The sequence below is a fragment of the Dasypus novemcinctus genome, chromosome 19 (assembly GCF_030445035.2).
Source record: "Dasypus novemcinctus isolate mDasNov1 chromosome 19, mDasNov1.1.hap2, whole genome shotgun sequence".
Lineage (NCBI taxonomy): Eukaryota > Metazoa > Chordata > Mammalia > Cingulata > Dasypodidae > Dasypus > Dasypus novemcinctus.
In genome coordinates, this window is record NC_080691.1 from 36,586,287 (window position 1) to 36,730,465 (window position 144,179).

The window sequence follows — 144,179 nt, forward strand, 5'->3', positions numbered from 1 at the left end:
AGCGATGAGGACTTAGTGCCACGTAGGGGCCCCCTAGCCACAGGGCGTCGCCGGGCTCCAAGCTGGGTGGAGAGTTCTAGAGCGTCGTTCACGGGGCAAAGAGCAGCCTCTTTAAGGCAAGTGGAAGAGGTGGCTTCAGTTGGAGGAGGGAAGGCCGTTTATTTCTGTTACCTTACTGTCTCTTCTGACAGTCACTGAGGGACACGTCACTGTCCCTGCCTGGCAGATGAGCTCCGAAGCTCAAGCCCGTGGGCGCGTCTCCAAACTTGTAAGTGCCGGCGCTGGGTTTCGAACACTGGCTCGTCTGGCCCCAAGTGTGGTCCTTGCCTCAGCCGCAGCCCAGGCGAAATGGCTGAAACAAGCACGACTCCCCACCCCAGCCCCAAATTCCAAGTTTTTCTGGAGACCCAAGACCCAGTCTTCGGGCGCTCATTCAGCAAACATTTAACGAGTATGGACTGTGTGCCAGAACCTGAGCTTAGCACTAGAGAAACAGGTGTGGAAAAAAAAGAGAGACACGGATCCTGCCTAAAGGGAGAGATGACATTTGACAAGCGCATGAAGCAGTACAAGGGGGGCACAAGGTACTAGGAGAACGTGGGGGTCACCGAGTGCTTCCCTGAGGAAGCACCACGTGGGCCGAGAGCTGAAGAGGAGAGGGGAGGGGTAAAAAAGCAAAGGGGGGGAACACCATTCCAGGCAGTGGAAAATGCATGTGCAAAGGCCCTGTGGTGGGACCGAAAGAGGCCAGAGTGACAGGAGTGCAGAGAGTGTCCAAGGACTAAGTAAATCGTGATAAATCCCTAACACAGTAGTTCCAGCTAATAATCGCCCCACGCCTGCCACACACCGATTCTGGGGTGCTTGTACAGAACGCTTCCATCCTCACAAAGCTGCAGTGATGAGGATATTTTTGTCCCCAGTTTACAGGTGAGAGGAAATAGCGACTCAGCTGTTGGAACTTTCCTGAGCCTAGCAATCAATCCCGTGTCCGCACGCAGCCGCCCTGCCTTGGTGTGTGTTCCATGCCGGGTCCTGGACAAGCGCTTTCCATTTGCAATGGCAGGGAGTTCTCTTAGCAGGGACTCCATTGTACAGAAGAGAAGAGTGAGGTTCAGACAGGGGATGTGACGCCTCCAAGGGCACAGAGCTGGCAAGTCGCAGGGCTGGGGTGGGGACCCGCGAGATTTGCCTCAAAGCCCAGGGCTCTTTCCACAGTGGCGCAGTTGCAGCGAGTCCCAAGTACCTCAGGCCTCACCCTGCACCCAGCCCCACCCCTGTGCGCAGAAGCGCGTGGGGGATCCACTTCCAGGTCCTTGCAGCCCCGGCGGCTCTGATCTGCGGCCTCAGTAGACCCACGGGCTTAATAGCCTCCTGCTGCAGGCCTGGGAGCTTTCTCTGCGAGTGGCAGCTGACAGGCGCAAGGACACGTGCTGCTCCTACCTCAGGGCCTGGAGCCCCTCTCTCTCCTTGGGGGTGTCCGTGTTATCACCTGCGTCCTTTGACAAGCCGACACCTTGGCCGGCATCGCGGTCGAGTCAGGCCAAGTCCACACTCCATCGCTGACTCAGTTTGGGCTCCGCAAAGGCAGACCGTGGGGCAAGGGTTCGAGTGTGAGCGCTTTATACGGCTGGGGATAGAGCCCTGGAAGCACGGGAGGGGAGCGGGGCCGTGAGGGTGGCGAGGCGGCAAATCACCTACGCACGCACCGAGGGGTGGGTTCCCAGCGCGGGCAGCTGGGGCGCGGCCCTGCCGGGGACCTCTGGGAGTTGTCCCACCGGCAGGACGAGGGCTCTGCAGGGTTCATGCCCCAGCGCCACCCCCCAGGCTGAGGGCTGCGCCCCGGGAGGGAGCAGGATGTCGACTCTCCACAGCAGAACACAGGGGCTGTCTGCAGCTGACCTCCACGAGGCCCCGATGCCTGTGCTTCCACCATAGCGGCAGGACGTTTATCCGGCCTTCCAGTCTGCCCTGCTGCAATATGGCTTGAGCGTCCTCGTGCCAGGAGTGCTACGCCCTGAACAGACGCTGTGGGAGGGCAGAACCATCGAGCATCTACTGCGCATCAGGCACCAGGCTGAAAGGCGCACTGTGCTGGCCTTGCAAAGCACGTGTGAGCGCGCGATCGTGCTTACTGGCTCTGGGTCCTAGGCAGGGGAATCACCTTCGAAACCTCAGTTTTCCCACCCATAAAGTGGGGATGATAATGGAACCTACGTCACAGGTTTGTTCAGAGGATTAAATTGTAAATGGTAGGGATTCTTCTCCGTATTGTTTTTTTTCCTTATCACTATATTTCACCAAGTTTAAGATACCATCAATTACAATTTTAGAGATGTTAAAACAAAAAATGGGGGAAGCGGACTTGGCCCATTGGTTAGGGCGTCCGCCTACCACATCTGCCTACCACGGTTCAAACCCCAGGTCTCCTTGACCCGTGTGGAGCTGGCCCATGCGCAGTGCTGATGCGCGCAACGAGTGCCGTGCCACGCAGGGGTGTCCCCGCGCAGGGGAGCCCCAGGCGCAAGGAGTGCGCCCCGTAAGGAGAGCCGCCCAGCGCGAAAGAAAGTGCAGCCTGCCCAGGAATGGTGCTGCACTCACGGAGAGCTGACACAGCAAGATGACACAACCAAAAGAAACACAGATTCCCGGTACCGCTGATAAGGATAGACGCGTTCACAGAAGAACACACAGCGAATGGACACAGAAAGCAGGCAGCTGGGGTGGGAAGGGGAGAGAAATAAAATTTTTTTTAAAAATCTTAAGGAAAAAAAATGGGGTGGGGGAACTATTTCTTAGAATTGATGGAACATGGCATTATCCCCATTTTCCAGATTAGGACCTTGAGGCTTGGAGCAGGGACCTGATTTGCCTGTTTTTCCTTGGCGTCCATCCCGTTCTCTGTTCTCTACTCCACACCCCCCACTCCACCCGGGGTACAGGGTCCTCAGCAGGGCACCCTGGTGTCAGGGCCTGGCAGATTCTGCTGCTAAAGCCACTCTGCGAGAGAAGACCCAATCCTTTCCAAACCAAGGATTACTTTATTCCACTGCTGTGTCAAAAAAAAGCAAAAGTCTGGAGCAATTATGCCGAAGAGGCCCCCGCCCACCCAACACCCTCCTCTCTGCCTCCGCCAAGATGACTCAGCCCCAATTATCCCCCTAATTGTCTCAACCTGTGTGGACTCCCAGCTGGGGCCCTCCTTTCCCCCAAACCGGCGTTACTGGTCCTCGCCGGCAGCAGTCAGGCCTCGAGACCCCCTCTTGCAATCGGAATGTGTTGCCCTGCCATTCCTCGTAAGCCTGGGTCTCCACGCCCCGCTCCCTTCCGCCAGCCGCCCCTGCACGCAGCCCAGCTGCCCACGGAGTTCAGGAAGACTCCTGTTCAGAACGGGACCTCTCCCTGGGGAGATGGCTCTGTCTCCGCCCTTGGCCTTGCCGTGCACTTGCTGACCTGCTTGGGGAAGGAGCGCTGTTGAATTAAGTCCCTCGAAGGGAGAAACTATCCTGCCTTGGCATCTGGATGCCACCCAGCTGAGCTGACTGCACAGGGAGGCCATTTAAGGCAAGAGGGATGGTTGGGAAAAATAAAAAACCAAACACCTGGCCCACGGGAGAGGAAAGGGGGCCTCTCGGGATGGGGAATGTTACGGCGAATCAGATTCCCTGAGCAAGACCAAGCAGACAGATTTTAAAATGAAAATTACAAGTGTTGGTGAGGACGTGGAGAATTAGGAACCTTCCTGAATTATTGAATTATTTCACAGCTATTGTGAAAAATAGTTTGTCAGCTCTTCGATAAGTTAAACCAAGAACTACCATGAGACCTGGCAATTCCACTCCGAGGTACACATTCGAAAGAATTGAAAGCAGGGACTTGGGCAGATATTTGCACATTGGTGCTCACAGAGGCATCATTCACAATTCCCAAAAGATGGGAGCAATTCAAGCGTCCAATGGATGAATAACTAAACAAAATGTGGCCTAGCCATACAATGGAATATTATTCAGCCATAAAAAAGATTCAAGTCCTGATAAATGTGATGAGGATGAACTTTAAGACATCATGTGGAGTGAAAGAGGCCAGTGGAGTTCATGCTTAATGGGTACAGAGTTTCTGTTTGGGATGATAGAAAAGTTTTGGTAATGGTTGGTGGTGAAGGCATCACAGCATTTGAGTATAATTAATAGCACTGAATTGTATATTTGAACATGGTTAAAATGGGAAATTTCATGTTTCTAAATGTTACTACCATAAAATTTAAAAAAGAATACAAGTAGAGGTCCATCAATGGATGAAGGATTAAACAAAATGTGGTATAATCATACAGTGGAATATTATTCAGCCATAAAAAAGAATGAAGTGTCTGATGCATGCTACAATGAAGATGGACCTCAAAAACACTGTACTGACTGGCATAAGCCAAACACAAAAGGTCACATTTTATACGAGTCCACTTACATGAAACATCGTCATAGGCAAATCCACAGGGACAAAAAGGAGATTCATGGCTGCCAGGAGCTATGAGGAAAGAGCAATAGGGAGTGGCTGCTAACTGGTATGGGATTTCTTTGGGGGTGATGAGATGTTCTGGAATTAGATGGTGGGGATGGTTGCACAGCTTCATGAACATACGAAAAACAACTGCATTGTGAAGTTTAAAATGGTTCACTTTATGCTCTGTGTCTTTTGTGTCAATAAAATAAATACAAGTAAGCAAAAATAAATAAATAAAAATCACCTGTAATCCTGGAGGGGGGCGTGACACAAGGAGACACAACAGCGAGAACAAGCGGGTGGGACAACATTCCATGCAAATGAAAGGATGCACAGAGTCACCCTGTGGGGGTGGGGGCAGTAAGCGGGGAAGGAGCTGGGGGTGGGCTTTTCCATTCAGGATTCAGTAAAGACCCCTTGGTTGGCTGAGAAAGCGCTCCTGGTATGTTGGTTTTATGCAGGAAGATGTCCCGTGAGTTAAGACCCAACGGGGAGATGGGCTGGATGAGGCTGGAAGTCTTACTTTTAATTGGCAGATGCACAGGAATGAATGGCCTCGACGCAGGACACTTGTCTGCGAGTGACTCACTGGTGTAGACGTCCCGTCACCGCCGTCTATTCCACAACCCGTTCCCACAGACACGGGCCATCACGTGTCTAATGTAGAGGCATCCTCCCAGCCCACTTGCCAGGCCTCTCCTTGCCTATTCATGTGTCCATGGACAACAAAGAGCATACCACCTTGAGTTTCTGGATTTTAAGTGAACCTAAATGATGTCATCCTACGTGGCTTGCGTGCAACTCTCTTTTCTCCGAAAACGTTAGTTTTCAAGATTCAGCCTTGCTGGTAAGTGTAGAAGTAGCTCATTCCTTTTCACTGCCATGTGGTATGCATACCCCTTGTTTTATCTATCCATTCCCTCATGGATGGAGATACGTCATTTCATTCCTGCCCTGCTTACTTGTTCTTTATCTCTTCTGAAAAAAAAAAAATGAGGTGGTCTCCAAGTTTCCACACACTGCCTGCCTAAAACGCAGGCTTTGCCTCCCGAGGAAGGCCAGGCAGAGACAAGGTCCATACAAATGCAAAAGAAATTTCACCCCACGGCTGAAAGGTGTGCCAAGTAAGTGTCTTAATTCTCGCCTCCGTGGCTGGCCTTGAACCACTTTTCACCGTGGAAGGCTTGCACAGCGCCTGTGGCTGCAGGGAGAGGGGGCAAGGCTGGTCGGTGGTCTGGGACGGGGTGGGGGGAGAGGAGGGCAGCGGGGTGCAGCTCTGCCGATCCCATCAGGGGGGCCCTGTCTGGTCCATCCACGGCGGCCCTGCCCGGGCCGCTTCCTGCCCCGGAGCAGCAGGACGCACCTCACGTCACACAGCAGGAACCCTCGCGCTGTTATTTATGTTGGCTGCCCGATCCAGGAAATTGCCACTGGATGTATAGCCCAGTGTTTGGGGATTAGATCCTCTTAGCATGAATCTCATTCTCCGGTATTCCCCAGTGACCCAGAACCAAGGGGCCTGCCCCACGGTGCATCCGTGTTTGTTGTTACAGGGAAAAAGAAAGAAACCGGAGCCCACGTCGAGGAAGTTCAGAATCAGAATCTACGGCCTGGTGGAAACACTGCCATATGCTTAATTGTGCTCCAATTACACAGAATGCTCCAGAATCGCTGCTCCGGGGTGAAGAGGCGCTAAGGGCCATTATCACAGTTGCACAGCCCTGTGCAGTTTTAGGTGATCTTTGCAACTATCACATGGCTACCGCAGAGTGGCTGGCCTCAGGGAAGGGAGAAACCGCCGAGGCACTCACACAAATGCTCACAAGGCACCAGGTATGGCTCGAGTCCCATTCCGGGCACTGAGGACAGGGCAGCAGGCTCTCGTGGAACTTCTATCCCATGGGGAGACACACACACACATCATATGTGAAGAGTGAAAGTGCTGACAGTTTGGGGAGGAGAGTTGTTTTATATAAGGTAGTCTGGGGGAAGCAGATTTGGCCCAATGGATGGGGCTTCAGCCTACCACATGGGAGGTCCACGGTTCAAACCCCGGGCCTCCTTGACCCGTGTGGAGCTGGCCCATGCGCAGTGCTGATGCACACAAGGAGTGCCATGCCACGCAGGGGTGTCCCCCGCGTAGGGGAGCCCCACGCACAAGGAGTGCGCCCCGTAAGGAGAGCTGCCCAGCGCAAAAGAAAGTGCAGCCTGCCCAAGAATGGTGCCGCCCACACGGAGAGCTGACACAGCCAGATGACACAAGAAAAAAGGGACACAGATTCCTGTGCCGCTGATAAGGATAGAAGCGGTCACAGAGGAGCACACAGCCAATGGACACAGAGAGCAGAAAACTGGGGGGGGGGGAGGGAGGGGGAGGGAAAAGAAATAAATAATAAATCTTAAAAAAAAATAAAATAAAATAAGGTAGTCTGGGAAGACTCCTCCCCACCCCCCAACCACCCACTACCAAAGAGGGGACATTGGAGCCTCCGTGGAAGGGAGGTGGAAGGGGATTTGGTGGAACTGTTCCAGGCAGAGGGAACAGCCAGTGCTAAGGCCCAGAGGGGCGGTGCCTGGGGTGCTGGGGAGACAGCCAGCAGGAGACCGGCGTGGCTGGAGAGAAGAGGGAGAGCAGGGTCAGGAGAGGGTGAGGCCAGCACCAGGGCTGTGGATCGTGGCAGGAAAGCACAGTCACAGAGTGAGCTGGGGGGCTCTGGGCAGGGGCACGAGGGATGTGACCGGTTTGATGCTTTAAAGAACCGCTCTGGCTCCTCTATGGGAGGGGAAGGGGCCACGAGGAAGCCCTGGAGCAGGATCCAGGTGAGGGGAAGGTAGCTGGCCTGGGTGCGTTTCCTAAGCAATAGGCATGGTGAGGAGAATCAGATTCCGGGTATATTTTGAAGGTAGAGCCAACAGGACCTGCTGATGCATCCAGCGGGGACACAAGAGGCGCCCCTGACCCCCTCCCAGAGCTGGGGGTGAGCCAGGGCTCCCGCTCGGCCGTGCCCGGAGCTCTCTCCACCGCAGCCCGTCGCTGGGGGCGTTAGTTTGTCCACTAGAACAAGCATGCTTTCTGCAGCTCACTCCAACAGAGTCAAGCCAGCAGGGCCGATGCCTCTCGAAGGTGATTCCCAGGTGCCTTTTAGCAGCTATAGACTCTACTCCTCACCTCGATTCCCTCCTGCCAACGAAATGACGGTGGGCAGGGTGTAGGGCCAGGACAGGAGTCACCGACAGCTCAAACCCATATAAATGATCTTTTATGCTTGCCCCCATTTTAAAGCCACAATCCAGAGGAGAACAGATTCCTTCCACCTCCATCGTACAAGGAAATTAGACTCCGAGGTGGGCGCTTCTGCTGCCCGAGGTAACAGGGCAACTTGGCGGTACAGCTGGGGGTGGGGGGAGCTCAGGTGAGGGGGTTCACCTGGCGGAGCCCTGCACAGGTTGAGGCGTGAAGGACCGCCGTGCTGGGAGCCAGCTGGGGCCAGGGCTGGGGCCCGCTCCTTCCTCTCGGCTCAGCCTGTTTCCCGGGCTCCGTGGCCGCCAACCCCTGGCTGGAGACCCCACACTGGAGTCCATCTTCATGCACAGCCCTCTTTGGGGAGCTGTGGACTTCAAACGTTTGAAAGTCCTAAGGGATTCAGGCTTTGTGGATCAGGCACGAGGGATCCAGCCTCTTGTTCTTTTTGCCTTAGAAATTCCCGGGGCCTCCAGGGAAGAAAGAGCCACTGCGTTCTATCTTGGAAGTTTCAAGGCTTTAATCTATTCTATTAAAAAATATTCTAGGGGAGCAGCGTAGTTCAGTGGTTGAGCACCTACTTCCCATGTACGAGGTCCTGGGTTCAATTCCTGGTAACTCTTAAAAATAAATAAATAAATCCTAGATTGAATTCCTGCCTTAGAATTCCCTTGATCTAGTTTCTTTTTTTTTTTTTTTTTTTTAAAGATTTATTTATTTATTTAATTCCCCCTCCCCTGGTTGTCTGTTCTTGGTGTCTATTTGCTGCGTCTTGTTTCTTTGTCCGCTTCTGTTGTCGTCAGCGGCACGGGAAGTGTGGGCGGCGCCATTCCTGGGCAGGCTGCACTTACTTTTCACGCTGGGCAGCTTTTCCTCACGGGCGCACTCCTTGCGCGTGGGGCTCCCCCACGCGGGGGACACCCTTGCGTGGCACGGCACTCCTTGCACGCATCAGCGCTGCGCATGGGCCAGCTCCACACGGGTCAAGGAGGCCCGGGGTTTGAACCGCGGACCTCCCATATGGTAGACAGACGCCCTAACCACTGGGCCAAAGTCTGTTTCCCTTGATCTAGTTTCTAACTTGGAGAACGTATGTGGGAAGCAGGTCTGGGCTACTTTCTCTACCGTGAATATTTGGTTGTATCTGATCATTCCTTTGTTCGGTCTTCCCTGGGGTTGACTATAAGCCAGGCACAAGGCTAGGCACTGAGAAGGCAAAGCCTCTTTCCTTGAGGACCTCGGTCAAGGGCAAGTGAAAACGCAGTAGACGGTGATGATGTTGTGTACTAAATTCATGCAAAATGTTCCATGGCTCTGCCGTGTGCCAGGCGAGGTCAGGGCCCTGAACGCACTCAGGCCAGGGCTAAGGGCCTAGGTTCAAGTGCCCATGAGACTCACCTTGGGAACTGAGGACAATGCAGATCTGGGAAGCGGATGTGGCTCAAGTGATAGGGCCTCCGCCTACCATATGGGAGAACCTGGGTTCGATCCCTGGGGCCTCCTGGTGAAAAAGAAGAGAAAGCATGCCCGTGGGACAAGCCAGTACCCACGTGGTAAGCCAGTGCCCTGTGCAAGTGAGTCATGCAGCAAGATGATGACCCATCAAAAGAGAGACAAGGGGAGAGTCAAGGTGAAGCACAGCAGAGACCAGGAACTGAGGTGGCACAATTGACAGGGAACCTCTCTCCACGTCAGGGGTCCCCAGGATCGAGTCCCAGTGAATCCTAGAGGAGAGAAAATGAGAAGAGAAAACAACACAGACAGCAAAAACAGGGTGGGAGGAGAGGAAGGGTGTGGGGGGGGAATTAAATAAATAAATCTTTAAAAAAAAGGACATGCATGTCGCAGGCCTGAGCCCTCAGAGGCACTCATTCTGCAGGTCTGGAGCGGGGCCCACGTAGAGCCAGCCATCAACCATCCCAGCTTGCCCGGGACTGAGAGCTCTCCCAGAACATGGTCCTTCAGTGCTAAAACCAGGACGGTCCTGGGCAAACTGAGAGGATGGGCCGCTAGGTCCAGGAGTCTGCATTTGAACGTGGTCCCTTGGGGACTCAGATGCAGATGGTCCTTGGGACACCACGGGCGCAGAGAGGAGGCCCTGACTCCCAGTGCCCTTGGGGCAGCTGGGGAAACAGCCAGCGGCAGTTTGCAGGGGGCAAGTTGGAATGGCAGGGGGAGGGCTCATGGGCAGTCAGGACCCCCGCCCTCCAAATGAAAGTGCCAGTGGGATTCAAGACCCAAAACCTGCTGACCTAGATCTGCTGGGAGTATTCCCACCCAGCATGATGGGCCAGCGAGAGGAGCCATGACAATGAAAAAGGGTTGACTGGCCCGCTGGGCGGAGACGCCCGAGCCTGTCAAAATGGCCGGCCAAATTTCCCAGCAGCCCCCAGCTGAGCGCGGCTGAGCTTCGGCTTCCGTGGGCGGCGGGATATTTGGAATAAAGGCTCAACCTTGGAGAAGCATCCATGGAAACGTCACTGGTCTTAAAGTCATAGCAGATGCGAAGCCAGCTACACGGGCAGACATAACTGATAAGAAACAGCCCAGGAGAGAACAAAACCTCTTCCGATTAGGTCAAGGGTAGAACCCCCCCCCAAAAAAAAAAGACGTCCAGGGGGTCCCCCATGGCAACTTGGAGGAACGCTGTTGCTCCTGTGGAACAAGCCGACGCCTCTGTGCCGCTGCGCTCTATATGGACGGCCCGACAGGGCGGCCTTTGGAGGCCTCCACATCAGCAAATAAATATTACGTCTCCATCTTCAGCTAAGCAGAGCTGTGGTGCATTCCTATTACTTCATGTGGATTAACCATCTGGAAGTTGAATCAAGCCACAGAGTAAAGAATGGGATCCAATTTTGCATTCACCAAAATAAGCCGTACTAGTCTCAATTTATGGCAGATGGTTATGCAGTCTCAGCGGGCCAAAAGATCTCTCTGCAAAAGAATAAAGTTTATGCCAATTACTGTAATAGGAACCAGCTCACCAACCGTGTGGGGTTGACTAAGATCGCAGCTATTGTCGTACAGCTCATAAACCGCGGGGGGCCCGGGGAACGAGGGGACCCGGTTAATTCATTAAGATAACGCGCGAGAGCAATGAGGAGCAGAGCGAGTCATAAAAGAGAAACATTTCCTCGCCGAGGATGGAAGCGAATCAAGGTGGAGTGGCTCTTCCTGGGATGAGGCCTGGGTTAGGTAGGCCTTGGGTCAGGGCAGGGAAATGGTTCCCGCTGGCCGCTCGGCCGCTCCGTGGGGAAGGCCTGGATGGAGGCGGTTTGAATTCTGACTTCTCTGCTCCATTCATTCCAAACAGATCTGCGGAGGTCTTCCGCTCCGTGGCGGGCAGCGGGGAGGCCCTGGAAACACAGCGGCCGGTGCCTGCCATCGCTGCTCCTTGTTTCTTCCTTTCAGAATGCCCAGCCTGGCTGCGATGGCAGCGCACAGTAGGGATGCCGGCCTACTCGGGAGGTCAGGGGAGGCTTGGGCGAGGACGCGGTCCCTGGGCCTGAGGCTGAAGGGTAAGCAGGGGAGGGAAAAGGGTTCTAGGCTTACAGGACAGGCTTGGGTGCCAGGGGACCCGACAGGAAGCCGGGGAGTACCAGGGCTCCAGCTGCAAGGGAGGAAAGAGGTTTGTCCGTCCTGAAGGAGGTTTGTCCTCCTTCCTGGTGGAGAGGCCTCTGGCTGCAGGAAGGCGCCACCTCTTCCCAGCTGAGGGCCTGTGGTCAGTTGCTGACCTTCGCGCATTGGTTTCTCAAAGGTAGGCATGGCGTGCTATGGAAGACGCCGCCCTCTTCCCAAGCGGCTGTCTTATCTGAGCGAAATGCGGCCAGGGACCTCCTGGCCAACATTTCCTCAGAGATCAGTTTCCATGCCCTTCCCATCCCAGCACCTTGAGTGTCCTGCTAGGGCTGGAGACTGAGCAGGTTTAGGCAGCTGGTTTGGGGTAGATCCGGCTACAAAAGAAGGTTGCCCATTTCCTATATAGTGTTTGTTCTGCTTTTGCATTTATTTTTTTAGGAGGTACTGGGGATTGAACCCAGGACCTCGTACACAGGGAGCAGGTGCTCAACCACTGAGCTGCATCTGCTCCCCAATGAGAGTTGGCTTTTTCACTTGTTTTTAGGAGGTACCAGGCATCGAACCCAGGACTTCGTACATGGGAAGCAGGTGCTCAACCCCTTGAGCTACACCCGCTCCCCATGTATTTGTTTTTCAGTGACAGCGACTGAACTAAAGAAGGCTGCTATTTGGGGCTCACAGTTTGCCTGGGACTGCCCTGGTTTTAGCACCAAATGTCCAACCTCAGGGAAAACCCTCCATCCCAGGCAAACCGGGAGGGGCTGGTCACCCTGGCTGCCTAATAGATAACCAGGGGGGAGTTGAGGAGATTTTCATGCGTTACTCATACCCCTCGTTTCACAGCCGCCTCGTGTTGTTGGTGTTATTTCCCCAACCTCCGCGGGCAAGACCCCGAGGCTGCGAGGGGCCGAGGCTGCCTTGTGGGGCCGTTGTTCAGTAAGAGGAGGTGGCAGCCTTGGAATGCAGGCCTCGCGTGCCAAAGCCCCTTCGGCCGGCCGACAGCGGCAGCATCCATTCACAAAGCCCGTGGTATCAGTTGGGATGGCAGTTTCCCCTTCCCTGGACAGGCTGACAAATAAGGGAACAAAGCTCTTTGTAGGCAACAGTAATCCCACTGTTCCTAGCGGGGACAGGCGGTTCCTCCGTGCTCGCACAGAGGCCTGAGCAAACATGGGGGCCTGCAGCTTATCCCGGTGGCCGGGAGCCAGGGCTAGGCCGGGCCAAACTCCCCCGGGACCCTGGGTGCCCGTGCGGGGCGCAAACAACCCGGGGAGAGAGGGGGCCACGGTGGGGAGCGGATTCCAGGGCTAGCGGGAGAAGCCCGGGCGGAGGCCCGGCGTCGCCGCGTGCTGGGAGCGCGCCAGCTGCGAGGCAGGCTCTCATCTCGGTCGCGCAAGTGGAAAATCTGAGCCTATCAGGCTGGAAGGGGCTGGGGGGAACCCTGAAGTGCCCCCTAGGTTTTCGAGCACGCGCCTAGGAAGGGAAGTGAGCGTGGGCCCCCAGATGCCTGACTGAAAACCTCCTCCCCGGTGATGGCAGCGCTGCTGGCTATTCCTGTACGGGGAAGCGTTTTCAAGACCTGGGCGTTACAAAAGTAGTTTTAAACAAGACCCTGTAATGTAATGTAAAGTGGTAAAGACAATTCTGGAAGAAAAAAAAAATACCACGCTACCAGCGCGTGGCTCCCTTCCAGGTGCATCCAGGCAGCTGAAGTGCCGGCAGTTCTCGGCTTCTCACCTGCCGTAGCTGACCTTGTTTGTTTCCACACGCACTTCAGATAGATCATGAAACCTTTCACCCAAGCACATTTTTTTTTTTTTGAGATACTGGGGCCAGGGATTGAACCGGGGACCTCGCACATGGGAAGCGAGCACTCAACCACTGAGCCACTGTGGCTTCCCTGAGTTGTTTTTGTTTTCTTTTTTAAGATTTATTTATTTCTTCCCCCTTCCCTCTATGGTCTGCTCTGTCCATTCGCTGTGTGTTCTTCTGTGTCTGCTTGTATTCTCATTAGGCAGCTCCAGGCACCGATCCTGAGACCTTCTAGAGTGGGAGAGAGGCGATCACTCTCTTGCACCATCTCAGCTCCCTCTTCTGCTGTTTTCTTATTGTCTCTCCTCTGTGCCTCTTGCTGCGTCATCTTGCTGCACCAGCTTTCCATGTCAGATGGCGCTCCTGCACAGGGCGGGACTCTCTGTGTGAGTCCACATGGGCTGGCGCTCTGCGTGGTTCAGCTTGCCCTCATCAAGAGGCCCTGGGCATCAAACCCTAGACCTCCTATATAGTAGATGGGGCCCAACTGCTTGAGCCCCATCCATTTCCTTTGTGTCTCTTTTTGTTGCATCATCTTGCTGCATCAGCTCTCTGCATGGGCCAGTACTCCACGTGGGCCAGCTCGCCATGTGGGCCAGCTTGCCTTCACCAGGAGGCCCTGGGTATCGAATCCTGGACCTCCTATATGGTAGATGGGAGCCCAATTGCTTGAGTCACGTCTGCTTCCCCAAGTTGGTTTTTACGTTTGCTTGATTTTTCTTTTCTCTTCAGGAGGCACCAGGGACCAAACCCGGAACCTCACGTGTGGGAAGCAGGCGCTCAACCACTTGAACCACATCTGCTCCCTGACTATAGGTGACGTAAAATAGAAAGCTCAGATACTGGAGAACCACAGACCCTCAGATTTCACACCATCACAAAAATCAAACAGTAGGGGTGGGCTGGGGGAGGAGTTGGGGAAGGGTGAAGGAATTGTCTTAGGAAGCCTCGCCTCCAGCGGATGCCTCAGGTGTACGTAAAACGCAACACGAGGGTTCCCCGAGGTCAAGAGGGGCGAATGTGACGCTGTCTCGTGGGAAATGCTTCCTTGCCTCTGAACTCTGGGAAGTGTGCCTCTGTCCTGGATGTTTGCTTCTAAGTGGTGTTTAAGAACAAAGTGTGTCTCAGCAGAATTCTGATCACCAGGGCCGCTGCCTCCACTGACCCCTCCTGATGGCCACAGGCGGGGAGCTTTGGAGTTCTGAGGGGCAGGGAGCCAGGACAAGTGGTGGTCACGCACGACTCTGGACTGGCCCCTGCTTTAGAACCCTGGTGCCACTTTCTACAATATGAGCTGAGGTAAATTAGGCATCTGTGCCTCGGTTTCCTCATCTGCAAAAGGGGGATAACAGTACCTACTTTATAGGGTGGCTGTGAAGATTAAATGAGGCCATTGACATATTGTGTTTCAAACAGCGCCTGACACATAGTAAGCCCTACAGAGCGCCAGCAATTTTTCTTGCCATCTGATGAGGTGTTAAGAGGAAAGAGCAAGTGAAGAATCTAAAGCAGAGGTCTGTAAGCTTTGGCCAGATCCGACTGCCACCTGTTTGCGTAAACGAAGGTTTATAGGAACACAATGGCTATCGTTTGTTTAGGTGTTCTCCTGGGCTGCCCTACAAGGGAAGAGCTGAATAGTTGTCACAGAGCCCGTATGACCTGGCAAAGCCCAAAACATTTCCTATCTGGCCCTTTCCAGGCTAAGTGTGCTGGGCCCCTGCTCTCAGGGTGATGCTGACACACAGCTGCTCTGGGCTGTTCACTCATCCTGCAAGAGCGTCTCTCTCCAAATGACATTTTGGATCCAGTAGATGGGAAGCAACTCACAGCTTCTCTTGGTTGGCTGAGAAGTTGCTTGGGGGCCTCCTGAGCAAACATGTCATCAGGATTCCGGGCTGCAGGGAGCCAGCGTGCAACGGGATGCCTGGAAGCGAAGCGTCTGCTTAGCGCGCACGTTAACAAGCACTGGGAGCCTCTCCTCCGTGCCACCTCACGAGCCTTCCTGTCTGGGAGGAGGTATCAGGGACCCACAAGGCAGAGGCGTGTCAAGGCGCCTTACTGCTTCTCAGAAATCCAAGGAGTGAACAGACTCGACTCAAGGCTGAGGGTCACTGATGCAGGGCAGCTCTGGGCTGAACTTCAAGGCCAAGGCCTGGCCTTCCGGAACCCCATTAGGGAGCCATGCTGCCAAGTCCTGGTCGACACATTTGCAAATGGCATCGACAGCGCCAAATCCCAATCACGGAAAACGTATAGGCAACCTCCGAGCTTTTTCACAAGTGAAGCGTTTCGCCTAACAGCCACAGATGGTATTTTCTGGACAACAGACACACAATGAAATACAATATGCCAATTGAGAAGAATTTAACCGGCATTATTGTCATAGTATTTCATACATCAACAGCTTTTGTTAGCACATCGGAGCGCTACCCTTCAACTTTCATCAGTTGGTATTGGTTGTGAATTAGATGGTAAATAGCATCCACTGTCTTCTATGCTTATGGTGCAGATAAGTCAGCACTGTTCCTTTTATCTGGGCCTGACCCGCCAAAGGCTGTGAAGGCTCAAGAGCATCTTTGGCCCCAGATGAGGCACGCTGGTCACGTGGGCTGTGACTGCATTGGGTATTGGGACCGCAGGGAGCCAGGCGGGTGCTCAAGCAGAGACGTGGCACGATCAGCCATCAGGGTCATCTCAGAAAGTCCCCTCTGGCAGAGCCTGATGAAAGAGATCCATGCCATACCCTAGACCAGGGGTTGGCAAACTATGGCTCCTGCCAGCCAAACCTGGCCTGCCCCGTCTGTTTAGATAAAGGTTCACGGGAGGCAGCATGTGTATTCTCTAAGCTGCTTTCACAGCACAAGAGTAGAGTAGTTGTGAAAGATCATACAGGCTGCAAAACCTAAAGTTTACTAGCTAGTTCTTCACAGAAGTCTGCAGGCCCATGCCCCAGATGAGAGGAAGGCTCAGCACGACATGGCTTGGACCAGGAAATAAAAGAGGGCAGGAGTGCCCAGATTTTTGACTTGGTGACCAACCAAGGAAGCCAGGGACAGTTAATGGACAAATGGAAGGACTAAGAAGAGTTTGCTTTTAGACTCCTTCAGTTTGAAGAGGCCCAAACTTGTGGTTTACGTGGCTGGAAAGCAAGGAGCAAATGCAGACCTGGAGCTCCCTCCACTGTTATTAGACTCTACAGATTGCTACCAGAATTGTTATACCCTGCTACAGTCAACTATTGGGCTTTAATGCTCCAAGGGCAGAAATTAGATCTTATTAATTTTTTGGTTACACTCTTGTCCATGACTTCCAGACTCAAGAGGACTTGACACGGGGAAGGCAAATATCTGTTGTGGGCAAAAGGTTGCAGTTTCAGTGTCAAATGTTTTCATCAGGGGAGGTGACGTTTGGGTACAACCATGGCTCCAGTCCCCAAGGAGCTTCTCCAAGCTAATTTGTGAGACAAATGTACAACACATAAAGATGACAGCATCTATATAGGACGGGGCAGAGTCTGGAGGAACCAAATAGGGGTGTGCACTGCTTCAGAGGCCATCACTCTGCGTCGAGGAAGCCTTCGTGGAGGACGTGGCGCTTGGCCCTGGAGCTCTGAAGGATGGGTAGGCGTCCGATTACTTGGAGGTATCCCCCTTCCAGGGGGAAAGGGGGGGAATTCCCTAGCCTCCGTTTTTCCAGCCCTTTCAAAAGGGGTTGCAATGAACTCCAACCACAGAAGGGCAACTGGAGGGCGATGAGTATTTTTAAAGGCTCCCCATAGGACTCTAAGGTGCAGTCAGGGTTCAGAAGCACATTTTAGGGAAGTTTACTTTTTTTCAAATCGAACATCAGGAGTAAGGAATTCCCAAGATGCAGTCTGGGGACAATGGGAAGTCTGGTTGAAATGGAGGAAATGTTCTTTTTTCATCTAAGGACAAATTTTAATTAGTGACTTAATTCAATGGAAGAGAAAAATGTAATCGGACACGCAGGTCTTGGAGCAGTGGTTTTTAATAGGGAGTACAATCCTCTCTGTTGAGTGCAAACTATTGGCAGGGGGTGGGAAGTGTGGGAAGCAAACAAAATTAATTCTAATTTGCCTTTAAAAAAGGGATGGCCTCATGACCCAGCACCTTCAAATGAAGAGGGGAATGGCCACACAAGTGTCAGGTGCCCCAAACTGCCGAGCCCCTCAGCTTTAAATGTCTAGTTTGGCTGCAGAACTTTCGTGAGTGGCACCTTTAGGATATGTCAATTCTTTTTTTACCAACCCAACCCAGCCTGGTCGAACAACTGGTTTTGAGGGGACCTGGGCTGCTTCGTATTTACAAGCTAGAAGGTACAACCCGAGTTGGCACAGCTGGGCTCCCGAGAGGCCCTCCCCATCACGAGCAGATGCCCTGAGCTCCACGTGATCACCTGTAGCCTGTTCTTCAGCACTCTCGCACCCTCCCTCCCAGCCATGTGAAGTTCCAAAGTCTGAAAGAGCCAGTGGGTGTAAAATGGAAAAGCTTATCTGGACCCACGAAACTCCAACTCAGGTTATTCTGTGGTTCTCGTATTGGGCCTGAGGCCCTATGAATAATGTGGCACACTCTCCCCCAGAGTGATCAGGGAATATTCCACACCACCCTCTTCCCCACTCCACTGAGAGAACGTGGGCACAAATGTCAGCAAATACCTCTTACCTCTGGGAGCCAAGATAGGAGGAGGAGGCTGGGCTGTGAAATTTTGCATCTTAACAAACTGAAGAGGAAGCGGACTTGGCCCAGTGGTTAGGGCGTCCGCCTACCACATGGGAGGTCCAAGGTTCAAGCCCCGGGCCTCCTTGACCTGTGTGGGGCTGGCCCATGCGCAGTGCTGATGAGCGCAAGGAGTGCCCTGCCACACAGGGGTGCCCCCCACATGGGAGTGCGCCCCCGTAAAGAGAGCCGCTCAGCACGAAAGAAAGTGCAGCCTGCCCAGGAATGGCGCCGCACACACGGAAAGCTGATACAAGATGACGCAACAAAAAGAAACAGATTCCCGGTGCTGCTGAAATGGGGATGGAAGCGGTCACAGAGGAGCATGCAGAGAACGGACACTGAGAGCAGACAACTGCGGGGGAAGGGGAGAGATGATAGATAGACAGATAGACAGACAGACAGACAGATAGACAGACAGACAGATAGATATGAAGAGAAGAAAGGTGAACTTAAAAGTCAGGTGGTGGTCCACAAAGAAAGGGATCCAAGGGATTTTAGATCAAGTAGGAGGCAGTCTGACAAATGACCACAACAGACAGGGAGAGATCACACTGGAGACAGCCTAGCATGTGCCGGAGCATTTGCATCCAATGATCCCAACCCTACAGCTGGATACTGTGGTCTCCACTTCACAGACGAGGAGACCAGGACTCCACGAGGAGTCAGGAGCGGCCCCCAGGGTCCGCCCAACACTAGGCCCTCGGCCAGCACCCTGGGCGCCTCCTGCCTGCACTTCTGCTTGATGGCTAAGGTCCCTCTCAAAGGACTCTCTACTCTTAAAAGACTATCCATCAGGCTACAGTGTAACTTATTTGTCTCATGTCTGTCTCGCACACAGGACCTCCAGCAAGACTCAAGTGCTAGACATAGACACATACACGCCGAGGGTGCTGAATGATGCATGAAGGACAGACCGCTGATGTGCAAACATGTCTGACATGAAACACTGCAAAAAGTGAGCTCAGAAAACCACCACCAAAAAACCCAGAAGTATTATGTTAAGCATTAAATCCATCCATATAGCTGGTTACTCTTGTCTAATGTTGAGCAGCTCTAGAATGTGCTAGAACCATGAGAAAATAATTGCTACACATCCAAACACAGCAGATGGTAATGACCAGTCCTAGAAGGAGGGATAAAACAGAGCCTGAATAAGCAGAATCAAATGGCAAAAACCTTACTGCCTTAAAAAATGCTTTGAGTTTGTAATATTTTCCCCTTTAAAAGTATTAATAATTAAAAATATAAAAACCAACTAGAGCCCAAGAACAATTCTTTCCTTTATTGCTCAGGTTATACATATATATAAATATATTAGAAGATCCTGGGGACTGCAGGCAGAACCTCGTACATGGGAAGCAGGCACTCAACCACTTCTTGAGCTACATCCACTCCCCTATTGCTTAGGTTTTAAAGACAAAATTATTTAAGAAACCAAACATAACAACCTAATGTGCCATTGGTGCATTTTGAGAATATGACTGCATTATGAAAGAAAATTTTTTTCCTCTATTTTTCCCGCAGTGGTAGTGATGGAAATTAGAGAATTCTTGAAAACCTAGCAAGGAAGTGGTCCAGTGTTCCAAACCAGACGTGGCATCAGGAAAACCACTCAAGCACACAAAGTGGCATTTTGTGATCAAATTTATTTTTTGTTTAAATTTCATTTACTTTGTTTTACTGTAATTTACACAAGAGACTGCCAAGTAAACTAGGTCTTTTACATTCACCGCGCATTCCCTCAAATCTCCACAGTTGTTAGAAAAACATTAAAATCCACGCGCTGGGCTCTTGTTTCCATGTGCGCCCCAAGCTCCCAGTGATGCTACAGATGCCAGCGAGAGTTAAGTTCATTGAAAGGAGAGGACGAGACTCTTTTATTTCACAATATTAGCAATAATCCTCCTCGCACCAACACTTTGCAGACAATGATTAAGCTTTGAGGAAACCTATCGTACAACAGTGCCCAGAGAGTAAACATCAGTCTCTACCCTGAGTACAAGGAGGACATGTGAGCTGTGGGATAATCACTGCAGTGGGGACGCTGGACATGTGGAGGGACAAGGCACAGGGATGGACGCGCTGTCAGCAAGTCAGATTACTAGTGTGCTCTGACGACAGGGGCTGGCGTGCTTTAGGAGGGACGAGAGGCTGTAAGAAGACAGTTTGTGGCCTGAAGGCTTCCACAACATCATTCTACTCGAGCTTCCAGGACTGACAGGAGAAAAGCTGCATTCGGACAGAGAAAGCTGATAAAAACAAAAATCTTACCTAGCTATTGTTGCCCTTTTTTTAAGGACCACCCCCCTTCAAAAAAAAAAAAGGCCAACAGCTTCTAACCAGCATTCCAGCATCTTCTTAATGCCTAACTGGGATCCGTTCCCATGGACATTCTACTTGAGAGCACATGGAAAGGGTGGAGGCACCCCAGTCCCTCCACAGGGCCCCCTAACCACAGGCAGGCGAGCCTCTTGCTGTGTCTTTTTCTATCTCAAAGTCAGCACTGCCCCCCCACCCCCAAAGTGTATTTCAACATGGAAAGAGCAGAACATCATCACTATATTCTATTGTGTAAGCTGTGAGGAATCTAGACCGTTTGCATAGTTTCCAAGCTGCAATTTCAGAAGACAGTCATTTCAGAAACAAGACTCCATGGAAGTGCTACGCTTTCTCGTTTGTTTGGTTTTTTTTTGGCTATACAGCCTACCTTATTAAGATTAGTTTCTTAATTTCTTTGTCTAACAGGTACCTGAAAACTGTATAGTTTATTATAAATCAGAAATCGCCATCTCCATTTTTGCTAGGTCTGATGTAGAAAAATACTTAAAATTTAAAATACAAAAATCCAATAAAAACTGGAAATTTTTTAAAAGGATTTTTCCTTCAGGGCAAACAAGTATAAACTGGCCTGTAACTTTACCCTCACTAACGGATATTGTCAAATTTGGGTGTAAGATAATGACCATCCAGAAATAAATAGTATAAATACATTCAGAGTTTACATCCCAGATTCACTGGGATACCAAAAAATTTAGAGTGAATTTTTCTGTGGGAGTCTGTTTGCTTATGGGCCTAAAATAAAAATTTCTAAGATTGATTTATAGAACAGAAAGATAATAAAAGGCTATATATATATATATTGGTCCACGGCTTGACATTTATGAAACATACCAGCTAGTATTACATTGCAGTCAATTTGTCCATTAATGATATTACTCTGATAATTATTAAAATCTGTTCCAGGTATATATATTGAAAATATTTTCTTCTGCGTTCTTGCCGAAGATAGGTACAGTACTTTGGAGAAATTGTACTAATCCCTTCAGTATGTTTGTATGTACATATATACACAAGTGTGTGTAGCTTTATCTGTAGCTCTACATGCATTTTCTATACAGCTACAGATAAACACACACATACATATATACACACGTAGCTGGGAACCTGTGCACGTGCGTACAGAGTCGTAAGCACAAGTCTGGGAGACGTCAACACTGCAAGACACTGGTCAGATTCTTCTTCACTCGTCACTGGCTGCACTTGTTCCCCTCACTTGACCTTGATTACGTAACTGTAAGAAAAATGAAAGACAGTGCAATGTCAAAATACAAGGCAACACCAAAAAAAATGTTAGACAGTAGTCGTCACTGTGTTCTCCAGAAAAAAAAAAATCTCAACGTGGCAAAACTTTCAGCGGAAAATGTACCCCAAATGCTACATTTTAAAGATTCAATCTTTCTTTTAAGACTCTGGTGTTACTAATGGCATCACATTTTGTTTAATCAGAGGAAAAATTAAATTAGAAGCAGCAATAAGTCACAGAAATATGGAAGAACTTAACAAAAGTAGCGATAACTAAAAAAAAAGCCAATTCTTTTAATGAACATTCAAGTTAAAGAAAGGGCTTGGGAGGAAATCTTAAGAGAATTCCTTCGTTCTTATTTGGAACAAGAATTTCTCTTCATGACTGAACATTTCATTTATCCCCATGTTCAACAATTAAAAAGCAGGGGGCTCTGGTAAGAGGGCAGCAAGGAACTACGGTGGAGCAAGGGAGCGTGAGGTCGTCTTCCTCACCCCAGGAAACACCTCGGTTCAAAATGAACACAGGGCAGCGGCGTCCTGCTAATGTGTTTGCTCACACTGGTGTCAGTAGGCGGGGTAAATTTTGATGCTTTTTTGGGTATATGAATTTGTTTTAGAGGAATGATACTATACTGTCCATTAAAACTAAAGTGTGTTTACACACATTAGAGCTAATTGTAAAGATAGCTGAAGATTCAATATGAAGACTTTCTGGTGTGCAGAAAAAAACTGTACCTAAAATGATTCACTGAGCTTGTCCTTAAATGGTAAATCCCAGATGAAGGCCCTCCCTCAGTTTCATCTCAAGTGCTTTTACATATTTCCTTACTAACCACAAATGATCCTACTGAGAAAATAGGTCAATTAGCTGGCTATCGATGGAAAATCAGCAGGCTTCTAAGAACAATGCCACGTAATGAGTAAGTGTACTTGGCAGCTGCTCTCTAACCCGTTAACACTAAGAATTAGCCTGGGATTACTAAATTCAACCTGTTCCACCAGTAAAATTCTTACAGAACAGTAACTCAACTGTTCACTATCAATTTCTAAAATATATATCTTTTAAATTCCAAAAATAAAACCACATTTAACACTTCAGTTTCCCTGCTTAGCAAGTTACAGATCACCAGAAAGGTATTGGTTTTGAAATGTTCTTTTTACCCAGATCTTCACTTACACAGTTTGATATTGTCTCTGACCCTACAGGGGACTCATCTAGACATCAGCGGCCGACGTGCCTCGGACGGAACCCTTCTTACGCATCTAAACGTAAAATAAAATCGTGAGCTGCTGAAATCACACACTCTAAAATAAGGGTTAGTACGCAAAGGGGGACCAAAAAAACAAGATCTAGAAGAGATTGTGAAGTGCCAGTCTGCCTGTTTACAACCATATCCACAATGAGAATGTGGCATCTTGGCCTAAAAGACAATCTTGCAAAAAGCTTTTTCTTAAACGGCACCAAAAAAAGATACCTATTCTTGAATCCAGGAAACAAAAGCCTGCAGACGGGTAGGAAATTATCAAAGGTGGCCAAGAGGTAAATGAACTATTTGCCAAGATGACGGAAAAAAATGCCTCAGGGTCTGGTCCACAGGGGAGCCAGGAGGCGTGGCCACCTCTGCTGCTTTGGAGCCCAGGGTTTCTCAGAGGAGTTCTTTAGAGGAAGTTTATTGAAAAGAGGGGAGGATGAAAGGACAAAAACAAGACAGCAGAGTAACAACGTATAAGGAACAACAGAAGACACAAGCATGCACCAGGAAGCATGGGTGTTAATAATAGCCTACAGACAATTGAACACAGTGAGGAAGTCCAGAAAGCGGGCAGAAAAATAAACACAATAAACACATTTCTAAAACTCAGCACCCATCCAACAGAAGTACCAGTTGGGAACAAAGAGGTGTGAGGTTTGCCACAACCTCTCTTCAGTGGCTAAACTGGATCCCAGGATTTCTCTGGAAGATCCCAATAGGTCATCCCTCTCCCACCTAGGTTAACCTCTCAGGAGACTAGTCCTTTCCTCCAGGGCCTAAACCCACTTGAAAGAAATACAATTCTTAAGATATATGTGAGGAGAGCCAACGAAGCTCAGTGGATGAGCGCCGGCTTCCCGTATACAAGGTCCTGGGTTCAATCCCTGGCCCTTTGCCTAAAAACAAAACAAAACAAAACAAAATAACAACAACACAAAACAACTGTGCATTAAGAGAATTACAAGGTATCAAATTTTAGCACCAGGTGTCAGGGAACAAGACCTCAAGAAAAGGGGAAATCCCTCAGCGATGAGGAGAGGAGGGTCTTAAAACACTTCAGCCTCTTCATGAGGTGGGCGCCTTCTGGGCAGGAGTTTGGGCCTGCAGGCACGCTGCCGCCAGATTCTGAAGAGGCTCACAAACCAACCGCTGGGACTCAAGGCGGTGGCAATGCCACACAGAGCAAAGCACTCCCCCATGACTTAGAGCAAAATAACTTAACATTACAAAGATCAGAAAGATCAAGAAATTGCTCTTAAATTTTTGGAAATGTTTAGGAAACTGCTATGTATTCCCAACCCTGAACCAATAGCAAAACCTCCCCAATTCATGAGGGAATGAGTCAGTTTTAAGACGTGGGTATGAAGGCGACAATACCTTCTAATAAGCAGGCTTTCTGTGGAGTTCACATTCTTCTCGGGTGCGACTTCCTAACTCATGAAAAACTGGCTTGCGTGGAGCAGCAGCCCACTACACAAGTGGGAGCCACGGTCACCACCTCCTCGCCAAGGGTCTCGCTGTGTGGACCCTGGGACAACCCTGTGTTCAGGTTATCATGAGCATGCAAACCCAGGAGGGAAGCAAAAGCCCTTCCCTCGGGAAGAAAGAAGCCCCAGCAAGTTCTGGCCGAGGGGCCCAGAAGCAGGCTGAGCTCAGAGCGCAAACCGCGGAGGGCTACGCTCACGGCCAGGCCAAGCATGACCACCCCTCCATAGGGGCCAAGCCATGTAAAATAAATCTGTTTTCTGTTTCATCTTGGTGTTCGGTAAATCCTTTTTGGAAAAGCTGGCTTGTGCCGCGAGCTTAGTGTGAATAAGCGCAATCACGCTGCTTTCTTTTCAACGTCCAGCTGGGGCCAGCTGCACTGAGGGGCCAAAGAAGAGCTGGCAGGTATGCCTGGAGCACTTGGGGTAGTGGGACCGGGCAAGGCCGGGGAAAGGGGATTAAGAGGACGGGTGGAAGGGAGGTCAGTCAGAGAAGGGCACCCGGCTCTTGAGAAAGGGAAAAGAGTGGGAAAGTAGCATGGGTAGAAAGGAAGGAAGTGACCACAACAAACTCTTGCCTGTTAAAATACTTTTTGGGGGGCCAACCAAAAACTAAGGGGGTAACAGAGACAATTCCATTTTTGCCATTCTATTACCATACTCCCAAGAACCAGAACTCAGTCATACAATTAGTACGAAAAATTGGGGTCCAAGAGGCTTCTATTGGCTGGCTTAGAAACGGAACCCCTATTTTCAAGGCTGTTTCAATGGGACAACATGCTCCAAATTTCAAACTTGGAAAATGCTGGAACAAAATCCGTTCATAAGTAGGAGACTGCCTAGAGTTTACTTTATGCATAAGATAAGGTTAAAACTTTTTATTGCTTTATAAAGAAAATATGTCCTAGTCCTCTCAGAAGGTTTGTATGAAACTAATTAAAAGCAGATCTGCTGTAATCACCAAAAGTAAGCAATTTTAAACACAGATTCTTCACGATGCTACATGCCAGAGAAACAGATTTCCTTCTGTGCCAAAGAACCTGATTCGCTGCCATTCTCCCATGATTACATGGAGTTCCTGCCTCACACGCAGGCATTTGTCAAACACTTGCGCCTGCGGGCTTCTAAAACTGGGACTGCTGGCAGGACTTTAGGTGACCGCATGGAAACCACTACCCTGCCCTGCACATTCCTTGGGTTCATTTCCCCCCAGCGGAGCTTTAGTGCCAAATGAAGAGAAGCATGGCCCACGGCAAAAGCAAAACCATGCACATGTTAAGAGCAAGTCCGGGAAGAATCTGTCCCTGGGAGAAAAGAGATGTGCCTGTGCACACGGGCTGCAAGGCCAGCTCACGGCGGTGGGGTAGCTGGGCTGTACTTCAGCTTTTAAACATGGCGGGCTGACCTCTGGCCCCAGGCTCACCTGAACTTTTACCTAAGCTTATGAAGAAAGAAGAGTTCTTGATAGTTGGGGGAGGGAAGTAGGCATTTCTGGAATCAGTAACAAAACCACTAGCCTTACCTTTTCTACAGAAGAGGGAAATAGGACTTAACTTGATTTGTATGACCAACCCCCCCAGTGACCCAAGGCAACTTGTTCTGACACAGTGAGTGCTAAAAGGACAGAAGTACCATGACAGAGGAATAATGCTTAAAAAATAATACAAAACCATCGGGCATTTTACAATTCATAAATTCTAGATCAAGGGAAGCTCTAGTCTTCCTTCTTGAAAGATGCCCAACAAAAGAGAAATCAGAACGTGTACAGAAAGGGATATTAGTGTCTAAGAAAGTCAGTTTTTTGATGAGGATAAACAGACTTGTGAATGGCTAGACAATTAGAGAATTCCATATCACAGGAAGTCTTACTGTTTCTAGCTCTTTCTGAGTTTCATCTTCCATTCTTCTGATGTCTTCCATTGTCAGATCAATCCACTTGTCAATCCAACAAAAAAGCTGGCGATGAAAGTTCGTAAATATCCTTTTTTCTTGCTTTTAAAACAAGAAGAAAAGTTGTTTAAGATAGCAGAACTCTAAGATTAATGACAGATTCCATGTCTTGATTAGTCCATGGAATTAACAATATTTGATTTTAAGAGACCATTCAACTTCCATTAGAAATCCTAATTCCATCCTATTATCATTTTGTACAATAAAATAAAAATGTGAAAAGTGAAATAATCTCCCCGGAGAAAGGTAGCATGATTTAATAGAAACTAAAAAAATGTGGTGTACACATCCTGATCCAACATAAACCCCTGATGGACCCAATTTATTTTCACCTTCTTTTAAATGTCAATGGCCAAAGGTCAACTCGATTTCTTCGGCTATAAAACTATACCTTATCATTCTTGACTTCTCTGCAATTCAGAGGATGTGAGAGGTGAAATACAATCATATACTCACAGAAGAGTCCTGGACTCTTTGGAATAAGATGTTTGATTAAAGTAAGAATTAATTCATACTCTCACCTCTATTACTTTTCCTAGTCTAATTTTTCTGCCATTACATGTAGCCATGTACATAATCAGTGGTTTTAAATGCTGGATTATTAAGTTTTATTAAACATTCCCAAGAAGAGAGAAAAGTGCACTGAATAGTAAGTACTCTTGGACAATACTCAACTTTTAAATATTTTCCATGAACAGAAGGTACTTCATCAATTACATATGTGACTTCTACTTAATCAGAGCTAGATTATTAATCTCTTATTATGATCCAAGAGGAAGGAAGGAAGCCAATATTTACAGAACGCCTACTGTGGGCCAACTGCAAGTAGGTCCAAGAATAATCAAACTTTCAGCATTTTAAGACTGTTTTCTTTTTAATATGTTAAAGCCGCTCCAGTTTAAAAGGAGAAAAGTAAAGATGAAACTCAGACCCAACCAGTAGTAGGATGGGGGTTTGTTTATAATCATAATGGGATAAATATTCACACCACAGAGTCCTAAACACAAAAGAAACTTTTCATATTTCTTGTGTATTAATAACCACATATATTGATACAACTGCAGCTCTCCCCTCTTTCTAGATCTAATTGCCCATGTTACTTTCACTTTAGTAAAGAAGACATATAAGAGAGGCAATTAGAATCTGGATCCTCAGATCATGTTCAGAATGTCATCAATTCTCAGTGAGGGCCTTTAAAGATAAGGTCTCAGGTTATCTTTAAAGTGCAAGAGGTGTGTCACAGAAGGTGTGTGGGGGGGTGCGTATGTGCGCGAGGGGGGAATGGAGGCCCAGACACGCTGGGGCAGAAGAGCTCCCCAGCAGTCAAGTCCCGCCCTGCTCCTCCAGCCTGTGCCAGGCCTCCAGGTCCAAACTGCCCCAGCAAAGGGCCCTCTACAGAGGAGCTGGGCAAAACCGTCAGAAAGTGCTTTCAACAACAAACTGCTCTGCGCTTCCCCCAACCAAGCCCTCAGAACCACTTCTGCTGGCATCTGTGTTCACTGCTTCCAAGGAGAAATAGAAAGGCAGAAAGGAATTACGCAGGGACAATGGTTTCACAAAGAAAGAAAAGTGTTAGCAGAGAAATAGTCCATTGATATCTATCTCAACTCAATCTAAATTTAAGTAACCACCATTTGGAACAGATTTTACCTTCTGAATGAAGTTTTCTACTTTGCTTTGCAGTCCCCACCACTTGAATTTGATGGTCACCAGCTTATAGGCGCACATCTTAGGGCAGTCTGGGTTGTTGGCCAGCTCCTTCTAAAAAAGGACAATTGAAAAGGAAACATTGTGACTTAAATATTTATGTTTTGATTAAAACTGACTGCTATGTAACGACATCACAGATATACATGAAGAAAATTACAGTCTCAGATGTGTTTAATTCAGATATCTGGAAACTCTAAATCATTTTAGCAAAGGCATGAGTTATCCCCCTGGTGTAAACTCACCTTCCACAGATGAAGTTATTTCCCAGCTCTAAAGTTTAATAGGCACAGGGCTCTAACTCAGATTACACTATTCAGATTTCATATTAAATACCAAATTCTATTCTCATCACATTAACGGTGAGCCTTTTATACCTAAGGGTTTGCGTAATGCTATTATTGCACTCCCACCAAGGACGTGGTAAGGCACAATAAAGAATGAGGAGGAAGTTCAGTCTTCTCTGTCTTTCAAATATTGGCAAGTGGAGGGCACTGCTTTTTAAAACGATGATATTTTCAATAGAAGGGGGATACGAAAAATGATGCATCAAGAATGACCTATAATTATCGAGTATTCAAAGGCAAATCCCAGGTATACAGGCTTTAATTTCCACAAATGATTACACCTCATCGTTTAAATGTTGTAGTTAAAAAATCAAATGAAGAAAGAGAGAGAGGTGGGGAGACTATTCTGAATTAAGAGAGACTAGTGACATAATCTAATATCTGCAATTTACTTTCACATGATTTGGCCCAAAATGAATATCAATCAGCGTGGAAAGAGGGAAGGAAGGAGGAGGGGATGGGAGGGAGACCGGAGGGGAAAGCAAATAGGCAAAACGTTAACAACTGTTGAAACTAGGTGGAGATCTCCACTGTTCAATTCTTTTAGGTTTTTTTTCTGTACATTTTTTCATTATAAAAATGGGGTGGGAGGTTTGCCAACTATTGTATTACTACTTCCGTGAAAGTTACCAGTGGAGGCGTCTGCCTTAGTAAGTGCACCACACTAGCATGTTTATCTTGGGGGCAGGGGGAGTGGGGAAGGAGCCCGGAGCTGCGCAGCACACAGCAGCATGTTTACCATGGCTCCACTCCACACGTGGTTCTTCCCAGGTGCCGTGTGCAGGAGGATCGGGTCACTACCCAGCTGACCCAGAACTGAGCCTGGGACTGGCTCATGGCAGGGAGCAAAGCCTGGTATGTTTCCTGCTCTCCGTGGAATGCAGATATGTGTGGAAGGAGCGCAGGTGGCAGAGGTGGCCTGCATGTGTGGTCTAGGGCAAGGGCCACTCGGTAAATGAAGCCCCGGTGTTCACGCATGTAAGATGATTTAAAAACCAAGAAATAAAAACCACAAAGCTAATTCTTAGGACTGCTGTGAGGACTAAAAAAAGGCAGTATATGTTCTAAATTAGTGGCTGAGACTCAAAGACTTAACCCTAATTCATTAATAAATTTTTATATACCACTCTGAATCTGCAAAACCACTATAGATAAAGTTTGTCTTAAGAGTAGAGTGGTGTGCAATGTTTTTTATAAAAACTAAATAACTGAGTCAAAAGATTAACATAGCCTTCTACAAGATTCTTTCTTCCTTCACTGTTGTCCTCAGCTTCCCACAGCACTCTGGCCATGACAAGGCCGGCACTGGTCCCACTGAGTGCCACTGTCACATCTTATCACGTCCTTCATGTCCTACCCTCAATATGTTTGTTGTGTATGAGCAAATATTCTTTCCACTCAGCCAAATAATCATAAATTTAAAAAATGATTTTCTAAAATTCATTTTATAATTTTGTATTCTAAAACTTCAAGATTATTTTTCATTTATGCAGTCATAATACCAGACCACACCTTTTCCCAAACCCTCCATAATGTTCTAGTTTCAAGTGAATTCTAGGGGTAAGATACATGAAAAAATTCTATCTTGGTATTACTAATGAGACTGAGAGCTCTGTAGAGTCCTGCATGATTGACCAACTCTTCTCAAGAAATCTCTTCCGTAGTAACATTTCATCTTCTGAATAATGACCTGGTACATGGGTTAAATCAATTAAGTAACACCAGCAAGCATTTAAATAATATAGCAAACTGTCCTTCTGCGGGTGAGTTCTACATCAACAGAACTTGGCTGGCTAATTTTTTCATTGCCTTTCTTCTCCATGAAGAAAAGAGTACCAACCTGAAAATTCTGTATCCATATCCATCACCCCAGACTTTATGATTAAGTTTAATTCAGCAAGTACTTAGTAGATGCCAATTACATATCTTAATTCTGTGCTAGGTGGGTGATAGAGAGGAATGATTATGTCTATAAATAAGGATAAGACAAACTCTTGCCCTTGGTGCGAACACTCTCTTTCAGAAGGGATACCCTTCTGTGGCGGAGGCTGGGCCCTATGCTAAAATCACATCATCACATTCTGTGCATCCCCCTTCTTGCCTTACCCCCAGCATGTAAGCAGGCTCCTATGTGGAAGACTTCCAAAGGACTGCACTAGCTTCTGTAGGCCTTGTATTTTTGCGGGGTGGGGGAAGACAAGGTTGTTTTTTCAATAAGCAGTGAGCCAGTGTGGCAGTACTCACCAATCTAATGAGACTCACTGGAAAAGCCTCACGTGAAATACAATTTGGGTATATGTACGATATGGCACGCAGAATTTTGAGTTTGACAAATAGTAGGGCTAGACCAGAAGTAAGGGGACCTGGGTTGTAGTTCCCAATGTGCAAAGTAACTTCCAGCGTAGGGAGGGCAGGGTGCTTCTCTGTCTAGAAAAGGAAAAAACAGACTCCAGTAGACTTACTGTTATTCTACTATAGACTTACCTTGATTCTAGCAATGGAAGAACTTTTATCACTGATGTGGAGGCTGTGGCCACTAGAGGTTCTGAGGGGAGGGAGAGGGAAAAAAGGTGTACTATGGGGTCATTTACGGAACTTGGGAATTACCCTGAATGACAATGCAATGACAGACACAGGCCATTATATATCTTGTTATAACTTACAAAATTGTGCAGGAGAGTATAAATTGCAACGTAAACTATAATCCACGTTTAGTGGCAATGCTCCAGCATGTGCTCATCAATTGTAACAAATGTACCACACTAATGAAGGATGTTGTTAAGGTGGGAAAATATGGAAGGGGTAGGGAGTGGGTCGTATGGGAATCCCCTATATTTTTATGTAACATTTACATAGTCTAAGTGTCTTAAAAAATATATATATGTAAAATTTTAAAAAAGGAAAGGCTAAGCTCTATCAGTTTTTCATCCTCCACTGAGGTGATACTAAAAGGGTGCATGAACGTAGCTCTGCAGGGGTCTGGGGTTGGCCCAAGGTTGCAGGTCGTAGGCACGACATGTCTTTGACATCTGATGGATTGTCCTAAAACTTCCTATCATTTTGTATTTTATTCCATATTATGCCTGGGCTTAATAAAACATCCCCCTGCCCACCCAGGCTGCATTTCCTCTATGGCTGTGTACCCCCGACGCACCACTGAACAGTCCCTAGATACGTCCCAGATTGAACATTCCAAGGTCTGGTTAAATATGGACTGCTGAGAGTTTTGTTCTGAAACTGGAAATCACTGGATACATTGTCCTAAATGAAAACCTGTGGTGTTTCTAGTAGAACACCTACTCTTCAGAATTCTCCCAACAAGTTTATAAACACAGCAGGCTGCAGCATGGTTCTAATTAAAGAGCAAACGAAGTGTACTACAAACATGCCTATACCAAGCCTGGGCTCCAAAATCAAGAGTATACACAACGTGACTTAGATAATTAACCAAGTTGGTTTCTCACATTCTTTCGAGTGACTGTGTTAGGCTGCTTAAATCAATCAAGGTAATACTGGCAATTTATAAATTAATAGTGGTCTATAAAATTTTATTTTAAAAACTGTAAGCCATATGGGACAGAAAAGAATCAGCCCTCTCAGCGATTTCCCCAAACCCAAAATGTGTATTTGGTCTCAATCTGCTTTTTGTTTTCCATCCAACTTGCAAGCATCAAAAAAAAAAAAAAAAAAGAGAAAAAAAAACAGGGAAAAATAGGCAAAATAACTAAAACACAAGCAAACAAACAATGGTTGCATTTATTTCTTGGCCGAATTCTCCACAGTATCAATACCAACACAGCACGAAGTTCCCTTCAAGGAAAATAATTTCAAATATCCCCAGAAATGAGAGACATGATAACAGAGAAGCTATATATATATATTTTTCAATGATCCATAATACACGGTATGTAAGGTCTCTTTCAAATCTAAAAATGATTTAAGGGATTCATCTCTTAATATGAGGTATGGTCTTAAAACTGTGATGAAATTAAGAAAATGGCTTTTAAATTTCTCATACTTAGAGATGAAATAGAAAATAATGAAATTGCCTTGGACGTGTTGAGTAAAACTTAAAAAAACTTTTCTACTATCTTTCTAGGGTGAAATCTGACACTATGTAATAAAAAGTCTTAAAGCTGTCCATATACCATCCTTAACCTCATAATTCCACTTTGAGAAATTTATCCTGTTCAATAGGTACGAAAGTAACAAGACAGTAGATTTATTTATAACAGCAAAATCCTGGGCTTAACTTCAACACCCACTAATAAGACTGGTTAATAAAGCCATCTATCACAGGCCTTCCAAACAACTGGTTAGTATGCATATAGCTATTAAAAAGCATCTTTTCATACGGACCAAAGTTAGTGGCAATAGTCTAAGGATGTTCTTTCATAATCTGTAACAAATGTTCCACCATAATGTAAGGTGCTGCTGGAGGAGTGACGTATGGGAATTCTGCACATTATGCGTGACTGTTTTGTCAGCTCACTACTTCTCTAAGAAAAAGAAAATATTTTTAAAAAAGTATCTTTTCAAAGAACAGCAGCAACATGGAAAAAAAAAAGGATAATATGAATATAAATAGGTATCTATCCATGCTATAAATATCTGTAATAGAATAAACCACGCAAAGCAGGAGATAAACTCACAGTGGTAGTAGTCTCTGAATGGTGGGAACATAACTGATCTTTTATTTTCTTCTGTGTAAATTCTTTATCTTCAAAACTTAACAGGGAGCGGATGTGGCTCAAGCAACTGAGCACTCACCCCCCACATAGGAGGTCTGAAATCCAGTTCCTGGTGCCTCCTAAAGAAGATGAGCAGCCACTGCAACCGCCGTAAGGAGCAGAAGTGGCTCAAGTGGTCAGGCACTGACCTCCCACATTGAGGTCCCAGGTTCAGGTCTCGGTGCCTCCTTAAAAAAATGAGCAGATGAGCAGACAGATGAGGAAGCCATCTCAGGGACCAGGGTGGTGGGCAGAGATGAAAATTAAAAAAACAAACACCAGATTAAAAAATATATATATACGCTGGATTTTAAAAAAATAATAATAATAAAAACATTCTAGGGAGTAGATGTGGCTCAAGTTGTTGAGCACCTGCTTCCCACAAGGGAGGTCCCGGGTTCCGTTCCCAGCCTCCTAAAAACAAAATGAAACAAAAAAACAAACAACAAGCAAACTAACAAACAAAAACAACTAAGGGGTCAAATGTGGCTCAGTGGTTGAGTGCTAGCTTCCTACGTCCTGGTTACAATCTCCAGTTCCGGTACCTCAAAAACCATTTTATAGACAGAAAAAACTCCAATATGCTCTAAAAAAGTTTTTGCCCTCAGGTGAGTGAGTATATTAAAACAAAGATTTACTTTCCCATAAATTATCTGGGTAACGATTTCAAATTTTCACTCTTCTTTGCCTATAAATAATCTAAATATTTTTGTTTCTTTTCAATGTTTTATATCACCACCACCAAAACAAAAAACAAAAACCAAGTTAAAATGTAAAATAAAGTCTTGAATATATAATTGTAGTCCAGCCAGACTGTTTTTAATTTTTTCTAATCTTAAAACTTCTAAAGCAATGATGAGGTAAACATGCAGGGTGAAATATAACACCCTTCAGAGTTATCAGAAACATTCTTGTGAAGAAATGTGTAACTTTCAAAATGTGAAAAATCCTCATGGACATATATTTGGGTCCCAGACTTGGAGCAATGTTCTAGGCTCCATGGACCCCAAATAAATTCTCACCCTCAGGAGGTTCACAATCTAGGGGCAAGGAGGGAAGACGGGGACAAGATGACTTCTTCGGCCATAAAACAATACAAATGGCTTCTGACTCTCTTCATTGGCTAAGATATTAACTCCAAAGCAAATAAAGTCAAAATCTGAATTAAGATCTTTCACATATAACTCTAATCCAGCCCAAACCTAATATTTTCTAATCTAAATTCCTAAAGTAACCCTGTCCATTTACCTAAGGCAAAATAGGATTAACTGATTCCTGAATTTGACACACATACACACCACAAATCTAGCAGTAAAGAAAATTTTGTTGATACATGAGTTTTACATAGATTAAAGCTTAAAATTTTAAAAAAGACAATAAAAAAACGGAGGTAAAGACTGACTGGTTATAAAAAGACAGAACAGCCAGAAGTTCTATAACATAAATCATGAGTCAACAGAAGAACCCAAAAATATGACCCATCTCTCTTCAAAATGTAAATTCCATCCATAATATAGCAAGTACTAGCTGGTTGTAAAATGTCTGTGTAAAATTTTATTTAAATAGTTTATATATTCACTGGATTCCTTAAATGTCATGTTTCTGACTATAATGAAACCCCAAAAGCCCAAAACTATGTTTTTAATTTCACAAGGCATATTCGGTTACTCTACGGTATGTGGACAAGGCCTAAGGGGGAGTAAAGTACGCCGGAGCCAACCAACGTAACTAAACAAAACGCCGCATGTTTAGCTGGGATCGGGAGCAATCAGCCCATGCTATGCACCAGAACTAGTCTCTTGTATCTGTGACAAACAAATATATACAAATGTAAAAGAGAATTAAAAAACAAAAGAATTCAAAGGCATTCTGGAAATTCGTTTTACAAAACTGTAGTCCTGTCACGGTCTCATGCTCCCTTTCAACTCTATGCATACTGTCTTCTATTTAAAAACTTGTTGGGGTGAAGATGGACTAGGTATATAGCTACGGTTAACTAGAATGAATACTTTGCAAGGACACAGTCATGTATATAAGGTCCATACCACCCTTCATATTTTAATTTTTCAATTTTAGGCATTCTGAACGCTCAATTTCAGCTGTCGATTTTGTGAGTTTCCAACCCAGATTTCACTAAGGAAGTTAAAAATAAATGCACTGCTGAGACTGTTGCCAGTAAACAGCAACAGAAGAGTGTGGAATATATGTGAAGCATGCATACTGAATTTTCAGCTGAACCCAATTCCCCTCTCAGCCCTTCACTCAAATTTGTTTAGACTCTGGTAGTCATATGGACAGACCTACACTGGACATTACACTCTCTATAAGTCCAGGCTAGGTGAGCGATATTTAATTGATTTTTATTCAGGTCGAGAGTCAGCAAATGCACATTAAGCATCTCCTGTGAGTGAGGTGCTGCTCCATACAAAGGTAAGCTAGACACGGATCCTGTGGTTTAAAGTTCAGTGTGAGGAATGCGGGACGGAGAGGGAGAGAAGGAAGATAGACACGCTGACACGAGACACGCTACGTGAAGACCAGCAACAAACCGTTCTAGGAGAGCTCAAAGGCAGAAGACTTCCATCTGGTTGGGCAAGTGGGAAGTGTGAAAGGGAAGAGGTAATGGGAGATAAAGTTCAAGAGATTTAACTAATTGTAGGCTAAATGAATTTCACCAAACGAGGCAAAATGAAGTTAAGATAGGAAAGTTTACTGCCTGTGAGAGGATAATCAGTCACATTTTCCATGTCTCCAAACTTTTTGTTTTGTCGCTCACACCCATTTACTAATCAGAATGACGACATGTACTTCAGGCTTGTGTCCAATTAAACGAAACAAAACAAAACTCAAGAAGAAAACTTTATGCCCTACCAGTGTTGGGAAGATCCTCTGTAAGGGGCCCATTCTGCCGAATCCCTTCTTGAACCCACTGGCCTGTGCCCAAATCCTTTCACTTTGCCTGAGAACATGACATTCAGAATCCTAGATTAAGAGCTAACTTGGGACACACAGCTCCCTGAAGACAAGGGACATTTTTTTTTTTGCATCCTCTGTAGGAGTTCGTATAATTAATACATTGTAAGTGCTAAAGACACAGTTTTTAAATTGACTTAAAAACCTACCTGTCAAACCAGGTACTCCAAAAATCAGCCACGTTCTAAGGTTTGCTCTCTTAGACATAATCCAAAATTGTGGTCTAACCAGAAACTAACCATTAAGCCTCTTTCTGCCACCCACTACAGGGTTTCAAATGTGAGATTACAGGGAGGGAACGTATTTTTAAAATGCCTTCACATCCTTCCGGGGACTCAGACATGTCATGTCTAGACGAACAAACAGGAAGAGCAGTCATCAGTCTTTCTACCAGAGTGGCCTTCAAGTAAAGGACACTACTCATTAGCCACAAGAGCATTTTCTGGGTAATTTTCCTACTCATCTCTATCTCCCAGAGATTTCCATAGCTGGATTTCAACTTCTCCCTCATCACTTACTTCCATTTTTACTATCTCTGGCCAACAGCATCTTGTATTAGGTTGGTGCAAAAGTAACTGAAGTTTTGCATTGCTGAAATCTGCCATTAATATTGGCATACATTCTTTTAAAAATGTGGTTATATTATACATCATTTTAATGTGCATTTCTCACTTTATGTTTCTTTGCTAATGACTTGTTACTTGCTATTTATATTTATTTTAGATGGGAAATGATGTTAGATGCAAAGCAAATCTGAGTGCTTTTCTTATTTGAATTCCAAATGGGTCGTAAAGGAGCAGAGACAACTTGCAACATCAACAACGAACGCATTTGGCCCAGGAACTGCTAATAAATGTACAGTGCAGTGGTGGTTCAAGAAGTTTTGCAAAGGAGAAGAGAGCCTTGAAGATGAGGAGCATAGTGGCTGACCATTGGAAGTTGACAAAGACCAACTGAGAGCAATCATCAAAGCTGACTACAACAAGAAGTTGCCAAGGAACTCAACGTTGACCATTGTATGGTGGTTTGGCATTTGAAGCAAATTAGAAAGATGAAAAACTTGGTAAGTGGGTGCCTCAGGAGTTGACCAAAATTTTAAAATATCATCGTTTTGAAGTATCATCTTCTCTTATTCTATGCAACAACAATGAACCGTTTCTTGACTGGATTGTGACATGCAACGCAAAGTGGATTTTATACGAAAACCAGTGACAACCAGCTCAGTGGTTAGACTGAGAAGAAAGTTCAAAGCACTTCCCAAAGCCAAACTTGCACCAAAAAAAGGTCATGGTCACTGTTTGGTGGTCTGCTGCCACTCTGATCCACTATAGCTTTCTGAATTCCAGAGAAACCATTACATCTGAGAAGTATGCTCAGCAAATTGATGAGATGCACCGAAAACTGCAATGCCTGCAGCTGGCATTGGTCAAGAGAAAGGGCCCAATTCTTTTCCACAACAATGCTGACAGCACATCACGCAACCAAAGTTTCAAAAGTTGAACAAATTGGGCTATGAAGTTTTGCCTCACCCACCATATTCACCTGATCTCTCGCCAACCGACTACCACTTCTTCAAGAATCCTGACAACTTTTTGCAAGGAAAATGCTTCCACAACCAGCAGGATGAAGAAAAAGCTTTCCAAGAGTTTGTCAAATCCTGAAGCACAGCTATTTATGCTACAGGAATAAACAAACTTATTTCTCATTGGCAAAAATGTGTTGATTTTAATGGTTCCTATTTTGATTAATAGAGATGTGTCTGAGTTTAGTTATAATGATTTAAAACTCACGGTTCGAAACCACAGTTCCTTTTGCACCAACGTAATAGTAACTTTACCTTCGGCCAGTGATAACTGATGCTAACACCATCTTCCCACAGATACAGGGTAGAAAGAGAAAGGAATCTTGGCAGCATGGCAGGAAACAATTAATGCCTCTGTAATCCACAGAAATGGCTGCCCTCCACTGGTTTGGACGATCCAGATGGCCTCAAAGGCTTTCTAGAATAATTCTAAAGCATGACTGGTAAACAGTATGATGAACTGTTTTGAAGGGTCATCTCCTACTGCTGAAGTTTTTCCTCTCATTGGAGTTTAACAAACACAGAAGAGAAACAGGTCAAGCCTTTATGGCATATGTATAAAGATAACTGAATTTTTTTTTAGTGATAAGAGAGTTCTCAAAAGCATAATATAAAAACTACTACAACTTCCAGATCAATTTATCTGACCTGGTTATCTTACACCCAAAATATTCAGAATACTGGCTGAGACTTCCAAAGCATGTCAAGCACTAGAAGGGATCATTATGCTTTGGCACAGCTTCCCACAAAGGCCTTTACAGGTCTAATGATTAACTATTGTACATATGTAGACAGCGAAGCTTAAATCTTCATAAAGTGCCTGGCTTAAATGAACAATGAAACAAGGCCTTGCAATAGGGTGAAAATGACACCTTAATCTTCAAAGATGGTGTTTCAATTTGTTAAAATGACAACTCCTCACCCAGATCAGAGGTGGCAATTCTGGAAAGCTAAAAGGAATCAATGCATAAAATGCTTTTAATAAACCACTGGAATAGGGAGTCATACTATATACACACACCGTGAAAAACAAAAGGCAAAACCAAAAACCCACGAACCAGAAACACGTACACATACACACACACACAGTGATAGAAAGAAGCAAGACATTTATACCCATGGGAAATGCACAATTCTGCCTTGAAGCAAAATCTTAATCAGGTTATAAATTTCTCTCCTATTAACATGCACAGTCACTTGATCAAGTACTGAACTCTAAATAACAAATGTAATTCACGGGCTCAGATTTTTAACATTCTTTCTTCAGGGGAAAATGAATACAGAGCTACAGCCTGCCTCTCTGTGTATAGGTGTTTAAAAGATAAAAGATATGTATCATACCATAGGCTAAATGAAGAAAAGGTCTGTGCTCTTAAAAAATGTGGAAATTAAGAAAATCTATTCCTTAGCAAGCTCATCATCCTCTGCTAGCAAAGGCTTTCCAAACTTGTGTGGTCCTCTGCTTAATGGCTGACCTAAGGCAAGCATTCACACAACATACTCATTCGCAAAGATTTTAATAATCTCCAGCTTCTAGAACCAGGTGGAATCCTTGGGACACTAGACAGAGATAAGAAATAACTGTGTCATAAATATGGTGGTGTATTTAATGATCTCATCAACCCAAAGAGATGATGAAGCCAGAAAATTCTTTTTATTTTTAAAGGGATTTAGATAGTAGCATGACAACAAAAAGAGATGAGATTTATTGTACACCTCTTCTGTGTTGGGAACTTAACATTCATTACTTCATTTGCTCCTTAAAACAACCTTCTGAGATAGTGAGTCGTACCATTCCCATTTTAAGGATGAGGAAACAGGCCCAGAGGGATTAGGTTACTTAAGTCACACCTTATGACAAGTCAACAACGGCTTTTTAAAGGACACCCCACTGACCCTGCCCACTGGAAATCTACCATTGGTATTAACAGGAATTGTTAAGTTCTAGCAAATACCACAAATGCAGAGAGCTAAACAACTCCCATAGTGGAGCAGGGCACAAAAGGTACAGACGGGCAGGTGGAGAGTCGTAAGCTGCTATGTCTCCACACCTCACCCACATCTGTGACTAGAACTGACTTGGGTGAAAGAGAAATGGTGAACATGCTGTTTCTCCTACAACTCTTACCCGTGTTGCTCTGGCCAAGTTCCTCATCTATAAAATGAAGCAGGTGTACTTATCCCACAGGAAGGTTGTGAAGCTTAAATGTGTCCTGCAGAGTGCCTGGCACCTTAGAAATAGCCGTTGGTCTGCTCCCCTGCCACGGTATTCTCTTTTAGAAACTCAGTGCTAAATCTCAAAGGAGACAGGCTTCCGCTCTAACTCAGAACAACTTCTAAAGCCCACGGCTAGAATTCTAGAAGTGTGGGAGATTTTAAAAATCCATTAGAGCAAACTCATGATCATGCCTACTGAATATGTTCCTTAATCTATACGTGGCATATATCACCTTCTGGGTATTAAGTTAAAAGTCTCTAGGTAAGGCCATTAAATTGGAGAATTCTGAACTGAAATCTACCCACAGAGCAAATATGAAAATAAGATTATCATGAATCATTTCGAATAAAACAAAGTAAGACTCAGCCTTTATTTTAGCTGATGTGGAAGACAGTCCACAAAATTGGCTGACACCTATGGAGACCACTCAGTGAGTAATTTTCAGGGCTATGTTATAGGAATCCTATATTTTCAAACAATAGCTAGCACCTAGACACCATTTATAGATGACCTGTGACTAGGTTCAGAATAAACAGATTGGTTGCCAAGTAGAACCCTGCTGGAAGAAAATCTGCTCCGGGCATGTTTTGGTTTTTATGCTCCTCTTCTCCTGTCAAATTAGTTGTAATAACTTGCCATCAACATATTAGGTCTTCTTTAAGAGTTTGTCATTTAGTTCAGTGGATGTCTTTGAAATGCATTATATTTCTATGATAATTTAAATTGTTACCTTGACATTGCTTTTCTTACTTCCATGAATCAAATATAAGAGTGTGTTCACATAATCGAAAACAACTATTTTGCCACAAAAAGTGTTCTCTGGTGTCCTGCTTTCCAAAGCATAACTATTAAAAGGCTAGGAACATGGGCTCGTTTGAAGGGGCCTTGTTCAGTTTTTACTACAACTAAACTTAAACTATAGACCTTCATTTAGCATGGATTTTTTTTTTTTTGGTACTATCACTTTAAGTCTCAGGAGAGAGCATTACAATCCCAAAAGACTAAATCACTTGTCTCTTTTAAGAGTTATTAGAATAGCTTGATGCTGAAAGTGACAGTCTAGCCATGCTCTGTTTTATTAATGCAGCAAACATGCTGGCCAACTGCAACTGGCTATAAGTCCTTATCGCAAGTAAAATTATTTTTGTGCCATTTCTTTTTTTCAGTTAAACGTCACCAGCTCTTCAAGACTCAGGACCTGTCAAATGTTCTGTTGCCAAGACTCTGCCTGTCAGAAAGGTCAGCATCAGTACCTTCCAGTTGGGTCCCAGAGGGCCTCTCTTGGTCTTGACTGATTGGAATAATGCTGGGTCTTCATCAGTTTTGTAGTCCTGCAAAGCAAAACAAAGTCAGAGGCAGAGAAGAAAACCAGAGAAAATTCTTTAACCTTGCCAGAACAGCTCTTTGCAGCTACCAAAACACATTGCAGAATCCGATTATACTTACTGTGCCTTTGCATAAAAGTATAAAAATGCCTCTATGTGACACTAGGTTTTTAGTCTGGTTCTCTTTGCTTTTTAAACCTTTACCTTAGGCAAAATGACTACATAACAGGAAATAATGAAGTCTTGACTAGCAATCCACCAGGTCTGGTTACTGGGTGGGATGGCTATCTCTGAGATGGAATCTTTCAACATTTTGACACTTTCAGCCCTTTGATATATGTATTATCACATTTAAAAAAAGAAAACATACCATCCCGATTTTTGACAATACCTGTAGATGATGACAGTGCTAGAGATTGACTACCATGACTGGGGACACGAACTAGGACAACTGATTCTGGGACCTCCCCAAATCTCTTCTACAGTTGGGTCTGTAGATGCACCATTTCCTTGGCCAGCCTCTCCAAACCTTCTTCCACAGAGAGACATGGACTACAAACACCATGGCTTTCTCACAGAAGAGGGACTGTCTTCATGACATGCAGGGTTGTACCACCCGTCTTGGCCTGCACCTTTCACTCCTTCACTGTCGCAAGTGGTTACAAAAGCGTCGATGGCTGTCCCATGGCTGCCTCAGGTATATCATGCTAGAGGAAACAGCCCTAAAATTCAGATTTTAGTCAAGGTTCTTGTGTGTGTAAATTCTGTTTCCCTTAATATTCTTTTCTTGACAGAATGGAGGAAATGAGTAAATCTTTAACCTATCTGCTTTAGAAAAAGTCCCTGTTATCATTATACTCACACATGTACGTGCAAAATTTGCAGAGAGAAATAAAAAATTCTTGGGAAAAGCTAAAGCAAAAAAAGCGATGAATCGTAATCATGACAGTGGACAGAGGCCGGTTGGTTAGTTTAAAATATTGCAAAAAGAGAGCTCTTTCCTTCTGGAACAGAATTTCTGAACAGGGTCCCTTTCTAGCCTTCATGGAGGGACTACATGCTCAGGGGGAAATGCTGTGGACAAGTTAAATATGAAAACCCCAGTCAAAAATCATTTTTTACAGATAAGGACAGTGCAAACAAAAAGCAAGCACTGAACATGCTCCAAGACATACTAAAACTTTCATAAATTGGAGAAAACCTATTGAGAAGCACCTTACCAAGATTCAACACTCAGTAAATGTGTAATGACCATGTTAATAATTCCTAAAGAGAAAGTTATAAATAAAATTAGGATTACAAGGAAAAATTTTTAAAAACTTTTAACGGATGACAGCTGGGTAAATACGGGGCCCTGAACTCCAAGCCTATCTAATGGTTAAGTAAGAAGTTACGAAAGACCTAATGATGGGCTGAAATCATTAAATGAGCAAACTGAGCTGGCCACAATGGGTTTTACAGCTTTAAAATATGCAGTGCGGTGTTGCCACAGGCATTGGGTCAGTCAGCGTTATCCAGGAACGACAAACTGGGATGAACTGCAAGGAGTTGGACAATCGGAGTTATTTCGTGTAACTGGACACAGCTGTCAAGGCCAATTATTGTCAGCTGATAGGAATTTTTAAATTCCTATTTAGAACTGCAACCTAAAAACTAACAACTTTGCTTCTGACCATCGCTCAGGTGGTCTCAAGACCTGGACTCACAGAGAGAAATAAGCTATTCTGCCTATAAAAACAAACATATAATGCCATAAAATATTTTCCTCTAGGTCAGTAGCTTGGAATTAAAACCCAAAGACAAGCTTCCTTTTCTCAAAATTGAAAATATTTAATATCCTATCAATAATCACTTTTGGCATCATTTCCCTCAAAGTCTATTTATTGAACAGCCCCCATGGAGAAAGTAGTCCAAGGAGTCTGAGGAGGGTGAGGAGAATCAACACATGATTCTGGTTCCTAAAAAGTCACTAGTTGGAAAAGAGAGATGAAGAAAAGGTAACTAAAACCTGCAAGGGTTCTTAACCTTTTATTCCACGGACCCCTTTGCCAGTCAGGTGAAAACCATGGACCCCTTACTAAGTCCACACTATACTGTGTATTATTTAATAAATATATCACACCCACACCAACACGTCCCCACAAGAATAATGGTTTGGTTTTTTTTAAATTTCAATTCAAGCTCACAGACCCCTGGTTAAGAACCCCTGTCTGGAGAGTACGTTTTAACTGCCATCACAGAATGGGGAGAAGAATTCTAGTCAGATCGAACCAGCAGGGTTTATTGGTTTATTCCATTTATGGAGGGGAAAAAATCATTTTTCACCTTTTTTACTATTAACTAGGTTGTGACCTCAGTATAGTTGCAATGCTCAAGTATTCTATACAAAATCTGAGATATCAGAGAGCCGGGCATGTGTTGACCAGTAAATACCACATTTCCTGAATCGGCCATCAGAGGAGGTGCCATTATTTTATGATCATTAAGAAGGAAAACACCCTGCCAAACTATGACATGTCATAACTGGAAGGTGAATCCTGATTCTGGATATATTAATACATGAAGAGGGTGTAGCTCAGTGGTTGAGTGAGTGCTCTGCACATTGGACCTGGGTTCATTCCCCGGTACCTCCTACAAATTAAAAAAAAAAGTGAATGAGGGTGGCCGTGCATACCTTAGAATTCATGAAAGAGAAACTGCAGAACTATCTCTGTGGATTCTAAATTTGCCCGCCCCAAGAAAAAGAAAAAAACGAAATGGGGTGGGGGTGGGGGTGGGGAAGGTGCACAAATACCACCAGGGCTAAAGAAACAAAACTGATGATGTTATACTTTGACATCACAAATCAAGAAACAACTAATTTAAGAAAATTCTCCACTCTGGGTGTAATACACTGTTCTAGAAAGTACATGCCCCTAGGCCCTCATTATTAGTGCTGACTGTGGACACTTTTCTGAACTATGGATATACAGACTCACAGAGGTGAACTGGACCTTAAATACCAAGCAAGGCCCCCTACTTCTGCACGCAAGGAGACCACAGTCCCCTGAGGTGGTCAGGCTCGCCTACACTAGGACTTCAACTCAAACCTTCTTGGCCTCCGTCCTGGCCTCAACAGTGTATCACACAGGATGATGCAGAAGGGCGTCCACATATACTAGATAATCAAAACACATTTCAACAAGCACAAGCAGCAGCTGCACCAGAGACACCAAAGTGGAATTTCCTATAAGGCATGAGTGTGAATATATAAAATATCACACACACACCATACACCCAAAAATCTTTCCATTTTTTTTCTCTTGGACACAAAGCAGCAAACCTTAAAGATATTGTATCAAAATATAACAAACACCAATTATTAACAATAGCACCTTAACCCTGACAGATGAGGATAATGCATCTTGTCAAAACCTGGGAAGTTTTGTGCTTTTTTTTATATGAGGTTGAATACGTAAATGTTTAATCAGTTCAATTAAGTAGCAAGATATTGGGAAGCAGGTGTAGTTTTAACCACCTCAATTTTGGAGCTCTGTAACATACATTTAATTTTTTTGGACAATAGCTGCTTCACTACAATTTCATTGTTGGGTATCTAGTTTGGTCTTTCTATATTGGAAAACTGGCCGATTTATATCTGTATCACAATGAACAAATATATTCCTTCATGTATGACAGTTCCAGCATACAGAATGCAACCTCAGCTACCAATTATAGCTGCAAATGAGCAATAGTGTGGAATGAGACAGCCTGCTGGCTTTGTTAGTATTCTGTCTCCTTTGGGATCCCATGGGGAAAGGAGAGGCTCTGATGAAGAGAAGCCCTTGGCTCATGGTTTATTGTGCTTGCCACCAGCTGCAGACTTCTCATCTCATTAGTTCTTTTAGAATACTGTGGGTGAAGACAGCTGTAGCCTACTTGAGTCTTCAGCTCCTGGGTATTCTGAAGGCTGAATTTGCTATGCACTTTCTGTAATCCTTGGGAAAAAAAAAAAGAAAGCAAATCCACTAGGCCAAGGGAATCTATTTTTAAAATGACTTTTAAAACCATGTTTTAAAAGTAGAAAAATGTTATTGCTAAGGTGTACTGAGTTTAAAATTTTTTATGATCAAATTTTAATTATCTATTTAATGCCCAGAGGCCTGGTCAGGATATGGGCTTAGTAAAACCATCATTATCAAGTTAGGTGTAATGTCCCTAGACATTTCTTGCTTCACCAGTAATAGTGCCCAAAAAACAGAAAAATACAATATTATCAGCATAAGGTAGATTCAGATTAGTGTTGCTACAACTCCACGTAATTGAAAACTCTTATTTAAGTAAAAAAGAAGGCAAGGGAAAGTCAAGACACCCTTTGGAGAACAAATAAAATACAATATGGCAAATAAATGGATTACTGAGCCTCCATGCTGGAGTCACAGAACACATTCATTAAATTCCTATAAATAAATGTTTTCTGTCACTAGAATACAAAAGTGCTACTACCTCTTGGGTGTACATCTGTTTCTCACTATAGCTTTCAATAGAAACTCTCAATAGAAACCAGATTCATTTTGAAGACAAAGAATATTAGTTTTACCAATCTTGTAACATAGAGGCTATCCCCCAAAGTGTAAGTACAAAATCTGTGCTGAGCCCAACCTAAGTGTCCTTGAGCTCAGATTGAGCTCATGATTATGAATGAAGAAGTGAGTAGAAGGTGGGGGGCGGGAGGTAGGAGTTTCTTGACAGCTAGTGGAAAGTAAATCAAGATGAGCTCCAGGCAGCAGACACTGCTTAAAGAACTAGAGCTGGGTTACCACAGGTGAGGCTAAGTATAAACCAAGGAAGAATGCCCAAGCCACAAACATTAGCAATTCCTTGGCACCTGCTTCTAAGAGAATATCCGGAAAGAGAGAAACAATTGTAAGGCATAAACATAGTAACTTGAGAGGGATATTATGATCCCACAGCCTGCTGTAAAATGCTTTCCTTTAGCATAAGTCGATTAATTGGGTGCCCATTCAAGAGCGCAAAGATAATCACTAAGTTTAAAATGCATGGGTATTGCTGCTCAACTTTGCAAAGCTTATTTCCTCCAGTCACATCCCAAGAGTAAAAAAATTTTAAAAGTGGGAAAAAGCGGAATTAACTATGACTACAAATAAGTCATGTATGGAACCACAGCAATTTAAATCCAGCCCCATTCTGTGGTTTCTGTGAAGCCAGGGTCTTGACTGGGGCAGTCCTGTCCTCCATATCCTAATGTGCACATAGTTTTAGTGGCTTAACTGATAAACAAAAGTGTCCAGCTTATCTTGATGCAAAAATGAAGCTTGAAGCTTGAAACTATAACAGAGGGTAAGAGTTGTTTAACAAATGATTTGTTATATAGATGCTCTTTTCTTACTTATCCAGTATATTAAAGAAGAGGCAAAAGTTAATACCTGAAATTACTGAAACTAGCTAGACTGGCCTTACCCTTGTATAGGGTCATTTCTATTTAAGACTTGCTCTTGTGATGACTGTTCTAAACTGGATTCACCCCTGTTTATAGTTACTCTAGACTGGCCCTACCCTTGTGTATACCTGCTATTGTGAAGGTCATTCAAAACTATGTTTAGATTATACCAAACTAAGATGCATATGTTTATGATTATACCAAATTAGATGTGTACACTTACTATTGTGATGGTAATCACTCCACCCTTTCCTGTTTGAATCCATAAAAACCCTAAAACCCCCCAAATCAGGCAGGTAGATCTAAGACATCCTTCTGCTTTCTCCTGTGACCCTCTGGGTGTGGACTCCAATTCATCTGCTCCAGGCAAGAACCCAGAGGGACCCCTGCGGGGTTTCCTTCAGTATTAGCACTGTGGTACACTATTCAGTATTGTGGTATTTAAAAAACAAGGAGTTCCTGGATTCTGTATCACTGTTGTCCCCAGTGCCAAAGGTATAACTGTCTGAGCCCACACAATCCCAGCCAGACTCAAAGGCAAAGTCCATTTTAATAAAGGTTTGCATTAATGGAGGTGCGAAGTGAAATAACATTTATGAACTTGTTTAAGAAACTGATCTCAACAGTCATTTTCAAATAAGCAGCTTTCTTTTCTATTTTTAATTATATGTCCCCAATGACTCCTCACCCTTTCAGGTTCCCACAGAGTGCCATTAATACAGTATAAGTAAATCTCATTAATTCAGGTCCTACCACCTTGGAATTCATAATAATTTGGACAGGGGCTAGGCTGAAGTTTATCTTTACATGATCTATGGAAAAAAAAGATTTGCTACACAAATTAATAGAGTAACAAGATCTCAGGAGGGCTGTTTAAACAGTTCAGAAGTGTTTTAGAGCAATTCAGAAGCATTCATTTGCATATAATTATTATGCTAATTACAAATCATTCTTATCTATTCATTAAAGCAGATTCCCAAAGGACCACTAATTGTCAATAACTTGTTGGCCTAGTTTCTGTTACTCAATGTACCTCAGAGGAAAAAAACTACATTAAAAAAATTCTATAATTCGGCCCTCTCATTAATCCTTACTGGCTTTCCACCAATGAATCCTAAAAGCTGAATTTTTAGACAGCTGTACTAAGAACTGAGAAATGCAGTCAAATTTACGTGCCCCAACAGAAGCAGCTTTTTCCTACTCTTTCTGGGGTGAGAGCAGCAGGCAGGGTGGGCAGAGCTACGACGGGTATGGGCACTGGGAAGGCACAACCCAGAGGGGGTGACTGCTTCTCCCACTCCTCACTTTCTCCACATCGCTGCCAGAGATGGCCAACACTGGAAAGCTCACGAAAGCAGGCCCCAAAGCCTTTGGAAGGTTACAAATTCGGAGAGCAAGAGAAATAGCAGAAGATTTCAGCCATGAAAAAAGTTACCACCAAATGTCTGACGTGACAGTTGACATATCCTATAACACTGCAGGGAAGCCAGTGTGTTCCTGATGGAAGGGACAGGTGAGCCAAAGTAAGCACCTGCTCCTGGGCAGGTGCCCAGCTCTGCCCTCAGGACAGGTGGGGTTACTGGTTCGGAGAAGACGCACATGTGCGAAAGAAATACAAATTCACTATTGTAGCCTTACATTTGTTTTCATTACTATATATTTACATAATTATTATAGCATTTAAAATGCAGCTATTTTAAACTCTAGAGACCAATGAAATAAGTTTTAACATTACAACAAAAACAAGGTGCTTGTTTTTAAACATCACGCATTTCAAAATTAAGTTGCATATGCCTGAAGCATAAGTAACCTGTCTAGGAAGTTTTCACTTAACATAAAGGTTCATTTATTTCTTTAAGCAACACCAGATTATTGAACACATTATGCCCAACTCCCTAAATTAAAATGCGAAGAAACTTCATATTAAAAATTCATAGAGCGCTTGCTCCAGGAAAATGTCCCAGTTGATCTGTGATTGGCCTTCAGAAGCAGATGCTCCTAAGCCTCAGTATCCCATTTGGCACATCAGCACTAACTTAACAGATTTAAATAAGAAATAATTGCTGGGGGAAAAAAACCACCCTTTTTAAATTTTTTTTACAACATGAACAAAAGGCAGTAAGCAGCATTGTGCTTGCTCCTATTTTCGGGGCACCTACAAGTCAGGCACAGAGTTGTCTTAGCTCTCCCTCACCGCCTTGCCATGAGGGCGAGGCAGGCTAGTTTGGGGAAAGGGAAGAGCTGGGTCAGAGCTGAAGACCCGGCAGCCAACATGGCCAACAGACAGCACGGCCGTTGAGATCCTGCTCACAAGAATCCCATTTGTAATGAGAATCCCATTCAGGGTCAAGGGAAAGCCCTGGATACCCTCAAAAGGCCTCATATTGGCCCCCTGAGAACTGACAGGTGGGGCAACCAATCAGAACAGTAAACAGCTTAGCCCCGCCCCCAACACTGACAGGGGAAGAGGAAAGACTTTAAAAGCCCTGACCTGGGGCCATGTGCACATCTCACACTGCAGTACACCCGAGGTCCTCAGACTGCATGCTTTTCCCCTTTTCTTCTTTCTTAATAAATTCTTTATTCCCTTGCCTACCCTATGGCATGTCTTTAAATTCTTTTATGTGAGTAAGCCAAAAACCTAGAGGCCCAGAACCCAGAGTCTTCCACTAACAACTGGGGTGAGGAGGTGAAAGGTCTCTCCCAAGCCCACAGTTCCTAAGCACAGGCAGCGGCTCAGGGCCTGCTCTGTCCAACACCAACCACAAGACTTTATTTAAAAAACATGATTTACATTGCACCCGAAGGGACCTTTGCTCCCTCAGCAGAGGATCTTCCCTAAGAGTTTACATTGCTGAAAAGGGGCCTATAGAAAGGAATACACTCTAAAAACTCAATTTGGAATTGTTTATACTAATCTAAAAGAAAATCTGCTGTCAGCTGTTCAAAAACAACATTATCTGACTCTTTCCAGAGAATTTTTTTCCCACACAGGACTACAGCAATTCTACTTCACACCCCACCTCTCCAACATTTCCACCATCCTATCTCCCTTTTTTCCTTTTAAAACATGGAAGAAATTAGAAACAAATATTAATTAATGATGATGCTTGATTTTAAAAAAATCCTGTGAGAAATTTACATGTACACAGATTTTTTAATGTTTCCTTTCTTTTTTTAAACTTTTTAAAAAATCTCTATTAGAGAAGTTGGAGGTTTGCAAAACATCATGCATAAAATACAGAGTTCCCATGTACAACCCTAGTAGTAATACCTTGCATTAGTACATACAAATTTTTAACAGAAAGAAAAAAGTTCCTGCTAGGATTTAAGCAAGTATGAAATGAGCAATTTGTTATTTCCCCACAAGAGGGCACTGCCATCCAACGATCACTTAACAGGAACCACATATACAAGTATTTATATCTTCTTTGAGATTGGGGAGAAAGACATCTATAACTGTTTTACAAAAAGGATCTTGACAATGGTGGGTTTCACAGCATGGCCAAGGAGAGATGAGTCTAGCATCTCACAAGTGGAAGTCTCTTAAGCAATGCAAAAATCAAGCTACTGCAAAACTTGTGTTTGAATTTTGATTTTCTTCTGAATTTCAAGGAAGCTGCTATTACATACCATGAATCTCACCTCTTTCTTATGCACACAATTTAATAAAGAGCTTCTGGTGCTCTCACATTTACCAGTAATAAGTTACAAACTTTTAAGACAGAAATGACTACCTAGGTTCATTTTAACAGTAAAAGGAACAGGTATTCTAGTGAGAACAAGTGTCTGTTCATGCTAAAGAGATGCCCAAAGCCAACTTTTGGCAAACATAAACCCACCGAGGACTTGCTGGATCTGCGTCACAACTTCTAATAAACAGAGCAAAAGATTGTTTAGCCAAAGCACAGCCCTGAGAGGCAGAAAGTCCTTCTTAGGAAGTAAGAACCAATAGTTGGGACAAATGTAACATTTAAAATGTAGATAGGGAAGCAGGTGTAGCTCAGTGGTTGGGTGCCTGCTTCCTATGTATGAGGTCCCAGGTTTAATTCCCCATACCTCCTAAAAAAAAAAAAATGCAGGAAGCTTAAGAGACCACTGGAGCAATGGTCAGTGCTGGCTGTTCAGTGAATAATCTACTAAAGGTTAATTCAAATGATCTATTAGGTTGACCCATAAGAAACTGTCATTGTTTTAGGTTAAAAGCTGACAAATATTAACAATTTCTTGTGGTCTGACCTAACATATACCTTTCTCCAGTCAGACTTCATCTTTTTTTTTTTTAATGTTGAAGAGAAAAAGATGCACTCACTCACTCACACAGAATTGTATTTTATGTTTCTGACATTTCTTGGGAAATTTTTTCTAAAGATAGGGCAGTGAAACATATGTTATGCCAAGACTATGTACTCAAATACCTAACATCTGGGCACTGTCTCACTGAAGGTATGATCAAAGAAACATAGGCCCAAATCCTTCCCAGAGCACAAGCAAGCACTACTTAAGGTGTGACCAAAGCTTAGATGCCTTTTGGATTCAATCCTAAATAAATTAAATTTCATCAACTTCCCAAGGCTGACAGGAAAAAAATATTTTTTTAAAAGAACACTAACCTTTTAAAACAATACATATTTACGGTTTAAAACTATTAAAAAGTGTCAGACTGTTCACTGAAAAACTGAAACAATCACATTTATACATTTCCAAAGGCCAATGGAATATCAGAAAATCATGTCCTGGCTTAGCCTATTTTTGGCCTCAATTAAAACAGGACATTGTTGTGCTATCAAAAACACACCAAACAAACGGATGATAGCCAAAGTAGGAACAAATGGTCAGTGGTAGAAGGAACAAGCAAAAAGCACAAAGTGTAAAAACCAATCCATGTTCCTTGACATCATAATCCTCAAAAAAATTACCTGGGGACTTATACCACTGCTCAAGTGGTCTGGATGAGCCCTACAATTCTGATTTGCAACTAAAAAGAGTGGGGAGGAGGGAGGCGTGGCTGTTTGCTTTGTAAAGCGCAGGACCCCAAACTCCCCAGCCTTGGAACCTTGACTTTCCCTGCAGCCTGGAGTTCAGACAGGTCAAACTCAGTGGTGAGAAAAAAGCCCTTTGGTGGGCACATCAACTAGACTCTGTTCAGAGGGAGCTCCAACACTGCCATATCACACATGCAACAGTTAGAACAAAGTATCTTAAAGTCACTTAGAAACATTTTAACATGTGCACTGATTAAGAACCTCACACTCTATTTAGACAGATACAATTGTTCCTCTATCTAGAAAAACATTTACGTTATCAACAGAGAGCAGGTAAGTTCCCATAAGTATTTGCTAAAGGAATGAATAAGAAAATGCATGAGTCTTATTCCTTATAAGTACCCACACCAAAACACATCTTAGGGTCTCTAATCCTTTCATCCTGTTGCACATACGTAAAGTTCAAAATATGCCAGAGTTTGGTAGTTGTGGGAGGAGATGACCAAGGCCACTGATGGAAACTGGTGTTTGGGGGGAATTAAGGGAGATAGGTGGATGAGCAGGCTGCCGCTTGTTTTAAGATTTTATTTTTTAAATAAATTCAGAATGTTCCCTACCACGATATGGAAAAGAAGGAACATCGTATACTAAGAATGTGTTCTAGAAAGACAAAAATAACTCAAATCAGAAATCTGCACTTCCCTTTCAATTGCAAATTCCTTAAAAGTGAAAATACTGGTGGGGTGAATATTGCTAGGCATGGCCTCCAACCAAGACTCCTTCTGCTTCCCAAATTCCAGGAGGGCACCCAGTCCAAACCCTTTACAATACATGATGTACAAGGAAGAGCATCTCCCACCTGCACATGTATAGGAACCCCAACCCGAGAGTCTCAAATGGGAGGGAGATTGAGAATGTGCGCTTCTAATCAGCCGCTGGGGCACACCACACTTGAAGGGAAAGGTGGCCCACTGGGTGTTTCGGCTGGATCCCAGCTAGGGTCCCAGAGAAGGAAGAGTAGATTTACCCACAATGTTCTCTAGAGGCCCTCGGGGACTCTAAAAAGAACCTCTTAAGCTTCCAGGGAATGTTCAGAGAACAGGAAGTTGCAGGACCAGAAGACTAGATCCCAACCCACAAACGGGATTCACACCAGTCCAGATCTGGCCGCTGGGGGTGGGGGAAAGGGTGGGGGAGCACCATGGGTGAGCTGACCCAAGCAGTAAGGCTCCACGGTCCAGGGCCTGCAAAAGCCCCATGCTCTCACTTGGAAGGGCCTGTGTTCTCTGGAGGTATTAAATGAAGAAAACTGTGCCTACTGGATCCAGGGCTCTGCTGCAAAACTCCTGCAGAAAGGGCTGCTCACAAGAAGTTTTTCTGCAGGCAGAAGATGGTGCAGAGTGGTCCAGAGTTCCCCAAGGACCAGAGTCCAGAGTGGTGAGGGGTTCTGGCTACATGGGCAGACAACATCAGGGCAGACCATCCCCTCCCATCCCCTCCATCCCCCAAGAGAGAATATTTGCAGCAAATGTGGAGAGGGACCAGAAAAGAGGATGGCGGTAAATGGGGGGTAGCAATTACACTTCCGGGCACAAAAGGAGACAGGGTGAGGTGGAGGGGGTTTAGAAAGGACAAAAATAATGAAGTCTGAGTGAAATCTGATTTTTTATCTTATGTGCAAAAGTTTACTGGGTAGTGCACAAAAAAAGGGTCCCTCTAAGCACTGCAAGGAAGTCCTCCTGAAGCAGCGTATCAACCAGAACAGCTGTGCATCTTTTCCATGACCCAGCAACCACTGGGCATGCAAGTTTCTAGCTTGTGCCTCTTCCCTTCAATACCATCTTCAGTGAAACTGCTATACCATCTTCAGTGATACTGCTGTGGTTATAAAAATGGGCAAGTCTTATGAAAAGCCTCAGCTGGGAAAAACCTTTTACCACAGATTTAAATATTACACACAAATTGTATAATTTTTTAAACTTGTCATTTTTTAAATGTGGAATAGATATTTTTAAATGGCTTCTGCTGAACAATATTTTTATGTCATTAGTATCTGCTATTATTGACATCTAAAAAACAGATAAAATGCTAAACTGTATGATATTTAGCTGTCAGCCTTAAAACTTTGAATTAAACATTACTTGCATGCAAATAAAAACTTGGAGATTATAAAGTTGTACAGTCTGTACTATAAAGGAAGGCTGATACAATCCTTTCTTATTACACATAAATATGTAAAAATGTGTTTTCAATTTCTTTTTTTTTTTAAACTGTGCTCATTTTCTTTCAAATTACTTCCAAAAACGCAAGCCTCTCTGATGTTAATCATGTGTACACTTCGGCTTACACTTTAAAGAGTCTTCCTCTCCTGGGAAGTGACTTTTGTATACAAATCATGGAAAGCTACTTAGACAAAGTGCTGGAGATGATTAAAAGGGGACAGATTCAAATTTATACCTTCAAAAAAGCAGGAGCAGATGTCAACTAACTCAATTGTGTATATTTTGAAAATGAGCTGGCGATATGCATGTGTGTTTCATCAGGACATGTAAAGAATTCCCAACTTTTTCTTGAGGTTATGTATCAATGACAACTTTAGAAATAAAAAAGAAAATTAAAAAAAGAAAAAACAAAAAACCTTTAACACTTACAATCTAGTGTTTTATGCTGGATATCTTGACTCATACTACAATTTGCTCTAACCAAAATACTAGTTAGTATGACCAAAAAGGTACTTGCTCATTTGGAAACAACACTCAAGAGTTTTTAGAATGGAAGACACAGCACATGTACTTCATCATCTAAAATTAGTGAAGAAGGAATTAAGCAGCATCCTGGAACATTCATTTAATACTTGAGGATAAAAACTTCAACTCCTCCAAACTTCCTTTTGTTTTCTAACACTATAGCAAAAAAAAATCTGTAAATTATCTTTGATCCACCAAACTTTTACTGAGAAGCTCACTCCATATGGGCCCTGAGTTTCTTGCTAGGTCTTGGAAACACAAAGGTAATGACTACAGCACAGTCCTGGCTCCCAAGGGGCACCCAATTTACCAAAGAGAGCTTTTCCGGAGCCCCTCTGTGCTAGATCAGAAACACAGGGTGGGAAAGGGGGTTAGACTAGCGTGGTGTGACCACAGGGATGCCAAGCAAAAAAACCCTTCCTTCTCAATGGGAGCAATGCCTTAACAACCCTTTACTGCAGAATGTCTTTCCCCTGAAACAGGAAATGTCGTGTATGGTACATACATTCTAACAGGCCAGAAGAAATCGGGTGGGAACATTTCTACCTGCTAGAAAATTAGAGAAGAATCTCTACAAGCAATGGTTGTATGCAGATTTCCAGTAAGCTAGCAGCAAAAAACTGAATAACCTGTATATTTAAATATGTAATTTCTAAGACCCTGGGTCACACTGACAGATTTTTACAATGATTCCTTGTTATCCAGACAAATGTCACCCCTCGACTCTAGAGGCATGTCAAAGCATATTCGGTTACACCGTGGGTCAGATCACATCCCTTCAATGCATGAAACACAGTTCATAAGCACGACCATGAACAGCAAGTTTATGTCAAGCCACCTGACACTAGCAATCAATAGAGTTAACCCCAAAATAATAAAGTCATTCTGCATTAAAACTTTCGGGGCAGCATATTAAAGCTACCTGCAGTGACAGACAATTCCCACCAGGTGGAGTTAAAAGATTCAAACTGCTCCTTCAATACCTGAACTCCCAACTACTTCACATTTGTCCTGATTCTGGAGAGATCCTGGCTACTTATCTCCTCAAAATTATTAATATAACACTTTTTAAGGCAAGAGATATGCAGGACAGAAACTCAAATCATTTAAGCAGTTAAAAAAAAAATCAACTCACTCAAAGACTACCTGAGGTAAGTCATTAAAAATAGAAATCAGAAGGGACGCGGATTTGGCTCAAAGGACAGAGCGTCTGCCTACCACATGGGAGGTCCAGGATTCAAACCCAGGGCCTCCTGACCCATGTGGTGAGCTGGCCCAGCACAGTGCTGATGTGCGCAAGGAGTGCCATACAACACAAGGGTATCCCCCGCGTAGGGGAGCCCCACAGCATGAAAAAAGGGCAGACTGCCCAGTAGTGACGCTGCACACAAGGAGAGATGACGCAACTAAAAGAGACAGACACAGATTCCCAGTGCCACTGGCAAGAATATAAGCAACACAGAAGGACACACAGCGAATGGACACAGAAAGCAGACAACTGGAGGGGGGGGCAGGCAGGGAAGGGGAGAAAAATAAAATAAAAATAACTCTTTAAAAAAAAATAGAAGTTACAGAATTCAGTCAGACAGAAACTAATACCTCTAGGAGTAAAGGTGCCACAGTCTGAACTTTAAAGACAGCTCACCAAACTTTTAGAAGGTCTCCCTAGTGAAAGAGCTCCTTGTTGGCCCATTCATAGTTACCAAAGTGCCCAATCCTAAGGTCACTTCAATCCACACGTACTAAAAATGGACTATTTGTAAGGGAGACACACCCTGAGGCAACCCCCAATGAGTCATACCCTTGGGCCGATCGTCTCTCCTCCAGTGCAGACGTAAGGCAAAGGTCATAAGCAAAGGATGGCAAACCCTTGACTCCATTACATTACCTGCCCACTGACCTGGTGGTCTGTCAAAGCAGTGATGGAAAACTCAGTTAGTGAGACGATGCTCCTACCCACAGTCCCTTGAGCACACCACCCGAGACCCCGCCTCTTTAAGAAATGACTACGCTATGCCTTTCCACTACAGAATGTGGCAAGTGCAGCCAACTGGGCAGAGCGCGCTCTCAGGCACATCACCTGGATGCTCTGGGACTGGGGTAGATAAGGCAGCAGTGGGGGTTGCTTGGCTCCCAACATCACATTAGGGGTGGTGATTGGCTTCTAACAGCAAACTGGGACAATATTATCAATGACCCTCCCTTATGTTTAAAATAGGTAATAAATGGCACAAACTCAAAAAGTGAAAGAGGTTACTTTGTCTTTTTTTCCACCCCTACTCCCCAGCCACCTAGCTCCCCTCTCACCTGGGACTCACTATTACCAGTATCTTATGCATTCTTCCACACAGGCTCTACAGCAAATGCATGCATACGATACATAAGCAAATGCATGCACACCGATATAGTTCTGTCCCTGTTTAATAGCACAAGCCAAGTACATACTATTCTTTACCTTTCTCCCTCCACGTTATCTTGGAAAGGGTTTTCCATCAGTACAAATAGAGCTCACTCCCTTTTAAGGCCTGCATTGTGCTTCATCATATGGGTGTACCATAAATGTTTTTATCCAGTTCAAGAAACATTTAGACTTCAGACTATTTCCAATCTTAGGCTGGTCCACTTGTCATTTCGCACACTGAGAAACAGAGGATCAAATCCTAGAAGTAGAATTTTGCTAGGTCAAAAGCCATGTAGGCAGCGGATTTGGCCAAGTGGACAGGGCATCCGTCTACCACATGGGAGGTCCGCGGTTCAAACCCCGGGCCTCCTTGACCCATGTGGAGCTGGCCCATGCGCAGTGCTGATGCGTGCAAGGAGCGCCCTGCCACGCAGGGGTGTCCCCACGTAGGGGAGCCCCACGCGCAAGGAGTGCGTCCTGTAAGGAGAGCCGCCCAGCGCGAAAGAAAGTGCAGCCTGTCAGGAATGGCGCTGCATACACAGAGAGTTGACACAACAAGATGATGCAGCAAAAAGAAACACAGATTCCTAGCCGCTGACAACAGATGCAGACAAAGAAGACGTAGCAAATAGACACAGAGACCAACCGGGGTGGGGGGGAAGGGGAAAGAAATAAATCTTTAAAAAAAAAAACCCATGTAATTTGTAATTCTGTTACATGATTATACCAATTTATACTCCCATGGCAATGACTGAGTGCCTGTTTCTCACCCCGTGCCCAGCCAGGTGTTATCAAATTGACTTTATATTCCAATACAAACTCTTGACACACAGGAGGTTGGCATCATCACTATCCTCCAGCTCATCGGATTCGTCCAGCAAGTATTTAGAAAGGGCCCATTCTGTGACAGGAGGACAAGGTCCTGATCATGGAGGATGAGACACAGCACTGAAATGAACAAGAGCTTCTGACCACCGCAGAGGGGAGACTGATTCCAAATAGGCCTAAGTATCCCCTGGAGGAGTTCAGCTTGACCTAGATCCTGAAGCACTCGCAGCTCTGGACAGGGAGGGGAGGGAAGGAGTCCCAGCAAGGCGGCTTGAACAAGCAGGGCGCCATTTGAAAGGAAAGCACAAGGCATGCTCAGCGGCAGACCAGTCTGAGAGGAAGATAATGCTCACGTGGCAGTTCAAAGAACGCCAGTGCAGAGCCTTAGCTCGGAAGAGCTCAGGAGTCGGTCGAAAGAAGTCGGGACTGAGGAAGTTCCAGTTCTGGCGTTAGCTAAGTGATCTCGAGAAAAACAAGTTTAGGGAAGTGGCTGTGGCTCATCAGTTGGGCTCCTGTCTACCATATGGGAGGCCCTGGGTTCACGTCCCGGGGCCTCCTTGAGAAGGCAAGTTTGGCCGCACACTGTGCAGTGCGGCCCACAGATGCAGAGGAGTGCCGCCCAGCCCGCAAGCACCCTGGAAAGCTCACTCAGCAAGGTGACACAACAACCACCAAAAAAATACAGAAGAGCACACAGCAAATGGACACAAAAGAGCAGACAGCATGCAAAAAAAAAGCCGCAAGGTGGGGGGTATTAAAAAAAAAAAGTTTATCTGGGCTTCAGTTTCATTTGTAAAACAGGGAGGTTGGCCCTAACGTCAAATTTTCTGTAGCTGCAGAACAGTGTGTTCAAAGTAAAACTCATGATGAAGACTAATGGTGCACAAGCAGAAATGTGCTGGTAAAAAGGTCAGCAAGGAGGGCCTCAGCCCCATGTCCTAGTCGCTCCATTGTAACAACCCAATGGGATTCCAAGGAACCCTTGGGGTTGTGCAAGGCACAGTCTGAAAGCAACCTAGGAATGCTAAGGTCCCTTTCTGCTCTAGACACTCTTTCAACTTTTCCCTTAGAGTTAGGATAAGGCAGCTGGATCTTCACTTCTATACGCTTGCCTCCGATTCACTCATTCTCTGAAACACACATTCACTGTTGTACCTACTACCTGCAGGCACTGTTCCAGGAGCTGGGGAGACAATGGTTAACAGCACAAAAACTCTCCCCTCTGAAGTTCAATTTCTATTTGGGAGGGAGAAAGAAAAATGAATGACCAAATCTGACATGTGTCAGAACAATTATGGGTAAGACGGACAAGTACGGGGGTGGGGGGGTTGGTGGACTGCTCCACTACTCATCCTTCAGATTACAACAGAGACATTCTGTGCCCTCCCAAGATCATTTGTTCTCTTTTCTGAAATCATGCAGCACTTTAGGCTGTGCATAAGCCCCTGCCATTTGACGACATTTCACCCAGAATCTCGGAGAGCCGCCACCAGCCGTGCAGACAGCGCAGGCTCTCCACACCTGTTGGCCGCTATGGTCACACTGCCGTTTTAACAGCGAACGGGTTCTTAAAGTTCTCCTCCTTTTCCTAACACTGTGGGCTGGAATTTTCAAGTAACAAAATAACCTAAAGAGCCGAATCAAATGAACACACACCCACAACAGAAAACCAAATTGGCTGCGGTGAAAAGGAAGGATGGCCAGGTGGTCCAAGGACTTGCAAAAGAAGTTAATCCTTAGGCAAACATTAACGAGTCAAGGCCAAATTGGTGTGGGTGGACCCTAAAGAGAAAGAGAGTCACAGCAACTGTCTGGGCCAGGAGAGGACAGATGAGGACATGACTGCCCCTGCCCATAGGTCTCGCTCTCACAGTGGACCGGGGCCCAGGCCCAGTCCCTTGAGACTCTGCTCTCGCACCCCTCACCCACGCCAGCACAGCCCCAGGCAGCTCCTTACTCTGCTTCTATCTGGTGCCTTGGCCTCCCACTACACAGAGGTCCCCTACCCGCCTTTTTAAAACAGAAAAATGTGCATATCAGCCTTCTGTTTTTAATCGAAAGATCTGAGCATCCCTCAGTGATAGCACTTATACTTTTAATATCTGTGACTGAGGAAACACATAGACCAAAAGCTACCATGAATTTAGTAACCTTTAAAATAAATTTCTATTTTGCTAGTCTCTAAAACATGGCTTGGAAAACGAGCCACAGACACTGGAGACAGCAAAATCACATACGAGTATATGAGCCCATCCTCTCCCCAAACAAGGCTTGGCGGGAACGTAGCCTTTGGAGGCTCCTGCACCACCGTCGCTAACAATAAAACGACAATACTGGCAAACAGGGAAACGGACTTTGGCCCAGTGGTTAGGGCGTCCGTCTACCACATGGGAGGTCCACGGTTCAAACCCCGGGCCTCCTTGACCCGTGTGGAGCTGGCCATGCGCAGTGCTGATGCGCGCAAGGAGTGCCGTGCCACGCAGGGGTGTCCCCCGCGTAGGGGAGCCCCACACGCAAGGAGTGCGCCCCATAAGGAGAGCCGCCCAGCGTGAAAAGAAAGAGCAGCCTGCCCAGGAATGGCGCCGCCCACACTTCCCGTGCCGCTGACGACAACAGAAGCCGACAAAGAAACAAGACGGAGCAAAAAGACACAGAGAACAGACAACCGGGGGAGGGGAGGGGAATTAAATAAATAAAAATAAATCTTTAAAAAAAAAAAAAAATACTGGCGAACAGTGAGCCTGGCACGGCTCTACGCACTTCCCGTGAGTTAACTCATTTACTCCTGTGAGATAATTAGCTTCATTTTATACAAGTCGAAACAGGCAGAGAGAGGTGGCAGGGCCGGGCCTCCAGGCTGAGGCCAAACTCGTTTCAGAAGGCAGGTTCTGACCTTCCCCGCCCGGGCCCCCGCATTCTCTCTCACTACCTCCCGACACCTAACTTGGTTCCAGCGCAGAACTTGTACTCGGCTTTGCCAGCGCCCCTGCCTTCCGGGTGGAGCACCTGCCCCAGGAGCTCCCAGCCCAGGTTCCAAGGACCTCAATGATCTGCCTCAGGCTGTTCTCTCCACCTGCGCTCATGCCTGCAACCCTGGAGCCAATCTGTTTGGCTAGCAGTAGTTTCGGACCAGGACACGATAACCTGTGAGCCACCCGCAGGACCCCTGGCCCCCCGGCCCCACCCCCCACCAGGAGCACCAAGCTGCTGCTGTCTGCTCCTGACCTGCAGGAGAGCTGGCTGCCCCACCCAGCCCCCAAATGACTCATAGCTCACCCCCAATTACTTTTCCTCCTATGATCATTCTTCCACATATAACAACCAATGGCTAGAAAATATACCCAGAGAAATAATAGGGCAAAACAGACATATCTTTGGAATATTGTGTTTTTTAAGTAAAATATACATTAACTTCTGAGGGTAAAAAACTTCCTATGTGGGGAGTGCGTGTAGTTCAGTGGTTGAGCACCTGCTTCCCATGTACAAGGTCCTGGGTTCAATTCCCAGTACCTCCTAAAAAATAATAATAATAAAATAATCACGACATGTGAACCTTATTTGGATCCTAAATCAAACAGTAAAAAAAAAATTTTTTAACTTCCTCTGTAATTTCAAATGTCCTATCTCAAACTTCCTATATAATTTCTCTAAAATCGAAACAAGTTCAAATCACAGCACAACTAAAATTGAAGGTTTCCTAGACAAGGATCTGTTATCAACAGGAAAAGAACACAGGGAGGGGTGTTTGGCTGTCCAGGGAGAAGTGCTCCCACATATAAGAAAGGAGCCCTGGCAAAGAGGGGTCCCAGCTGGCAGTGTCACCCAACTGGCAGTCCTACTCTCAGTGATTTCTGGGAAAAGGCTGGGGACCTTCGTTTCAGAAGGTTTACCTTTGAACTTCACAGTGAAACCAGACATTCAGTGTTTGAGTTATTTCTGTTAAGCATACAACACTGCTCAAGTTCAGGGAAGAAGCACCAAAAATAGAAATGGAAGAGGATGCAGGCTGAACACTGTGCTAAGCAATGACAAAAAAGAAGGTGCCCCTCTTATCCAAAGCTTCAGGTCCCCCCCCCAAGCAGGAACAGGATCACTGGTTGTCTCAACATGAAAAAAGCCCATAAGTAAGCCCCATGCACTGAAGTGGCATATAGAATACTATAAAATATGACCTGAATAAGACTTATGAACTGCTACAAAGGCTAGGGTTTACTTTGGGGAAAAAACATGTAAGGGTTTTTACTTTTGGAAGGAAAATTTAAAAACCCAAAACAAACCAACTAACCCCAAAACTCTAAGTCAAAAGCCCACAGCACAAATAATTACAGCTAGTAAGAATCAAAGTCACCCAACTTTTACATTGTACCATTTCCTATCAGTGACAACTTCAGTCATAACTGGATTACTGAAAATTAGTATGTAAATTATAAGGGACCCACCATATTTAAAGAAACTAACAGAGAATTCTTTTAACATCTACATATCCCAGGTACCTGGGTTTCTTAAAGGAAGCACCTGTTCAAAGCTGAAATATCCACAAAAATCAAACGAGCTTCTCTCCCACTCTCTGGTCTCTTTGCTGCAGAGATCAGACCTAAGTTCCAGAGTCATTTCCAGAGTAAAAGTGTAGAGCAAAAAAGAAATTAAATAATTTTTAGATGTAAGAGACAATAGTTTAAAATGTCATCAAGTTGTACTTACTGCAGGTTCAACTTGACTTCGATCTGCAATATCTATGTGGACAATTTCAACAGTTTTCCATGTGTTAGGATCTAAACCGTGTACCTACAAGTGACAAGGAAAACCAATACAAACTGTTAGTCATTCTTATTAAAGCAAACTATCAGACTTGCATATATAATCTTTATTTTGCATCTCTTAAGGTACATTACGGGGAATACAAACATTCAAATTACTATTTCATGAAGTAAGTAGCTCATATCTTGAGGGAACTAGAAATCTTCTGCTACTCCTGGTAACCCTAAATAAGATGTAGGAGATGAGGAAGCTGCCGAGGGCACACTGTTAGTGACAATTACTTCCTGGTAGATGATGATTTATATGACAAAATTTACCTGGCCTGTATGTAACCCAAACAATGCACAACACAGTCCTTTAAGCCCTATACAAAAGGTGACATTATAATTAGATTTCAAGAAGCTGCACTTTATGGTCTAACACCTTTCCAGAACCTGATTATCCTAAAGAATTGATGTCACTACCCTATACCTCATGCTGTTCACTAATTTCTGAAACTCCATCTATGAACCAGTTAAAGATGGTTTAAAATCTACTGAAAGCTGAAAATGGCAGCTTAAATCATACATTGACCCACACCAAATCATTTCATTTAGACCCTAAATTCAGTGACTGATGATGGCCATTCACCTATAGTAAGAAGAGAACCTACCACAATGATCAAGTATTTACTCTGTAACAGCATTATCTTAAGGCTGGAACAAGAGTTCTCCAACTGGAGCCACGTACCAGATACCCCCTGGTGGGGTTATCATAAGAGGTGGCTGGTCCCCTCTCATCTGGAATGAGGTCTGAGATTTTCCACTTCTAGCACGTTCCCAGGTGATGCTGATGCTGCTGGTCCAGGGGCCACACTTTTGAGAACTACTAGGCTAAGAGCATCAGTCTATAAAAGATGCCCTTCCAAGTTTCCTAACTAACAGAAAACCTTAATGAAAGCTAATGATTATATTTCTTTGAGTCCTGACTTTCTTTACAGATAAATATGTACCAACTTGTAATAGTGTAAATCAGGAGATGGTCAGCTTTTTTGTAAATTATTCAAGGTACTGTCTTCTCCCTTATGCCTTCTGGCCATTTCTCTGGCCATCCAGCACATATCTCAGCAGTGTGGGATGGAGAGAGAATTAAAGCAATCAATTCTGCTATGTAGAACTGCTTCTGGCAAATACATAGAGATGAAAGCAATCTAAAACTAATGGCTGCAATTGGGATGGGGATTAACCTGCGAATTTGGTTTATCCATGCTCTTCCTGTCCCAGCCACCATGAGCAAAGAGAACTGCTGATAAAAACAGCAACCTCCCCAAAGCCCACTGGAGAAGCAAGCAAGGGAAGCTGGTAAGGGAAAGCAGGTTTGTTTCTGGTTCTAGTAGGTGCTTGCTTGCTTGCTTGCTTTTCCTCAGTCCTGATGTGGCCAAGTGCTGGTCTCACGCACATGACATCACTTTGGGATCAGCAGTCCCCACTTACAGAGGAATCTACACTCAAAGTGCAGAGGTGAAACTTACATTTTCTAATGTTCCCAAGTCCGGTTTGTGCCATGTTTCAATTTTAATGAAGAAATCATCTTTCATATATTCATTCTGTAGAAAACACAAGAGTAAAATGACAGCAATCTCTTCCAGGGTTCTGTGGGGGCCCTGCTGCTGGAGCCCTCCCCTCCCTCCCCAGCATAAGCCTCCATGCCTTTGACTCTACAGGCAGACAGAGCTTAACATGACAAAGAATCATAAGCTGCCTACTTTTACAGACTACAAGACAGCAAACCAAATGCCGAATGCTTTTAAATAATTTAAACCATCTTACTTGTCATACAAAGTGCAGGGTTAAAACTAAAGAAGCTGTGAGATGTAGTAAGCAAATCTGGCATTCAAAGGACAGAGCCAAAGCAAAGTCAACGAGGAGATTTTGAGACAAGTCTAGGAGGAACCTGCCAACACGGGGAACATGTGGTGTAGTGTGGGTTGGTGGAAGAGGCACCAGGGAGGGGCATGCAGCCATGAGTGTTTTAAACAAACAAACAAACAAACAAAAAGCTAGGAATGGATGGAAATAGTTATTTTGTAAAACAAAGTTAAAAGATGAAGAGGATGTGACTCAAAAATTGTTTTACTCACCGTTACAACTGAGGCATAATGGAGATGCAGGCAATAAAAGGGGAAAAATTTCAGAATATTAATCTGAGTCAAAACAATCTGTCCCAGTAATTAATGTCACATAGATTAAACTATCTGAAAACAGAGAACATTTGGCAGTTTATGTCTGCAAAACATGCTTTACTACTCAAGTGACACTACAGGGCACCTTAAGTTACAGAGTACCAAAAAATACATAGAATAGTTACTGCTTAGAAATCTGTTATATTCCTCCTCAATTATGTGAGAATGTAAGTAAAATACCCTTGAAACTACACCAAAAGATACTTATAAAGTAGTGTGGACAAGATTTCCTTAAAGTTTCTGTTTCCTTCATTTGCTCACTTTCTAGAGCCAGCATGGGCAATGGGGACCCCTCAGCGTGGCATCTGGGAATGGACCCATGCCCTTCCCAAAGGTCTGGGGGTGGAAACCCAATGCAGCCCCTCCTCTGCCCCAGCTCGGACAGAACTACCTGAGAACTGTGGAGGGCCCTGCTAGGTACAGCCCTTCTCAAAGGCCTCAGCACTTGGAGTCCCGCTCCTCATCAGCCCGGGGGAGGGGCAACATGGTGGCTGAGGAGTGGCTTACTTGTTCTACAGTAGGGGTATGCATTCCAGGCTTTCTCGTGAAACACCAAGGAACCCTCGGGAGCAATCATCCTCACGAATGCTGGAACTTTGCTGTAGGAGGAAACCAGTGGACATGTTTTCAACAGCACCATCAACTTATTCTTTTAAGGAGGTACTGGGGGTTGAACCCAGGACCTTGGACATGAGAAACAGGCTCTCAACCACTTGAGTTACATCTGCTCCCCAGCATTATCAACTTTCTACTGGTGTCTATCAGACTACTTCCAAGAGGCCTAACATCAAAGGTGACCACATTCCGAGCTTGGTGAATTAGTGTTTAAGACTGTATCAGGTTTTATGTTCAATCTCAAAGTAATCAGGTGGAAAATTAATGTAAAAACAATGAAATATTTACAAGAATGTTTAACTGTATAGCAGATTAAAAAAAAAATAGAAGTATTTCTTTCTTCAGGGTACCTAGCTTTTTGGGGGGATTGAACCTGGGACCTTGTACATGGGAAGCAGGTGCTCAAACATTTCAGCTTCATCTTGCCCCTCCCTAATTTCTTGAGGTAGAAACTTTTTTTTTTAAGATTTATTTTATTTACTTCTCTCCTCTCCCCACCCCATTGTCTCCTGTGTTCACTTGCTGTGTGTTCTTCTGTGTCCGTTTGCATTCTTGTCATGCGGCACTGGGAAACTGTGTCACTTTTTTTTGTCACATCGTCTTGCTGCGGCACTCTGTGAGTGCGGTACCACCCTGGGTGGGCTGCACTTTTTACAAGCAAGGCAGCTCTCCTTGCGGGGCATACTCCTTGCGTGTGGGGCATCCCTTCGTGGGGGACACCCCTGCATGGCACAACACTCCTTGCATGCGACAGCACTGCGTGTGGGCCAGCTCACCACACAGGTCAGGACATCCTGGGTACTGAACCCTGGACCTCCTATATGGTAGGTGGACGCTCTCAGTTCAGCCACAACCGCTTCCTGGAACTCACTGATATGAGACTTTTCTTCTTCTTTTTTTTTTAAGATTTATTTATGTATTTTCCCCTCCCCAGCTGACTCCATTTTTCTTTTTCTTTTTCTTTTTTTTTTGCTGCCTGTTCCATTCGCTGTGTAATCTTCTGTATGTATTTCTCTTTTTGTCTTCTCATCTTTCTTCTCTAGCATTCAGAGGGATTCAATCCTAGGGACTTCTGATGTGGAGAGGTTCCCTGTCAATTGTACCACCTCAGTTCCTAGTCTGTGCTGCTACTTACTTTGACTCTTCCCTTCATCTCTCTTTTGTTGCAGCATTATCTTGCTGCGGGACTCACTTGTGTGGGCATTGGCTCACCACACAGGTACTCACGTGGGCACCTGGTTCACCACGCAGGCACTCAGCTCGCTGTGTGGTCACTGGCTCACCATGCAGGCATGCTCTCTCTTCTTTTATCACCAGGAGGTCCCAGGGATCGAACCTGGGTCTTCCCATATGGTAAGTGGAGGACTTATCACTTGAGCCACATCTGCTTCCCTCTAATATAAGCATTTAGTGCTATAAATTTCCCTCACAGCTCTGCTATGGCTGCATCCCACAAATTTTGATGTTTTATTTTAATTTTCATTCAGCACAGTGTATCTTTTAAGTCTCCCCTGCAATCCCCCTTTGATCCTTGGATTACCTACAAGTGAGTTGTTCAATTTCCAAGTGTTTGGAGATTTTCCTGTTGTCTTTCTGTTAGTGATTTCCAGTTTGATTCTTTATATTCAGGGAATATACTCTATGATTTCAATTCTTCTAAATTTTTAAATTTTATTTTATGATACAGCATATGATATATCTTGGTGAAAATGGCACTTGGAAAAATACATTCAGGGTACCTAGCCTTTTTTTTTTTTCAGGAGGTACTGGGGATTGAACTTGGGACCTCATGCATGGGAAGAAAGTGCTCAACTACTGAGCTACAGCCACTCCCCAAGGTACCTTACTTTTGATCTACTCCCCAATCTAAAATCTATGAATTAATTAGGGCTCTTCAATCTACGCAATTCTGCAACATAGTAGTTCTTTCCTGCAGTTACAACTACACTTCTTCTTAATCTAAAGAAGCAGTCCCAGAATAAACCTAAAAAATAACAAGGTGAAGGACCATGTAGAAAATGAGAAATTAATCTACACCCAAGTACAAAATTTTGTAGATCTTGGAGATTAATTTCACTTCCTGCCTTGAGTCTGAGCAGAGGGGGAAAAGAGTTTACTATATAATTAATTCATGATGAGCTTGTACAAACTATTCAGATAATCATGAAAGAAACTAACACATAACTGGACAAAGGGGAAGCAGACTTGGCCCAGTGGTTAGGGTGTCCATCTACCACATGGGAGGTCTGCAGTTCAAACCCCAGCCTCCTTGACCCATGTGGAGCTGGCCCATGTGCAGTGCTGATGCGCGCAAGGAATGCCATGCCACGCAGGGTTGTCCCCCGCGTAGGGGAGCCCCACGCGCAAGGAGTGCGCCCCCGCGTAGGGGAGCCCCACGCGCAAGGAGTGCGCCCCGTAAGGAGAGTTGCCCAGCACGAAAGAAACTGCAGCCTGCCCAGGAATGGCGCCGCACACATGGAGAGCTGACGCAGCAAGGTGACACAACAGAAAGAAACACAGATTCCCGTGCCGCTGACAACAATAGAAGCGAACAAAGAAGAACATGCAGCAAATAGACACAGAGAACAGACAACTGGGGTGGGGAGTGAAGGGGAGAGAAATAAACAAAATAAATCTTAAAAAAAAAAAAAATAAATGGACAAAGGACATCAACAGAGCACTACAAATAGAAAACACAAATGGTTAACAAATCATAAACTCAGTCTTACCAATCTCCAAAGAAATGCAAATAAAATAACCACTCTGCTGATTCAAGTCTATTTTAAAGAGAGTTTTATGTGCACAGGCTGACTGTATGAAAGGACTCGGCTTCAAATCTCACTATCACCACTTACAAGCTGTGTGACCAGGCACCTCACTTGGCTTCTTCATGTGCTGTATGAAATTCCTATTGCCTACTCTGCAGTTACTGAACGGACGGATCAGGTAATATCTGTAAAATGTTTAGCACACTGCCTGGGAAAACAGGAGCTCATTAAATGGTAGTTACTGATTTTTAATTACAAGCCATCCCACAACTGGGTACTTTCATATGACTCTCTTCATTTAAGATCCCCAATAACCCTGTGAGCAAAGCATGATTTCATCCTTTCATACAATCAGCACTTACGTGGCTTAATAATTGGACTTCAGACCCTATGTATATTTTTCAAACTATAGCTACTTCTCTGAGCACTTTCAAGTAAACCTTCATTTCCCAAACTAAGAGGAAAAAAAAAGGCAACAAAACACTAAAGAAACCTGGGACCCAGAGAGGACTTACAGCCCCGTAAGCCTGAACAGTTGACGAGAGCTATTCCCATGCTGGAGCTGGGCAGCTGAGCAGGAGAGAGGGTTAGGAACTCGCTCCAGCCAGGGGCTGTGCAGGCAGAGAGACAGGGCAGACAGCCCCTCAGCTGCCCCCTCAGGCGCTGGGCCCACCGTACATAAGAACAGACAGCACCTGGCTTGGGGGCACCCACTGTTCTGGCAAATTAAATCACTGGAAAAGAAAAGCTGAAACACTCCTATGACGTGGCAGAACAAGGAGAGTCCAGGACAGAAAGAAATATATGTGTATCATTGCATCCTTAAAAGATAATAACGAAGGAGGTCTAATTCCCTGAGCACTTGTTTTTCTTTCAAATCTCGGCAAGATTCACGTCAAGGGGTATAATTTCAGAGAAGTAAAGCTAGGAAAACTGAAAATAACATCAAGTGAAAAGTCAAAGAACATTCAGTAGTCCAAAAATTTTCTCCCACAGCTAAAGAACTAGAACCCAAATCCCTTTAAGTATGGGAGAAGTTTAATCGGGATATAATGTAATACAAATAGGTAACTTTTTTTTTTTAAGATTTATTTATTTCATTTTATTCCCCACCACCACCACCACCCCAGTTGTCTGTTCTCTGTGTCTATTTGCTGCGTGTTCTTCTTTGTCTGCTTCTGTTATTGTCAGCGGCACGGGAATCTGTGTTTCTTTTTGTTGCGTCATCTTGTTGTGTCAGCTCTTACGTGTGTGCGGTGCCATTCTTGGGCAGGCTGAACTTTCTTTCGCGCTGGGCGGCTCTCCTTACGGGGCGCACTCCTTGCATGTGGGGCTCCCCTATGCGGGGGACACCCCTGCGTGGCACGGCACTTCTTGCACACATCAGCACTGCACATGGGCCAGCTCCACACAGGTCAAGGAGGCCTGGGGTTTGAACTGCGGACCTCCCATGTGGTAGACAGATGCCCTAACCACTGGGCCAAGTCCGCTTCCCTAAATAGGTAACTTTTAAGCCAAGATACATGACTACCCATCTATCTCAGAGAAAGGTAAACAGAACTCTCAATACTTCAATCGGTCAACTTAGAAAAGACAAGGAAAATAGCTGTATGCTAGCTCAGGAACATTTAATTATATCATATATTCCAATAGTGTCAGATAGTCAAAAAACTTCAATATTCATAAAATGCTCTAAAATTTGCTGACCCAAGCAAGAAAAAAAAACTGCCATCAGTTATTAGAGGCCAACAAGAGCAAAATCTACAAGAAAGGTAATCCTTCTGAAGCAGGCTAGTAAGATAGGGAATCAATAGACAAATCTGGAACCTGGCAGAAAGGCTATGTGGACATCAATGACCCCCAAGAGGGCTGCTGGAAGACCCCCCACCCCCCCACACACACACAATATCCTGCCATCCAGAACAAAGACTTCTGGAAGCCAGGAGAAGCCCCAGATATTCCCCAAGGACTTTATCATTGGGTCCTCCTGGGGCACTGATGGGTGGGATAATCAATCAAAACAACATACAGCTGGAACTGCCTTTAGCAAAGGGGTAAAATAATTAATAGCTCAAAAAGCTAAGCAAGGCCTGAATGAGCTCTCTCGTGCTCTCTTGCTTCTGGACCCCAACTCTGGCTGCCTTCTCCTCTGCTTGGATCACTACGCAAGTAAACCTGGGGATTTATAATCTATAATGGGAAATTGTAGCCTGTAGATCAGCCCGCTTTATCACTTTTCAACCCCTTCCTCTTCACCTAAGACCCATGGTCTGTTATTTTCTCCCATTTCTCATCCCTCCCTGCCTGAAAAAATTACTGGCCTAGCTCACCAGATGTGCACTTGAAATTCCTTTCTGCAACACAGTCAAGAAACTAGTCAAAATCTGGTAACACTTCTTCATCTTACTCTCAAATGTCTCTCTTATTTCCAGGATATTTTTTCCCCACCATGTCAGTTCTGACAACTCATTTTATGTTTTGATTTAAGTTAATAAAGTCTCAACTCTTGCACTAGTTTTGGTTCAAATTTACTGCCTTTTTTATATTTAACATGAGGACATTAGTAAATTCATCTCAACAAATCTAAGTAACTCACTACTCTTGGAGAAAATGCATAAATGGAGTAAATATAATTATACTTCAGCTCTCCCTTAAAGGGGAGAAATTATCTTTAATAGCAACCTTTATATATTCCTAACAAGGCAGTTCAAGTGTGCCATTTATATATCATTAGAAAACATATACATCATCATTTTTTGACCTGATTATCAATTAGGAAATAACTTCTGGAAAATGCACGAAGCTGAGAGAGCCTCAGAAAAAGGACACAGATTAACTGAACTAATGAAATGGAGTTAGGGGAGGAGGTGTAGCTTAGTGGTTGAACATTTGTTTCCCAAGTATGAGGTCCTAGGTTCAATCCCTGGTACCTCCAAAAAAAAAAAAAGAAAAAGAAAAAGAAAAAGACCTAGGTTTTCCAAAAAAAAAAAGCTACCAAAAAGAAATTCCTCTTCTTCTCCCAAACTATTCATGAACCACTGTTCTCTCAAAACAAACCAATGCTTGTGACAGTGCTTCCTTCAAGGTAAACACACCCAGATTTTAGCCACTGAAAAGCTGGGTCAGTGGCAGCACACGGCCCTAAAAGAAGATGGTTCTTATAGAATATATACCGCTCCCCAGCCCCAACTCTGAAAGCACAATAAGAATATTGAACTTCAGGGTAAACTTAACCAAAGTGCTGAAAGAAGATATCATAAAGAGCTGACCTTCAAATAACAATGATTGTGAACCTGTTTGTTTTTAGTAAGGCAACTTTGTCACAGGTGTATAGGAGAACAAAGGGCTTATGTGGTTGAAAAGATACATAATAAATGACCATAATGTACAGGGAACTTCTCTTGATCTAGGCATTCTTTCTGGTTTTTATCTAGTTACTGAGATAAATAATACCTTTGCAAATCACTTCACAGGGCACTTTTTCTTTGAAATCTTTACATCCAGTTGTAAACAAAATAAGCAAAATAGTTAAAAGTTCCATTTTTCCATCCTTCTCCATCCTTTTGTGGATAACACAGATCAACATCAAAATGTACAAAAACATAGGGAAGAAGTTGAAGACCAGATTAACTTGCCACAATTAGCGATGAGGCAATCATCTTTCATTTTACAATCAACTAAAATACACCTTAAATGTGTTGGGCACCTCGTTCACACAAGTACTTCCTGAGTGTCCATCATGTGCCAGGGTATAAATAATGGTGAGCAAACAAACAATTCCTACCCCGAGTTTACCATCCAGGGAGGGGGAGAGAAGGCCTACTAAACACCAAAAGTGTGTTGAAGGTACAGGGTGCTGGGAAAAACCAGGGTGAGGGTGGCCAGGAGGCCTCTCCGAGGCAGTGGCATCACGGTGGCGATCTGAGGGTGCAGAGGATCAGCCACGTGAAGAACACAGCAGGCAGGGCCATCTGAAGCCTCCAGCAGAGCAAGCCTGAAGTGAGCAAGGAAGGACGGGGAAGAGATGAGGCTGGAGAGGTGGGCAAGCGCAGACCGTTTCAACACATGGGGCCTGTACTACAAAGGGTTTGGCTTTTCCTCTTTGTCTAATGAGAAGCTGACGAAGCCTTTAAGGAAGGGAATGGCATGGCCTGACATGAGTTTCAAGATCATTCTGGCTTTGTGTGGAAAATTAAGAGTGGGCAGTTATGCCTGGTGACAGATAAAAACTCAAAATGAATAAAGACCTAAATGCAAAAACTAAAACTTTAGAGTTCTTAGAAGAAAACACAGACATAAAACTTTATGGGAAACGGACTTGGCCCAGTGGTTAGGGCGTCCGTCTACCACATGGGAGGTCCGCGGTTCAAGCCCCGGGCCTCCTTGACTCGTGTGGAGCTGGCCCATGCGCAGTACTGATGCGCACAAGGAGTGCCGTGCCACGCAGGGGTGTCCCCCGCGTAGGGGAGCCCCACGCGCAAGGAATGCACCCTGTAAGGAGAGGCACCCAGCGCGAAAGAAAGTGCAGCCTGCCTAAGAATGGCACCACCCACATGGAGAGCTGACACAACAAGATGACGCAACAAAAAAGACACAGATTCCTGTGCCACTGACAACAGCAGAAGTGGACAAAGAAACAAGATGCAGCAAACAGACACAGAGAACAGACAGCCGGGGTTGGGGGGGGGGGCCGGGGGGGCGAAGGGAGAGAAATAAATAAGTAAATCTTTAAAAAAAAAAAACTTTATGACCTTGAATTGGCAACGGTTTCTTAAATATGGTACCCAAAACATGAGCAACAAAGGAACAAATGGATGGGATGCAGACTTGGCTCAATGGATAAGAGTGTCCACCTACCACATGGGAGGTCCGCAATTCAAACCCAGGCCCTCCTTGACCAGTATGGAGCTGGCCCACGTGCCGTGCTGACGCACCCAAGGAGTACGGTGCCACACAGGGGTGTCCCCCATGTAGGGGAGCCCCACATACAAGGAGTGTGCCCTGTAAGGAGAGCCACCCAGCACAAAAGGAAGTCCAGCCTGCCCAAGAGTGGTGCCGCACACACGGACAGCAGACGCAGTAAGATAACACAACAAAAAGAGACACAGATTCCCGGGCCACTGACAAGAATGGAAGTGGACATGGAGGAACACGCAGAGAATGGACACAGAGGGCAGACAACTGGGGGGGTGGAGGGAAGGGAAGAGTTAAAAATAAATGAAAAAAAAAAAGAACAAATGGATAAATTGGACTTCATCAAAATTAAAATCTTTTGTAAGCTTCCAAGGACACTATCAAGAAAGTGAAAAGACAACCTACAGAATGGGAAAAATGTATGCAAATCATGTCTGATAACGGATTAGTATCCAGAAAATACAAAGGACTCTTCAACTCAAGTATAAAAAGACAACTCAATTAAAAATAAAAGGGTGGGGAAGCAGATGTGGCTCAAGTGACAGAGCTTCCATCTACCATCTGGGAGGACCTGGGTTATATCCCTGGGGCCTCCTGGTGATAACAAAGAAGAGAAAGCGTGCCTACGCAGCAAGCCAGCGCCCACGTGAGCCAGTGCCTGCATGAGTGCCCGCATGGTGAGCCAGTGCCCCATGCAAGTGAGTCACACAGCAAGATGATGACGTATCAAAAGAGAGACAAAGGGAGAGTCAAGGTGAAGCGCAGCAGAAACCAGGACTGAGGTGGTGCAACTGACAGGGAACCTCTCTCCCCATCACAGGTCTCCAGGATTGAATCCCGGTGAACCCTACAGGAGAGAAAATGAGAAGACAACACAGACAGCAAAAAACAGCAAGGTGGGAGGAGGGGAAGGGGGGACAATAAATAAATAAAATCTTTAAAAAATAAAAAAAAAGGGTGAAGGATTTGAACAGATATTTTGCCAAAGATACAGAAATGGTAGATAAGCACAGGAAAAAAAAAATGCCATTAATTATCAGGGAAATGCAAATCAAAGCCCAATGAGATCCCACTTCAAAACCACTAGGATGACTACAACAAAAGGTAACTAAGATAGATAATAGATAATAACAAGATAATAACAACTGTTGGGGAGAATGTGGAGAAATTGTAACTCACATACACTTAATGGTAGGAAGGTAAAATGGTGCAGTCATTTGGGAGCAGCCTAGCCTCAAAAAAGGTTAAACACAGTCACCAAATGACTCAGCAATTCCACTCCTAGGTATATACCCAAGAGAACTAAAAATTCAACAAATGTGTACACAACTATTCATGGCAGCATTACTCATAAAAAGCCAAAAGTGGAACAACCCAAATGATCAACATCTGATGAATGAATAAACAAGAGGTGGTATATCCCAACAATGGAAGAGATGGTCATAAAAAGGAATAAAGTACTGATACATGCCACAACATTGATGAGCCCTGAAAACATTATTTTAATTGAAAGAAGCCAGTTACAAAAAGCCAGATATTATATGAATCCACTTACACAAAATGTCTAGAACAGGCAAATCTACAGAAATAGAATGTGGGAGTGGGGGAGGGGAAGGGGGAGTGACTGCTAGTAAGTATGAGGTTTCTTTTGGGGATGATAAAACGTTCTGAAATTAGATAGTGTGATGGTGACTGTACTTAAGTATACATGTTAAAAGTATGATTTTATGGTATAAAATCCAAAAAACTAAAAAGAAAAAAAAAGTATAAGAATGGATAGTGGGGGACCGGTTTGGAAGCAAATGGAGAAAGCTGAGAATTATTGGTAACATGGGTTAAGATAGTGGTGATGGAGATGGAGGAAAGAAAGAAGAAGTGGAGAGAGTTAAGGGAAAAAATTACAAAGCTGATGTAAAATCTCCTGATATCTGGGAAGTGGATAGAATAACCAGACACAAAAACAAAAAGAAGTATTTTTCACATAACAAAAAGGAGAACAATAAGAAATGAGACATAGAAAGAGGAAACAATATATTTCAGAAAATATTTCTGACATTCTTCTGGAACAACATCACTCAATTTAGAAAACTTTCAATTGGGCAAAATTTAAGACTCTGAACTATATACAAAGAGATGATATGCATGTCCTAGGATGGCTAACTCTCAACACAAACAAATTACCATATTTGGTTAAAACACTTAACGTTTTATTGTACAAGTTGTTCTCTGAATGTAAAGCATCATACATAATCACGTTGGAATTCTCAGGTAATTTAACTTTTTCATTTTAAAACAAGAACATACATTAAGTACCTGGCAGATGACTCCTTTTGCTTGCAAAAATGAGCTCTTACCCTGAACCACAGGAAAATTTAAAATAATGACTTTCAAAGAAACCTCTGCTGTTCCAACCCTTGGTTAACAAGACTACTCTGGAATTGGCAAAGATTACTTTGCCAAATATCTTCACTCTAAGTTCATAAACGGAGTACAATAATGAACACAACTGAACCTATCTTGATGACCCAGATCATCACGGTTATTTGTTACAGATGCTATAGGGGAGACAAAGGAGCAGAACAGCCTGAAAAATCACTTTCTTTTAAAACCCCATTTTGACTCGCCTTTGGGTCACTTGCTTCTTTTCCGTAAGGCAGCACTGCATTGCTGCATGCCCTGCATGCCTAGCAGGGCTGCCTTTCCAGAAAATCAGTATGCCAAGTGGTTTTCTCCACTTCTGCAGGAAGTGATCATCTTTGTCACCTGAGCTCTAGTTCCAGCATTCCTTGATTTCTCGCCCCACTCAGCACAGTGACAATGATTCCCAGGTCACAAGGACAAGGAATTAAGAGGCACCACTCCTCACCATTTCTGACCATTCAAAGCATCAGCAAGTGGTGTTCCAGAGAGGCCTCCTCTAATGATTACAAATCCTCCATCATCCCGGATTGACTAAAGATGGTGAAGATGGTTGACTGTCCCCAAGAAGGGAGAGGAAAAAACAAAGATTGGTCACTGTGTTCTTACAGTGAGGTCTCAGAAGAATTGCAAGTTTTTCTCTGAAATGCCATCTCAAAAGTGTGAACATTATCTCCTTGTCTTGCTTCAAGACTCTTTGCCCAATAAATTCTGTCCCCTCTCAACCAGCCACTAACAGATGTATTAAAGAACTTAAGGAAACAAACTCTAACTTTTGTGGAAAAGGAGGTACAGCAAGACACATTATGTGTACATATGGAAACATGATTGGGTGTCAAAAAATAAGTGCACAAAGTAATGGAGTGCAGGGAAGAATCATTATGAAGTGGCCAAGAAATGTCTCTGCAGAGGACAGGACTCCAAGCAGGGTATGAGAGAGGAAAAGCAGCTAAGGAGCTGACCAGAGGCTCAGTGGGGCTAAACAGGGCGCTTCTGGAGGACAACGAGGGGACTGGCTTGCTTGAAGCCAAGGGTTTTTCCGCCGGCGGTTTGAACGACTGGGGATATGTGGACAATTTTGAGTACATTGTTAAGTTGAACTTTATTTGGAAGATGACCTGAGACTCTAAAAGCTCACGAGAAAATGGGAAATGGTGAAACCTGTGGTTTTGGGAAGAATGCCCTTGGAGTTCACTTAAGGAGATAGAAAATATCCCAAGCCTCCCACGGGGTGTGGCACTGGAGTAAAGTGGTTAAGAGGGCAGGCAGGTTCTGCAGTCAGAAACGCCTGCCTGTGGGCATGTCCTGCCCCTGCCTCCAAACAGCAGGGAGACCTGGGACGACTTACTGAGACCTTCTGTCCTTCAGTTTACTCATATAAAAGGTTGCTGGGGTGGGGGGAAGGCGTGAATGAGCTCCCACCTAGAGCACTTAAAGTGACCAGTGACTGGCACTCAGTATAACACAGTAAATACCAGATCCTCTGATTGTAATTACTGTGGAAGACCACTCACTACAAGTTCTCAAAAGATATGGAGAGAACCTCATTATTCTGTAAGAAGATTATTATTATTATACCTGAGATTCAAAAAAAGCCCCAACGTTTGAGATGTTCCAGGCAAGGGTGACTAATTTTTGGATTTTTAAAATACCTTGCTCTTTTAGTTTCCTGGGCTGCTCAAGCAAATACCATGAAACAGTTTGGCTTAAACTATGGGGACTTATTTGCTCACAGTTTAAGGCTGGAAAAAAAAGTCCAAACCAAGGCGTCATCAAGACCATTCTTCCTGAAGACTGTGGCATGCTGGGGCTTTGCCTGTCGCACGGCAAGGCACATCACGGCATCTCCTGGTCTCTCCCTTCTCATCCACTTCCACTGACGTTCTGCATCTGACTGCTCCCTCTGTGGCTTTCTCTATGTCTGAATTTCATTCCGCTTATAAAGGACTCCAGTAACAGGATTAAGACCCATCCTGATTGAGGTGGGTCACACCTTAACTGAAGTAGCCTCACCAAAAGGTCCTACTTAAAATGGGTTCACACCCACAGGAATGGATGAAGCTTAACAACAGATTTTTTTCTGGGAACATACAGATCCAAACCACAACACTCCATCCTCTGGACCCCAAAAAGACATTTTCTCTCCACATGCAAAATACATTCATTCCATCACAACTTCCCAAAAGTGGTAAGTCATTTTAGTAACAATGCTAAGTACAAAGTCCTACCAAAATCAGTTAAGGGTGTGGTCTGTCTTGGGGCATAATTCCCATCTGATGGACTGTGAAACCAAAAGTTATCTGCTTCCAAGATACAACAGAATGGGGCAGCATAGGATAGACATTGCCATTCCAATAGGGAGAAATTGGAAGAAAAACAGATGACAGGTCCCAAACAATTCCAAAACCCTCAAGCACCAGGGCAGCCCTGCCCTTTCCACCTACATGGGAGGGCCCTCTCTCCTGGCCCGAGGAGATATTTTCCATCCAGACCTTGGCTTCCATGTTTCTGCTCTTGAAGCCATTTCTCCCTTAGTTTTCCCTTCTCTGCTCTTTTTAGACCAGGCTGCCAGTGGCTCCATTCATATGAACTTCACAAAATAACTTGGTTTTACAGGTAGTTGACAAGGGTCCATTCCATCAGACAGAAGGACTTTCCACAGATGCTGCTCACATAACTGCACCTCCAATCCTACCTGAAATGGCTAACTGGGTCCATATTCAGTTAAACCCTCAAATAGAGGCTTTTTCTCTGGGGACTCGTTTTCTGTGATCTCAGGGAGCTCCCAGATAGAGCCACTTCTCTCCCTAGTCTCAGGCACACTATCTGGATAGGCTCAGAATTTTCCAGACCATCAATCTGTTTTCTTTTCTTTTTTTTTCGTGTGAAGAGCTTAGTTCTCAACATCCCTTTCCTCTTTCATTTCACTACATAAGCTGCAAAGAGAAAGCAGGCTGCTTGGTAGCCTCCTCAGCTAAATATCCAAGTTCCTCACTTTCAGGTTCTGCTTTTCATCAGCATCAGAACCCAAGTTCGCCAAGTTCTCTGCTACTTAAAACAAGGATCACCTTTCCTCCAGTTTCCAAGAACACATTCATCATTTCCATCCCAGACCTCAGGGAAGTATTTAATACCTTTAGCATCCATATTTCTACCAAAAGTCTCTTCAAAACAATCTAGGCTTTTTTAATCAGGTACGCCAGAATTCTTCCAGGTTCAACCCACTACTCAATTCCAAAGCCGTTTCCATTTTTGGTATCTGTGACAGTGGCACCCCATTCTCCTGGTACCGAGGTCTGTTTTAGTTTTCTGGGCTGCTCAAGAAAATACCAGGGAAATGGTTTACCTTAACTGTGAGTGAATTCACTCACAGTTTAAGGCTGGAAAAAAGTCCAAACCAAGGCGTCATCAAGACCATTCTTCCTGAAGACTGTGGCATGCTGGGGCTTTGCCTGTCGCACGGCAAGGCACATCACGGCATCTCCTGGTCTCTCCCTTCTCGTCCACTTCCACTGACGTTCTGCATCTGACTGCTCCCTCTGTGGCTTTCCCTGTCTGAATTTCATTCCGCTTATAAAGGACTCCGGTAATAGGATTTGGGAAAGCATACTGGCCAGGTAATCCAGAGACCCTGGTCATAGTAGGTAAAGTGGACCTCAGAATTTCAGGTGCCTCAAATGTAAAATAAAGTGTTGGTGACCTTAGCCAAGCACGCGATTCTACGGATGCTATATGGTGACACTGACACAGTACTACAGGTGAGCCAGTGAGTAAAGGCTGGAAAAGAGGAACATACACTACCAGACACAAATACAAGCTCCAAAAGTCTCTAGGAGCTATCTATGGTTATGTCTTCAGCATGCTGAACTGATACCCTGCAGGATACTAAAGTCCAAAGGGATTGTACAATCAGCCCTGCTCTACCTTGACTGAGGTATCTTTCCTAAATCACAATTACGTTTTCAGTGTTTACTGCTAAACAATTCTTTGCCCTTCCATAATCTAGTTACTTTGTGGCTAATGTGCCTTCAGCGTGACACCAAGGCACTGTGAGCGTATATATGATGGCTGAGCTGATCCCTTCTCCAGACTACAGGGACAGTTGGTCCTTGTGCTGTCTGTATCAATGGATAGGTTTTTGGTTGTTTTGCATTACCACCAAAGTGGCTGTTACTTGCCACACTGCCTGTGGCCCATTCCTGCTGCCCTCTCCAGTTTCTCTTTCCTGTCTCAGCCTCTCCTGTGCTTCCACCCACATTCCTCACCTTTGTGTGATAAAGTCAGCCTTCCATAAGCATCATATAGCCCTCCCCAGGCAATCAGACAACCCTCCACTTCCTGCCCACAGGAGACCCATGCTCACCAGGTTCTCAGGGTGCGCTGCCTACTTGTGACCAAAAGAGCATGGCATTAGAATCAGGCTCTGGGTCTCCAGCATCATGCTGCCACTCATTCACTTGTGGACCTGGGTAAACACACATTCTAGAGCCTCTATGGACAATGTGTATATTACCTAATGCTCAGGACTGCAGAGAGGACAAAAAGAGTGTACAAAATGGGGAAACCAGAGGGTACTGTGGAATGACTTCAGCTCCTTCTAGGAATGAAGCTGTTTCAGAACTCAAGCATATGGAAGGCTAGTGTACTAATCAGCCAAAGACGTGCTAATGCAAAGTACCAGAAATCTGTTGGTTTTTATAAAGGGTATTTATTTGAGGTAAAAGCTTATGGTTACAGACCCTAGAGACCAATTCAAGGTACCGTAAGAGGTATTTTCTCACCAAAGTCTGTTGCCACGTGTTGAAGCAAGATGGTTGCCAAAGTGGGTTAAGCCGTCCTCTTCCTCTTAAGGCTCCGTGAGCCCAGTTTCTTCCAATCTCAGCTATAGGCTGGAGGGCTTTTTCCTTTCTAGCCTTCTCAGCTTCTCAGGGCTCAGATCTCTTCAGTTGCAAACTATCAGGCAAATGGCTCAGCCCTCCCCAGGGCTTTCACTGTTTGAGCCTTCTCCTTTCTGTCACATGGCAGGACTGAAAATATCCAAGCTCTCTCCTCTTCTTTATCTTCTTCTGTGTGTCCATTTATCTCAGTCCACAAAGGGGGAGGGGACTCAACCCTGAGTCACGCCCTACTGATGTCGTCGAATCAAAGCCCTAATCTTGATTTAATCAAGTGAACATAAAACCTTTGAGTTTAATACAATCAAAGGGTATCACGCCCAGAGGAAAAGACCAGTTTACAAGCCAATATTGGAATTCATAAATAATATCAAACTGCGACAGCTAGCCTCCAAAGAATCAAGGTTTTCCTTTAGGTTAAGAATTCTGACCTAACCCCCAAACAAGCTCTCCAGATAAGAGTATCTCTTGCTTTAACCATATATATATAGCCCTCTTCAACTTAAAGAGATCGATTATTTATAGCTGAACTATCACCTAAATCAGATGTTTCCAAAATAATATTTATCAATTTTTTCTTTTTCATAATAAATATGTTCATGATGATAGCAAAAGAGAAAAAGGAAAACACAGAAGAACCAAAATTTTAAAAAATCATCCATAATCCCACCAGCAAGTAAGAAACATTTAATAAACCTCTTTCTAGGCTTTTTTCTAATTAAAAAAAAAAAAAAATACATATATATATAGGATCATATACCCATGTGATTCTTTTTAAACCAGAGTGGAAGTTCTTGGTAAAGATGTAACCTAGTTTATTTAACCATTCTCTAATTGGGATCACATTGTAAAATTATTTAACAACTGGTGTTTTCCATTTAATAATATATTAAACATTTCCCCAATATTCCAACTTTTTACTTTCAACTGAAAGATAATTTGAATCAATTTCAAGTTTATTCACAGTATATAGGAAATAGTGGTCTAAACAGGACATCACAGACAGAAATTTTTATGTACTGAATTTTTTGGTTTATTTTAGAACCCACTGAGAGAGGTGAAAGTTTATGAGAGGAACATTTATGAGTTAAATCAAATTCAATGAGTAAATATAAAATGCTAGAAGAAAGCTGAGTAGAAAAAGTAAATTTAATACTATTCATATTACACAGAATATACCATCTAAAATGCAAGAATTCTTTCAACTGAACTTTTTTTTAAAAATTTAGGTAAGTTATGAACTATAATTAATAGTACTATTTTAATGATAAAAATATTTAGGGTGCTAACGAATTAATAGTCAGAATTAATAAGACAGTCCACATGGAAAATTGATCATACTTATTTACCTGCATTATTTCTCACATCAAACCTGACACTGAAGCAAAGGAATACTGTGTATTATGAGAAAATAACAGTAAAATTTAAGGTTCTGGGTTCTATAAAGTGATAACCTACTTTATATTCACATGCCACCATAAACCAAACAATTGAACTCAGAAACTATGAAAAATACGGATCATCCCAGCTCATTTACAACTTTAAGATTATGGATGTGAGTTATTTCAATATCAAAAGAATAAAGTCAAGAAAAGGGCAAAGATTCCCTCCTATCTTTAACAAACTAGGGAGACTGTTGACGGAATAGAAATTAAAGATAATTACTAGTCTTCTGACTTCAAATTAATACTAATATGCATTTTTATTTTAAAATATATATGATAACCATAGAGATCAGATAGCCAAAACTTAGGGAAAAGGCAAAAGAATTGCTACAAACCAAAAAGGGTAACAAAACAAAACAATGAGCAGAGAATTTGAACAGTCAAGTTGCACAAGAAATGAAAATCATCAATTAACAAGAAAAGACATTCAATTTTATTAATAAAGAAATGCAAATTTACACAAGAGAGTAGTTTCTGCCTATCAAACAAAATTTAACAGATAGAAAAATGTGGGAAAACAAGCATTCTCAAACTCTTGGAAGGCAATTTCGCAGTAATAACAAAATTTTAAATGAGCATGTCCTCCCAGCAATCCAACTTTAATGCATTTTCCTAAAGAAATAGTAACCTAAGCATAAAAACATGCACAACCATGTTCACAGAAACAATAAGACAACAACTGGAAAAACCCTGACTGGACTTCCTATTTAGAGAATGCTTAAATAAAACTAGTTTACATCTTTACTAAGAACTTCCACTCTGGTTTAAAAAGAATCACACGGATATACGATAATGACATGGAAGGATGTTCATGACATACAGTTGCATAAAAAATAAAGCAAACTGGAAAATCATATGTATAGTATGATCTCATTTTTTTGGTAGAAAATTACAAATATCTCTCTCTTTGCTTGTTTTATCAATTTGTTTGACTGTGTATAGAAAATGACCCAGAAGATAAACTTTAAACCATTTTTAGTGTTTCTCTCTGGAGTTATGGAAATGTAGGATGGCAAGCAGTGGAGCCTAAGGTTTTTTTGTTTTAAATAGTCTTCCGTGTTGCTTGGATTTTTTTTAAAGCAGACTAATTAATTCTGCCATTTAAAAGTAACCAACAGAGAAGCGGACTTGGCCCAGTGGTTAGGGAGTCCGTCTACCACATGGAAGGTCCGCGGTTCAAACCCCGGGCCTCCTTGACCCTTGTGGAGCTGGCCCATGTGCAGTGCTGATGCGCGCAAGGAGTGCCGGGCCCCGTAGGGGTGTCCCCCGCGTAGGGGAGCCCCACGCACAAGGAGTGCGCCCCGTAAGGAGAGCCACCCAGCGTGAAAGAAAGTGCAGCCTGCCTAAGAATGGCGCTGCCCACACGGAGAGCTGACACAACAAGATGACGCAACAAAAAGAAATACAGATTCCAGTGCTGCTAACAACAACAGAAGCAGACAAAAAAGAACACAATAGACACAGAGAACAGACAATCAGGGTGGGGGGTAAGGGGAGAGAAATAAATAAATAAATAAATCTTTAAAAAAAAAAAAAGTAACCAATAAATAAAACAGAAGTCCTCTCAAAAAATTAAAATGCAACATATTATCACACTGAAATAAAAAATGTACCTCAGCATGTCTAGAAGTCACTTAGATAGTTACATGTTCAATAAGTTAGCTGGTTAAAGCATAATTATTTAAAATAATTATTAATTATCAAATGTGGACTTCCACTCACCTCTTTAGGTGATAAATTTTGTGTGTATACTGCCCCTTCTCTCCATCCTTCTCATAAGGTTCATTTTTTAAGACTTCAATTCCTTCTCCACCACCAGTTTCATTCTTACTAGCTTCAGCCACAGAATAAAGCTGTCCAACCTGATACTGAAATTTCAAACAGCACAGAATTTCATTAAGTCAGTATTAACTGCAGATACTTCTTAGCTAAAATCTTAAGAAAAGAGAAAAAAGCAAATCCAAACCACTCAGTATATATATTCTATATGAAGACATGACTTGAACCATAAATTAATATGTTTAAGAAGATAATCACCAGATAATCATATAGCTTTAAGAAACTATAATATTTTACCAGATTTCCATTATTCAAGTAAAGCACTTGTTACAAATACTTTTGTGCTTTAATATCTCAATATGATGTTTTGACACTTGTTTCAATTTCTTGAACAATACACATACAGATGTACTTTCCAAAGCATCTTCACATCTGCTATGTCTCATTTAATTCGCACACATTTCTGAGGAAGGTATGGCAAGAATTAAAATTGTCACTTTGCCAAAAAGAAAGCTGAGGTTTAGAAGGGTTATACCGATTTCCCCTGTTCACACAACCAGCAGGTGAGCAACCAGAGTAGAGCTCTCAGTAACAAAGAGAAGTAGTATAAAGTATAATCACAAAGGACTGTCGATCCAAAGAAACATTGCAGTCCAAATTTTAGTAGACTTAGGGAGTCTTCCTTTCCATGACCTAAGTATGACATGCCCAATGTGGTTCCTGCCTACCTACCCAAAAACAGTATTAGGGGCTCAGGATCAGAACTGATCATTGTAGAGCTTTCCAGTAAGCAGAAACTATTTAAAAGTATTATAAATATACACGCATTACCATAAAAGGTAGGAAACTGCTAACAGTAGTTTCAACTTCATTTAAAAATGAACCAGAATTCTCAGTGGTCTGCACCAATACCTAAGTCAGTACTGTTTTCTCTTCTTTATGAGTACATTTTCAAACAAAAGCTGTAAAATTCTACCTCTGAAAACTAAACATTTTATTTGAGGGACAAAAAAATAGAGATAGCGGTAAGCCAAGTAAATATTTATATCTAAAAAGCTCACTGGGAGCAGGCTAATTTAAGCAAATACATATAGACACTAGCATAAAAATTTACTCAATCTGGAAGGGTTTAGGAAGCTGGAACCAAACACATTTCTTAAATGCACCAAAAATAAGTTTCTGCAGTTATTTCATACTTTCGGTCTTATGGGATTCAGCACCCATGACCCACAAGTCATTCAAAACGTACTTTTTAACATTCATCAATTAAAATGTGTCTAAGTCAAAAGGTAAATTTGATTTTGGGCAGAAACACAGAAGCAATGAAAATTTATAGACCCTACTACTGAACAACAGCATCCTTAAATGTTATTAACGGACTGATATTTTGTGGCTCAAGCTACCAGGTCTTCTCTCACTCTCAATTTTTAAGAAATTTTAATAGAGACAGGCGGCATGTTTATTAAACCTGAATATAACAAAAAGCTCAGATAATTTTGGATGACAATGCCAAGACTCAAAGATTTCAAAAGCTGATTCAAACAGCTGAAACTAAAAGAAATATTTACTCAGGCAAAAATAAATGTCAATTTCCATATATAAGTCAAACAATGAACTGTGCAAGTGAAGGACAGGGTGCATGGCTTGTCTCCAATGTGTTTTGAGACTGTGAAACCTCAGGCACTACTGCGGTATATACCAAAGAGTGCCAGACAGCTACACATTTTTAATTCCTGACTTTGATTTTTTTTTCTTTCTGTCTTCTGTCAACTGTCACTTCCTTGGTTATCATTTAGGTTTGACCCACTTCCAATTCATTGCTTCTAATCTACCATTGACTCTAGGAAAACCAGATAACTGAGGAAGTACAGTGTGTAAGTTATGGAAGGGCCAAGAGGGCTTTCTGGGTTTTGCTACTTGATTTCTCAAAAGGCTTTTCTGCTATTATCCTCATTCTTGGATAGCTACAATGGCAGGCCAGGCAAGTTTTGAATAGATGATGTAGTTCAGTGCCTATGGAGGGAGATAAAATCTGCACCCACAGGACATGCAGGAGTCAAGCCCAGCTGGTGAGGAAGTCTACTAGGCCAAATTAACCGCTGGGTATGTTTAGCCTTGTGACCTCATGGAGAGAAGACAGAACAAAAGGATTTGGGGGAGGACAGAACTGAAACCTCACTTCTATGTGATGTAGAAATATTCCTGCCACAGGAAGGATGCCAAACTGCATTCTTTGAACTCTTCCAAAGCAAGCCAGTGTAACAGGAATTCATTTGCAATTAATTATCTAAAACCCATCATAATTCATTTTGTCACATAAACTGGAATGGAAAAGGTAAATGAATACTACAAAATATGAGCTTAGAGTAATATATCAAAGAAATCTATATCAGAAAGATAATGTAGAAGCTAGCAAGACTTACCTCTGGAACAGAACATGGCAAAACCACACGGCTAAAAAGAAAAACAGAAGAGAATATATATTACATATGAAATAACTGGCTTTAAACCACACATCGTATACCTAAAAGAACTTTTACTCTAAAGTCAGTGATTCTTACAGAGAAGACTCTTAAACCCAGACATACAGGGCTATCACTTATGGAAAAGGGTCGCTGCGATGCCTCCAGACCTAAAAAGGAGTTTTTAACCTGGAGAAATAAAACCATAGCTCCTGGACCTCCACGATACTAGCATTCAGTGTCGTCACCGTGCCAGGACCCTAAGGACATCATTGCAGAGATTCTCACGGGAAATAAGGAAACAAGAGAATACTCATCGGTGAAAACTGCAGGGTACATAAATGTATTATCTGTAGACTCTCTGGTCAGGTTGCTCTCACGAAATTTTTAGTGTGGTTTCATGCTCCATCTATACACTATGCATTTTGTTTTTATGACACTTCCCACAGAATACATGTCTTGAATCTCATGAATGGATGCTTCTAAAAACTTTCCCCATTATTCATTTTTTCCTCAATTTTAGCAAGAAAAAAATAAGGGGTCTTTTAGACTTAATAGGAAGAAAAAAAATTGGCCATGGAAACTGCCTTGAGCCTTACTAAGTATTAAAACCCCCTCTAGGATAGATTCAATAACCTAAGGTTGATGTGTTTGATCCTATCCCAGAGGATTTATTCTTGAACATACCAAAAAGACCCCATTAGAGCTCCATTCTACCTGCAATATAGTTCTGAAAGATGAATTCCAAGGGCAACATTATGGTGAATTGTTTTTTTAATCATATTATTGCATTTTATATCAAATTATTCCCTCCAGATTTTATAAGGAAACTCTTTTGCTTATTTCTACCATAAACGTAAGAAACCTAGTATACCAACGGTCTCATGATAACAGTCTGTTTCCAAGACACCAATCTCCCTTTTTTTTGGCCTAGTTTTTCTCACTTTTCCCTCCCAACCAATAAGCAATATAGCAGTGCCATTTAAAATCTCAAAGTCTTTCTATAAGGAGGGAGGGCAGGAAAGGAAAACAAACTCCTGGTGGTCACTTCAATTTTCATTTTCTAGAAAAGTCCCAAATAGTTTTCCTTGTTCCAATTTCTCTTCAACTGCAGTGATTTTCCTCAAACATTTATGCCTGCATGTTCACATTACCTTAATCTCCAACATGAACAAAACATGTCTCGTATTCTTCCCTCCCCCTTGACTACTAGGCCCACTCATCCTTCTTTGTCTTTATGACAAGGGTGATCTAAAGACAGGAACAGTCTCAAAACCACAATGGTTACACTTTCTATTCTCAGTAAGAATCCACTTCTAATACACTGTCCTTCTTATTTAATCATCTTAGTTGTCTCCCCACCACACTCACTAACATGCTATCTCAGTAAACACAGAAAATAAACTGGGGTGATGGTGGCGAGCAGGGTGGAAGGCTGGAAAGATATAGGTTGGGAGCATATTTTCTGGGCTGGAATACTTTGATTAAGTTATCTATTAATTCACTAGGCAGTAAGGAATCCTGGCAGGTTGCTCCAGAGGTAAGAAGCCATCTGAAGGGTGGTTAAAAACCTTGAGACAAAGAACAGGACTGTTGTTTGGGGGGGCAGAAAACTTAACAAAGGCCTAAACCAGGATGATGGGCCTGAACCAGATATGAGGGATGGAGAAGGAAGAGTTAAACTTTCCTGAAAGAGTTTCAAAAAAACAAAGAATGGCTGCTTAGTAACTCTAAAAACTACTCACTAGCAGGAAGATCCCAAATTTTTATTTAACAATGTTTTCGCAAATAACTTCTTTCACAAAATCAAAGTGACAGATTAAGATATTTTGGATGAGTCAAGTATTTTCTGCAAGATTTCCGCAATAAAAGATAGTAAAAGGGAAAAGGAAGAGACAGGTTTTGGTATTCCATTATTCAGTAAGTAGTATGTGACTCTCAAAGCAATCTGAAATTTGCAAATTTCTCTGAAAATCCTCATGAAAATAATTTCTCAAATGGAATTAGCAAGTGATAATTTAAAACCAGAATTTTGCACTAATGGCCACTTCATCCACTGCTTAAAAAGAACTTGAACTAATCACCTCCCCCCGTCATTTCTAGCCTTTTCATTCACGTAAAAAATGACATTTTGATTAAAATTTGCTAAATGTTTACCAATATCTTCAAGCAAGAATGACCTATTCATTGCTTCTGACCAAAAGCAATTTTAGAAAGTTAACCTAAGAGTAGAAAGAATCATTTTTTCAATGAACAACATGGTATACTTACTTACACTGTGCTAGACTAGATGCTGTGCTAGATACTGGGAATACTTAAAAAAGAGACAGTCCTTGCCTTCAAAAAAGTCTAGGGGGGTGAAATAATAGTCTAGTGGAGACACACATGAGGAATGAACATTAAGAAATCTAATTTATTTAACTCCCTAGGGGAAAAAATTAGATGATGGGCACATTTCAAACATTAGTGACCTCAGTGTATTTTAATTTTTCTAATAAATTTAATGGATAGCAAAAACCATAGTGTACAAATTCCCAGTGGAGATTGCTTTCTATAAGTTAGCTTGAATACTACTCAATCGTCAAAGGGATCTACTGAATGCTTAATTCAAATGGAGGGAGGAAATAACTTTAATTTTTAAAAAACATTAACTAGATCAGTGATCTAAAATCAGTTTCACAACTCAATTGCTATGTGACTTGGGGAAAGTCAATTTCCTTCTCTTATTTCCTTCATTCGTCTTAATATCTGCCACGTACCTACATCACAAAGATGTCAGGGTAATAAATGAGATAAAACTTGCACAATATATTGTACAAATGCCCTGAAGTTTTATAAATCCAAAGTTCAATACTACAAATAACCTTTAACTACATAGTCCAAAATTTCACTCTACAATGAAAGGCAAAAAGGGTCTTTTTGCAGGATCCTTACCACTGATCAGTTACAATTTTTCAACAATTCATTTAACAAAATGAGTACCTAGTATGTCCCAAGGATTATTCTAGGAACTGGAGATAGGGAAGTGAGCAAAAGAGACAATCAATCAATCAAGCATTCAATCAATCCCTGACTTTATTAAATTCTAGGAAGCAGACTAGAAAAAATAATAAATTGTGCTGTTTGTTGGACAGCAATTAAGTGCTATGGAGAACTATAGAGCAGGGAAGAGAAATATGAAATGGTTGGGGGTTGCAATTAGGTCTTCAGAGAGGGATTCCCTGAAAAGGTGAAATCTGAGCAAAGACCTGAAGGAAGGAGGTGAGTAGTGAGTTGAGAAGAGAATGCAACAATTGGGAAAGCCAGGAAGTGAGCTTATTTCTAGAGGGATGAGGAACAGCAACAAGTGAGGTTGGAGTGGGCAAGGGGAGGGCAGTAAATCAGATCAGAACAGAAAAGAAGATAGTGTAAGACCTCGTAGAGTATTGAAAAGATTTTGGCTTTTATTCCGGGTAAAATAGGGGGTCTTTGGAAGGTTTTAAGCATAAAAGTGACATGTGTCTTTTTAAAGGAGGTTTTTGATAACTAACACCGAAATGCAGTGTCTGGAAATAACTGAATTAAGTCATTTTTTTTTCCTTAAGAATTTAAAATGAAAAGAGTATGTGAGAAAAACAGAATGGCAATACTCGAAATCCCTAGTTGCCCAAGAGATGCTGACAACATGAACCCCTGTGAAAGCTGAATTTTCATTGCCAACCAGACTTCCTGTGTTATTCACCGTCCTCGACAGTGTGAAATGTCCTAACTTTTCAACAAAATCATTTCACCGGTCTGACGCCCTTGGGAACCCCTCTGGTTTGACAGACAACATACCTCATCTCAACCCCGTGAAGTAGATGGGACACAGAATGTCACCCCATCCTTAAGACGTGGAAACAGAGATTCGGAGCAGGGAAACGGCTCTCCTGTCAAGTTTTCTGAGCTACCCAGGAGAGCGCAGATTTTCTGGGCGCCCGGCTCCTGATCAACTTCAGGGCGCCAAGGTCCCATCTCGAGACCAAACGCCAAGGGCTGCCTTCACCTGGCAAGCCCATCTCCCGCCAATTACAGGCAGGCTCCACCCCAGACGACAAATCACTACCCGAACTATCGCATCTCGCCCCCACCCCGCTCGGCCTGCGGATCCGTCCCACCCGCAGGCCTGGGGGTGGGCCCCGACCCAGAACCGGGAGAAGGCGGGGTCCCAGCGGAAACTCCCGGCCGCACCTTTCCCAGCCACGCGCTCTGGCCGCGACCCCGCCGCTCCCGACCGGGGGGAACGGACGACGGCGTTACCACGGCAACGACCAAGGGAGCTGGTGGCGAGCGATGGAGTGGGCCGGGGGCACGTGCCGGGGGGGGGGGGGGGGAGCGCGCGCAGGAAGGAGCCGCTTGGGATTAACCCCGTCTTAAGAATGATTCCGCCACTTTTTTATCGATGCATCTCCAACACCCCACCACCGTCCCAGAGTCTCGCTCGCGCCCACGGATCCACTCACAATTCCTTGATCAGCACCATCTTCCCCAAACCCCTTTACAGCTGCTGCCGCTCCTACCACCACCGCCGCCGCTACCGCCTCTCAGGGCGCCTGCGCGGCCCCGCCTCCCTGCCCCCGAGCTCCCACGGCGCCTGCGCGTCCACACCCTTCCGCCGCGACCCGCGCGTCAGCGCCCTAGCGGAGCTAGCTCCGCCCCCGCTTTGCGCCCCACCCCAGGCGCTGGGGAACTCTACTGCAGCTGCGCGGCCTGGCCCAGCCGGTGCGCCTCCTACTGCGACTGCGCAGCCTTGGTGCACGCCCTCTTCGCTCCTCCCAAAGGCTCCGCCTTCCGGCCGCTTCCTGCCCGGCGTGTTTGCGGCTCTCTGTTGGGTTTTTCTGTCATTTCTCTGGAAGCCGTTTTGCTGACATCTGTACAAACCTTCTCTCACAGCCTCAAGAGGGGGCCCATCTTTTTGACGGACACCTAACTTCCGAAGTCCCCATTAAAAACTTGACGGATTCGGGAGGACGACAACACGCGGTTCTTTTGCCCTTCCTGGCCCGCCCAGCTCGGAAACGCTGGAAGACGTTCACCTGGCTCCCGGCTCACGTGGAAGTTCCAGGAATACAGAACAGGAGAAACCTCGTGAGTGCAGCCGTCTAACCACTACTCACCTTGCTGGGCCCAGTCGCAGTGACCCTACGTTCCCCAACACCTAAATCCACCCCTGCCCCGGAATCCAGAATCACGCTGTGTCCGTGACACGCCCAAGACCCCTGATGAAGTCCTCTTTGGGAAGGAGAGGTTCTTGCCCTGACGACCCCGGAAAGGGACCTTTCTCCGGAAGGCGTTAGCGCTGTCACAGTGAAAGCCCCACCGGCCCGATGCGCCCACACAACTCTCTCACCCACGCGCAGTCAACAGCTTTGAAAGCTAAAGGGCGGACCTCAGGATGGGGAGTGGCACAGGGTCTCTTGCTTACCAGGCACAAGTTTAGGCCCTGGTGGGTACAGCTGGAAACAAAATAGACACTGCCCTGTCCTCAAAAATCTCAGCCTAAAGGAGATAGCTCACTTGGAAACAAAGAGAGAACTTGGAATAGTGGTCATTGCTATGCTATGAATAAAATAGGGTAATGAAGGAGATGAGAGTAGTCAGCAAAGGGCTCTTTCAGAAGACCCTGTTAGAGCTTAGTGTTGTTAACAGCCAAGCCTGTGGAGAGGAAGGAGTGGCCTTCCAGGTGGAGGGAACTAGGCCTTGAGCCTGAAGGAACGGTGGGGTATTTGAGATGCAGCTAGAGGGCACCTGTGGCTAGAACGTCCTAAGTGAGGAGAAAGATTAGCTGGGCCAGCTAGATCACATAGACCTCAGTGAAGAGTTTGCATTTTATTCTTAAGAACCGTGAGAAACTGTTTAAAGGGTATTAAAAGAAGAAAAATATCATTAAAGCACTTTTATACAAACCCATGGTATACCTGATTCTGGAATATACCCAGTGGAGTTACAGCTGCCTCAGAAAATCCATAGAAGTGAAATATTAGTTAACTAAGGGATTCATTGATTTTCTGCTATATGTGAAGCTTTATGTTAATTATTGTGAGATAGGGCAGGGATTCAAAGAATCCATGAACTTACTCTCAGGGAGCTTAGAAGCTGGGAATAGCTTCCATTAATTGGGCAGCTATTTTATGCCAAGTACTGTGGAGTGCTTTATCTCATTTAACCCCTAAGAACAACATTATGGGATTGGTATATTAGTATATTTTAGAATAAAGAAAAAAAGAGGCTCAGAGAGCCGAGTTAAGTGAGTTGTGCAGAGGTCACTTAGCTTTTCTGCAGAGCAAGATTTCAAATTTTAATAACTTCAATCTGGTCTTTCCACGATACTGTTTTTTCTAGATAAAAGTAGATAAGTTGAGTCATGTGGATAGTCTATGACAACTAATTGCTATCAATTATGGAAGGGGGATTTTGGTCAAAATCTAGAATATAGATAAGAATAGAGAAACTACAGATTTTAATACTATAACCTTGTACATTAGAATTAGGAAATGTTCTTTAAGGTTGAGGAGGTAATATTAAGTGTCAAACTTAGGTAACAAGTAGTCACTTTATGTGGTAATTTCTTCCAAAATGTTATACACAGGCCGAAAACATAAATAGCCTTTAAAATGATGTTGGTAAATTTATAGTTGCATGCTTTATCAATCATTAGGAAAAATTTGGAAATTTCTGAGCACTTGTCTATTTTTTGTTTTCCTTTGTTTTTTTTTTTACTTTTTACTTCTCTAACTTTAAAAATCATTTATTCCATTGTCTGCATGGCATAGTTCCTTCTCATAGTTAAGTACTGTACTCAGATGTTTGTAGAATTAATGAAGAGACAGTAGCCTGGATGGAACATGCTCAGAACCAAAATGGAATTGACTCCGTTTCCTATTAAAATAATTCATACTGAAAGACTTAGGGGGAGCAGGTTTAGCTCAGTGGTGTGAGCGCCTGTTTCCCACATACAGTGTCCTAGGTTCAATCCCTGGTGTGCCTTTAAAAAACAACAACAACAAAATGCAGGTGGAAACCATAAGAATAGATAAAGTAACCAGTTTAGATGAATTTATTGAGGGAAAGAAAACATGTTAATTCAAAAATTAACTAGACCAGTAAAAAACATGAAATTCATATAACTAAATTAAACAAAAGTATATTTTAATTCTACATTACATCTACTTAAAGGATAAGAATATCAGAGAAGAAATTATAAGGAGGACTAGAGAATAGGAAAGATATAAACTGACACCCCAAGGTGAGAAAAGACATATAAAGAAAAGACAAATGCGCATGAAAAAAATAGACTGATGGGTTAACATCTCCATTGTGTGGCATTTTCTTGTATTGCAACTAAAGATGTTGAATTCTGTGGTACATTTTTGCAAATAAGGATATAAGGTGGCATATAAATTATTAGTAATTGTTTCTGGATATAGAAATGACCCAGCCTCTTTTTTAAGTCTACTGTCTCTTTTTCCTTGTTCTTTCAACCCACAGGAAAAGACAGCCTTTATATGTAAGCTGTCCAACTGAATTGAACTAATTTTACAAGCCTCTTTTTAACCCCGAGTCTCCTTAATTCCCTTTATATAGCTCTGATAGAAAGAAGTCACTGCTTATTACACTAAGAATGATGGTAGGTTTTGCTTTGGTAAACAAAAAGATTTCTGAATAAAATGTTTGAAACATGGATTAATTCATATAGTACAAAAATGTTCAAATATCTTTGAATAGTCCTTTAAGTATTATAAATGAATTTGGCCTCTTTTTTTCCCCAAAAGCAGGGTGCTTAATGTGGGATCCATAAGCCGTTCGGGGAACTCCAGAGGAATTTGTGAACCACTGAAATTGTATGCATTCTTTTGTGTTTATAAACATTTTTTTCTGGGGGGATTATTCATAACTTTAGTTATGTTCTCATAGAGGAAGGACGTTTTACCCCCCGGAAAGTTAACCAGAGTAAGCCTTGCTTTCTCTGCATTTTGCCATGCCATTTTTAATATCTTTATAAATGCTTTAATAATGTAAAGACTGCTTTAATCGTATTAAATATTAGGTCATAATGTACCACTGTGGAGAAACAGGGTTGGACTTTTGAGTAGAAAGACCTGAGTCTAAATCCTGGCTCTGCCACTTACTGGCTGTGTACTTTGAGTAAATTACTCCATCTCTTGGAGACACAATTTACTCATCTATAAAAAGAGACTACTAATATCTACAACACAGATTTTTTTATGAGGAATGAAAGTTATGAAGTATATAAAGTACCTATCATATATTACATGATATGTAATAGGTGTTCAGTGACTGGGAACCATTTAAAAGATTAGGGCTTCCAGAGAGCAGCAATAATTTAAATTAGGATTTAATTAGGGAAACAGAGATGGCTCAACTGATAGAGCTTCCACCTACCACATGGGAGGACCTGGGTTCGATCCCTGGGACCTCCTGGTGAAAAAGAAAAAGAAAGTGTGCCCGTGCGGCAAGCCAGTGCCAGTGTGACTGTCCGCTTGGTGAGCCAGGGACCATTGTGGTGACCAAGTGCCTCACAGAAGTGAGTCACACAGCAAGATGATGACACATCAAAAGAGAGACAAGGGGAGAGTCAAGACGAAGTGCAGCAGACACCAGCAACTGTGGTGACACAGCTGACGGAATCTCTCTCCCCATTTGGAGTCTCCAGGATTGAATCCCGGTGAATCCTAGAGGAGAGAAAATGAGAAAACAACACAGCAAGAACAGTAAGGTGGAGGAGGAGAAGGGGGAAATAATTAATTAATTAAATTCTTTCTCCATTGCCCTCTCCTCTCCCCCCATCTCTAGTGGTAACCACTATCATTAAATCACTAGTCATCATTCTAATACATGAATAAGAATATGCATTCATATATGTCTCCATACATGGCTATAACTTCTCTCTTATCATCAGTGTATAATATAGAATTTCTGTACCTTTGTTTTCTCAGTAACATTTGGTATTGTCAGAATTTTTAATTTTGCCTCTTTATTAGTTTTGAAATGCTGTCTCATGCATTCGATTTGCATTTCCTTGGAGAGTGAGGCTCTTGTCATGTGTTTACTGGCCATGTTCTTATTCTTTGTCCATTTTGCTTTTTTTTGATTTGTAAACATTGTGTTGATTCTATGTACTTTAAATATTTCCTTTCTCTCTGGGTTGATTTGTTACATCATTAATAGGATTTCTCAACCTCTCCAATATTGACATTTTGGATGAGATTATTCTTTGGCTCTTCTGTGCATCGTAGGATACTTGTCCTTTACCCTATAGATGCCAGTTTTACCCCTCCAATCATGGCAAGCAAAAACATCTCCAGATGTTGCCCATTGTCTCCTGGGGGTGGGGGGTGGGGCAAAATTATCCCCAGTTGAGAGCCACTAATTTATACTGACTCTGTTATATAGAGTTAGTTATTTATTAGAGATTTATTTATTTATCTCCCCCCCCCCCCACCTTGCCACTTGTGCTTGCTGTCTGCTCTCTCTGTTCATTTGCTGTGCATTTTTTCTGTGTCTGCTTATCTTCTCTGCAGGTCTTCTCTTTAGAAGGCACCGGGAACTGATCCCTGGACCTTCTGACATGAGAAAGAGGCATTCAGTCACTTGAGCCACCTCTGCATCCTAGTTTGTTGTGTCTCTCATTGTGTTTCCTCTGTGTCTCTTTTTTGTTGCATCATCTTGTGTCAGCTGTCCGTGCAGGCCAGCTCTACTTATGATAGACAGTAGCCCAATCTCAAGCTACATCTGCTTCCCCAGAGTTATTTCTTTTAAAACTTAAAAAAAAAAATTTATTCCACTAACTTTTTTTTGAAATTTTATTATAATTTTATAATAGGCCATATAGTTGTATTATATGGCAGACCCTAAGGGTTTCACGTGAGCTAATCCTTAAACCATTTAATCATCACAGCAACACAGGAGGTAAGTTCTGTCATCATTCCTGTCTTATAATGAAGAAACATGGTTTATCATGGCTTCTAAAGGGGAAATGGTAAATTTACTAAGATATAATTTATATACAATAAAATATCCATTTTAAGTGTACAGTTTGAAGAGTTTTGCCAAATATATGTACTTGGTAATTATCACCATAATCAAGATATATGACATTTCCATGACTCCAAAAGGTTTCCATGACTTGCCTGTTAATCCTCCACACACTTTCAGTCCCAGGCACTCATTGAATTGCTTTCTCTCACTATAAATTATTAGATTTGCCTTTTCTACAGTTCTTTTTAATCATTGAATCTTATAGTACATATTCTTGTGACTTACTTCTTCTTGCATAATAGTTTCTGAGATTCATTAATGTTTGTTTCAGTAGTTCAGTCCTTTTTATTGCGGAATGATATCCCTTTATACAGATTTATCAACTTGTTTATCCATTTACCTATTTATGGGTATTTATTTGGATTGTTTCTAGTTTTTGACCATTGTAAATAAAGATTCTCTGAGTATTTGTGTGCAAGTCTTTCTGGATATGTTTTCCATTTCTCTTGGATATATGGTAAGTGTATATTTAACTCTAGGAGAAACTGTTGAACAGATCTGCAAAGTGGTTGTACCATTTTATATTGCAGCAGGCTCTGAGAGTTCCAAGGACTCTACATCACCATCAACACACTTCAGCCATTCTAGTATATCTGTAAAGTTATCTCATTATAGTTTAATTTGTATTTCCCTGAAGACTAATGATGTTAAGCACTTTTTTATGTGCTTATTGATATTTGATATCTTTTGTGAAATGTTTGTTGAAGTTGTTTACCCATTTTTTTAAAAATTGGTTTGTCATTCTTAACATATTTTGCATATAAGTCCTTTGTCAGATATATATTCTGTGAATATTTTCTCCCTGTCAGCAGCTGGCCTTTTCATTTTCTTAATGGTATCTTTCAAACAGAAGTTTTAAAATCTGATGAAGTCTAATTTATCTTTTTTTTTTCTCTTATGGTTCATGCTTTTTGTATCCTAAAAAATCTACACATATACCAAAATCACAAATATTTTATTTTACTTTTTTCTATAAGTTTTAAAGTTTTAGATTTTGCCTTTTGGTTTGTGATTCATTTCAAATTAATTTTTGTTTATATGTGAGGTAAGGGTAAAGGTTCAGTTTTTAGTATACAGATATTCAGTTGTGGTAGCATCGACATCAAATGACCATAAGTATGGGTCTTTTTCTGGGCTTTGTTCTGTTCCACTGGTCAATATGTTTATCATTATGTTAATATCAAATTGTTTTGATTGTTGTAGTTTTATAGTAAGTCTTGAAATAAAGTAGTTTAAGTCCTCCAACTTTTTAAAAAAATTTTTGGCTATTCTAGGTTTTTTACATTTCCTTTCTTATTTAAAATAATCTAGTTAATTTAAACAAACAAACCAAAAAAGCCTGCTGGAACTTTTGTGAGAATTTCACTTGATCTGTAGAAAAATTAGGGAAGAATTGACATTCATGATTGAATCTTTTTTTTCTTTTTTCTTTTCTTCTTTATTTTCTTTTAAATGTTACATTCAAGAAATATGAGGTCCCCATATACCCCCCATCCCACCCTTCCCACATCAACAACCTCTTCCATCATCATCACAGCACATCCACTGCACCTGGAAAATACATCCTGGAGCACCACATGGACAGTGGTCCACATTGTAGTCCACACTCTCCCCCAGTCCACCCAGTGGGCCACAGCAGGACACACAATGTCCAGCATCCGTCCCTACAGCACCACCCATGACAACTCAAATCCTGAAAATGCCCCCACACCATATCTCTTCCTTCATCTCCCTGCCATCAGCAGCCACCGTGGCCACCCTCTCTACATCACTACTACAATTTCTTCCCTTACTAATCACAATAGTTCCCCAGCAGAACACCAGTAAGTCCACTCTATTCCTCCATCCTGTGGACCCCGAGATGGTTATGTCCAGTCCCCTTGTACATCAAGAAGGGGCTTAGATTCCACATGGATGATGGATGAAATTCTGCTGGCAACTGTAGACACTCTTGGCTCCCTGGTGTGGTAGTTGAACCTCTTCACCTCCCTGGCAGCTGGCCAGGGTAAGTCCCATAAACCAGAGGGTAGGAGCCTCAAGTCTGCTAAGGCCTAGGGCCAGGCCATCACATGGACAGTCCAGAGATTCAAGTCTCCTGAGTATACATAAACCCAAACACCAACCACAGGTCTGGTAAAAATAACAGAAGAGACGTGTAGAAAGGTCATATCTGAGTCCAACTCCATCACACTCAGGAACACAAACTCCAAAATAGGACCAACTGACATGGCCCTGAACTCCAGAGCCACCTGCCATGACCATAGAACCTGTGGGTCTCTGCAGCCCTCAGGAGAACCAGCACCTGGGTTTCCATATACCTTGGCTGTCTCTGGTACCCTGCTGAGGCATGCATAAGCATCACCCCTCTGATGACCTCCTGACTCTTTTTTGGAGACTCATAGCCATATAAAGTCACTTGTCCTTTCCATTTCCCCCTTTCATCCAAAGTCAAAAAGCCGTTTTTAACACCTAATATTACATGTAGGCTGAGATACTCTGCTGGTCTGAGCTGACCCCTTTATTCAAGGTCTTTTTCTAGTTAACATCATCAACTGGTGCTTGGTAGTAATCCCTCAGCACCAGGGAGGCTTATCCCCAGGAGTCATGTCCCACACTGGGGGGAAGGCAATGCATCTACATGCTGAGTTTAGCTTAGAGAGTGGCCACATTTGAGCAACATGGAGGCTCTCAAGAGGCACCCCACAGCTCTAGGCCTAGTTCATACTTCAGGCACATAGGCTCATAATCGGAAACATCAGAATCAAGAGCTCATTGTTGGACCATCCATCTTTGTTGGTCTTTGCCATTGCACTTGGGGGATTTTGCTCTTCCATTGGGGAATGTGATAGAGCTCCCCTGGCCAGGAACTCAGCACTCTCTCAGCTGTCATTTCCAACTGAAACCACTATGAAAATATCCAAACCTTTGTATGTACCCTGTATACATGCCCTGGAGAACTCCCTCCCAACCATGTGCCCCCCCCCACCAATAGCACCCCACACAAGTGCTCTTCCCCCGCCATAGTTGAATCTCTGTAGTCCAAAACTTCTTCAAAAAGGAAGCTCAATATATTGCCAGGTCCATTAATGGTAAAGTGGAATATAGTGATGGATTTAAATGTTAGATACAGAATACATAGTAATTTAGAAAAATTAAATAAAGGAAAAATAAATTGGGGTATCAAAAATGAAAAAAATGAAAAAGATTTGTTTTTGACATTTTGCCTTTCATCATTGCTATAGGTGTTGTCCTGGGTGTACAGTGGCAAGGCAATTTCTTCCATTTCTTCCTCAGTGTCTACATCCTTTATTTTTTTTTCCTAAGTATTAAGTTTGTCTTCACATAAGTTTTAGATCACAGTAATTCACATACACAATGTATGGTACTCCTACATATCCAACATCAAACCCTTTGTCCCTTCCCCAGCAATTATCTTTTCACATGTTTATATTATATTTGCTGCAGCTGATGGACAGATATTGAAACAGTAGCTTTCAAACATGGTTCCATTTGGGTTTACATTGTGGTTTATATTTTAGACTATACAATTTTATAAATGTTTAATTATCTTATATATTACAATATGGTTTACATGTTAGCCTATAGAGTTTTTTACATTTTTGGTGTAATTTAACATGTTCTATATCCATCATTGCACGATCTTGTGGAAAACTTCTATTGCCCCACAGTTACACTGGTTCCATGTATTCAACACCTCTTTCCCCCTCCCCTCAGGGCCCACCATAACAATCGATCTTCATTACTTGAAAGACTATTCAGAGATACTTGCAACAATGTTGAGGGCTTGACATACGTGACTGTCCTTACCCATTGGGAGCCACCAATTCTCTCGAGAGATACAATTCCCTCTTTGAGAACATCAGTCCTCCCCAGGATGTGCGTATACTTTCATTCTCATTGTATGGGTCTCCACTCAATGATATAACCCACTACGACAAAATGAGCACTCACACACTTCCTAAAAGCTTGCCCTGTGTCAGATGCCCCCCCCCTTAAGCATCTTAAATAGGTAATCTTCCATATTATATTTTCTGAAGAGTTTTCTGTACATTATAATTTCAACCATACACCTCACAATCTCCTATGTTCAAAGGTTCCCCCACCCTCCCCCCAATTTCTTGGGCATCTGACCCATCCTCCCATCCCTAGCCCCTCTCAAGCCCACAAAGCTCCACCCAAAGGTATCCCTATGCCCCCAATTTATCCCTTCCCTGTACAAATACTTAGATCCAGGTTATCACAGATTTCACCCATGTAGGTGTCAGCTCGCAACCTTCCTCTACCTCTAACTTCCTTTAAGTTTATCATGATTGAATCTTAACAATATTGAATCATGAATGGCTTATCTCTTCATTTTCTTAGGTCTTTAATATTTCTTGGCATTGTTTTGTAGTTTGCAGAGTACAGCTTTTGTGCATATTTTGTTATATTCTTAACTATGTGATGTTGGGGGAAAATACTGTAATTTTTTAAATTTCCAGGTATTGCTAATATATAAAGATATACCTCGTAGATATTCATCTTGCTAAACTCACTAAATTCTAGGAGTATGTGGATTCCATATGATTTTCCACATAAATAATAATGTCTGTGAACTGTGAATAAAGTTCACAGTTTATTCTGAGTAAAGACTGTTTCAAAACTTCATTTCCAGTCTTAATGACCTTTATGTCTTTTCCCTGTCTTATTTCACTGGTGAAGAGCTCCAATACAATATTGAGAGAAGTGGTGAGATCAGTCTGGCTAGAAGTTTATCAATTTTGTTGATTTTTTTTCATAGAACCAGCTTCTGATTTCTTGGTTTTCTTGATTGTTCATTTTCTATTTAACTGATTTTTAGTTTCTATTCACTTGTGGCTAATTTGTTCTATTAAGGCGGATGCCTATTTCATTAATTGTAGATGTTTCTTGAAAATAAGCACTTAATTATATAAATTTATCTTGAAGCTTAACTGCATTCCATATTTTTTATGTGTTTCATTTTCTTTCAGTTCAAAATATATTCTAATTATTGTGGAACTTTCAGCATCCTGCTTGTGTCAAAATATCAGTCATAAAGAGAGACACCTTTTACTCTATCAAGGGAGGACTTCCACCTCATGGAGGGTAGCAAGAGCATAACTTGCCTATTACCAGGGGCAGCAGTTCTGGAGTCCCAACCCACTTCACAGTTTGCAGGTGTTGGGTCACCAACAAAAGTGTGAGTCATACTGATAGACAAGTGTTTTACTCATATAGAGAAGAGACAAAGCAAAATCAATTTCACTGTTGCTTATTGGTCCCCCGTGGCTGGGGATCCAATGCAGAGTGATATTCTATTCACAGCTTGTGACATAGTAGAGGGATATCACTCCTTCCCTGCTAGGAACTCATAGATATATCAGCAGAAGTGAGCTAAATACCATAAAATGGACATACTTGAGTATGTCCAGTAAATGAAGGGATCTGACAGCAGTCCACTATCTGCTAGAGGATATGTTTTACTTCAGGGCACTCCCTAGAAGTAAGTCATTCCATATTCATCATCTGTCTTAGAGGCTACACTAACAGGGGCCTGAGCACCGGGTTTATTTAAGTCCAGGGAAGTACAGATCATCATCCCCTACCACAATTTTCTTATGATTTCTTCTTTATTTTAATACTACTCGGGAGTATATTGATTAATTTCTAAATATTTAGGCATTTTCCACATATTCCTCTGGTATTAATTTCCAACTTAATTTGGTTATAATCCAAGAATATACTCTGTATGATTTCAATACTTATAAAATAATTGAGGCTTGTTTTATGACCCAATTTTGTAAGTTTTTCCTTCATGTATTTTAAGATTTTGTTAGTAGATGCATTTGCCTTTAGGATTATTATGTTGTCTTTTTTTTTTTAAGATTTATTTTATTTATTTATTTCTCCCCACCCCCTTGTTGTTTTCCCCTTGCTGAGTCTGTTCATCTTCCTTGTTTCTTTAGGAGGCACTGGGAGCCCAACCCCAGACCTCCAATGTGGGGGGGGGGGTGTCTAATCACTTGAGCCACCTCTGCTCCCTGCTTTGTTTTGTCTTTCATTCTGTTTTTCCTCCCCACATCTCTTGTTGCATCATCTCACTGCGCCTGCCCATTGCATCAGCTCGAAGTCATCTTTAGGAGGCCTGTGAACCTCTGTTCCCTGCTTTGTTGTGTCTCCCATTATGTTCTTTCTTCTTGTATCTCTTGTGTCAGCTTGCCATGCCTGCCCATTGCGCCAGCTCGCTATCTTCTTTAGGAGTCGGTGAGATCTGAACCAGCAGCCTCCCGTGTGGTAGGTGGAAGCCCAGTTGCCTGAGCCACATCTGTTTCCCTATGTTGTCTTAATGAATTGTCCTTTTTATCATTATGAAGTACTCTTTATCCTTGAAAATATTCGTTGTTCTGAAGACTGCTTTGATATTAATAGAGCTTTTCCAGCTTTCTTGTGATTTGTGTATGCATGGCATTTTCTTTCTTACTATAGCTTTTGAATTTTCTGTGTCATTATATTTATAATGAGTTTCTTGTATACAGGATATTTAGGTCTTGCTTCTTTGGTATCCAGTCTATCTCTGCCTGTAACTAGAGTTTTGGGCCATTTACATTTATGTAATTATAAGAAGGTTGGGTTTAAAACTGCCAACTTGGGAAACAGACTTCACCCAGTGGTTAGGGCATCCGTCTACCACATGGGAGGTCCACGGTTCAAACACCGGGGCCCCCTTGACCCATGTGGATCTGGCCCATGCACAGTGCTGATGCGCGCAAGGAGTGCCCTGCCACGCAGGGGTGTCCCCCGCGCAGCGGTGTCCCCCGTGTAGGGGTGTCGCCCGCGTAGGGGAGCCCCACACACAAGGAGTGCGCCCGCAAGGAGAGCCGCCCAGCGCGAAAGAAAGTGCAGCCTGCCCAGGAATGGCGCCGCCCACACTTCCAGTGCAGCTGACACAACAGAAGCAGACAAAGAAACAAGACGCAGCAAAAAGACACAGAGAACAGACAACCGGGGGAGGGGGGGATTAAATAAATAAATAAATCTTTAAAAATAAAAATAAAAAAGACCAATTCTTAAAAAAATAAATAAAAAATAAAACTGCCAACTTCATATTTTCATGTTTACTCCAGGGTTTACAATATGCCTCTCTAATTTAGCACAGTCTACCTTCAAATGATTTGCCACTTCACAAAAATGTAAGAACCTTATAAGGATATATGTCTATTTCCCTCTGTCCTCTGTGCTGTTGTTGTCTTACATTTTACATCTACTGTAAATGTGCTTTGCTTTATTGTGCTTTGCAGATACCACATTGTTTTTTGTTTCGTTTTTAACAAATCAAAGGTTTGTTGCAACCCTGTGTCAAGCAAGTCTGTCAGCACCATTTGTCCCACAAGCATGTGCTCACTTCATGTCTATGTCACATTTTGGTAATTCTTACAGTATTTTAAACTTTTTTATTATTATTTCTGTTATAGTGATCTGTGATATGTTATCTTTGATGTTATTATTGTAATTGTTTTAGGGTGCCATGAATTGTACCCATATAAGACAGTGAACTTAATTGATAAATGTTGTGTGTGTTCTGATTGCTCAACCGACTGGCCATTCCCCTGTCCCTCTCCCTCTCCTTAGGCCTCCCTGATCCTTGAGACACAACAGTATTGAAACTAGGCTAATTAATAACTGTGTGATGACCTCTAAGTATTCAAGTGGAAGGAAGGGTCACACATCTCTCACTTTAAATAAAAAGCTAGAAATGATTAAATTTATTGAGGAAGGCATGTCAAAAGACAGCAGGCCAAGAGCTAGGCCTTTGTGCCAGTTGGCAAGTTGTGAATGCAAAGGAAAAGTTTTTGAAGGAAATTGTAAGTACTACTCTAGTGAACCCACAAATGTAAAGAAAGCTAGACAGCCTTATTGCTAATATGGAGAAAGTTTTAGTGGTCTGGATAGAAGATCAAACTAGCTACAACATTCCCTTAAGCCAAAACCTAATCCAGAGCAAGGCCCTAACTCTTCAATTGTATGAAGAATGAGAGCAGCGAGGAAGCTGCCGAAGAAAGGTTCAAAGCTAGCAAAGGGAGGTTCATGAGTTTAGAAAAGAAGTCATAGCATAAAAGTGCAAGGTGAAGCAGCAGGTACTGATGTAGAAGCTACAGCAAGCTATCAAAAGATCTAGCTAACATAATTGATGAAGGTGGCTACACTAAGCAACAGATTTCCAGTGTGTATGGAAGAGCATTATTTTGGAAGACAATGCTATCTAGAGCTTTCATAGCTAGAGAGAAGGCAATGCCTGGCTTCAAAACTTCAAAGGACAGACTGATTCTCTTGTTAGGGGCTAATGCAATTGGTGACTTTAGGCTAAAGCAATGAATGCTCTTTTTACCATTCTCAAAATCCCAGGGCCCTTAAGAATTATGCTAGATCTCTGCCTGTGCTCTTTATATGGAACAGCAAACCTAGAGGACAGCACATCAGTTTTCAACATGGTTTACTAACTATTTTAAGTCCTGCTGCTCAGGGAAAAAAAGATTCCTTTCAAGAGAGCTCTGATGAAGAAGTACAAGAAGATTAATGTTTTCATGTCTGGTAACACAACATCCATTCTGCGGCCCATGGATCAAGGAGTAATTTCTACTTTCAAGCCTTAGAAACACATTTGGTAAGACTACAGCTGCCATAGATAGTGATTCCTCTGATGGGTCTGGGCAAAGTCAATTTTCAAGAGAAAATTTGTAGGCCTTACTTTATTACAATACTTGCTTTATTGTGGTGGTCTGAAACTGAACCGTCAATATCTCCAAGGTATGCCTGTATATATGCTATAAACCTCACAATACATTGTTGTTAATTTTTTCAATGGTCAGTTATCTTCCAGAGAAATTAAAAATAAGAAAAAATGTTATATTTTATCATCATCTAGCTTACATTTATTGTGTACTTACTATGTGCTGAGTGCTTTTCTAATTGCTTTGCCTGATCTTAATATTGAATTCTCAAGACAAACCCGTGTGGTAGGTACTATTATATATTTTTTCAGGTAAGAGAGAGAGAGGAAGGTAAATAACTAGCTGAAGTTTAGTCAGCTTGATGGGTTATGAACCCAGGTGATATGGCACGATAGCCTGAGTTTTAACCATTATGCAATACTGCTTCTCTAAATTGGCTATGGCTTCCAATATAGTTTCAAACAGATATAAAAGTGGCATATTTGCCTGATCTTGACTTTATTAAAACTAACTCAAAAGGCTAATTATTAAGTTGGTTTGATGTAGGTTTTCAATAGTTCCTCTTTTATCATTGGTATTCTCTTCATAGTTTGCTAAGTTTTGTTTGATTAAGTGTTGAATTTTGTGAAATGCTTTTCTTTATCTTTTGAGATAATCACGTTTTTCTCCTTTCTTATGTTAAAATGTTGTACTCTATTACTAGATTTTCTAATGTGTCATCCTTGCATTCTCAAGATAAACCTTAGTTGATATTTTTTATTTCCAGTTTGTTAAATGTGACTTGAGGATAGGTATGTGCTATTGTTCAGAAAATTAAAATTGCAAAGAGGAGAGATATTTATAGATAATACTAATTTTAAATGGTAACATAATGGCTTATTAATTAACTGGTTTTAAATTAACTCAATGTATGATATATAATTATCTTCACATGAGAGAGGTTTTCTTAAAGTATTTATTTTTGAGAATATAATCAGTTGTTTCACAGTATTAAAGTATACAAATGACTATACAATGTACAGTGTTGTCTCCCACTCTTGTCCTGATAATGTGGCCTGTGCATAAATTCAAACTTATTCTATATTCAAGTATGCCTAGTTCCCGGAAAGCCAATTGAGAGGTATAAACTCTATAGGCTTTGGATATTGAGGGAGGGTGCAAACTCTCCATGTTAATTCAAGCTTACCTGGCATGTGGGGGGTATGTGTTAATTCAAGCTTACCTGGAATGTGGGGGATATAAGTTAATGCAAAACCTATCTGGTACCAGATAAAACACTGAAACTCTAAGAAACTAACAAGAAAAAAAAAAAAAGGTCCTTTTGCATATAAGCACCGTTTGACTCCCCACTCCTACATCCTCTGTATAAAAGGGACCCAAAAATCCTATACGGGGCTTGGTTTTTATTAGGACAGGAGTCCGCCAAGTCTGGCCAGCATTAAATAATTCTTCCTTCTCAGCTTCTTGCGTCCTGGCCTTCAATACCACGTACACCCGACTTATCTCTGCTACAACACTGACAACTTTGCTAAACAAAAAAAAAAAAACAAAAAAAAACAAAAAACCCATTGTTATCAATTTCTGTGAATTGTTCTGGAGATATTTTGCATTTTTAAGCAAATATATATATTCTCTACCCCACTTTTTTTCCTTCCACAAATGGTAGTATACCCACTGTGATGGTAATTTCATGTGTCAGCTTGGCTAGGTTATGTTGTCCAATTGTTCGTTGTGTTGTTTTTTTAAAGATTTATTGTTTATTTCTCTCCCCTCCCTTCCCCCATTGTCTGCTCTCTGTGTCCATTCGTTGTGTGTTCTTCTGTGTCCACTTTCATTTTTGTCATGCGGCACCAGGAAACTTTCACTTTTTTGTTGCATCATCTTGCTGCATCAGCTCTCCATGTGTGTGGCACCACTCCTGGGTGGGCTGCACTTTTTTTCACACAGGGCAGCTTTCCTTGCAGGGTGTACTCCTTGTGCATGGGGCACCCCTATGCAGGGTACACCCCTGCGTGACACAGCACTCCTTGCATGCATCAGCACTGCGCATGGGCCAGCTCACCACATGGGTCAGGAGGCCCTGGGTATTGAACCCTGGACCCTCCATATGGTAGGTGGATGCTCTATCCATTGAGCCACAACCGCTTTCCCAATTGTTTGTTGATGTAAACATTGGCCTGATTGTTACTGTGAGGGTATTTTGTAGGTGGTTTAAATAGTTAATTGTATCTACAACTGATTATATCTACCATCAACAAAGGAGATTGCCTTCAGTAATGAAAAGAGTCTCCTCATCTAATCAGTTGAAATCCTTAAAGTAACACCTGAGGATTTCAACAGTAAGAAAGAATTTCGACCTCTACTTCTACTTCTGCCAGCCTTTCTCTCCTGGGACTTCAGTATCACCTTCACTGGAGTTTTCAATTTGTGGTCTATCCTACAGAATTAAGACTTGCTAATCCTCATGGTTGTCTGGTTGCATGAGCCAATTGCTGTAATCTCATAGCTACATGTATGTGTTGTCAGTTCTGTTTCTCTGGAGAACCCTAATATACACACCATTCTGCATCCTGCTTTTTTCTTTACTTATCTTGGGAAGTGTGTAAGACAGGGTCCAGTCAGGGACATGGAACTACTAATGTGTGTTATGATACATATGGTATTTATTAGATGAATTAACCTTGCTCAGTTGTAGGAGATGTTGGGGAAATGAATGTCCAGAAGGGAGAGCTGGAGGATCTGAGAAAAAGTCATTCTGAAAGGCTAGTGCGGTGGACAAGCCAGAGCTTGCAAAAAAAGTGGGACCACAAAGGGAGAGGTCTTTGGGAAACTGTTGCCTTTGTGTAGCTACTACTTCTGTGGTCACCTATCAGGAAGAAGAGCTGGCCTGGAATAGAGGACCACACGGAGAGCCTAAAAACCCACTACAGGTACCTTTGTGTGTGTTCATCACTGTGTATGAACCCTGAAAAGCTCATCAAGTAATAGCTGCTGCTTTGCTCCTATTTCTAGTTTTCAAATAAATTTTTGACCAAATCTAACACAGAACCATGCAGTAAAAGGGATTCTGAAAAATGAAGCTCCAAGTTTAACCATATTGACACAGCACAGTCCATCACACAGAGAGTACTTCATACCAATGTGTAAAAAGCTACTTCATTTTTTTAGGTGGGTAATATTGTATAGGTGTAATTGATTTTTTAAACTCATCTCTTCTTGGAGGCCACTTAGGTTGTATTCAGTAGTTTGCTATAACAAGAGTCCTGCAATAACTAGTCTTTTTCATCATGGCAGTTTGAAGCTGGGCAAACCCCAGAAGATCATGTCCTTAGATTAGAGCTAACATTCCTGTTAGGCCTACAAGTTTGACCACGTACAGGTGTAATACTTGTAGCAAGACTACTTCTTAGGTGTAGTGGATTCTTTCATGAGCTGACACGTATTATATATTGTGTCATTTTGCAGTGATAGCATCTATAGCAGTTTGAAGCTTTTGTGGACCCCAGAAAAACTTGTTCGCAGAGCTAATCCATTCTTGTGAGTGTAACCTATTGTGGTGGGACCTTTTGATTAAATTACTTCAGGTAAGGGTCTTTGATTACATTGCATGCCCCAGGGTTGGAATTAAAAGCCACAGATACAGAAAAGCCACAGGGAAAGAGGGCCCCAGAGGCTGGAATCAACAGAGCACAGAGGCATGGAGAGAAGCTCCTGGAAGCTGAGAGAGAAAGCCACAGATGAAGCAGCCAGAAGCTGAAGGCAATAAGAGAGGGGAAGGCAGTGACCCACACAGCTGCCAGGGAGAGAGCTTTACCAGATTCCTTGATTTGGACGTTTTTCTGAGCTTTGGAACTCTGAGTTTAAAAGTTAATAAATCCCCATTGTAAAAGCCAACCCATTTCTACATATTGCATTGGCAGTCTTTAGCAAACTAAGCAGCCATGATGGCTAAATGCTTAATTCCATTAATTTATTAAGAACTACAAAAAGACTATATTCTTTGTGGCAGTTTGATATGGTTTGTGAATTCCAAAATTAGATATTGGATTATGTTTGTGAACTGGTCTGTACCTGGGCATAATTAAATTATGATTAGGGCTTTGATTGGGCCACATTAGTAGGATGTTGAGTTCCTACCCTCTTGGTGGGCAGATATTCAGGTAAAACTACACAGCAGAGCAGAGGACTTAGTTGGAGTTTTGATGTTGGAGTTTTCATTTTGGAGTTTTGAGCTGGAACCCAGGAAAGTAAGCACACAGAGAAGCTTGGTCATGAGGAAAGAGAGAAGGTCTTGGGAAGAGAAACAAACCATTCACCTAGTAGCTTGCAGCTGGCAATAGAGCAGCTGAGCTGGGGAGAGGCAAGCACCAGGAAGAGAGGAACCCAGGAAGCCTGAAACCTTACAGAGGTCGGCAGCCATCTTGCTCCAACACGTGGCAATGAACTTTGGTGAGGGAAGTAACATGCTTTATGGTCTCGTAACTGTAAGCTTCTACCCCAAATAAATACCTAAAAACCAACCAATTTCTGATATTTTGCCTCAGCACCCCTTTTGCTGACTAATACATTCTTATTCAATCATTCCTTCTTGATGTATTGGTTGGAATACTTTTATAAAGAGAAACTAGTCATGTAGTGTTACAGTTTATATAGGAGAGGCAGTGTAAACCCTAAATTTTAAAAAAGATTTATTTATTTCCCCCTTTCCTCCTCTCCCCCTGCCCTTCTGGTTTTTGCTTTCTATATCCATTCGCTGTGTGATCTTCTGTATCTATTTCTCTTTGTGTCTTCTCTTCTTATTTTTTCTCCTCTAGGATTCACTGGGATTTGATCCTGGGGACCCCTGATATGAAGAGAGTTTCCCTGTCAATTGCAGCACCGCCGTTCCTGGTTTCTGCTATACTTCACCTTGATTCTCCCCTTCGTCTCTCTTTTGTTGTGTCATCATCTCGCTGCGTGACTCACTTGTGCGAGCACTGGCTCACCGCATGAGCATTTGGCTCACCACGCAGGCACTCACGTGTAGTCACTCGGCTAACAATGTGGGTGCTGGCTTTCTTGTGCAGGCATGCTTTCTCGTCTTTTTCACCAGGAGGCCCCAGGGATCAAACCTGGGTCCTCTCATATAGTAGGTGGAAGCTCTATCACTTGAGCCACATCCACTTCCCTAAACCCTCAATTTTTGTGTCTCTATTTGCAAGTTTTCAAACTGAGAATTAGTTTCCTATCATCCTCTAAAAATGATCAATTTGTATATTTTAGTGTAGATTTCAAGAAATTGAAAGTATTGATATATATTTCACTTACTATTCTTGTTTTTCAGTTTTTCTTATCTTTGGCTGGTTGAGTCCCTTCAAGTTGTCTCCTGAGTATCTCTAGTACTCTTCAGTAGCTTCCTTCCTATCTGGTATGACAAAAGTCTAATATTAAAAGGCTGATCTTGTACATTTTCTGCAATACCAGATGGGAATCTGCCATTTTTGTGAGAAACCCTGATTTCCTTTAGTGGTAAATGGTACTTCAAGAGCACAGTCTGGTGCTAGGTATGTAGCTTCTGGATTGGTCATTCTTTTTAAGTCTTTAGTAGCTAGAGCTGGAAATTTTTGTACAAAGAGTTATAAATATATAAATCATATAAATTGACACAAACTCTTAGGAATATAATTATGTAAATAAAATGTTACCTAGTTAAATATATGATTTAGCATATTTTGTCATAAATATGTATAATATAAATGGTAGAATTTATAATCATGTTAATTATATTATATAATTATGTAAATACTGTTTTTAAGATAAAGTACCTCATTAATTTATACTAACTTCTAACTCAAATCCAGTACCATAAATTTTTTACCTACACATTTTAATCTTACATCTTTATCTCCTTTCTACCCTGAGAATCCTGGTTCCTGTCGAAAAATTAACAATCTTGTGGATTTCTCCATCTGCATCCTAATTAGTTATCTTCCACCGAATTTTCTAAATTTTCGGTTTCATTGTTTTTATGATTTAAAGGATATCATCATCTCCTAGAGCATGGCTTTAGATTAGCAAATTCAGATCACTTTGAGGGCAGCTTTTGTTTTAACCCGCCCCTGGTAAAGGCTGTGTCAGGGATTGTTCCAATCCTGCTCAGGACAAAGCCTGCATCAGCCATTGTTTCATCCTGCTCTGGACAGGGACAGGGGCAAAGGCAGTGGAGATTAAAAGATGCAGGGCTTCCTCAGATCCGTGAGGGGCGGTTAGCTGAAAGGCTGCATTTGCTCATGGGGCCAAGAAAGCTCAGCTTTGGGAACTATCAGAAGTTTTTGGCACTCTTCCTGACACCTTCCACAGGGTGCTTTGGAGCCAGTCTGTGCCCCTTTTGTGGGTCCCTGGCCGTGTTTTGGCTGGGAAATACCAAATTGGAAAAGTCCTCCCGAGGATGACCCTCCACCCAGAATTCGCCTCCAGGAAAAAGCAGTGTGAGACAACAAAAGGAGTATAAAAAACTATAGAAGCACCCAATTTGGGATGAAGGCCTGCTAGCTCTATATACCTGGGAGAGGAAGAGTTGTTGCTTAGAAAACTGAGGAAACAACCAAACTCTTGTAAACAGGATAACTCCAAACAGCTAACAGACAAAAGCCCAGGGCAAAACAGAGGCCAGTAGGACAGAGAAAATCCTGCACAGAACATTTGCGTTGGGCAAAACTCAAGAAAATCTTGTCTTACCACCTGCTGGCTACAAAACCAGGAAATAAACATCCCAGGGAATACATACCAGAGTTAAAATGTTAAAATAATAAAATGTACACTGTGCAACAAAAGAATTCAGGACAAACAGGAAATGACGGCCCATCCAAAGGCAGAGGATAAAAATACATAAATCGCCAACAAGATGAATATGTGGATATACCAAACAAACCCTTTTAAAAAGTGATCTTAAAAATGCTGAAGGAGAAGAAAGAAAGGACAGAGAAGGAACTGCAGGATACCAGGAAAACAATGAATGAACAATATGAGAGTCTAATAAGTAAAGAGAGATTTTGAAAAGAAACTGAGCAAACACTGAAATGAAAAATGCCCAGGAGGGTTTGAAGAGCAGAATGAAGCTGGCAGGAGACATGTGATGAGCTGGCCCACATGCAGTGCTGATGTGCGCAAGGAGTGCTGTGCCATGCAGGGGTGTCCCCTGCGCAGAGGAGCCCCACGTGCAAGGAGTGAGCCCTGTAAGGAGAGCCGCCCAGCGCGAAAGGAAGTGCAGCTTGCCCAAGAATGGCACCGTACACACGGAGAGCTGACATAGCAAAATGATGCAACAAAAAGAGACACAGATTTCAGGTGCCACTGACAAGAATAGAAGTGGACACAGAGGACAGACAACTGGGGTGAGGAGAAAGGGAGAGAAATTTTTTTTTAAATGGTGGGGGTGGGGAGAGATGTAGCTCAGTAGTTAAGTGCCTGCTTCTCATGTACAAGGCCCTGATTCACTCCCTGGTACCTCTTAGAAAAAATAAGTAAATAAAATAAAATGTATTTTTAAAAAAATGGTGGAGGACAGTAGGCTATAGGAAAAGTATATGTGCATGCTACTTAAGTTAAGTTGATATTATATAACAAATATAATTGTTACATATTTAGAATGTTAAATTTTAACCCTATGGTAACCACAAGGAAAACAGGTTAAAACATATATCTGGATGGAAATGCAAAGGCACCCAATATGGTACAACACAAGAAAGCAAATAAATATGAGAGTAGGCTTTAACAGAAGTGATGGCCAAAAAAGATAGAAGACATTCAAAGGCTAAATAGCAAAACGGCAGAAGAAAGACCTGTATTTTCAATAGTGACCTTCAATGTAAATGGATGAAACTCTCCAGTCAAAAGGCAGAGATTGGCAGAATAGATGAAAAGCATGACCCAGCTATATGCTGTGGGCAGGAAAGTCACCTTAAATTCAAAGATACAAGTAGGTTGATGGTGAAAGGATGGATGAAAAAAAAAAACCAAACCCTATTCAAGTAGTAAATAAAGGAGAACTGGGGTAGCTTTACTAACATTAGATAAAATAGATTTTAAGTCAAAAAGAGTTTCAAGGAGTAAAGATGGTCATTGCGTATTTTCTGATCACAGTAGGAAAAAAGCTAGAAATCAGTAACAAAGGGATAACAGGAAAATTCTCAAATATGTGGAAATTAACAACATATGCTCAATGTATGGGTTAAAGAGTAAATAAGAAGCAGAAGTAGGAAACATCTTGAGGTGAATGAAAATGAAAATACAACATACCAAAACTTACGGGATACAGTGAAGGCAGCACTGAGGGAAATTTATAGTTCTAAATGCTTACATTAAAAAAGAAGAGAGAATTCGAATCAGAGACGTGGCCTCAAAACAGGAAGAATTGAAAAAAGAAGAGCAAACAGAAGGAAGGAAAGGAAATAACAGCGAATAGAGTGGAGATAAATGAAAGAAAACAAAAACAGAAAACAGTAGAGAGTATCAAGAAAACCAAAAGCTGATTCTTGTGTCAACAAATCCAAAAGGTGGTTCTTTAAAAGGATCAGCAAAATCAACAAATCTTTAGCTAGACTGATGAAGAAAAAAAGACAATACAAATAACAAAATAAAGAGGAGGGCATTGCTACCAACCCTGCTGAAATAAAATGGACTATAAGTGGATACTATGAACAAAAGTTTTGAAAACAAATTAGGTACCTTAAATGAAATGAACAAATTCTTAGAAACACACAAACTATATTTTCTCAAGAAGAAATAGAAGTTCTCAACAAACCAATTGGTAGTAGAGATTGAATGAATAATCAAAATCCTCCCAACAAAGAAATTCTACTAAACACTCCAAGAAGACTTAACTCCAATTCTGTTCAAACTCATCCCCAAAATTGAAGAGGTGGGAATACTCTCTAACTCATTACAAGGTCAATATTCTGATACTAAAGCTGGATAAAGATACCACAAAAAAAAAAAAAAAAAAGAAGAAAACTACAGAGCAATATTTCTTTTGAATATAGATGCAAAAAGCCTCAACAACATAACTAAAACCAAACCCAACAGCATACTAAAAGAATTATACACCATGATCAATTGAGATTTATCCCTGATATGCAAGGTTGAAGGAACAAAACCACATGATCATCTCAATTGACACAGATAAGGCATTTGACAAAATCCAGCACCCCTTCTAGATAAAAGCACTTAGCACACTAGGAATAGAAGGAAACTTCCTCAACATGATAAAGAACATATGTGAAAGCACACAGCTAACATCCTACATAATGGTGAAAGACTGAACTCTTTCCCTGTAAGATCAGGAACAAGACAAGGATGCCCACTGTGATAGTTTTAAGTTCCTTGATGAATCCCAAAAAGAAAAAAAATGTTTTTTAATCCATTCCTGTGGGTATGGAGCCCTTTTTTTTTTAAGATTTATTTATTTATTTATTTCTCTCCCCTCCTCCCCCACCCTGGTTGTCTGTTCTCTGTGTCTATTTGCTGTGTCGTCTTCTTTGTCCGCTTCTGTTGTTGTCAGTGGCACAGGAATCTGTGTTTCTTTTTGTTGCATTATCTTGTTGTGTCAGCTCTCCCTGTGTGTGGCGCCATTCCTGGGCAGGCTGCACTCTCTTTCGCGCTGGGTGGCTCTCCTTATGGGGCGCACTCCTTGCGCATGGGGCTCCCCTACACGGGGACACCCCTGTGTGGCACAGCACTCCTTGTGCGCATCAGCACTGTGCATGGGCCAGCTCCACACGGCTCTCCACACAGGGTTTGAACCGTGGACATCCCATGTGGTAGACGGACACCCTAACCACTGGGCCAGGTCTGCTTCTCAATATGGGGCCCTTTTGATTGGAAAAATGTTGGGTTTCTGCCCTCTTCCTGGACCTTATATAAACGTAGAGGAAGAGATGCACAGGAAAAGGGAACTCTGCCATTTTGACTCAACCATGTAAGACAGAGGACTCCAGGTTTGCCCACAGCTGCAGAAAGGCAGAGAAACCCAGAGAGGCTAAAAGAGTTCTGGAGTCTGGAAATAGCAAAGCAAAGGCACAAAAAGAGGCCCCTGAGTTGCTAGACCCAAGGAGCAGCTCAAAGCTGAGAAGACAAGCCCTGCCATATATCTGATTACCATCTGGCAGGATGCCATGGGCATTAATAACTGACTTTGGTGAGAAAGCATCTCTGATGTTGTCTTGATTTGGACATTTCATGGACTTGAAACTGTAAACTTTTACCCCAGGTAAAATTTCTATTTATGAATGTCAACCCATTTCTGGTGTTTTGCATCAACAGTAGCTGTGGTAAACTAAGACACCCATTATCATCACTGTTATTCAATATTGTACAGAAGTTCTAGCCAGAGCAATTAGGCAAGAAAAAGAAATAAAAGGAATCCAAATTGGAAAGGAAGAATTAAACTTTTCCTATTTGCAGATGATATAATCCTATTTACAGAAAATCCTGAAAAAGGCACAACAAAGCTCATAGAGCTGATAAATGAATTCAGCAAAATGGAGGGGTACAAGATTAATACCCATAAATCAGTAGTGTTTCTATACATAAGCAATGAATAATCAAAACAAGAAATCAAGAAAAAAATTCCTACACAATGGCAACTAAAATAATCATATCTCAGAATAAATCAAACCAAGTATATAAAGGACTTGAACACAGAAAACTAAAAAAAATTTTGCTAAACGAAATTAAAGATGACCTAACTAAATAAATGGAGGGTCATTTTGTATTCATGGATTGGAAGACTAAATATCATTAAAATATCAATACTACCCAAAGAAATTTATAGATTCAATGCAATCCGAATCAAAATTCCAACAATCTTCTTTGCAGAAATGGAAAAGCCAATCATCAAATTTATGTGGAAGGGTAAGGGGCCCTGACTAGCTAAAGCTACCTTGAAAATGAAGAATGAAATAGGAGGACTCAGACTTCTTGACCTTAAAACTTATTACAAAGCCACAGTAATCAAAAGAGCATGTAATCAAAAGAGCCCAAAGACAGACATGTAGACCAATGGAATAGAATCAACAGCTTAGAAATCAGCCCTCACATTTATGGCCAAATGATTTTTGACAAGGGGCAAAGACCACTCAATTGGGAAAGAATAGTCTCTTCAACAAATGGTGCTTGGAAAACTAATCTCCATTTGAGGGGAAAAAAAAAGAATCCCTACCTTACACTATATATAGAAAACCAGTTCAAAATAGATCAAAGACCTAAATATAAGAGCTAGAACTTTTTTTTTTTTTAAAGATTTATTTTTATTTATTTAATTCCCCTCCCCTCCCCCGGTTGTCTGTTTTCTGTGTCTTTTTGCTGCGTCTTGTTTCTTTGTCCGCTTTTGTTGTCATCAGCGGCACGGGAAGTGTGGGCAGCACCATTCCTCAACAGGCTGCTCCCTCCTTCGCGCTGGGCGGCTCTCCTTATGGGTGCACTCCTTGCGCGTGGGGCTCCCCTACGCGGGGGACACCCCTGTGTGGCACTGCACTCCTTGCGCGCATCAGCACTGCGCATGGGCCAGCTCCACACGGGTCAAGGAGGCCCGGGGCTTGAACCGCGGACCTCCCATGTGGTAGACGGACGCCCTAACCACTGGGCCAAAGTCCGTTTCCCTAGAGCTAGAACTTTTAAACCCTGAGAAGAAAATGCAGGGAAGTATCTTCAGGATCTTGTGTGTGTTAGTCAAAGGTTTCTTAGACTTTACACACAAAGCACAAGCAAAAAAGAAAACATTGAGGGAAGCAGATGTGGCTCAAGTGATTGGGTTCCCACCTGCCATATGGGAGGTCCCTGGTTTGGTTCCTGGTGCCTCTTGGAGAAGGCAAGTTGGTGCAGCAAGATGACATAACAAGGACAAAGAGGAAAGGCAATGAGAGAGACAACAAACCAGGGAGCTGAGATGGCTCAGGTGATTGAGCACCTCTCTCCTACATGGAAGGTCCTGGGTTCATTTCCCGTTGCCTCTTAAAGAGAAGATAAGCAGACACAGAAAGCATACAGCAAATGGACACAGAGAGCAGACAGTGAATATTTTAAAAAGTGGGGGGTATAAATAAATAAAAATCATCTTAAAAAAAAGAGAACATTGATAAAAGCGACCTCATCAAAAAAAAAATAAGTTTGTTCCTCAAAGAACTTTACCATGAAAGTAAAACAACAACCCTCACCTTGGGAGAAAATATTTGTAAACCACATATCTATAAATGATTAATATTCAGTATGTAGAAAGAAATCTTTCAACTTAACAAAAAAGACAACCCAATTTAAAAATGGTCAAAAGACTTGAACAGACATCTCTCCAAGAAGATATACAATGGCCGGAAAGCACATGAAAAGATGCTCACCATCATTAGCCATCAGGGAAATGCAAATCAAAACTTTAATGAGGTATCACTTCATGCCCATTAGAATGGCTGGTATTAAGAAAAAAACACAGAAAACAACAGGTGTTGGAGAGGATGCGGAGAAATAGCAATACTCATTCATTGCTGATGGTGATGTAAAATGGTGCAGCTGCTTTGGAAAAAAGACAATTTGGTAGTTTCTCAGAACACTACACTTAGTGTGACGTGGCAATCACATTATTAGGTATATATCCAGAAGAACTGAAAGCACGGGCCTGGACAGATATTTTCACAATGATATTTATAGCAACATTATTCACAGTTACTAAAAGATAGATGTAACACAAGTATCCATCAACCATTGGATAGGTAAGTGTGATATATACATAAAATGGAACATTATTATTCAGCCTTAAAAAGGATTGAAATCCTGATACAGGTGACAACATGGATGAACCTTGAAGACATCATGTTGAGTGACATAAGTCACACACAAAATGACAAATTTGTATGATCTCTCTGATTTGAAACAGAGTAATCAAACTCATAGAGTCAGAATCTAGAATTAGTTTACCTGGGAATGGGGTGGGAATAGTGGATGGGAAGTTAAGGTTTAAAATGTACAGGGTTACTATTTTGAATGATTAAAATATTTTGGTAATGTACAGTAGTGATGGTGGCACAACAGTGTGAATGCAATTAACAGCACTGAAATATATGTCTGAATATGATTAAAGGGGAAATGTTAGATAGTATATATGAATAAAGAATAAATTTTTTAAAAACCTGTGAAATTACACTATACAGTGAACCCTAAATTAAACCATGGACTTTAAATTATAGTACCATTATAAAAATGTGCTACCATGAATTGTAACAAATGTTCCATACCAATGCAAAGTGTTGGTAGTGGGGTGGTATAAGGGAATCCTGTATTTTATGCTTGATTTTTTTTATTGCTTGTACTTTTTAAAATTTAAGTTAATAGATCACAAGGAATGTTACATTAAAAAAACATAAGAAAAAAACAAAAAATATAAGAGGTTCCCATATAACCCACTCCCCACCCCCCACCACATCATTTTTGTAAATTATATTTTTTTGAAGATATATACATCACAAAAAAATTACATTAAAAAATATAAGAGGTTCCTGTATACCGCCCCCCCCCCCCACTCCTCTCGCACCAACAACCTCCCCCATCATTGTGGCACATTCATCGCACTCGGTGAAAACATTGTGGGGCACAGCTACCCTTCATAGATAATAGTTTACCCTGTAGTTTGTACTCTCCCCTAGTACATTCAGTGGATTATGGCAGGATATATAAAGTCTAGCATCTGACCCTGCAATATCATTTAGGACAACTCAAATTCCCAAAATGCCCCCACATTACATCTCTTCTACCATCTCCCTGCCCTCAGCAACTACCGTGGCCACTTTCTCCATCTCAATGCTAAAATTTCTTCTAATACTCATCACAATAATTTTATAGTAGAATATCGGTAAGTCCACTCTAGTCCATATTTTATTCCTCCATTCTGTGGACCCTAGGATGGTGATGTCCTCTCCACCTCTAGATTAAGAGGGGGCTTAGATTCCACATGGATGATGGATGCAATTCCTCTGCTTGCAGTTGTAGGCACTCTTGATTGCCTGGTGTGGTGGTTGACCATCTTCACCTCCCTGTTAGTTGACCTGGGTAAGACCAACAAACCAGAGAGTAGGAGTCACCACTCTGCTGAGGCTCAGGGCCCAGCTGGCACCTGGGCAGTCCAGAGATTCAAGTCTCCTGAGTATGGACCATCCCTAGCACCAACCACAGGTTCAGTAAAAGTGGCAGAAGAGACGTGTAGAAAAGTCACATCTGAGTCCAGCTCCATCACACTCAGGAGCACAAATTCCAAAGTAGGGCCCTCTGACATGGCACACAGCTCCAAATCCATCTGCCATGACCATATACCCTGTGGATCTCTGTAGCCGTCAGGAAAACCAGTACCTAGGGTTGTATCTACTTTGGCTTTTTCTGGGGTCCTGCTGAGGTGTGCATAAGCGCGGTCCCTCTGATGACCTCCCAACTCTTTTTGGAAGACTCATAGCCATATAAACTCATTTGTCTTTGCCATTTCCCCCTTTTACTCAAGGTCATAAAGCAGTTTTTAACACTTGATCCAACATGTAGGCTGAGATATTCTGTTGGTCTGAGTTGATCCTTTTATTTGAGGTCTCTTTCTAGTTGCTTCACAAGTTAGTGATTGGTAGCAATCCCTCAGCACCAGGGAGGCTCATCCCTAGGAGTCATGTCCCACATTGCAGGGAAGGTAATGCATTTACATACTAAGTTTGGTTTAGAGAGTGGCCACATTCAAGCAACATGGAGGCTCTCAGGAGGTAACTCTTAGGCACCCTACGGCTCTAGGCCTAGTTCATATTTCAGGCACACAGGCTTCTAAGCACAGTCATCAGTATCAAAAGCTCATTATTGGACCATCCTTCCTTGTTGATCTTAGCCATTGCACTTGGGGGATTATTTTTGTTCCACTGGGGAATGTGACAGAGCTCCCCTGGATGAGAACTCAGCACTCCCTCAGTTGACGTTTATAACTGTAACTACTATAAAAATATCCAACATATATCATAACATATTTATGTCCCCTATATACATGCCCTGGAGAACTCCCCCCTACCCATGTGCCCCCCATCAATAATACCCCACACCAGAGTTCCTCCCCTGCCATACTTGAACCTCTCTATGATCCAAAACTTCTTCAACAATGAATCCTAATATATTGCCAAATTCAATTAATAGGAAATTGAAATATAGTGATGGGTTTAAAGTTTAGAAATAGAATACATAGTAATTTAGAAATATTAAAGTAAAAATAAATTGGTGTATTAATAAAATGAAAAATATTATAAAACTTTGTTTCTAATGTTTTCCCTTTCATCACTGTAATAGGTATTGCCCTTATTTTATAACACTCTACTTAGAGTTAATATTGTACCACATCACATAAACTATTTTATTTTATTTTATTTTTTAAAAAAATATTACATTCAAAAAATATGAGGTCCCATTCAACCCCACCGCCCCCACCCCCTACTCCCCCCCACAGCAACACTCTCTCCCATCATCATGACACATCCATTGCACCTGGTAAGTACATCTCTGAGCATCGCTGCACCCCATAGTCAATGGTCCACTTCATAGCCCACACTCTCCCACGTTCCATCCAGTGGGACCTGGGGGGATCTACAATGTCCCATAGTTTTCCGTGAAGCACCACCCAGGACAACTCCACGTCCCGAAAATGCCTCCCCATCTCATCTCTTCCTCCCATTCCCCGCACCCAGCAGCCACCATGGCCACCCTTCCCACACCAATGCCACATTTTCTCTGTGGACATTGGATTGGTTGTGTCCATTGCACATCTATGTCAAGTGGGGGCTTAGATTCCACATGGATACTGGATGCACTCCTCCTGCTTTCAGTTGTAGGCACTCTAGGCTCCATGGTGTGATGGTTGACATTCTTCAACTCCATGTTAGCTGAGTGGGGTAAGTCCAATAAATCACTGTAGGAGCTGAAGTCTGTTGAGGCTCAGGGCCTAGCTATCATATTGTCAGTCCGGCGATTCAGATCCCCTAAATATATCTTAAACCCCAGCACCAACTACAATTCCAGTAAAGTAGCATGAAAGTCTTGTGAAAAGAGATCCTGTCTGAGTCCAGTTCCATCACGCAGAAACACCAGCTCCAAAGAAGGGCCGGCTGACATGGCAGTGAACCCCATCTGCCATGACCATAGAACCCTCGGGTCTCTTTATTCTCCATACCCCTCTCCTTTATATTACAGTTGTCATACATCTTAAATCGAGATATATGATAACTTCCATTTTACAATGTCATAGTTTTTGCCTATATTGTTGTATATATTTTAATGAAATTAATGTAAAATAATAGACTTTTATATCTACTCCATATTTACCATTTAAGGTCCCCTTAATTTCCTTGTGAAGATCTTTATTTCTATGTCATAGTCTATCCTTTCTGCCTGAAGTTCTTCCTTTAGCAGTTTTTGTAAGGCATATTTGCTGACAATGAATTTTTGTGGTTTTCTTTTATCAAAATATGTTTATTTTAAAACCGTTGTCAGGTATACAACCATTACCACCATCTAGTACCAAAATTTTTCCATGACCCCAAACAGAAACTCTGTAGCAATTAAGCATTAACTCTGCATTCCCCACCTTCACCCCATATCCCTGATAATCTTTATTATAAATTCTAACTATATATTTGCATATTCAAATTATTTTACATAAATGAGATAATAAAATATCTGTCCTTTTGTGTCTGTTTCATTTTACTCAGCATATCTTCAAGGGTCATCCATGTTGCAGCATGTTTCAGAACTTTATTCCTTTTTAACAGCTCAGTAATATTCCATTGTGTGTAAATACCATATTTTATTTATCCATTCATCCATCAATGGATGCTTGATTTGCTTCCACCTTTTGTCAATTGTGAATAATACTGCTGTGAACATTGGTTTGCAGATAACTGTTCAAGGTCTTGCTTTCAATTCTCTTGATTAAATACTTAGAAGTGGAATTACCAGGTCATATGCTAATTCCACTCTTAACTATCTGAAGAACTACCAAAGTCTTTTCCACAGTAGCTGTGCCATTGTACTTTCCTAATAACAATGTATGAGGGCTATTGTTCTCCATAACCCCTTCACACTTGTTATTTTCCATTTTATAATAATAGTCATTCTACTGGGTGTAAAACATTATTTTTTTTCAAGTCTTTGATTTTTATTTCTCAAAAAAACTTCCTATTTTTTAAATTTATCTTTCTGACTTTGTGCTTGTGGTTTAAAAATATGGAACGCTTCATGAATTTGCATGCCATCCTAGTGTAGGGGCCATGCTAATCTCTGTATTGTTCCAATTTTAGTATATGTGCTGCCAAAATGAGCATAGAGTATTTTTTCAACATTTCTTTTTTCATTGTTAGCGAAGTAGGTTTACGGAATAATCATATATAAAATTCAGAGTTCTCAAATACCACACTACTATTAACACCTTGCATTAATGTGGTACATTTGTTACAATTTATGAAAGAATGGTTGTATAATTTTACTATTAAGTATAGTTGATCATCATCTCTCCTGCAAAGAAGTGGCTGAGTAGGGTCGGAGTCCTGCTGGACTGGGCTGTTTCGGGGGCTTGCAGGGCAGGAGTGTCTGGACATCGATTTGGTGAGATAGTGACAGAAGAGATTCTTGCAAGAGGTAGAATTTTGGGTTTCTGACACAGAGGTCAGAAGTTGTGGGTGGGTCCCTTCCCCCTAGGGCTGGGCCCAGTTGCAGTGATCCCTGAAAACTTTGTTGTGCTGCGGTGCTCCCAAACCCTGAGTGGGCTTTTTCAGGGGCTTGCAGGGCAGGAGGTATCTGCATGTCGATTTGGTGAGACAGTGACAGAAGAGATTCTTGTGAGAGGTGGAACTTTGGGTTTCTGACACAGAGGTCAGAAGTTGTGGGCGGGAGCCCTCCTCCTAGGGCTGGCGGCCTGGCTGCAGCGATCCCTGAAAACTCTGTTGTGAGGCAGTGTTCTCAAACCCCGTTTTTACCAGATGCGTGGTTCCCAGGTCTGTATCCCCTAAATCCTGGTAGTCCACACTCCAGAGACTTGCACACCTTGAGTCTGCAATATCACAGACTTCCCATTCCCGAATCCACCACACCCTGAGGTCCATCTGAGGTCCTTGATTACCCTAGCCCCCCGTGTTTTGTGTTTTTTGTTGTGGTTTTTTTCTCCTTGAGCTTGGAGGAGTGTACCTGCTGACTTGGGGAGAGTCTGAGAAGAAAGGAGAGGCGAATCTGCTGAGAAAGTCCAATTTATCTAAACGTCCTGGGATAGGAAACTTGGTCTGGGAGAAGGTGGAGTCAGAAAATCAATTAGACCTCCCCTAGCACACTTAAGGGGGAGGGACTGTAGGAGGTGCTATCCAAGCTTCCAGTAGCATATTTGGGGTTTCTGGTGAGGTGTAGGGGCTCTCACACTGGAAATAAAGAGTCATTGTCTTTTCTGTTGAGTTGGTTCAACAAGGACCTACTTGAATCTCCTACCGGACCTCTCAGACAGCTTTCCTGCTGCCCTGGGAAAGAGAGAAGTGAGGAAGGGAGAAAGAGGGAATGTCAGATCCCTAAGCATTTTATTTAACTGCAAAGAGGATTCCTAGCTTGAAACTTTGGTTCTTTTTTTTTTTTTTTTTTTTTTTTGTCACGGTTGCTACTGTTGCATTGTCTCCTGGTCTTTTCTCCTGTTTTATCCCCCAAGGTCCTTTTTCATTTATTTAGTTTTTTTCTCTTTTTCTTTTTCTTGATGGTCCCCCCCCCCCCTTTTTGTTTTGCATACCCTTTTTTTCTCTTTTTTTCCCTCTCTTTTTCTTCTTTTTTATTTTCTTTATATAATAGGTGCTGCAGGGAGCACTTCACATATCCTGTGTTTCCTCATCCTCCATTTCCTCTTTTCTGTGTGTATTGATTTTGGTCACCTACACTCTCCCCTTTCCTCTACATCTTTCTATCCTCCATCATCTACTGTTTCTATTACATTCCACCTCCCTATCTTTGGCCCCCAAATTGTCTGACTTTTTATTTCTAATACCTTTGTTCTGTTTTCTGTCTTTTATCCACTCTTGATATTATTGTCTTTCTTTTCTCTTTCCCTCTCTCATGAAAACACTGGCCTTTTAATTCATACTATATTCCTCCCCATATTCAGTTGACTCTCTCATTATAGGTACTCTACTTACTGCAATAACTCTACACAACTTACATGAGTCTAATATCCATTCTCCTAGATCTCACATTGTTGCTCTGCTAACATTTATTACCAATACTACTTTATATATTTTTCTTTTCTTACTCATTTTGCTTTCCCTGGCCCAAATATTTTCCTTCAAAGTGAACTTAGCCAGCAACAAGAAAATAGAGTAAGAAGAACAAAATGACAAAGAGAAGACATAACACTTATGCACAAACAGCAACTAATTAATCCCCAAGACTAGACAAAGACGCTAAGGAACTGATTAAACCTGTCAAGATAAAATGATGACCAGACAGCAACAAAAAACTACAAACCAAACCAATAATCAGGAAAACATGGCCGAATCCAATGAACAAACTAAAAACCAGGAAGAGGAGCAGAACATCGGACAAGTAATTAAAGCTCTCAAAACATATATTAGAGACCAACTTAAAGAAGTAAAGGAAGAGATTAACAATATGAAGAAAACACTTGGAGAGAATACAGAAGAAATTGCAGTCATACACAAAAAGATAACAGATATGATGGTGATGAACACCACAGTTCAAGAAATCAAAAATACACTCTCAGCAAATAGCAGCAGATTAGAAGAGGCAGAGGAGAGAATTAGTGACATGGAAGACAGTACATCTGAAATCAAACAGATAGTAGAACTGATCGATAAAAAGATAGAAAAAATCCAGCTGGGACTTAGGGACCTGAATGACAATGCAAAATGCACAAACATATGTATTATAGGCATCCCAGAAGGAGAAGAGAAGGGAAAGGGGACAGAAGGGGTGCTGGAGGAAATAATGGCTGAAAACTTCCCAAATCTACTGAGGGAGATGGATGTACATGTCCAGGAAGCACAACGCACCCCAAACACCATAAATCCCAACAGGCCTACCCCAAGACACATACTTGTCAAATTATCCAATATTCAAGACAAAGAGAAAATTCTAAAAGCAGCAAGAGAAAAGAGAACTATCACATACAAGGGAGGCTCCATAAGATTAAGTGCTGATTTCTCATCAGAAACCATGGAGGCAAGAAGGCAGTGGTATGATATAGTCAAGGTACTAAAAGAAAAACATTTCCAACCAAGAATTCTCTACCCAGCGAAACTAGCATTCAAAAATGATGAAGAGTTAAAAATATTCACAGATAAACAGAAATTAAAAAGTATACCAACAAGAAACCTACCCTTCAAGAAATACTAAAGGGAGTTCTGTAGAAAGAAGGAAAAAATAGGAGAGGCAGAGTTGGAGGAGAGTGTAAGAGCAACAAAAAAGACAAAAAGAGAAGGAAAAAAAATTGACAAACACAAGTCCAAAGAAATATGGCTAACATAAATAATTCCTTGAAAGTATTAACACTGAATGTCAATGGATTAAACTCATCTGTCAAAAGATTCAGACTGGAAGATTGGATAAGGAAATATGACCCATCTATATGCTGTCTATAAGAAACACATCTTAGACCCAGGGATTCAAGGAGGTTGAAAGTGAATGGCTGGAAAACAATCTTACAGGCAAACAATATCCAAAAAAAGGCAGGAGTAACTATATTAATATCAGACAAAATAGACTTTAAATGCAAAACAATTGTGAGAGACAAAGGTGGATACTACATATTAGTGAAAGGGATAATCTTTCAAGAAGAATGAACAATCATAAATATTTATGCTCCTAACAATGGTGCCTCCAAATACATGAGGCAAACACTGGAAAGAATAGATGCCTCTACAATTATAGTGAGGGACTTTGATACATCACTGTCAATTTTGGACATAACACCTCAAAAGAGAATCAATAAAGAAGCAAAAACTTTGAACAGTATAATAGAGGAGCTGGACCTAATTGACATATACACCCAAATACAGCAAGCTATACATTTTTCTCAAGTGCACATAGACCATTCTCCAAGATAGACCATATGCTAGGCTATAAAGAAAGGCTCAATGAATTCAGAAAGATTGAAATCATACAAAATCATTTCTCTGACCACAGTGGAGTGAAGCTGGAAATCTACAAGGGCCAGAGGCCCCAGATTTCACACCAAGATATGGAAATTAAACAGCACACTCTTAGAAAAACAGTGGGTCAAAGAGGAAATCTTAAAAGAAATTAATAACTACCTTGAAACTAATGAACACACAAAAATTTATGGGATGCAGCAAAAGCAGTACTGAAAGGGAAATTTATAGCCATAAATTCATACATCAAAAGAGAAGAAAGAGCAAAAATTGAAGAACTAACTGCACAAAGTAATCCAACAGGAAGAAGAAAGAAGGAAATAACAAAGATAAGAGCAGAACTAAATGAAATAGAAAATAAGAAAGCACTTGAAAACATAAACAAAACCAAAAGGTCGTTTTTTTAAAAAATATTTATTTATTTATTTCTCTCCCCTTCCCCCCTGTCATCCCAGTTGTCTGTTCTCTGTGTCTATTTTGCTGCGTCTTCTTTGTCTGCTTCTGTTGTTGTCAGCGGCACAGGAATCTGTGTTTCTTTTTGTTGCATCATCTTGTTGTTTCAGCTGTCCATGTGTGCGACACCATTCTTGGGCAGGCTGCACTTTCTTTTGCACTGGGTGGCTCTCCTTACAGGGTGCACTCCTTGTGCGTGGGGCTTCCCTATGCGGGGACACCCTTGCGTGGCACAGCACTCCTTGCGCGCATCAGCACTGTACATGGGCCAGCTCCACACGGGTCAAGGAGGCCTGGGGTTTGAACCGGGGACCTCCCATGTGGTAGGCAGACGCCCTATCCATTGGGCCAAGTCCACTGCCCAAAAGCTGGTTCTTTGAGAAGATCAATAAAATTGACAAACCCTTAGCTAGACTAACAAAGAAAAAAAGAGAGAAGATGCAAATACATGAAATATGAAATGAGAAAGAAGATATCACCACTGACCCCACAGAAATAAAGACTATCATAAGAGGATACTTTGAAAAACTATATTCCAACAAAAAGGACAATTCAGAGGAAATGGACAAATTCCTAGAAACACATAAGCAGCCTATATTGATGAAAGAAGAAATTGATGATCTCAACAAACCAATCACAAGTAAAGAGAGAGAATCAGTCATTAAAAACCTCCCAACTAAGAACCCTGGGCCAGAGGGCTTCACAGGTGAATTCTACAAGACATTCCAGAAAGAACTAATGCCAATCTCGCTGAACCTCTTCCAAAAAGTCAAAACAGAAGGAACACTGCCTAACTCCTTCTATGATGCCAACATTACCCTAGTACCAAAGCCAAACACAGACACCACAAGAAAGGCAAATTACAGACCAATTTCTCTAATGAACCTAGATGCAAAAATCCTCAACAAAATACTTGCTAACCATATTCAACAACACATTAAATGAATTATACACCATGACCCAGTGGGATTCATTCTGAGTATGCAAGGGTGGTTCAACATAAGAAAATCAATCAATGTAATACACCAAATAAACAGATTGACTGAAAAAAATCACATGATTATATCTATAGATGCAGAAAAACCATTTGACAAAATACAGCACCCTTTCTTGATAAAAACACTGCAAAAGATTGGAATACAAGGAAATTTTCTGAACATGATGAAAAGTATATATAAAAAACCCACAGCCAACATCATTTACCATGGTGAAATCCTAAAATCTTTCCCTCTAAGATCAGGAACAAGACAAGGATGCCCACTATCACCTCTTCTATTTAATATTGTTTTAGAAGTACTTGCTTGAGCACTGAGGCAAGAACCAGATATAAAAGGCATCCAAATTGGAAAGGAAGAAGTAAAAATTTCACTATTTGCAGATGACATGATCCTATACATAGAAAACCCTGAGAAGTCTACAACAAAGCTTCTAGAACTCATAAATGAGTTTAGTAAAGTCACAGGTTACAAGATCAATGTGCAAAAATCAGTAGCATTTCTGTACACCAATAATGAGCCAGCTCAGGAGGAAATCTGAAACAAATACCATTTACAGTAGTAAATTAAAAAATCAAATACCTAGGAATAAATTTAACCAAAGGTGTAAAAAACTTATACACAGAGAACTACAGAACACTGTTCAAGGAAATCAAAGAAGACCTAAATAAAATGAAAGAATATTCCCTGTTCATGGATAGGAAGACTAAATATTATTAAATGTCTATTCTACCAAAACTGATCTACATATTCAATGCAATCCCAATAAAAATCAACACAGCATTCTTTAATGAACTAGAAAAACTAGCTATGAAATTTATTTGGAAAGGAAAGAGGCCCCGAATAGCCAAAGACATATTGAAAAAGAGAAATGAAATTGGAGGAATTACACTACCTAACTTCAAAACATACTACAAAGCTACAGTAGTGAAAATAGCATGGTACTGACACAAGAAGAGACACACAGACCAATGGAACTGAATTGAGAGTTCTGATATAGATCCTCATATATATAGTCATATAATATTCAATAAAGCCACCAAAACCTCTCAACTGGGAGAGAATGGCCTATTCAACAAATGGTGCCTGGAGAACTGGATATCCATATGTAAAAGAATGAAAGAGGATTACCAACTCGCACCTTTTACAAAAATCAACTCAAGATGGATCAAAGACCTAAATATAAGAGCCAAGACCATAAAGACTTTGGAAAGCAGCATGGGGAAGCATCTACAAGGCCTTGTAATAGGAAATGGCTTCATGAACTTCACACCAAAAGCACAAGCAGCAAAAGAACAAATAGATAAATGGGACTTCCTCAAAATTAAAGCCTTCTGCACCTCAAAGGAGTGTGTTAAGAAAGTGAAAAGAGATCCTACACAATGGGAGAAAATATTTGGTAACCATATATCTGATAGGAGACTTATAACCTGCTTATATAAAGAACTCATATATCTTGCAAATAAAAAGACAAACAACCCATTTAAAAATGGGAAAAAGATTTAAACAGATACTGTGGGAAGCTGCCTCTGGCACAATCGGCCATCTTGTTACCGAACGCCATCTTAGATACTAACCCAGTTAAGTTTCTATTCCCCCATCCTCACTGAAGTAAGTTAAGTTTCTATTTCTCCTTACACCACTCCCCCAGCCCCCGATTGGGCACTCCCTAAAGCACGCGAAAGTCTTTCCGCAGACGTTGCCAAACAACCATCTGCGCATGCGTGTGCGCAAAAACCGAAAATCTAGTTACCCAATCACTTACCGACACATGTGCTGTCATCAGTACGTACTACCTCCTTCATTCCTGGCTATAAATACCCCTGATTGACCCTCAATAAATGAGACTTGATCAGAATCCTGTCTTGCCTCCATTCTTTGTGTCTCTTGTCCCTGTTCATTCCCACTCCCTCCCTCAGGTCTTGGTTCGACTGATCCGCGGGTCGGGTCAAGTGGCACCTGAACAGGGACATGAGTATGAGGGATCAAGTGAGGAACGCCAATCGAGGAACTGGCCAGTTCGCAAGAAAAGAGAATGCAAGAAGAGAGAATCAGGAGGACGCCACGAGGGAACCTGCCTCACGGTTGAGGCCTCGGTAAGTGATTGGCGATCATGGGGCAAGCAATGAGCCAGTAGGAGACATTTGTAGAGAGTCTCAGAGAGGCATTAAAGGCATGAGGAGTAAAGGTAAAAGTCAAGGATCTCATAAAATTTTTTGAATTCTTAAAAGAGGTGTGTTCGTGGTTCCCACAAGAGGGAACTATCAATGAAAAATGGTGGAAAACAGTAGGGGATGTTTTACAGGACTTTTACAAAACTTTTGGCCCTGAAAGAATCCCAGTAACCGCATTCTCATATTGGAATCTTATTGATGATATTTTAAGTATTCGCCATAGGGACACGGTGGTGGCAAATGTTATTAAGAAGGGTGAGGAAATTTTACAAGAAGGGCAGGGGCTGGAGGCTCTAGCCACCAACCCTAAGAAATCAGCAGACTGCCCAAAGTCCAACCCGCCTGATGCATCCGGAGCGTCCGGTCTGGAAGAGGACTTGATCTCGCTAGATAGTGAGGAGGACAGGAAGCCTACTACCAGGTCAAAGCAGCCGTTAACCCATGCAAACAAAAGATCCTGTAAGGAGGATAAAAATAAAAGAAAAACTAAAGCCACATCTAGTAGGAACCCGTACCCTGGCCTCAGAAAATTAAAAGTGGAAACTGATGATGAATCTTATAATATAAAATCAGGTGAATCTGAGGAGGAGACGGTAAAGTCTCGACCTCCGCCATACGTTCCCTATCCCGCAGCCCCAACTATAGTTATGCCGGTAGTTAACCCAGGGAAGGAGTTGTTAGAAAAAATAGAGAAACTAAATATACAACAGCAAAAAAATCCCGTAACCCTGCTGTGTTCCCAGTAACCGAGGCAAATGGGGAACCATCAGGTTTTTCCCCTCATCCTGATATTAACCCTTTCATCAACAAAAGCTCAGTGAAGTGTCTTAATGAAATACCTTCTGTGTATCCAGTACAACCCTCTGCACCTACTGAATTGCCTTCTGTTACTAAGCCTAAATTAGAAATGTTTTCAGATGTTGCCGATGCTTTGCCTTATGTTAAACAATTATTATCTGCTTTCCCGGTAACATTACATGCTATTAATACCACCAGATACAAATAATCTGCAAAGGGTGTTGAGTTTCATCCTGAGCCAAAACCTTTTAAACTATTGAAAGATTTAAAACAGGTAAAAATACTAAATAAAGTCAGTGAAATCAGGCTTGTAAGAAAACTCTGTGGTTAAAATGTTAACTAAGATAAGGAAACTATTCTGGCAGCAACTCTGCAAACCCCCTGCTGTCTACATAACAATGTAGCTGTGGGCTAGTGGGGGCCAATATAGTTAAGCCACTGGAAAGAGAAAAACGTGGCAACATTTGTGTTTTGTTTTGTTTCCATGCTGGTTCTGATTGGGCTTATTTGACCAAAATAATAAAATTAGTACCAAATTTTTATCAAAGTCTAAAAAGAATTTTCAGCTTTAAATCAATAGTTTTCTCCAAAACTTCAAGTTTCAGTATAGTCTTACAGAGTAATAATCCAAAAATGTGTGTTAATGGTCTGTCTAAACTGAAAAATAAAAACTTAACTACATTTTTGCTGCTCAAGTTATCCTAACTGATTGCTGATAACTAATAATGTTTCCAAGCACAAACTTGCATGTTACAGGCAACATGGATTCCAGAAGAAATCTTAATAAGAACTTAAAAACAGCTATACCAAGAAAGTAAGAATTATGAGTTAATTGCAAACTATATGTTTCTGTTAATGTGTTATAATTGTTCTGTGTTTGTCTGTTCGTTCAATGTCAGTGTATATTTTGATACCTCTGGATGGTAATATAAATTAATAAAAATTTATAAAAGAGCTCTATTCAAATGGCCAAAAATTAAATAAGCGCTTATATTAATACTTAAGTTTAAATGTTAATAAGATCTCTACAATAATAAAAATTGTAAGTCTTGATTAACAAAATTAACTATAAGTTTTCATAAAAAGTTATTCTTGCCTAGATTGAAATAAATAGTTTATTTTTCTTCACAGAATAAAATGAAGAATGTAAAACTTAAATGAATATTAAAAAAGGTTAAAAGTTTGTGGGAATGCTGACTGAAATTTTAAAAATTTTTCCTAAAAAATGTGTTTTGTCCTAAAATAGGATGGCTAATTTTTCATAAACTCTTAAAACTTAATTTGCATGTGGCAAGTTATAAAAAGTATTGTGGTAACTTTAAGTAAAGAAATGTGTTCTGTAAAGATAAAATTTGTCTTAAAATAATACAATTATAGTCTATATGGTTATAAATAATTATAAGAAGTTTTATAAAGCATTGTTTAAATTGAAGTGTTTAAACAAACCTGAATTAATAATAATAATAATAAAAGGTAATTTTATAACAGGAAAAATTGGAAACAGCCAGCCTCCCCTGCCAACTTGCTTCTAGGAAACTGTTTCTGATATTGCATGCTACTAAGTATTTAAAGAAAAGTTCATTATTTTAACAAGCTTGTTTAGTGTTAATGGTATTATATTATAAAAAGTTTGCTTGATAACTTCGTATGTAGGCTATATGGAATGTGTTTTTATTGTTAAGGAAACAGAAGATGATTTTGTCCTAAGGTAAAATGATTGATTATTGGAAAGAGTAAAGTGTGGGACCTGAGTAAATACTGAAAGTGCAAAAGGTTAGTGGAAAAGGAATTTTTATGGGTAAAGTTGAATAAGATTTGATGAGTCTATCTATAAAATTTTAAAAGCTTTAGTATCAAGTAGTATGCTGATGAAAAGTTAAAAATTTTGTTCTTTCTCAAGGCCTCTCAAATCAATCTGTTTTGGTAAAAGTTTTTATCCTCAATAATCAGTATACAAAGAAAGTCTGTTTTATCAAAATAGCTCCTTGTGCTTCTTGTGCTCATCATTTCCTCAGTGTTCCAAGAAAGGAAAGTTTTCTCTCTTTTTAAGGAACATAATGTTCAAAACTGCTTTCTCAAAACCAAATCCCGAACAGTAGCCTTTTATTACAAACTAATTATAAGAGATTTGTTCTTTTACCTTAAAAGAAATATTAAAGTAATAATTGAGTTCATTTAATATGTTATAAGTTGAATAAAAGGTGTTTTAAAGTGTTATAAAATTAACAAGCTTTTTCTTTCCTTTAACCCTCTGTTAATTAAAGTTGTGTGAGTAAAAAGTTTCTATAAATGCTTAAAAGTGTATAAAGCTACCAATATTTCAGCATAATATTAAAGAGAAGTACAATGTGGTTATTTATAGTTTTAATTATAATAAAAGAGTATATGTCACAGTAACAACCTCTTATCATAGATTAAAGTAACAACACTGTAGTATGCAGCAATCCCAAACACTGCTAGTTTATAGCAAGAAGTTAACGTCCAGCTGTGTTGCTATCACTTTGTTTTAAAACTTGCTAAAACTTTCTTTAGTGTCTTCTTAAACAACTCAAGCAGCTGCATTCCTCTATCTGTAAAAAAACCAACAATAGACTTTTGCAGTGCTTTTCAGGGCTGTGTGCATAGCCCAACCATCTTGTACAGTATTTACTGATAGTAATAGTAATAAAAAAGCAGCATACGTTACTTCTCAAAAAGAACAGGTTTGGCAAACTCCTTATTTGTCTGCTCAATGCGCAGAGCTTTCAGCCATCATTAAAGTTAATGTTTTAAGAGCCCTTAAACATTGTCTCTGACTCTAAATATGTACGTCTTACTGTCAAGCATATTAAAACAGCTCATATCTTTGCTACTGATGAGTTATCTTAACTTTTCACTGACTTGCAACATCTCATCAGGTTAAAACAGCATCCTATTTACATTACTCACATACGCTCTCATACCTCTTTGCCTAGTCCTATGACAGCAAATAATGCTCAAGCTGATTTATTAGTAGGGTGTTTACAAAGTGCTTGTGATTACCATACTTTAACTCACACTAATGCTAAAGGCCTACGAAATAAATGTCAAAAGTTAACGAAACTACAGGCACGAGAAATTATTTGCACTTGTCCTACTTGTGGACCACTAACAGTGGTGCCTTTTCAAGCTAAAATTAATCCCAGAGGCCTAACTCCTAATCAATTATGGCAGATGGATGTTACTCACATACCATCCTTTGGTAAACTACAATATGTTCATGTTTATATTAACACTTATTCTCATTTTATGTGGGCTACTGCTCAAAGTAGGGAACGGTTTCATCATGTTCGTTCACATCCATGGTCTGCTTTTGCTGTAATGGAACGCCCCTTGAAAATTAAAACTAATAATGGCCCTTCTTACACTAGTAAGTCTTCTACTTCTTTTTGTTCTACATATGCTGTTAAGCATATTACTGGTATTCCTTATAATCCTGCAAGTCAAGCCATAGTTAAATGCAGCCATCATACCCTAAAAACTATGCTTTTAAAACAAAAAGGGGGAGATAATGGTATTATAACACCAAAAGATTAATTAGCAAAGCTTTATTTACTTTACATTTTCTTAATGTTTATAATTCATTAACACCTGCAGAATGTCACTTTGGTAAATGTCAAACATCTACAGTAGACACAGGAAATGAAGATCAACCAATATTCTAGAAAGATATTTTAAGCAATGAATGGAAAAAAAGGCAGGATTAAAGTAACGGGGTGAGGCTATGCTCTTATCATTTCAGAAAATGGAGAACAAATTTAGTTACCTGCGAAAAGGATTAAACCCCAGAATGAAGAGATGGGGTCTTCGACAACTTCTGATGATAGTAATCATAAGTAATAAGGAAGCTGCTGGTAATTACACTTATTGGACCTATATACCTAATCCCCCATTACTTAGAGTGTTAACCTAGAAAGATCCATTCTTTCATATATATCTAAATTAAACCCATATATTCCCTGAACCAATTAATAATCGATTGCCAATTAAACCCTATGAAGAAAGACAAAGAATCAATAACCTCATATTACCATTTGATTATCAACCCTTATGCATTGGTAACCATATTTCCTGTATGTATGTTAAAAATCAGGCCATAATTATCTTCAAAAATAGTAATACTCAGTTTATTGTAACTTTGTTTCCCTCTTACAATTTAATCATAACCAAAAATCCTACTTATAATTGTTGGAAAATTAACTATAACCCAAAAATGCTCTATTCTATAAAAATAAGGCCTTACCTCCTAGTAGCCACTACCCTGCAACTAACATACTATGGAGAAGGCAAACAAAAAAATTTCACTATCCCCATCTGTGTCAAAGAGAGCCGCCTTCCTCCCTATATTGGTAAAAAATTAGCCTCACAGGTTCAGTTGCTGCAGCGGCCACAACAGGTGGCACCCTCAGTCATGGCCTCATCAGTTTACAATACTTTGAACAACAACAACAAATCAGTATAGAATCCACTGCACAATCCCTTAACTCTCTGCAGCAGCAACTAACCTCCCTTGCCCAAGTAACCTTACAAAACCGCAGAGCCTTAAATTTACTTACAGCCGGAAAAGGGGGTACCTGTTTATTCTTGCAGGAAGAGTGCTGTTACTACGTAAATGAATCTGGCATAGTAGAACAAAATATTAAGAAACTTAAGGATTTACGCAACGGCTACTCACCTTACGCCGAACGTAATCCTTTCATCAACTGGTTCACCTCCCCAGTCATGGCCTGGCTTGCGCCTTTAATCAGCCCCTTTATCATAATCATTGTAATCTGTGCTTTTGCACCCTGTCTTCTTAAGTTCTTACAGAAACGTATGGAAGCCATATCAGCTTATGCAGTATATGTCGCCCAGCTGCGGCAGTATCGGGCGCTCGGACAACAGGAAGACATCACCTAGAAACAGCATGCTTATACTTCTCTCCAGCCCTGCTGTTCCCCCTCTTGGGACCCCTGCTTGGTTTACTAATACTTCTATCACTAGGATCTATTCTCTTTAACAAGATTATGGCCCTTTTAAAGCAACAACTGAATGCCATAAAAATGCAGCCCATCCAGGTCCATTATCATAGACTGGACATGGCCGACTACGACGAGGGATCTAACCACTACTTGCAAATGGATCCAGCCTGTAGGCCTGATCCCAGACCATGAATATCTCATCAGTACCTTCTGAGGCACTGGACTGGTTAGTCAATGACGGGCAACTGGGCAAGGCATTCTCACGATAGCAACCGCCTAAGACAGGGACGTGGCCTTTCGCTGCCACGATTCTCAATGATGGGTAAGGTCTAATGTGGTCGTCTTTTTGCCAGCCCTGACCTAAGACAGGCACAGTCCCCCCAGAATGGGCCGTCTTGTCAGTCTTCCTTTTCTGCTAAAAATATTAAAGAAAAGGGGACCTGTGGGAAGCTGCCTCTGGCACTATCGGCCATCTTGTTACTGAACGCCATCTTAGATGCTAACCCAGTTAAGTTTCTATTCCCCCATCCTCGCTGAAGTAAGTTAAGTTTCTATTTCTCTTTACGCTACTCCCCCGGGCTCCAATTGGGCACTCCCTAAAGTGCACGAAAGTCTTTCCACGGACATTGCTAAACAACCATCTGCGCATGCATGTGGCGCGAAAACCGAAAATCTAGTTACCTAATCACTTACCAACACATGCGCTGTTGTCAGTATGTACTACCTCCTTCATTCCTGGCTATAAATACCCCTGATTGACCCTCAATAAACGAGACTTGATCAGAATCCTGTCTTGTCTCCATTCTTTGTGTCTCTTGTCCCCTTTTCATTCCCACTCCCTCCCTCAGGTCTTGGTTCGACTGATCCGTGGGTCCAAAGAAGAAATACAAATGGCTAAAAAGCACATGAAAAAATGCTCCAAATCTCTAGTTATTAGGGAAATGCAAATCAAAACTACAATGAGATACCATCTTACTCCCATAAGATTGGCAGCTACGAAAAAAACAGAAGACTACAAATGCTGGAGAGGATGTGGAGGAATGGGAACACTCATCCACTGCTGGTGGGAATGCAGAAGGATCCAACCATTCTGGGAGACAGTCTGGCAGTTTCTCAAAAAACTAGCCGTAGATTTGCCATATGACCTAGCAATTCCACTGCTGGGTATATACCCAGTAGAACTGAAAACAAGGACACAAACCAATATATGCACACCAATGTTCATAGCAGCATTGTTCACTATTGCCAAAAGTTAGAATCAACCCAAATGCCTATCAACAGATGAATGGATAAATAAAATGTGGTATATACATACAATGGAATACTACTCAGCTTTAAGAATGAATACTACAAACACATGTGATAACCTGGATGAATCTTGAGAACCTTATGTTGAGTGAAGCAACCCAGGCATTGAAGGACAAATACTACATGACCTCAATGATATGAAATAAGTAAACCAAGCTGCCTCAGAGAGCTAGAGACTGGATGATAGGCTTACAGGAAATTGGGGGGGTAGAGGAAGGATGTAAGCTGACACCTACATGGGTGAAATCTATGATAAGCTGGAGGTAAGTATTTGTACAAGGAAGGGATAAAATGGGGGCATAGGGATACCTTTGGGTGGGGCTTTGCGGGCTTGAGGGGGGCTAGGGATGGGAGGATGGGTAATATTGCCCAAGAAATTAGTGGGAGGGTGGGGCAACATACGAACATAGGAGATTGTCAGATATTTGGTTGAGAGTATAATGCTGAGAAAACTTTTTCAAAAATATAATAAGGAAGGTTACCTGTTTAAGAAGCTTAAAGGGGATAATCGGATGCAGGACAGGCTTCTAGGGAGTGTGTGAGTGCTCATTTTGTCATCGTGGGTTATATCTTGGATAGAGACCCATATAATGAGAATGAAGGTATACCCACACTCTGGGGAGGACTGATGTCATCAAATAGAGGGAATTGTATCTCTCGAGAGAAATGGTGGCTCCCAGGGCATTAGGGCAGTCAAGCCCTCAACATTGTTGAAAGTATCTCTGAACACAGCCCTTCAAGCAATGAAGATTAACTGTCACTGTGGGCCCTGAGGGGAGGGGGAAAGAGGTATTGAACAGATAGAATCAGTGTAACTGTGTGGGCAATAGAAATGTTTCACAGGAGTATGCAAGGATGGATATAAGACATGTTAAATTACACCAAAAATGTATAGGGGCCAATAGACTAAAATGTAAATCATAGTGTAAAACATAAGATAACCAAAAATTTAGAAAATTGTATAATCCAAAATATAAACCACGATGTAAACCCAAATGTTACCTTGTTTGAAAGCTATTGTCTCAATATCTGTACATCAGTTTCAGTAAATATAGTATGAACATGTAAAAAGATTATTGTTGTGGAAGGGAAAAGGGTTTTATGTTGGATATGTGGGAGTACTGTATATTGTACATATCAATTACTGTGATCTAAAACTTTTGTGAAGACAAGCTTAATAATTAGGAAAAAAGAAAAAAAAAAAAGAAAGGACATAGACACTGAGGAAAAGTTGGAAGAAGTTGCCTTGCCAGTTTGCATACAGGACAACACTTATTGCAGTGATGAAAGGCAAAACATCAAAAACAAAGCTTTTGCATCTTTTACTTTTTTGATACCCCAATTTATTTTTACCTTAATTTTTCTAAATTAAGCCTTCCCCCCAGCGTGGGACATGACACCCGGGGATGAGCCTCCCTGGCAACGAGGGACCACTATCAACTACCAACTGATGATGCAACTGGAAAATGACCTTATACGGAAGGTCCAATGCGGATCAGCAGAATATCCATGTCTACATAAAATACCATGACTTTAAAATGCTGTTTGACCTAAAGTAAGGGGGAAATGGAAAGGAGAAATGAGTTTATATGGCTACGAGTTTCTAAAAAAGAGTCTGGAGGCTGGCAGAAGGTTTGCCCTCATGCACAACTGAGCAGAGTCAGAGAGACAGATAAAGCAGATACAACCCCCAGATATTGGTTCCTTTGAGGGCTAAAGAGACCCATGGGAGTTATGGCCATGACTGATGGGGTTAACTACCAGGGCAGATGGCCCCTCTTTGGAAATGGTGTTTATGTGTGATGAATCTGGACTCAGATGGGATCTCCCTTCATAAGACTTTCATGCTAATGTGCTGGAGGTGCAGTTAATGTTGGGGTTTAAGATATATTTAGGGGATTTGAATCTCTGGACTGACAATGTGATAGCCAGATCCTGAGCCTCAACAGACTCCAGCACCTACAATCTGATTTATTGGACTTACCACACTCAGCTAAGATGGAGGTGAAGAAGGACAACCACCACACCATGGAGCCTAGAGTGATTACAACTGAAAATGGGAGGATTGCATCCAGCATCCAGGTGGAATCTGAGCCTCCTCTTGACATAAAGGTGCAATGGACACAACCAATCCAGTGTCCACATAGAAGAGGTGGCATTGGATTGGGAAAAGTGGACATAATGGACAAAGGGTATGGGGAAAGGCAGGAAGAGATGAGAGGTGGAGGCGTCTTCGGGACATGGAGCTGCCCTGGATGGTGCTTCAGAGGTAATCACCGGACATTGTAAATCCTCACAGGGCCTACATGATGGAATAGAGGAGAGTATGGGCCATGATGTGAACCAATGTATATGAGGTGCAGAGGAGCCCAAAGATGTACTTACCAAATCCAATGGATGTGTCATGATGATGGGAACGAGTGTTGTTGGGGGGGGGGAGAGGGGGGGTGGGGGGGTGGGGTTGAATGGGACCTCACATATATATTTTTAATGTAATATTATTACAAAGTCAATAAAAAATTAAAAAAAAAAAAAATAAAAGTTTCAAAGCAAAACAAAAAAAAAAAATTTTTTTCTAAATTAATATGTATTCTATATCTAACCTTTAAACTCATCACTATATTCCATTTTACTATTAATGGAACCTGGCAATATATTTGGCTTCATTTTTGAAGAAGTTTTGGATCACAGAGAGGTTCAACAATGGCAGGGGAGGAATACTGGTGTGGGATGTTATTGACAGGGGACACGCAATTGGCAGGGAGTTCTCCAGGGCATATATCCATGGTACATAAAAATGTTTGGATATTTTCATAGTGGTTACAATTAAAAACAACAACTGAGGGAGTGCTGAGCTCCTAGCCAGGGGAGCTCTATCACATTCCCTAAAGGAACAGCAACAATCCCCCAAGTGCAATGGCAAAGACCAAAAAAGAAGGAAGGTCCAACATTGAGCCCTTGATACTAATAACTATGCTTGTGAGCCTGTGCAGCTGAAATAAGAACAAGGCCTAGAGCTGCAGAGCGCCTAAGAGTTACCTCCTGAGAGCCTCCGTGTTGCTCAAATGTGGCCAGTCTCAAAGCCAAACTCAGCATGTAAATGCGTTGCCTTCCCCCCAGCATGGGACATGACTCCAGGGGATGAGCCTCTCTGGTGCTGAGGGATGACTACCAAGTACCAGCTGATGATGTAACTAGAAAATGACCTTGAATAAAAGGGTCAACTCAGACCAGCAGAATATCTCAGTCTACATATAATACCAGCAGTTAAAAATGCTTTTTGACCAGAATGAGAGGGGGAAATGGAAAGGACAAATGAGTTTATATGGCTTTGAGTCTCCAAAAAGAGCTGGGAGGTTATCAGAGGGGTCGCCATTATGCACACCTCAGCTGAGTCCTAGAGACAGATAAAGTAGATACAACCTCAGGTATTGGTTCTTCTGAGGGCTACAGAGACCCATAGGTTCTATGGTTATGGCAGATGGAGTTCAGTGCCATGTCAATTGGCCCTACTTTGGAGTTTGTGTTTCTGTGTGATGGAGCTGGACTCAGAGGTGATCTTTGTTCACAAGCTTTTCCTGTTACTTTTACTGGATCTGTAGTTGGCACTGGGGTTTAGTGTATACCCAGGGGACCTGAATCTCTGGACTGACCATGTGATGGCCAGGCCCTGAGCCTCAACAGACTTGTAACTCCTACACTCTGGTTTACTGGATTTACCCCACTCAGCTAACATGGAGGTGAAGAAGGTCAACCAGCACACCAGGGAGCTAAGAGTGCCTACAACTGAAAGCAGGAGAATTGCATCCAGCATCCATGTGGAATCTAAGCCACCTCTTGATATAGATGTGGAGTGGACACAACCATTCCAGGGTCCACAGGATGGAGGAATAGAGTATGGATTAGAGTGGACTTACTGATATTCTATTCATGAACTATTGTGATTAGTAATCATAGAAAATGTGACATTGGTGTGGAGAAAGTGGCTATGGTGTGATGTGGAATTGTCCTGGGTGGTGCTGCAGGGACAATTACCAGACATTGTATGTCCTCCTATGGCCCACTGGGTGGACTGTGGGAGAGTGTGGGCTATGGTGTGGACCATTGACCATGAGGTGCAGCCATGCTCAGAGATATATCCACCAAGTGCAATGAATGTCTCATGATGATGAAGGAGGTTGTTGTTATGGGGGGAGGAGTGGGGTGAGGGGGGTGGGGAGTATATGGGGACCTCATATTTTTTGAATGTAACATTAAAAAAATAAAGACAAAAAAGTATAGTTGATCAGTTATGATAGGGTTTACTATGTTGTACACTGTTTTTAAAAAATTTTATTCTAGTAACATAGGTACAACTTAAAATTACCCCTTTTACCACATTCAGTGCTTTTAATTATGTTCACAATGTTGTGCTACCGTCACCACCATCCATTACCAAAACTTTACAATCAAACTAGACAGAAACCTTGTAAAATTTAAGCATTAACTCCCTATTTCCTATTTCTACCCTATCCCCTGATAACCTATATTCTAGATGCTCACTTTATGAGTTTGCTTGTTCTGATTAATTCCAACCAGCGAGATCATATAATATTTGTTCTTCTGTATGTGGCTTATGTCACTCCACATGATGTCTTCAAGGGTCATCCATGTTGTTGCATGTATCAGAACTTCATTCCTTTATATGGTTGAATAATATGTCATCATATATGTGTATATATATGACATTTTATTTGTCCATTCATTGGTTGATAGACATTTGAATTACTTCCATCTTTTGGCAATTGTGAATAATACTGCTATGAATATCAGTGTAAAAATATCTTTTTGAGCCTCTGCTTTGAATTCTTTTGGGTATATATCTAATAGTGGGAATGCCAGGTCATAAGGTAATTCTGTACTTAACTTTCTGACAAACCGTCTTCCACAGCAGCTGCACCATTTTAAATTCCCAACAGCAAAGAATGAGTGTTAATATTTCTCTACATCCTCTCCAACACTTGTTGTTTTCTGTTTTTTTAATAACAGCATTTCTAATGGTTGTGAAATGATATCTCATTGTGGTTTTGATTTGCATTTCCTGATGGTTAATGATGTTGAGTCTTTTCATGTGCTTTCTGGCCATTGTATATCTTCTTTGGAGAGATGTCTTTTCAGTATTTTGCCCATTTATAATTGGGCTGTTTTTTTGTTGCTAACTTGAAGGATTTCTTTATATATTCTGGCTCTGTTTTCAAAATATTTTTTTCCATTGTGTAGATTGTCTTTTTACTTTCATGTTGAAGTCCTTTGCTGCACAAAATATTTTAATTTTGATGATGTCCAATTTTATCTTTTGTTGCTTGTGCTTTGGGTGTAAAGTCTAAGCAACCATTTCCTAATACAGGGTCCTGGAGTAGTTGCTTCCCTACATTTTCTTCTAGAAGTTTGATAGTTCTGGCTCTTATATTTAGGTCTTTGATCCATTTTTAGTTGATTTTTGTATATGGTGGGCAGTAGGCAATTCTCCTTTTCCTTTTCCGTTTTTTCTTTCTTTCTTTTTTTTTTGAAAATAGTGATCCAGTTTTTCCAGTGCCATTTGGTGAAAAGACTCTTCTTCCCCAACTAATAAATCTTTGCCCTCTTGTCAAAAATCAGTTGGTTGGGGAGCAGGAGTAGCTCAGCAGTTGCATGCCTTCCTCCCATATGAGGTCCTGGGTTCAGTCCCTGGTACCTCCTTAAAAAAATCAGTTGACTATACTGGAAAAAGATATTCCATGCATGCAGCAGCCAAAAAAATCTGGAGTAGCTATACTTACATTGGAAGAAATAGACTATAAAGGAAAAACTTTTATTAGAGACAAGGAAGGATATTATATTAATAAAAGGGAAATTCACCGGCAAGAGATAACAATCATAATCAGGATGCCCTAAATTGCATGAGGCAAACACTGGCAAAACTGAAGAGAGAAATAAATGTCTCTACAATGAAAGTTGGAAACTTCATTAGACTAAACCTAATTGATATATCAGAACACTGCACCCCAAAACAGGATATACATTCTTCTTAAGTGCTCATGGATCTTTCTCTAGGATAGACTATATGTTGGGTCACAAAGCGGATCTCAATAAATTTAACAAAATTAAAGTTATACAAAACACTTTCTCTGATCATAATGCAGTAAAGTTGGAAATAAAAAATAGGCAGATAAAGGGAAAATTCACAGATATTTGGAGTTAAACAACATCCTCTTAAACAATCAGTAGGTCAAAGAAGAAATTGTGGGAGAAATCAATGACTATCTTGAGATAAATGAATATGAAAACACAACATATCAAAACCTATGTGATACAGAGAAGGCAGTGCTGAGAGGGAAATTTATAGCCCTCAATGCTTATCTTAAAAAAGAAGAAAGAGCTAAAATCAGTGACTTAACTATACAACTGGAGGTCGAAAAACAGTAAACTATTCCCAACACAAGAGAAGGAATGAAAGAACACAGATCAGAGCATTAATAAATGAAATTGAGAAAAACAACAACAAAATAGAGAATTAACAGAACCAAAAGCTGGTTTTTCAAAAAGATGAGGAAAATTGACAAACCCTTAGCTAGACTGACAAAAAAGGGAGAAGATGCAGAGAAAATCAGAAACGAAATTGGGGACATTAATACTGACCCCAAGGAAGGAAAAGAGATCATTAGAAGATACTATGAACAATTGTATACCAACAATCTAGACAATGTAGATGAAATGGAAAAATCCTAGGAACATATGAACAACCTACAAAGACCCTAGAAGAAATAGAAGACCTCAACAAAACAATCACAAGTAAAGAGATCGAAACAGTCGTCAAACAACTCCCCAAAAGGAAAAGCCCAAGACCAGATGGTTTCACAGGTGACGTCTACCAAGATTAATACCAATCCTACTAAAACTCTTCAAAAAAATTGGACAAGAAGGAGTACTACCAATCTCATTCTATGCAGCCAGTATCACTGTAATACCAATGCCAGATAAAGATATTCCCAAAAAAAGAAAGTTCCAGGCTCATTTCCTTAATGAATACATATGCAAAAATCCTCAACAAAATATTTGCTAATCTAACCTAACAACACATTAAAAGAATTATTCATCATGATCAAGTGGGTTTTATACCAGGCATGCAAGGGTTGTTCAACACAGGAAAATCAAATGGCATAATATACCATATTAATAAATCGAAGAAGAAAAATCACATGATTTTCTCACTTGGTGCAGAAAAGGCATTTGACAAAATACAGCATCCTTTATTGATAGAAAAACTACAAAAGGTAGGAGCTGAAGGAAACTTTCTCAACATGATAAAGGGCATATATGAAAAGCCCACAGCTAACATTATATTCAATGGTGAAAGAGTGAAAGCTTTCTTGTTGAGTTTGGGAACAAGACAAGGATGCCTACTCTCAGCACTATTCAAAACAGTGCTAGAGGTTCTAGCTAGAGCAGTGGGCCAAGAAAAAGAAAAGAAATAAAAGGCATCCAAAATGGAATGGAAGAAATAAAACTTTCACTATTTACAGATGATATAACCCTATATCTAGAAAGTCCTAAAAAGTCTACAACAAAGCTACTAGAGCTAATAATAAACAAGTTCAACAGAGTGGCAGGATACAAGATTAATACACAAAATTCAGTAGTGCTTCCGTATGCTAGTAATGAGCAATCTGAGGAGGAAGGCAGGAAAAATATCCCTTTACAATAGTGACTAAAAGAATCAAATATTTAGGAATAAACTTAACCAAGGATGTAAAGCATT

At 42.0% G+C, this 144,179-nt stretch overlaps 1 protein-coding gene and 1 non-coding gene across 2 annotated transcripts; both read right to left on the reverse strand.

The window, feature by feature from the left end:
• Positions 1 to 19,500: 19,500 nt before the first annotated feature.
• PITPNB (phosphatidylinositol transfer protein beta) lies at positions 19,501 to 90,283 on the reverse strand. The gene is made up of 12 exons (XM_004461700.5): positions 90,186 to 90,283; positions 85,666 to 85,696; positions 83,186 to 83,331; positions 64,916 to 65,007; positions 64,307 to 64,314; positions 63,698 to 63,772; positions 62,131 to 62,214; positions 40,957 to 41,034; positions 27,797 to 27,907; positions 26,066 to 26,188; positions 22,637 to 22,722; positions 19,501 to 21,445 (listed from the first exon to the last, which is right to left on the reverse strand). The coding sequence occupies exons 1-11, from the start codon at positions 90,203 to 90,205 to the stop codon at positions 22,675 to 22,677; spliced, it is 816 nt and encodes a 271-aa protein (XP_004461757.1). The 5' UTR covers positions 90,206 to 90,283; the 3' UTR covers positions 19,501 to 21,445; positions 22,637 to 22,674.
• Positions 90,284 to 121,781: 31,498 nt separating this feature from the next.
• On the reverse strand, positions 121,782 to 121,885 carry LOC111764921 (U6 spliceosomal RNA). Its single transcript, XR_009181974.1, has one exon. It is a non-coding gene; the product is annotated as a U6 spliceosomal RNA (small nuclear RNA).
• Between the last annotated feature and the right edge of the window lie 22,294 nt (positions 121,886 to 144,179).

What these genes read in the sequence shown, in the direction of transcription:
- PITPNB (XM_004461700.5), bottom strand. Translation starts at nt 90,205, where the DNA reads ATGGTGCTGATCAAGGAATT. An exon ending in ACTTGGGAACATTAGAAAAT is followed by an intron (nt 62,215 to 63,697) that starts GTAAGTTTCACC and finishes TGTCACTTGTAG; the next exon opens with GTACACGGTTTAGATCCTAA. An exon ending in TAGAAAACTTCATTCAGAAG is followed by an intron (nt 26,189 to 27,796) that starts GTAAAATCTGTT and finishes TTGTTTTAAAAG; the next exon opens with CAAGAAAAAAGGATATTTAC.